Source organism: Tiliqua scincoides, chromosome 4, assembly GCF_035046505.1.
Source record: "Tiliqua scincoides isolate rTilSci1 chromosome 4, rTilSci1.hap2, whole genome shotgun sequence".
Classification (NCBI taxonomy): Eukaryota; Metazoa; Chordata; class Lepidosauria; order Squamata; family Scincidae; genus Tiliqua; species Tiliqua scincoides.
The window spans coordinates 223,304,993-223,426,694 of NC_089824.1; the positions used below are offsets into that span (position 1 = coordinate 223,304,993).

At 49.4% G+C, this 121,702-nt stretch overlaps 3 protein-coding genes across 4 annotated transcripts; 1 reads left to right on the top strand and 2 right to left on the bottom strand.

The window, feature by feature from the left end:
• Positions 1-11,076: 11,076 nt before the first annotated feature.
• On the bottom strand, positions 11,077-52,549 carry RPRD1B (regulation of nuclear pre-mRNA domain containing 1B). The gene is made up of 7 exons (XM_066624348.1): positions 52,302-52,549; positions 47,169-47,298; positions 44,080-44,213; positions 31,991-32,103; positions 28,770-28,896; positions 27,405-27,580; positions 11,077-13,139 (listed from the first exon to the last, which is right to left on the bottom strand). The coding sequence occupies exons 1-7, from the start codon at positions 52,450-52,452 to the stop codon at positions 12,990-12,992; spliced, it is 981 nt and encodes a 326-aa protein (XP_066480445.1). The 5' UTR covers positions 52,453-52,549; the 3' UTR covers positions 11,077-12,989.
• A 221-nt stretch (positions 52,550-52,770) lies between these two features.
• TTI1 (TELO2 interacting protein 1) lies at positions 52,771-74,569 on the top strand. Of its 2 annotated transcripts, none has more exons than XM_066626438.1 (8): positions 52,771-52,843; positions 53,681-56,020; positions 56,949-57,149; positions 58,726-58,874; positions 60,690-60,830; positions 66,305-66,509; positions 66,926-67,013; positions 72,626-74,569. In XM_066626438.1, exons 2-8 carry the CDS (start codon positions 53,725-53,727, stop codon positions 72,828-72,830), a joined length of 3,285 nt encoding a protein of 1,094 aa, XP_066482535.1. In that variant the 5' UTR covers positions 52,771-52,843; positions 53,681-53,724; the 3' UTR covers positions 72,831-74,569. The 2 variants fall into 2 exon arrangements, with proteins under 2 accessions (XP_066482535.1, XP_066482536.1); XM_066626439.1 differs by having other exon boundaries at positions 52,797-52,855.
• A 10,043-nt stretch (positions 74,570-84,612) lies between these two features.
• On the bottom strand, positions 84,613-112,163 carry VSTM2L (V-set and transmembrane domain containing 2 like). The gene is made up of 3 exons (XM_066626403.1): positions 112,020-112,163; positions 103,296-103,349; positions 84,613-84,957 (listed from the first exon to the last, which is right to left on the bottom strand). The coding sequence occupies exons 1-3, from the start codon at positions 112,161-112,163 to the stop codon at positions 84,613-84,615; spliced, it is 543 nt and encodes a 180-aa protein (XP_066482500.1).
• Positions 112,164-121,702: the final 9,539 nt, after the last annotated feature.

A 121,702-nucleotide genomic window follows, 5' to 3' on the forward strand; every position in this document is an offset into this window, starting at 1 on the left:
GGCTGGTCCTGGCCCAGTGATGTGGACACCTCCTCCAAAGAGGCAAATGTTTCACACGCAGAGGGTCCGGTCCTGGGGTGGGGCGGTTGGGGTCCAGAGGCTGAACAGGGCTGCCTGGAGAATGCTCACAGTGATGAGAGAGAGGAGAGGCAGCACTCAGAAAGGCTTTGTGTTTCCCATCAAGGAAAGGAATGCAGACTCTGCCACAGCAGCCTGAGAATTTGATCAGAGGTCAAGGGTTGTTATCACTGCTGTCTCCTTCCTGTCTGTGGGCGCACCAGCAGCCCATGTATGGGATGCCATAAATCACCAGCATTACGGCCCAGGCACCTCGGATACCAGCTGCTGATGCATCCACCCTGCCCTGATGGAGCCACATTCTTGTCCAGCCAGTTCTGCCCTGCAGCAAGAGGGGGAAATCTGTGAAGTCCCAGAACTGGGAGGCCTATGACAGACCAGCAAATTATTAACTCACTAAAAGGGCTGGTACTAAGTGAGGGCCAAGCAGGCAGCCCACGTGAAGCAGCGGCCACAGTGTCTCAAGATGCATCTTCCTGATTCCTGCTGCCAGAGGAAAAGGCTGAGATGGCACCTCCCCCGCAGAGACACAAAATCAACACCACTGAAGCCAGCCTGTTCAAAGAATAAAATGAGGGTAAGGGTTTTGCGTTTTTCTCCCAGTTTAGAAGCACAAAGACACACTGCCAGCACATGTGGCGTTTTTAAAAGGATATGTCTTAAGACTTCTATTTCTTTAGAAGGAAGAATTGCAAAAGTCAGATGAGTGGACAGAGCCAACTCAGCAATAAGATTCTCACTTACATTCAAGATTCTACATCCCCTTCCACATCCATAACCTTTTGATTTTTTTCTTACCTACACGCTGAAAAGTGACGGAAGCGACAAAGGTCCTTTGCAAGTTTCCGAGTGCTGTGGAGACTCTGTGAAACTTCTGTGCCCTGCCAAGGACTTGGCTCCAGGTTCCTACAGCAGGGGCACAGAGGTGGAGTCCTGTAAATGGAGCTGTGAGAATTCATGTCTTAGGTTGTGCTACTGTCAGTGTTTGGTAAACACTCGAAAGAATTGACCGTGCTTCTCACGCAAGTTATGTAGAAGTGGTACATGCCTGGCCTTCTTCCTGAGATGCGGGGATGTAAAAAGCAGGAAGTTTGGCATTAGGCTTTTTACCAGGATAGATGCATCAAATAGCAGAGGTAACTGTTAGACTTTTACTTGTTGCTGCTCGATGATCCCAAAGGGAACAGTTGCTTCCAACCATTGGAAATTCCTCGCCTTATCTTCCAACAAAAGAAAAAGTCTGGCAGTTTTCCTGTGTGCTCCTTTCTTTACATTTTTGCCTCTTTGCTTTCCATATTATTGATAACGGTTATAAAAACTTGTTTGTGCTGAAATCCACATGAAAAGATGCAGACACATTGCAAGAAATGAATCTACTGGCCACAGTAAACAGACATGGTGATTATGTGTGAAGGACGCAAAATTCCTGAGAGCTTGGAAAAGAAACAGTCCTCCTCTTGCAACAAACAAAGACAGCTTTTTGTCAAAATTATGTCTAGAGCTGCACACGGACAGGCCTGAGGAGGGGGGGGGACAAAATTCCTGGGGCCCAGCTTCCAGGGGGCCCAGGCCAGGACAAAACTATACAGTATAAAACAAATTTCTTACAAAATAACTGTGGGTACCTCAATCTCAGCTGAATCAGGACTGCGTTTCCATCATACCTTTAATCCACTTTCAGTGCATTTATTTTACCCCAATGCATTGGGGGGGGGGGCAATCAGACATCTTGTCCTGGGCCCAGGCCCAGCTCCCAGCGGTCTCACACATGGGCCATACAGAACTGCTCTTGACTATTTTAGATCTCAACTAGTTTAGATCTTCAGCTAGTGCTTTTCTATAGGCAACAGTTTTTGAAAAATGTCAATTCTGAGTTTAAAAATTCCACTTTTGTTACATAAGGCAGTTGTGTTTTCCTTTTCTGGTTATTTGGCTACAACCTTTGATAGAATACAGATATTTCAACAGTTTCATTGCATTCTGCATCAGATTACCTCCTCAAATGATATAACATGATCATATTATTTGAAAACACAAATATGTTCACTTTGGCCAGTAGTGGTGTCACCCTTCTGAAAAGCCACCCGGTGTGATCCGCACCCTTCACTCCCCCTAGTGATGCCACTGACTGAGGGGCATTGTACCCTCTCGCCTTTGTTGGAATAGCAGATTTACACAGAAGGGGTTGGGAGACTTCTGTGAAGATGACCACTTCAAGGCACACGGCCATAAAGGAAGGAGGTGTTTATGATAACTCACAATTGGTGGGAGGGGAGGTGGGTGGTCCTGAACGCTCCCTTTCAGCCTGCTAATTCCCAGGCAGAATTGGGTGAAGGTCCTGAAGCAGGCAGGGGGAGAAAGAAAGGGCCGCCCCAAGATTCTGAACCTCCTGCAGCAGCCCCATAGCTCTGGCATGGAGGGGAGGGGAGGGGAGGGAGCCCCAAGTCACACACCAGCTGCAAGGGAGGGAGGGTAAACTTGTGCTAGGAGAGGAGCCTGGGCCTCCCTCACCGCTCTTGGGGCGAGGAGGAAGAAAAGACCGTTTGTACCGTGTAGCTCTTCAAGCTGCGTATGCAGCTCCGGCATTCGCTCGGTTATGATCCAAGCAAGCCTCCTGCTTGCCCACAGTCTGGCAGGAGATTCCACAGCCCTGCCTGCCGGGTGCAGTCACTGCAGCCTTGGGGCATGCGCAACAGCCACTGCAAGTGAGTGGGGAACTGCCGCTCTGAGGTGCAGCCGCCTTCTCAATTGCTGCTTCTCACAGGAGAAGGCACCACCGCCTGTGTCCTTCATCGGGTGGATTGGTCAACAGTAGTCCTTTCTGAATACCACTGGATGCCCCATGCTGAGATTTAACCGGTGCCGCAGTCCTGTCCTGCCACCCTGCAGAGAGGAAGACCAGGAACCAGAGGACCGAGACCAAAGCACTGCCACAGTGGCTGGGTCATCGCTCCAAGTTGGCTGCAGATAAAAGGCACTGGATCTCAGTGCGGCCTGAAAGAGAGACAAAGCCCAGACCTCCACCTGCAGAAATCTCTCCCCCCCTCCAAGTAACAGCTCCCAGACCTCCAGCAGTGAAGGAGACAGCAAGCAGCTCCTCTGGAAGTCTCCCATCAGCACAGGCCCTGCCTTTCTTGGCTTCCTTTCCTTGCTGCAAGGAGCAGCTGCAGTCCATCTCCCCCCCCCCCCCAATCTCCTGGCAGGACAGGCTGGTCAGCTTCCACCTCCTCCTCAACTGCTTGGGCTTCGTTGGGATGCTGAGCCTTCTCTGCCCTCGGAACACCTGGCTCCTCTCCGGTTTTTGGATGAATCCTCTTGGTTTCTGATTCCCACATGGCAGCAAGAAAGATCCAGGGGAGACTTGGTCCCATCAACATGAACCAGACCCCCTACTGCCCCCACCTTCTCCCCTCAGGCAAGGCCTTGTCAGTGCAATGGCATTGCTGCCACCATGCTGTGCCACTGCTGCATGTGTGCAACATCCCAGTGTGCCTCTCCATCACCACTTTGTGCCACGCACTGCCTGCTCCTGCACATGGGTGGTGCTTCTCACAAGGAGCGGTTCAAGACTGCAGGCAGTGATGCGCTCTTCCAGTGGCGACACAGCTCTGCCCCCAGAAGGCCTTTGGGCTCTCTCCTCTAGATGTCCAGCCAATGGCCAAAGGGCTGGTGGCTCAAGCTGACCCTGGGACATAAAGCAGCAAAGCACAGGCTCTGCATTCACACAGTCCACAGTTCAACCTCAGGCAGTGGCAAGGAAGTCCTGCCTCTGCCCAAGACCAAAGCTGCCGCCAGCCCGAGTGCACAATGCCAGGCTGGGTGGACTGACAGCCTGATGACTCAGCAGGTGCCAGTGGCATCAGTACTCAGGCAGGACCCCAAACAACAAGGACAGGAGCCCAAAAGGAACTCTAAAGGTGCATCTTATTAAGCTCGAGTCACGGGCTCTCTGCCAGGGCAGATTCTGCCCAGACGTCTCTCACAGGACCTCTGCAGCTGCCTTGCTCAGTCCAGGCCCCCGGCAGAGGCACTGACTCGAAACACGCGGGGCTCAGGAACCCCCTTCCTGGGATGTGGAGGCTGCCTCTGATCATGTTTGCATTCTTCCTTTCCCTTCTGTGTTCCAACCTGGCAAGTGGAGGAACGCTTGCAGGGCAGGCATCTGCAGGTTTCAAGCCTCGCCTGGTTTACCTGCTTCCCATCTAGATTTGCCAGCTCTGCCTGCTCATTCCCTGGCCTGGCTGCAGTCCCCCCCCCCCCCGGTGCCTGTGCTCCCTTTCAGCTTCAACCCTGCTTAGAAAACAGCTTCTGCTTTGGGCGGCAGCCCCTTTGGAGCGACACTGTGAGCCTGGCTGTGGCTGCAGGAGATCTCTGGCAGTGCTGCCCCCCCAGCCAGGCTCTGGCCAGGGCGGACAGTCACAACTGGTGTCCCAGAATGAAAGGCTGCCGTGCTCCAGACCTGCTGTTTGTTACCCACTTCTGTTCCAGCAAGCCTGACGGACGTCACCCCAGCACATTAAGCTGCCAGCATCAAGAGGGAGTTTGGCTTTGGGCCTGCTGCTGCGTGATTAACAGCTCCACTTCCAGACAGAGAGGGGATCAATCCCTGGCTGCGGGGATGGGCCACATGAATCACTCCTGTGCATCTGGAGTTGGCTGGGAAAAGAAAACAGCCCTCAGGTGGTGGCAAGAAGTCATCACTCAGGAGGAAAGGAGGCAGTGGTCCCTGGGCCGCTACCTCACTAGGTGACAAGGCTAGGAGGCTGCGCTGCTCTTGAAGCAGATGCAGGCAGTTCGCACTTCATTTTGCCCCCCCCCTTGCAGGGATGGCTCTGAAGGGAGGGGCCGCTTGCCCACCCGGCTGAGGTTCTCGCCAGACTGGGTGCTCCACCCCCCTGCAGCTATGCCACCGGTTCTCACCCCACCAACATTTCCCAAACAAGCACCAGAAACATGCTTGGAACTGCTCAGTGCTCATGCCAAGGAATAGGCCAACCTTCACCCCCAACTCGCATCCAGAGTTGAAGATTCCACTCTTGCCTGCTGGAAGATGCATCGGTTTGCGCTGAAGACTCCTGTGTCCATGCAGGCAGCTGCTGAAGGGTTCTGTTGATTAGAGGGACTTCTAAAATCAAGAGCTCTTGCGCATACCTACAAGTCATGTGTATGTGCAACCTCCTGATTTTAGAAGTGGCTTACCTCAGAATGCCAGATGCAGGGGAGGGCACTGGGACGCAGATTGTGTCTGTTGCCTTGTGTACTCCCTGGGGCATTTGGTGGGCCGCTGTGAGATACAGGAAGCTGGACTAGAGGGGCCTTTGGCCTGATCCAGCGGGGCTGTTCTTATGTTCTTATTAGAGAAAAAGCCCCACTCTCGTCCAAGGTTATTAAGAGCCAAAGCAGACCTCAGAGGCTGCAGCATGTGAAGCGGACTGTAGCCTTCATGGCACATGGGTGTTCATGCGCAAGCCTATCTGCCCAGCTCCCTCCGTTCCCCACTCAAAGATTAAACCACCAGAGAACCTCAGGACGCAGAACTCTGAAGAACCACAAGGTTAGTAACAGAATATGACCAGGGGCAGGAACTAGAAAAGAGGGAAACAGCGACAGCTGGAGCAGGGGGTCTCTGGCTAGGCAGGCCCAGAGCGCAAACAGTCAGCTAAAGGCAGGCTCTCAGTCGTGAGCAGCCACCCCGTCCCCTTCATGCCATTGTTCGTGTGTCTGTGTCTTGGGCTAGTTCAAGTGTCTTGTTCTCCGAGGTGGAAAAACAGCTCCCCCTTCCCACCAATAGACCCAACTCTACAGCTAGCTGCTCAGCAGCAGCATCTGGGCTGTGTCTCCACCACAAAGGGGGAAGAAAGCCTTTTGTCTGTTTCCCATGACAAATCTGTGTCCCTGATTTACTATGTTTACTGTTCTAAAGAAATGGATAACATCAGCCGGCCACCAAAGGAGGGGAGTGAGGTGGGAGGAGCAGCAGCTGTCAGAGGCTGTCGGAGGCTACATGGGTTGCGCATAGCTCAAGCAAGGCTGGGCTGGGCTCAGCATAGCCCAGATGGAATGTGCTGCATTGTCCAGTTCAGGGCAACCAGAGGCCAGCAGACAGGCACTCCATGTATATGGGGTCTTGAGGGGCCTCAATAAGGTGTGGGGAAAAAATTCACCTAGAATGAAACGAATCCTCCCCAGGTGTAACAAGAGGCATCACCTCTTTGCATAATGCAGAAGTGTCTTGCTGGAACTCACAGACAGTGACTTAGGTGATGACTTAATAAGTCATCTATCAACAACTCTTTGACACACTGGCTTAGCTTCAGAGAGCCTCCATATTCAGGAACCAGATGTTACCAGGGACCAGCTGCAAGGCAGGGCTGTAACAGCCTGGAAGCCACCAAGAGGGTCTGAAGAACATAAGAACAGCCCCACTGGATCAGGCCATAGGCCCATCTAGCCCAGCTTCCTGTATCTCACAGTGGTCCACCAAATGCCCCAGGGAGCACACCAGATAACAAGAGACCTCATCCTGGTGCCCTCCCTTGCATTGGCATTCTGACATAGTCCATTTCTAAAATCAGGAGGTTGCACATAAGGCATCCAGTCAGCCATGGTAGGCAACAGGATAATGGACTACATTTCCCTGAATCTGTCCCAGTTCTTACTCCACACTGGAAGGTCACATGCCTTCTTGGGCTTCTCATGCAATGCTCCTGCCAGACCTGAGCACATGAACTGCTGCACAACAGTGCCTTTTGTTGCCAAGTCCTCTAGTTTCCTGCTTCAGCCTAGTTTGAGCTAGCAAGTGTGCCAGGCAGCCAGAGAGAGCATCCCCATGGAAGCCAGGCTTCTTGCAGCTTGGAACCTGATATGCCCACAGGTTCAAGAGTTCCTTGCCCATGGTAAAAGAAGCATCTTAACCTCTGCTGCCACCCAGGAGGAATCATCCCCTCATTCCCACCCATCCCTTGGCCACCATTGAGCTGTGGCACTCTGACTATGCCCCATAGACCCATCTCTACCCCATCCCTTTTCTTCCTGGGAAAAGACCCTTGGGGTCAACCTGGGCTGAGCACTGGCCAGTCAAACAGAAGTCTTCTCCACTGGTACTTACATGCCAACCCAATAGCCCCAGTAACAAGACTGCACAAATGCAGTGCCTGGCACCACCTGGCATGTGCCTTGGACGTCTCCGATTTTGATCTATTTGCAGCTTAATTGCTGAGGCTCGAGCACGTCGCTCAGTGCTGCAGATGTGCAGTGAGATGCATTTGCTCAAAGCCACCGCACTCTTTCAGAGGCCAGAACACTGCCCAGGAGTGTCAGAAGGTGGGTCCATCCAGTCCCCCATGGCCCAACCAGACGCCCACAAGCCAGAAACAGGGGCTGAACAGGGCTGTTCCACCCACTATTGCTCCCCCCTCCCGCAACTGAGAAGCCCCCTGCCTAGTCTGAACCTGGAGGCAGCAGAGCGCAATGATGACAAACAGCCATTGCTAGATGGCTTCTTCATGAGGTTTCTTTAGTTGGGCACTATTCTACAGCAAAAGGCAGAATAGAAGGATCTACGACAAGGCCACCCAGGCCACCCTCTAGGCCAGCCATTTTCAACTTTTTTCATCTCTCGGCACACTGGCAAGGCACTAAAGTGGTCAAGGGACACCATTGGTTTTTTGACAACTGAGAAGGCACACTGTGCTGTCACATCCCCCAATGGCCCTACTAATAAATGACCCTCTCCCAAATTCCTGTGGCACACCTGGGGACCATTCACGGCACAGTGGTTGAAAATGGCTGCTCTAGGCAAAGCTGACATCCACTCCTCCAGCTGCCAAGTTTTCCGGGTAATTTCCTTTCCACAGCCTTGCTTAACCAGCAATTTTTAACTGGTGTGCTGTGAAAGGTCCACAGGTGTGCTGCGTGAATTTGGACCACAGCACTCGAAAATCACTGAAAAACTCTTCCAGGTTCTGCAGCTGTTTTCAGGGCAACTGCGTGTGGTAACAAATTGGCGCTGAAACCAGCAGAGGAAGATTTTTTTACTAGACAATTGCCCTGAAAACAGAGTGTCCCAGAAGTGACATCACAAGAGACAACAGAAGGTCAGTAGGCTGTGAGAAGTAAAACACTGAAAACTGCTGGCTTCAACGTTGCCCTGAAGGCAAAGCAGCAGAGCTGAAGCGTCATGCAGAGGTTCAACTGCTATGCAGATATTTGGGTGTTACAGCCTGCTTTGGTTACAGGGTTCTTCCTGGCATTGGGTTACCCAAGAGGCTGGTCCCTGTTGGGTCACTTTGACCAGGGAGCAGCCTCTGACACTCAGTCCATTCACTGGGACCCAGGGGCAGGAGTGAGAAAGTGCTGTGCCCCCACCCTCACATTAAGGCAATGCCATCCTAAGCCCAAAGAGTGGCATTTTCTATGAGGTCAAAGCCAGAGGAAGTCCAGATGTCCCTAAATGGGAGCACCATTATTGCACACTGAGTTTATCAAAGGCCTTACCATGTCACTGAAGGTTTGATATCCAGCAAGGGCTCTCCTGCAAGAAAGTCATTCACACAAACGATCTTTCCTTTGAGTCCTCTCTCTGTGGTGACAATTCTGGCACATCCTGTTCCTGCTGCCTCAGCCAGATCTCACACTCAATTCCATCTCCAGGCCATTGGCACTTGCAAGGCTGCAGGGCTGCCAAGGGAACAGCCACTGAGGGAAGGCACCAGCTGGTCAGGATTAGAGATGCCTGGAACAAAGACCCTGGAGGACTGGCAATCAGAAAGCTTAGCCCAGGGTCAAGAGCCCTTGCCTCTAGCAGACTAGTTCAGCTCTGCTACAAACCCAGACAAAATGCAGTCAAAAGCAAAAACAGTGGGTGGAATTCCCTGGGTGTGCTTGTGCGAAAGGGTTCTCTGCTCAGCTCATAAACACGCAATGCAATACACAGGCCACCCTGCAAACCTGAGATATGCAACTCAACAGCCTTTGACTGGAATGCCTTGGAACTGCAGGTACGGAGGCTGCTGATGCTTTGGACGAACCAGCCGTGAAGGAATCCTGCTCTTTGATTCTTACTTTGCAAGTCCCAAACTGGAGTCCCAACATTTATCTTTTGGGGAGAATTCTGCAGAGAACTGCTGCTATATCCACATGAGAAGAGTTTGCAGGAGACAGCTGCTCTTGGGGCTTGAGCAGGGGGCTCCACTTTCACTAGAAGACAACGCAACGTCTGCCATGGATCATACTGGAGAAGAAACACTAAACCGGTTCCAGCGCTATGACCCTGGCTTTGTGCTTGCCCAACCTGGAAGCCAGGATTGGCAGAGGAAGATCAGCTTGAACTGGACAATGCTGCCTTTGTCTGGGATGGGGAGATGTACCGCGCACTTGGGCCAGCGCAAGTCCCTTGGAGGGTTGCAAACGTGCACAGAGGCATGCCAGCCTGTGGAGGTTGGAACAAGCCTCCACACCAACGGAAGCTCTAAGTCTTGTGTCAGCCAAGCTTGGCCAACGCAAGACTCTGGGGTGAGCAGTGAGGAGGCAGGAGGAAGGTGTTCTAGGACGGAGGGAGGGCGGGCAGTCCCAAGGGTGGGCAGGTGGGCAGCAGCAGGGGGCCTGGGACCCGGCAGTTATGCTGGATCCCACCACCTGTTTCTGGGGAGCTTGGAGCAGCTTCAAGTCTCAGGAGGTGGCACAAGTCCGAGGAGACCCATAGGTGCAGGGATGGCTTGCCCAGTTTCCCCTTACCTCTGACTGAGCCACTTTGGGTACCTATTCTGCGCTGGATACAGTGTAAGCCTCTTGGCTTGCCTGTACCTGCGCAGGATAGAATTGCACTCTTAGGCATACAAGTCAAAACAGAAGATCTACCAAGGCAGCAGGACACAATGTGACAGCAAAGTTCAGTACCCAAACAGATGGTGTCCCTATTCACCCCAGCACATCATCAATTTAAGCTGCTGTTTGCTAGTGCTTCACCTGCCTCTTTTTAAGATCATGAGCCCTTTGAGGACAGGGACCCATTTGCTTTGTTACACAAACCTGTTTGTTAACTTTTGCTGAAAAGCAGTATCTAAATATTTCCACAGGCCAATTCTATCTTACGCCCCCCTCCTGATGCAGTTGCACCACCACCCCACTGCATCCTGTGGGGCAGGGGCAGTCCCTGAAGGTCTCCTTCAGGTAAGAGAACATTTGTTCCCTTGACCAGGGGTAAGCCTCAGCTGACTTGATGGTTTGTTAGGACCTATGCCAGCAATTTTGCTGGCACAAGGCTGGGTGGAACTGAGATGGTGAATCGAGGCTGGGGATAAGATATTGACAGAGCTGCCGTTACCCCCTTCCTGGCCTGGATACATGCCCCCTCCCTGTTCCATTCCTCCCTCTTCCTGATCCATCCACCACCAACACCAACTTACTGGTGCCCATGCTTTTCTAAAGGCCACTTTAAAATGGTGGTCGTGTTTTATGAATACCATCAAGCATGCTGCACAACTGGAACTGGGTTCCATAGGATTGGGCCAAAAAAAATAACCACCTGAGTAGACTCAGCCAATGCTTTTGCTTTCAGCCAGAGTGCAGGCATTGCAAACTGCAGGGTGGCTGAGAGAGTAAAGCGGGCTTGCTGACAAACAAACGAGGGAAAAGCAAGGCGTCTGCAGCTCAAATGCACAAGGAACAGGGACAGACTAAACAACTGCTTAAGCTGCTCAGGAGATCCCAGGTTTTAAAACGAACAGTTGAGCCGCAGACTTCTGCAGAAAACCAGATCCAACACACCAGGCCAACCAGATGTTGCTTCCTGGCAGTAGCAATGCTCAGGGCACTGCCTAAGATCCAAATGTATCTGAATTGCAGCAACACTGAATTTCAAGCATAAGACCCTGAGTCCAAATCAAAATTGAGCATAAGGCTTTGAACAGTTTCTAAGTTGCGTCAGGGAATCACTGTAGATATTGCTCAGCCTTCAGAAGACTTCCCACTCAAGAAATAAAAAGCCACTCCCCCAACTGAATGACACCCTCTTTATTCAAAAATATATTTATGTGAGACATTTCAGAATATACTGCTGCTAAAATGGCAGCCTATACCTCTAAATTCATTTCTAAATCAATTCATATACAGATTTAAAAAAAAGTCTTGGGGCAAGAATACAGAGTTGATCTCAAGAAGTGACCCTCCAGAGTGCCAAGGGCCCCAATACAGACTCCTGCCCCTCCCTGACCTCTTAAAACAAATCCAATTTACAAGATCTCAATAGCATTCATTAAACAAAAGTGGAACTCTTTTGTTTTGGGGGAAATAAACAAAAACAAGCCAGTTCCATCCTCTTTTCAGCCAGAACACAAAACTTGCAGCTCAAGACGCCAGCACCTGTTTCTTCTCTGGGGAGGGCACCACTCTGTTTGCATAAGGCCAGTTCACAAAGCTCCTTCAGATAGGGAGAGATGTGCCGGAAGCACATGTCGTTCTTCAGGACTGTGCACCTTCAAAAGAGTCTTGGAAAAGGTCACCCAAACCTCACCACAATGCTGCTGCATTCCCCCCCCCCCACACACACACACACATGGCTTTCCCCAACACACACTGTGAAAAGGCATCCTGTGAGGATTCTCCTGCTTTGGCTGTGAAGACAGTGGCAGCTTATGGTTCAGTAATGCACAACTCAAAAGCCCCGCTGCACCCTGCTTGTGGAAGAAATGCATCTGGCAAAAGTGTCAGAATGCATGGAATGCACCTCCAGCCAATTGCAGGAGATGGGGAAGGGTTATGCCACTGCAGTGCAGGGGGCGGGGGGAACGACAGCTCCACAAAGGGATGCTGGAACGGCCTCTGCAGTAGTGAGAACAGTAGCAGCAGCAGCACTGGATTCAGAGGATGCTTTCTCTTTCGAAGAAAAAAAGAAAATGCCAACATGAAAGCTTCACCCTATATTAATGAGAAATAAACCTTCATATTCTAGGATGTACATGTAATGGTTGCCTGTTTACGACTAGCTTTGGTGAAGTGAAAAAGAACAGCCAACCAGTATGAAGGGATACAGACCAAGAGTGGACACAATTGACTGGGAAGGAACATCTGCACAATCTCTTGTGTATTTAAGTGGATGTGAGCTCCTTATGGCTCCCTGCAACTTCCTTCAAAGTTCAGTTCAGTGACTTATGACTGAAGAGGAACTTACATTGACAAGGGTTCAGAGCATTCTCCTTAAACAGAGAAACACAGTCTTTATGAGGATTTCAGATCAGTTGATTTAAACCTATTTAAACTTCAGGGAGCCCAAGTAAAGCAAGACTGATTTGTGCCAATCCAAAGTAATGTGTGCAGGGAGCACAAGCTGGCTCTAGGATACAAGAACTTGTTTTTGGTCACCTGTGGTTAGCATGTCACTATGCAGCTGTGCCACACAAAAGAGCAGAAACTAGCCACACAGGTTACTCAGAGCAGAAGGACCCAATGCGCCACTTTCCTGACAGTGGGGTGACACGCATGATCCAGAACAGGGAGGCCTAGAAATCAAGCTCCACACATACCACACCAGTTCAGAAACAATCCAGTTCTTTTTATACAGAGGGAAAAAACCCCAAACATAAGTTAACTCTTTTCATTGAAAGCTCTCAGAAGTAGACACACATGATTTGCACAAACTGTGGAAGAAACTGGAAGAACCAAGGAGAAACAAAGGAAATGTGAAATTTTTACCAAACACAAGGAAGTTTGCCTTCTTTCATAGGACTGGTCACTGCATCTTCCCATCAAAAGGACAGGCAGTGCATGTTGAAAGGGTCCAGGGAGGGCCTCTCATTACCTTCCTATGCTGGACAGCTGGGAGAATCTTCAGTTCTCATGAGCAGTTCTGCTGGTACTTACTGGAATGCGGGAGGGAGGGAGAGAGAACACAAACATACTCTCCCCTTCGTGTCCTAGTCAGTTGAGAATAGGTCCCCAGCAGATGGCAGAGGTGCCAGCCCTCCAGTCACATTGGGCAAAAGTGACAGGTCAGGAAGGCTTTGTATGTGGGATTTAAGCTCTTTGCGGACCTGAGTCACCCGGGCAAGTTTTTGCTTGTACTCCTGGAGGAATAAACAGAAAAGGCATTAGAAGGTGCTCCTTGCCACAGGCGAGAGTTGAGTTGCTGACTGTGGAAACAAAGTGATATATGCACAGAACCATCCATCCCACTCCCAAATCTCTGGTGGCTGAACTTTCTCACTCAGTGGATTAATTGTCCCTCAAAACTGAAGTACAGCTATGAAAAGGTTGAACCCCACCCACCCCCCACTCTTCCTTGTATGCTGGAGGGAGCTTATCCAAGGTTTTTTGGTGTGGTTTTGTTTTTTCCTTTAAATTTACATCTTTCAAAAGACAGATATTTAAGGAAGAAGGAGCTGGTGTGTTGACAGAGACTGGAGGAGAGGAATGAGGAGCAGATACTGAGGTTGCAGAGACCTGGGCACATCAGCCAGCCAGCCAGCCAGCCAGCAGAAGCAACTGTTCAGCCTTCCCCGTTTACTGCTTCATTACAGGAATGCTGCAGACACCACAGATTTGATTATGTGGCTCTCCCCATTCTGTGTGGGAACACAAAATACAATCAGCGACTTCAGCCGAGAGGATGCGCAAATAGGGATTTCCTTTTAACACCCTGTTTCCAAGCCTGACAAGTCTGCAAGGCTGAGGAAAGCGACAGCCTGCACTTTCATGAAGATCTATGCAAAAATGCCCAGATACAGACGGGATGACTACCAAAAAGACGCAGCTGCCTTCATCAAACACAGAAGGCCAAGAGGCTCTGCAGCAAAGGAAGACAAGGAAGCACTTCACAGCATCCACTCAGGCCTGGAACTTGACTGCAGCTGAGTTCCCTGTTTGCCTCCAAGGCCAGAGTCCCAGGGCACCCCCCACCAAGACAAGTGCATTTGCTGTGGAAAACCTACTTCACTGTGTGCACGTACAGCTCCAGGCTGGTGCCTGCTGGACCACGATGAATTCACTGAGTTTTATCCACAAGTCAGGGGATGCATGGGTCCTGCTCCCTCAAACTCAGCAATGCAAGAACTGGGCAGGCTTGCACCACTGAAAGTCCACGTACACCCAAGGACCAGCTGTAAAAACAGTAACAGCAGCCTTCTCTCTTCAGCCATCAATAAAGGCACCCACAGAAGTACACAAGGGGTGTTAGTGCTCTGCCAGGCATTTCAAAAGCATCATTACTTGCTATCAGGGACAGTCTTCCTCCAGCATTTTGAGCAGAAGCAGCATGTGTGTTATCTTTGGTCACAGACCTGCTCTTTCACACAGCTCAGCAATGCTGCACTGTGCTCCATTTCAGAAGTGCCAATTGCATCAAGTGCAGAGTAACTCAGCTGGAGAAGAAGGACATGAGTTTCAGTGCTTTGTTTTCAGGCCTCTTGTGGTTCAGTGACAAGAGAAGACAAAGCAAAACAAACGTGGTTTGCCCACCCCCAAAGGCTTCAAAAATGAGAAGGTTTGGAGAGCTGCATCTTTGCTAGAAGTGAGTAAGACAACTGCACTTGCCAGCCACAGTTTAGCACCTTCCCACTCCCCATTTCCCCTTTGTCCTTATAGACACGTCCCTTCCATGCAACCTCTTTCCCTATTCCTATTAAATCAGCCACATGAAATCCTGCAAAAAGCCTCTCAAGAACTTGTGCAGACAGGTGCACATAATCAAGGGAACCAGCTTGTCTGCCCTTTGCTATGCAAACAACTTGGAAATTTTTTTGTCAAAAATGATATAGAAATATTCAATATTCAATTACTACTAAGTAATAACAGTAATTGATTTATTATTTTCCTGCTTCAAGCAGAAGCTGCCCTTGAAGACTCTTTCTAATTCTATTATTCTAATAAGTTCCCAAAAATGGGTCTTCCCCCAAATCTCAACAAGACAGCAACTTTAAACCAGCAAATCAGAGAGTCTTATTTCTCTGGGATTAAGGAACAATTTGAAAGCATGTAAAAACTGCAAGAAGATAAATAGGTACCATCTTGGTGGGAAGGTAACAGCATCCCATGCGCTTAGGCGTTTAGTCATGCTGGCCACATGACCACGGAAACTGTCTACGGTTTCGGCTTAGAAATGGAATCCATTTTGGCTTAGAAATGGAGATTAGCACTGCCCCTAGAGTCAGAAATGACTTGGCTTAATGCCAAGGGAACCTTCACCTTTAAGGAACAGACACTACCCTGGATGGGGTAGCCACAATTAAGTCCTCTTAGGGTGATGACTCATCAACTCAAGAGATGGGGTAAGTGCTCATAATCATGGTATTGCTGATCTGCAATCATATTGTTGGTGGACTGATGGTCAACCCTGACTCACAGCAGCGGGGGGGGGGGGATGGGGACTGTGTGGACCTTTAGAACTTTCCAGCACTAGAGAAACCATTTTTCTCTCTTGCAAGAACTCTGTTGCAAGAACTTGCAACACCACACTGACTTCCCGTGTTTTACCATTTCTAAAGCACAAGCAGCAAGCCAACAGTTAAAGAGATGAGCTCCTCTGGCATTCTTTGGGATAGGCAAAGGGATTTTAATGCGCCCAGGCACACTTGCAAGCAGAAGGTCTGCTGATATCCTTCTGCCAAGAAACTGCTGCTGAAGAAGCTGTGGTACATGCATCCAGAAGACAGTGATGGATGTTGCACTGGGAGCAGAGGGGGGAAGGGCAAAGAGAAACAGCCAGTTCTCATTCTCTCTTGCCCAAGAATGGAGGGCTTTCAAGACATTCATCAGAGCAGGAAATGGGTCGTTCCCCATCTCCCAAGATAAGTCAAATAATCATGAAAAACAGAGGGCACATTCCTAGAACTTCCCTGCAAGTGGTCAGCTCAGCTCAGCTCCACTGGCTATCTTCTCCTGCTTTACTCTGCACGGAGCAAGAACTAGTAGGTTCAAACAATAGTGGTCCTTTCTGCTATTTTCCATTAATGGGCCTTCTTTAGGTTTAGCATCTCTTGCAACTGTTGAGGCAATGACAGCCAATGACTTTGAAAGGAATTCTATGAATTCCATCTTTGTGGATTAGATTTTGGAATACAGCAGGTCCTCTTTGCAGTTTGGGACTGGGAAACCTGGACATAGTGAAACAACTTGTTAAGGGGAACTTTCCCCATAAGAAATACAGCATTGCAAATAGGAGTTACCAGGGGTTAACAGCTAAAATAGTGTCTCTGCAACAAAACCAAATATCCAAGAAGGCAAAATACATAGACTGAAGTTATACACACTAATCTGGGAGTGATAGCAAACTCAATGAGGTTTACTTCAGAGTAGGCACAGGATTGCAATGAAAATCACTCATCCTGTTGCTTCACAATTAATGACAATGCACAATGCCAAAATTGACCATACAGCACTGTAACCCTGTAAAGCAGGGCTTTTCAAACTGGGGCTTCGCAACACCCAGCCAGAGGGCCCTGGCCTCTTTCCCCTTAAGGGGTGGGGGGAGGCAGTGACGTGATCCCCAGGATCATGTCACTAAGGGGGCTGCAGGGAATGGCACGTACTCACAAGTCCCTGCAGCAGCCTCCCTGGGGTGCGAGGAGCCCTGTGCGAGCACCTGCAGGGCTCACTGAAGATTAAAAAGTGAAAGTGCAGCGATCGTGCCCTGCCTCCGCAAAACTGAAAGTGGAGCGTGATTGCTGCGCTTTCACTCTTTAAGCTTTGCTGAGCCCTGCAGATGCTTGTGCAGGGAGGCTACTGAAGAGACTGGTGTATACATGCCAGTCCCTGCAGCGACACAATCCTAGGGATCGCATCACTGCCTTCCCTCTCCCCCGCTGCCTCCCCCTCCACTGCAAGAACTTACTGCAATCCTCAAACTTCCTGAGAGTTTGAGAATGGCAGCTGTAAAGAATGAGCCCTTTAAGTGCTCAAAGTGTGGGAGGAGAAAGAAAAGCTCTCAATGGTACAAAGAAAATACCTAGCTGTCCCTTTAAGAGCATGGAGCAGGAAAGAGCTTACAAGCACAGCTTGAGCCAAATTTACCCAAAAGCAGGCCAGGAAGACACAGGAGAGTGATGGGCTGGGCTGCTGTATTTCTGAGAAAGGGCTTATTGGACAGCAACTTGCTGCTGTAGCACAAGAGAGAAATACCATTTTTGTCCGAAAACAGCCAGACACGTTTCGCCAGGTTGTTTGTCAGCCAAACTAAACTAAGGCAGTGAGAAATGAGCCACACCGACCCGCTTTCTGTTATGCACAATTTATAGTTCCTGCAACATGTCAGGAAAACACACTGCAGCATTTTTCTACAACAGCTTGTCTCTCGGTTTCCACCTGGACGCTTCACAGGCGTTGCCTTGAGCACAACCTATCATGTTGTTCTGAACAGGGTCCTTGCAGTCCATTCAAACCACTGTAATGGTACACAATTCTCCCTTTCAGGGATCTCTGGGAGTCAAGCCTGGCTTTGGTACATCACCCTTTCTGAGCACTTTGGATTAACAGCAGAACTGCAGAAAAGGGGCTGTAAAACATAAAATGGTCAAAGTATTCCTCCCCCCTGCCCCCCAAATTCAGAAGGGGAAATCTGCATGAACAATCAGGAGGGGGATGTAAGGACATGAACAACCTGCTCACAAGGCAGCAGACGTGTTTCATTCACCAAAGAGGGAAGGCCCAGCAGGAGAGTCAACAGGCAAGGAGTTCACTAGCGCAGCTTGGGTGAGGAACTACCAGGCTTTTCTGTCATATCACAGTTTGCAGGAGAATCACAGAGGGAGCATTATTACTGCTCTCATGCAACAAACATGACTTAGTTGGAAAGGAGTGTCAACCCAAAGACAGCAGGGTGAAAGCTGGTGGTGGGCATGCCTCATATGTTTTGGAATGATAACAGCTGAAAAGTCCATTTGCCCCCATTGCATTGAAACAACAAGAGGTCAGCAAGCAAACTCTCACCAAGGAATTGCACCCTGCCAGCCCCCAGGGAACACACAGGCTGATGTCTGCCTGGAAGCTTAAGCTTTACAGCGGGAATCAAGGAGACAAACAAGAGGCCCTCATGTGATTTAGTGATTAAATGTGATTAAATCACATGAGGTTTCTCATGTGATTTGGTAACCTGACTGTTTCAAATTTCAGAGCAACCAGAGGTTGCTCCACAGACTGCAAGGTCTTCCTTCCCTATAAAGCTTCTCTAAATTTTCAGAGCTATTGCAGCTGCTCCATACACAGGAGCATCTGACCTGTGGAACTGAGCCAGCTTTCAAGCACTGCTCTCTCATCTGCCAAAAGACACAATCCCATCACTGAGGAAGCCTGACTAACTTGTAGGGCAAGAGCAGCCACAATACTGATGGAAGCTTTTTTCCTGTGCAAATTAGTGATGGTCCCCTGGGGCCCTACAGAAGAAGTGTGGCTGGAGCTCTGCCCCTCATGTGATGAGCACAGAAAAACAATCACTGCTCTCCCACAGATTGTCCTTGATTATTGTAACTTGCATTTTAATTGTTTTATAGGCTAATTGCTTTTGTTTTAATTGGTTCTTAGCCACCTTGAATTCTCCAGCAGAAAAGCAGAATGCAAGTTCCGCTCCAGTACCACTGTTCAGATGGCCGCTAATGCGTTGCAAACGGCTCCAGAGGCTTGTGCTGAATGGAAGTCTGGATGGCAGGAGTCCACTTAATCTTGCAAGGCCCCTCAACTTGCAAATTGTCCCAGACTTCCCAGCAGTACTCTTAACAACCATGGGGTGGATCATAATCTTTCCAACTCATGCAGTCCCCACTGCAAGCATCACTGGACAACTATCAGGGCCCACAAGTGACAAAAGATGCTGGGTGCTCTTGTTAACATGAGCCAACATGAGCTCTTGGTCACATAAGCCAACCAAAAATGAGGTTGGTAAATGGGAAAAGGTCTGCATTGCCAGGCTCTCATTATGACACCTCCCCTTGATTAAGAACAGTGCAGTGCTACTAGGTTGTTGCCCAACATGTGTGCACATGGTGCTGTGTACATGCCAGGCAAGAGTGAAGCAACCCAGTCTTATGCGGCTTTTGCTTGTGCTAATGACCAAAGAGCAGCAGGACCCACAGGCCTTGAGGAAAGAGGTTAACCCTGGTTTGTTAGAGTAAATGCAGAACACCACAAACTTACACCCCAACCCTTGCTGGCTTCAGAAAACTTTCAAGATCAGCTGCACCTTGCTCAGCCCTCTCAGACAGATCTACAAATAATGCTTCATCATGGAAGCTTCCCAACTCAGAGATAAACAGGACCATTTGTGGCCACAGAAAATGTGTCAATAGTCCTTGGCTTCCCCCCGTAAACTTTACTGACAATTCAGTCAAGAACCTCCAGAAGGATCTCTCCAAACTGGCAGAATGGGCAGCAAAATGGCAGATGCGTTTCAATGTCAGTAAGTGTAAAGTCCTGCACATTGGGGCAAAAAATCAAAACTTCACATATTGGCTGCAGGGTTCTGAGCTGTCTGTGACAGATCAGGAGAGAGATCTTGGGGTGGTGGTGGACAGGTCGATGAAAGTGTCGACCCAATGTGCGGCGGCAGTGAAGAAGGCCAATTCTATGCTTGGGATCATTAGAAAAGGTATTGAGAACAAAACGGCTAATATTATGATGCCGCTGTACAAATCGATGGTAAGGCCACACCTGGAGTATTGTGTCCAGTTCTGGTCACCGCATCTCAAAAAAGACATAGTGGAAATGGGAACGGTGCAAAAGAGAGCGACTAAGATGATTACGGGGCTGGGGCACCTTCCTTATGAGGAAAGGCTACGGCGTTTGGGCCTCTTCAGCCTAGAAAAGAGACGCCTGAGGGGGGACATGATTGAGACATACAAAATTATGCATGGGAAGGATAAAGTGGATAGAGAGATGCTCTTTACACTCTCACATAACACCAGAACCAGGGGACATCCGCTAAAATTGAGTGTCGGGTGAGTTAGGATAGACAAAAGAAAATATTTCTTTACTCAGTGTGTGGTTGGTCTGTGGAACTCCTTGCCACAGGATGTGGTGATGGTATCTGGCCTGATGCCTTTAAAAGAGGATTGGACAAGTTTCTGTAGGAAAAATCCATTATGGGTTACAAGCCATGATGTGTATGTGCAACCTCCTGATTTTAGAAATGGGCTGTGTCAGAATGACAGATGCAAGGGAGGGCACCAAGATGCAGGTCTCTTATTATCTGGTGTGCTCCCTGGGGCATTTGGTGGGCCGCTGTGAGATACAGGAAGCTAGACTAGATGGGCCTCTGGCCTGATCCAGTGGGGCTGTTCTTATGTAACCTTCTGCTGAAAGGATGCAGGTATCAGCAATTCAGAAGATTCCAGCTGTACTTCTCCAGGGTGCAACGCAATAGTAAACTGTCATTTCTACTGTGGCAACAGGAAACCCATCAAGAACCTCCTCAGAACATCACAATGGTTCAGGATGCGCTCATCTCACAATAGATGCTTTGCTGGCCTATGACAGGATTCCCTATAGGTCTTGTCACATTCCCCTTCCTCTCAGTGGCGTAGCTGGAGGGTGGCGGAGCACCCGGAGCAGGAGCGGCTCCGAAGGGACGGGCTGCTTGCCCGCTCCGGGTGCTCCGTCCCCCCTCCAGCTACACCACCACTTCCTCTCAACATTAAAAACTACTTGCTGGTGTTGTCGCAAGCACCCTTGCTCCCTTCAGTAAGAATGGCTGTGCCAGTCAGTACCAAGGACTGGTATTTGTCTTTCTTTTCATGTCCTTTCCTTCGCCCCTACCTTGGGCCTTCTTCCCTCTGAGTGCAACCACCCATGGATCAGTCCCTGAAAAATTCCCTTCAAGAAATCCTCCCCCGAGAAGCAGTTCAGACTTTCAATCTTGAAATGGGCCAAGGCTTAGCCCCTGCTGAGTTTACTTTATTGGACCTCTTGTACCTCTAGGAAGATGGATAATTTGTAGTTTAAACGCCAAAATGCTCCCTATTCCAGACACAGCACATTGCATGCTCCAGCACTGTACTGGAAGAGAACACGGAACCACAGAACAATGAGCTAGATGCAGTTCGTGGGACAAAGGGGCCTTGCTGGAGTGCGTCAGGTTTCTTTCCTCCTCACAGATTTCACAGCCAAGACAAATGCCGAACTGGGAAACATTTGTTCAGGAGAAATACCAAAAGCAGATCACTTCTTTCAAAATGTTATGGGCACTGCAGGAGAAGAGCTGCCTCAGTGATGTCAAAAGCACTAACCAATAGGCATCCTTGACCATTTTTTTTTTCCAGCCAGCAACAGCGATCAATGCTAAAGCCCCAGGAAGATGCAGCTGCTCTACAAATGATCGACCAACTGGGGGAGAGGGGAGTGCTGCTTGGCTCTCCTGTAATAGCTGTGTTATGTCTGCACATTCTTTCCATGCAGCTCCAATTGTCTGACCCTTAAAGGCCTTTCCAGACGAGTGACCATCTGTGGTATTTCATGGTCTTCGCTAGCTCATCCAGGCTCTCACAAGCCGCTGGCAGCAGCATTTGCTAGACTTTAAAAAAAAGTTATTTACCCCCAGACTCTCATCATGCTTTCAAAGAGGATTCCAAATGACAAACCGAGTGATCACAAATAGCTGAATGCTGAAAATGCACCACTCCTTTCACTGGCTACTGATCCCCCCTGCACTCTGCTGACTCAAGCACTTTGTTGAAAAACCTGGTCTCCACCCATGAGACGCACCATACCTTTCAAAGAAAACAGCTCAACCAAAGCAGTAAACTCACAACTAATCAAACCTGTCAAGACTAGTAAGACCAATACAACAGGAGCAGAAAGACAATGCAGAAACCACAACACATGAGTTCTGCTGCTTCCCCCATTCCAGTTTTGCTGAAAATCAGGAGAGAAGGGAAGGATACGCCTGAAAGGGAAGACAAGTCCTCCAAAAGATCAAATATAGGCACTGACTAACAAGTCTGCCACAAGAGAAGGGCAAGCCATTCAAAGAAGTTAAGGCTTCAGGTTGGAGGCATTGCCAAAGTACATAGTCCAGAATTCAGAGGCAAGGCTACATTTGTACTTACGCAGCAACTGTGCTCATCCTGCAGTGGAAGAGATCCTAGACTGGTGTCTTACTGACCAATGTCCATCTCTAGATTTGCTGCAAGAAGTTAAAGGCTGCAGGCACACAGATAATTTGGAAGGCCCTCCACTGCATTGATGGTCAACCAGAACTTCACTTGAAAGAGATTGAGTGGCTTCTGGAGGGTTCTCTTAATTAAACAGTATTTCAGGGGCCTCCCTTCAAATACAGCATTACAAATATGTTCTCAAAATACCCAGCCCCCTGCTGAATCCCGAAAGTGGGTACAGAAGGCAAGAGCAGCTGCTTGAAATTCAGAGGGAGAGTTACTCTGCGAGTGTAAATAGCAATCATTATGCTCTCATTAGTTATCATGGGACATCACACAACAGCATCCATTTTGCCTCTTTCTTGGACTCCTTGGACAATGTTGCAGGAATCTAGCCGGTCTGACAGGTAAAAGACCCTGATCATGACCCTGTCAAGGGAGCCACCACTCTGCCATGTATTTTTTTCATCTTTCACCCTCAAAACCCTTGCCTTTCATGGTGAAACTCCTGCTTTGATTGCCCTTTTGACATTAACATCCTGCATTTCTTTCCACTTAAGAACAGCCCCACTGGATCAGGACATAGGCCCATCTAGTCCAGCTTCCTGTATCTCACAGCGGCCCACCAAATGCCCCAGGGAGCAAACCAGATAACAAGAGACCTGCATCCTGGTGCCCTCCCTTGCATCTGGCATAGCCCATTTCTAAAATCAGGAGGTTGCACATATACATCATGGCCTGTAACCAGTAATGGACTTTTCCTCCGGAAACCTGTCCAATCCCCTTTTAAAGGCGTCCAGGCTAGACGCCATCACCACATCCTGTGGCAAGGAGTTCCACAGACCAACCACATGCTGTGTAAAGAAATATTTTCTTTTGTCTGTCCTAACTCTCCCAACACTCAATTTTAGTGGATGTCCCCTGGTTCTGGTGTTATGTGAGAGTGTAAAGAGCATCTCTCTAGCCACTCTATCCTTCCCGTGCATAATTCAGAGACAGACATGATAGGAGTTCAATCATTCTCCTTCGGCACTGTCCAGTCGCATCGGACAACATGTCCTCCTTTGAATCAGCAGATCCCAGCAAGAAACCTGGAGCTGAGCTATTTTTGGATCTCTTGGGCAGCAGCCTGCAATGAGTAAACATTTGCACTCCAAATAAATAATGTTTATTTGCAGAATTTGCTTGGTTGACAAGTGATCATGTCAGAAGCCTCCAAATTAGAACCCCAAGGTTTAGACAGCCAGCCATGGTCTCAAAGACAGGGATCAACTACTTTCATTACCCAAGAGGTGATAAATAACTTGGAGAATCTGGAGCACTCTGAAGATGTACAGTTACTTGCCTTATTTGACCCAGTGTGCTACAAACCTTTCCTTATAGGGCAGAATACTAATTTAAAATGCCTGACATGAGCTAGGAGGTGGCATTTGGCTTACTACAGAAACAGATGCTGACTCACTGTAATGTCCATGGTGGGAGGAGGCCCTACCCTGGGGTCTGTACCGAGCGCGAGGGGCTTACCCGGTCTAGGCGCAGTGGTCGGCGATGAATTAACACACGGGAGCAGGTAGGGCAGCTTTACACAGACGGTTTAATTTAGTCAATCTCTTTGCATTCATGGGGCTCGTTTCACGGCCCCCTTCAGTCTACGCCGACAGATGCCGGCGTCGGCGGAGCGGTTCTGGCCCCGTTCCTTCGGGTTCCTGGGAGTTGGCAGTCCAGGCTTCCCGGCCTGGGTCCCTCTGCCTGGGTTCTGGAGGCCTCTGCCCCGGCCTGCAGGGATCCGGCTGGTTTGCCCTGGGATGGCCCACGGTCCCTTGGTGTTTGCTCCCTTCTCTGTTCGTACTCCGGGTTTGTAGTTGGTGTCGATGCCCCTCTTGACCACCACGGCTCTCCAGGGTATGTCCCTTGGGACTGGGCAGGCCCAGGGCCCTGGAGGTTCTGGCCCCAACCTCCTGTCTCTGTAGCTGCCCGTAGCCTCCTTCCTATGGAGGCCTCTCTCCTTTCCCTTTGGCCTGGGTCGCCTTCTCCCACTGGCTTCCCTTGAGCCTTCCACCCCTCCGGAGAGGAGAGACCTCCCTCTTCCCTCTCTAGCTCCCTTATGAGGCTTATCTCCGGTCGGCCTGACCCCACCCTTCCTTCCCACGAGTCTTCCTGCTCCCAGCTGTTCCTTGTCCCTACTCCCCTGTAGGTGTCCTGCCCGGGGCTTACTCCTGAGTAGACCTTATCTCCCAAGGAGACCCTTGTGTCTAGGGAACTCCAGGCCACCTGAGCTGGGCCCAGGTGACACTCACTGAGGACAAAGAGCTGATTTTCATCATGTTGACCACATGACAAGCTTGACATGACCTCCTTGCGCCAAGTTAATCCTCATATTTACAAATAAATATTTGTAATTTATTTACCTCATATCCTCACAAATAAACAGAGAAGCTCCTCACCACAGTGCTACAACACACCACAAGCAGAGCATGGTTTAGTAAGCACTGATCAGCCTCCTAGCTGGCAGTCACACAAGTGGCAAGGTACTTGGGAGGGGGGAGTGGGACACACTGCACTTTTAAAAGCAAACCCTTTGCAGCTCGAACAGCATCCACCAGGGGATGCCTTTCCTATTGCCTGTAAACCGGAGAACATGGTGGAGGAATTGGCCAGAGGGGTTTCTGGGTTTTTCTCCTGTTGGTGTCGTAAGCCCCTCCCCCTGGAGATAATCTGGATCAAAAGGGCAGGTACAAATCTTTACATTAATAATGTTGTGAGCCACCATGACTGCCTTTCCTTTGCAGGAGGGAAATGGCAGGATACAAATATTTTAAATAAATAACTATTCAAACTAGCATGCTAATCTATATAGCAGCTTTGTCTTTTTGTGACAGTGGTATTAAATGAAAATATCAGCCTGTCATGTTGGCCACATGTTGGCTCAAGGGGGAAGGGGGGAATCGAAGAAGACATTACCCCACCGTGGAAGAACCAAATGGAAGAAGGCCCAATGGAAGAACGAAAACAGCAGGGATAAGGCAAAGTCAAAACCCAACTTTTATTCCAACTGTGGCTTTCTTTAACAACAGTGACCCGTGGTTACCTCCCCGTCAGGGTTTCCGGGACAGCAAACCTTCCAGTCACAGGACTGGGTTAGCCCTCAGGGCACTGATGAGGTCTAGTCAACCCAAGTCACTCAGTCATAGTAGGGGTCTGGCAGGGTATAAGGGCACGGAGGGGCCGGGGGATCTTCCTTACCCCAGACTAATTTTGAGGGGAGGTGAATCAGAGTGGACAGGTTGCTAGGTAGGTCCTACTCACAGGGCGGTCATTCAGTGGACTGGAGGGAGAGATGCTTGCCAGTCATCGGTTGCATCAACTCCAAGCCCAGTCGGGTCACTGGGATGGTGGAGGGATGCTGGCAGCAGCTGCTGAGCCAGGCACTCAGAAGGTTCAGGCTGCTGGCTGGAATAGGTCATAGGCACCTGCTCTGTTGGTCCAACTGCCTCCCCTGCTTCTGGGCCAGTTGCTCAAGGGTTTATCTGGCATAGCTGGTCCAGGTCTGCATGGATCTCCCAGCTGTTTTCCATCTGTGCTGAGGTCAGCTGGTAGCGCACTGCCTGACACAGCACCTGCACCCAGTTCGTAAGAAGCATCTCCCCACATGCCTGGATTGTGTTAGGCCCTGTGGCTCCACACAAGGCCCAGAGGCTCAAAGAGTCCCTCTTCCTCTGATACCATAGCAGGGGAGGTGCAAGTGTGAACAGCACTGCTTGCTGCACTGGTAAAAGGGAACAGTCCCAACTCGAGCACACAAGAAGCAAATGGATATCTGTACCAGAGCCATAACCCTAACTCACCCACTATACTTTTACTTACACACAGTTCTCTCATGGTTAGGAATTGTGGAGTTTATGGACTAACTAGCTACACAATCACACTAACCAGAGCTACAGCACATCACCTAGAACACATGTTACAGGCTGGTGCAAATGAGAACCAGGAGTAAGCTGAAGCCGCTGAGGTTGCAGTGGGATAAAAGCTACTGACTGGGGCCCTCTGCCATTCGTATCTCCTTCTGCTTTGGCCTCCACAGTAATCCAAGTCCCACCCAAGAACAGCTGCCTATAACACTCAGTGCCTGACATTCACAGGAAGCCCATTTCATGTGCCATCCCGGGGCCATGCAACAGATGGCAGAATCACAAGCAATCGGAATCATTAATTGCATTCCAGAATTAGTCTCAGGGTATGGAGCAGAACGTACTGCCTTGATGGAAGCAGAATATGTCAAATAAAGGTCTCTCTGCTGATGCTCAAGCAATCTCTCCCTTTGATTTCTGGCTACTACTGAGCTCTAGTCCAAAGCCAAGTGCTTAAGGCCATGTCCTGCATTCCCAAATGCCTTAGAAGACATAATTTAACCATTTGCTCATTTCCACAAGTTGGACCGAGTTAATCATCAAGAACTGCCAGGGATTCCACTGAATCCAACAAGCTGGCAACCCAAGGATGTTTGAGAAGCCATCTCAGCAACAAGGTCATGCGAGCTGAACAAGTCACAGTTGAGCACAGACCAAATGCGGGGGGGGGGGGGGGTTGAGATAGAGAGGGATGCAACAAGCATTTGCTGCTAGTGAGATGCACATATGAAGGTGGGAAAACAATACCAGGAATTGAATACTGACTGGACATTTGAACCATCTGCAAGAAAACTCAAAGAGTTCCTCCTTTCAATAAAAATATCATGGATTAACATTACTTTGGCACCACTCAAACACAAACTGTACATTTGTGTTACTTTGTTCCAGAGTTACACAAAAATGCCAACACTTCTCCACCACCACCACCCCTTCCACTTTTCAGGAGAGACCCTGCTGCTTGGGTTTAAATGCTTCTTAGCAGGTCATGAGCAAAGGGATGCAAAAATCCCATGTCAAGCAGCCACACTGTTGCAAATGCTGAGGAGATGCAGCTCATAGGAGCCCCACTGGATCAGGCCAAAGGTCCATCTAGTCCAGCTTCCTGTATCTCACAGTGGCCCACCAGATGCCTCAGGGAGCACACAAGAGACCTGCATCCTGGTGCCTTCCCTTACATCTGGCATTCTGAGCTCCTTGAGGCCTGCATGGCTGTTAGAACAGACACATGTTCAAGACTAATCTATGGTGTGCAGTGCAGCCCCGCTATCGTGTTACAAGAACCCAACACCGACTTGAGAAATAGACTTGTGAGAAAGACGACTTTTGGAAGCCCCTGCTCCATACTCACCTCTAGTTTTTTCTCTTTTTCGGTCAGCACATCTTTCTGGTTCTGAGTGTACTCAATCAGCATGCGTGCCAGCTGGCGCCGGTCTTCCAGTTCCGCTGCCAAGCGCCCATTGTACTCGGCTAGTAGCAAACATGCCTCGTCCACAGTCTTTGAAAGGCGCTCTGCTGCCTCTTTGTCTATGTGCAAAGGTGGCAAATCATTGACATGGACTCATTTCAAAACCCTTTGTGCAGATGACAAAAAGCAGCTCCCCACCAGTCAGCTTTTCATCTGTGAGGAGGAGCCAGAGCACCTGCTTGCATGTAGGAGGGTCAGGTTCAATCCCTTAAAGAATCTCCACTTCAAAGGATCAGATGGCAAGTGATAAAAAACCTCTCACACCTGAGGCTAATGAGAGCCACCGTCTGTCAGTACAGACAATCCAGGACTGGATGGACCAACAGTCTGATGGTGCAAGTCTGCCTCGCATGACTAGCAAATTCTAATCACAGATTTCAAATTGCTTTAATGAATGATAGTGAGGTTTACAACCTAAATAAGGTTTTCCCAAGGTATAGGTTGCGACCTGAGCCCTCCTGTCCTGCCCTCTGTCTGGCTCCAAATCAGAGCTATTCCAGAAGAGTGGGGAGGCCCCAGAGGCCTCTTCTAGGTTGTGCCAGGCTGGTGGCCCACTCTACAGACCTCTGCGGGTCTCAGAAAGGCCTGAAGAAGCCTCCAAAAGCAACTTCTGGGTTTCAGAAGGCAACTTCCAGTTTGCCTCTAAAAACCAGAAGTAGTTTTCAAAGGCTTCTGCAGGCCATTCTGAGGCCTGCAGAGGCTTGAAGAATGGATCACTAGCTCAGCGCAATCCAGAAGAGGCCTTTGGAGACTCCCCTGGCACCATGAGGATCGTTGGCCAGACAAGGTGGGTTGCAGGGTGGAAAAGATTGGGAACTGCTGACCCAGACCAAGGCTGACACAGACGCAGCTCATTCACGTAAAGCTCTGAAGGGCCAAGTGAACAACACAAGAAGCCAAGCAGGGATGAGCAGCCCCTCAAGATCCAGAAGGGACCACGTATTGCCCAACATGTCTCTGGTATTGCAACTTTTCATCAGAATGGTTCAAGTTCAGCACTTTGGAAGAGGAGACCAAAACTCTTTACTACTCTACCTTAAAATTGCCATTAAGACTAGACCCTTCGTCTTATGCTGAGATGGTATGGAAGACATGTTTGGTCTCTTCTTGAAAGAACCGAATTAGAATTCCATGACAAAGAGTTTCAATATTCACAAGATGTTGAGCAATAAGCTACCTTCTCTGCAATTTGTGGTCTTCTCCCCCTTTGTTCCTGCACTGGCAGCTTCCCTCGTTTTAGAACCTCACCTGTAATCTTCTCCAACAATGAAACGTCCTGAACCTCTTGGGGAAGCGAAGCAATCTTCTGTCGCACAGTGGCGTCTCCCGATGCTGCGTTTTCCAGATCCTGCAGAGCTTTGATCAAGTCTTCAGTCTGCATGGAGAAAGCATAAAAAATGTGGCAAGCACCATTTCCCTCAATGCCACAGCCACCACCTTGCATCCTTTGCATGTCACAACTGCTTCTAAAACCATCCTTTGACAGCTCACTAAGCAGTTCTTACGCTAGCCCTTGGTATGTTGAGACTGAAACTGGGTTCACACGTTATCTACAGCATACCAATTACCACAGAAAATTGGAAAACGTGACATTTTAATTTGGGGGTATGAAGATTACCTCATACTACAGGATAACATTCCAACTAATGATTTTCTTCTGCAAACAGGGCAAGGGCGCTTGCAAAGCTTTTTTTCCTTTTTTTTGTTTTTTTCAAAAAAATTTTGTGACCCACCAAAAGTCAGCTTGTGACCCACTGCTTGGGAAACACTGCTCCAGGAGTATCATCACTCCTGGATTGTCTTAGAGTGAGCACTAGTGCCTCACCCAAGCAGCACCTGAGCTCTTTGTACAGTCACCACTCACTTCAATGGACGTCACACCTATAATCGCACATAAGAGCAACCTTGGAGGTTGTAAAAAGCTCTCTTCCGCATTGCTGGGGCAACAAACCAGAAATTTGTTGTGTCCAAGAAAGGGACATAAGGAGGCTGTACATTTAAAAACTAGGCTTCCTTATACACCTACCCACCCAGCGTCCAAGTTTATTTTGTAAATTTCTCAGGGCAAAATATATAAAAGCATCCCCCCCATATCCGCAGGGGATACAACTCCATCATAGTGTAGTACTACTTTTACGACGAGCTGAAGCAGCTTACAGGAGTTTAGCTCACCAAAAAAAAACCATTACATTTTTAGAACAGTAATGAAATTAATCATCCAGAAGTATAATGGTTCAGGTTCAAAGTACTGTCCATCAGTGCCAACAGGAAACAAAAACGAAACCAGCTGACAAGAGTACTGTCTTGACTGCAGAGACTCCCGGGTTCCATCCCTGGCAGCATCTCCAGGTACTACAGACAGAAGACCTATGCCTAAAGCCCTGGAGAGCTGCAGCCAGTCAGCTAATGAACCAAAGTTCAGATCCAGCAGGAGGCAGCCTCATATTTTCAAAATTCACTGAAAACTAAAAATGTGGGTGGTGTGTGTGTTCCTGAATTCGTCTTTAAGGAGATCCCTAATTTCATAGCATTCCTTCCCTTCTTTCCCCCACTCTGACAAATGTCTCTAATAAAGTGAAGAGAGACCAAGATCATCTGAATGCAGGGGTGAATATCCAACCATGCCCCTAAGACAGAAAAGGATCCAAAGAGATTGAAATGACTCCATTCTCACTACCTGACCCTACCAGAAGTTCAAGGTGGCTTTCCTTTCTCATTGTTACTAGAGGCTGAAAATCACCATCTGTATGGAATGCAGACCAAACTTGGAATTGTTCCTGGCTGGAGGTACGTGCAAAAATTACATCCCTTTGGGAGCCATGCCCTTCCCCCAACGGCAGGCATTCACCCCTTGAGCAGGAAACTCACCACATCATGAAGCACAGAAAAAAGTTTCCACCAGCTTCCACACAAAATAGATTTAATTTATAAAGGTAAAAAACTGTCATGCCAAACCAGAGAACAGAATTGAATGCTGCTAAGTACAGTATAAGTTCAGGAACTTGAATTTCTTACTCTGAAGCAGGGCTCAATAAGATCTTTATTGGTAAAAACAGGGTCTTAAAATCAGGGACATGGGGGGGGCAGGTGAGGCAGAGACACCCCACCTGAGTTCTTCAAAGAGTGCAGCCACTGCTGCATAAGGTGCGCAAGCACTCACAACCCACACACTCTGCAGATGGCGGTGGCACTTTTCAAACGACTCTGGTGGGGTGGCTCTGCTTCCCCATACACCGCACGTCCCTAATCTCAAGACCCTGTCTTTACCACCTAATCGCAAATACGGGATAGTTTAAAATGTAACAATATCTTTGAGAAGGCAGACATAAATGCAAGCTTCTCACCCATTTTTAATCTCTAGGAACCTAGAGCTTGCTAAAAATCATCACACTTCAGCACCCTCAGTGGAAATGGAGGACAAGAGAGAACTTTCAAGCATTTCAATACAAGCAAGTTCTTGCATATTGTGTATTATTGTAAAGTAAACTAAATAAATTGTCAGTGTCAAAATGGGGGAGATAACCAAGTTCTAATTCTTAATGAAGGAAGTGCAGGCATATGACTAACTGAGCTCTGAATCTGAATGCTCTGCCAATAAGAACTTTAGCAAGCAATGATTGCATCCCTCCCACCCCTGCATGCAGCTGTAGAATTCTTGCTGTTGGAAAATCCAGGGTATGTTCAAAAATGTGGAAATGGCTTTGAGAAGACTGACACACTATGGCTATATGTTTTCTATCTCTAGGGCCCCTGAGCTTGAAAAAAAAAAATTCAAAGGAAGCCTTCATCCCCTAGAATGGTACTGATGGTCAAAATTTCATAAAAGATGTGACTCATGATGGCCACTAACATGTGGCTGAAGGATGAAGCCTTGCTGTACCAAGGCGCAAGGAAGCTTCTGGGCTCTCATGAACAGCTCTGCAGAAGTCACAAGACGCTCCCTCACATGTAGGGCTCACTGCTCAAGCAGGCAGTACTGGGTACACAGACATCTGCTCTGCTGATAGCTGTACCTCTAATGCCGCCAACAAGCCTTCCTTAAACTAAACTGCAGTCATATGTGATCTGAACGCCAGTCCAAGGAATAAACTAATAGGTAGAGATGTTTACTTCTGGTAAGAGGATTGCAACACAATTCATACTGAACACAATGGGCTGAGTAAAATAAAACCATTTGCAAATACCGTTCATCAGAGCAGGAGGTTTTAGATGAGTTTTATAAATTCCTTGGAATCACGTATTAGCCATTAAAATTAAATTGCATCACATCTGACTGCAGCAATTTTATGGAATGTTTATTTTATGTTCCCTTTCACCCTGTTTCAGTTTGTGAAGGCCAGCAGTTTTAAGTAAATAAAGGATTATAAAAAACATTAGCTCCATTACTCTTGTTAATGGTGCCACCTTGTGGTTCTCTTTTCAAGAGGGGGCTTCCCTATGATCTCCCATCCACCACCTTCCAGACATACCAGAAGGGGCCCGGCATTGGGATCCTGCGGGGAATAGCTCCCTGGGTAATCGTCATCCTCCTCTTCTTGTATCTGCTGAAACGTCCGCTTCAAGGACTTCTTTTCCTCTGTAACTGAGAACAGACATACACACAGCCATTCACGCCCAGTGAAGCAACTTTTTTTCAGACAGCACCTTTTGTACAATCTAAAAATAGAGTGGGCACTGCTTCATCTCTGTTTCACTGTTTCAAGTGCAATTGTGTGAGCAGGGTTGCTGGTCTGTATGATCCACCATTGTTTGCACCAAACCTCTCTTATGTATTTAAGTGACCCATGGGTTAGATCAGGTTGCAAACCCTACTACCCCCAAGCTTGCTGAAACAGAAAAGGGGAATCTTGTGGCTTCTATTATTATTATTATCATTATCATTATTATTATTAACTTTATTTCTACCCCGCCTTTCTCCCCGGAGGGACTCAAGGCGGCTTACAACAAGGTTAAAACAAATTAAAAAACATAATTTAAAAACAGATAAAAGCATATTAACAGCATATCATAAAACCAGTAGTCAGATAAAAAGCAGTCAGGTAAAAAGAGCATAGAGCAGCAAATCATAAAAGAATCAGGCCTGTAACCAGGTATTTAAAAAGATATTAAAAGATGTTGAAAAGATGTTTAAAAAAGGCTGGGAACTCAGAAGGCTTCGTTAAACAGAAAGGTCTTCAGGCCTCGCCGAAAAATTTCAAGAGACGGAGCAGTTCTTAAGTCAAGGGGAAGGGAATTCCATAGCATTGGTGCCACTACTGAGAAGGCCCTATTTCTTGCCGCCGCCTCACTACCTCCCTAGGCGGTGGCACTTGTAAAAAGGCCTTCTCTGATGACTTAAGAGGATGAGCCGGATTGTACAGGAGTAGGTGATCTCTAAGATACCCTGGCCCAGAGCAGTATAGGGCTTTAAAAGTCAAAACCAGCATCTTGAATTGGGCCCGGAAATGAATGGGCAGCAAATGCAGCCACTGGAGAAGCGGACTGACAGAGTCAAACCTCCTACCTTCAGTAACTACACGGGCCGCCGCATTCTGCACTAGTTGCAGGTTCCGAACCGTCTTCAAGAGCAGCCCCGCATAGAGCGTGTTACAAAACCTCGAAGTCACTGTGGCATGGATCACCGTGGCCAGGTCTACACGATCCAAGTACAGCCGCAGCTGGCGTACCAGCCGAAGCTGAGCGAAGGCCCCCATAGCCACAGCCGCCACCTGGGAATCCAGGAGCAGCTGTGAGTCCAGGTGACCCCCAAGCTGCGGACCTGCTCCTTCAGGGGGAGTGCAACCCCACTCAGCGCAAGCCGATAGTCCAGCACCTGCATTGAGGATTTCCGAACCAGGAGAGCCTCTGTCTTATCCGGATTTAATTTCAGCTTGTTAGCCCCCATCCAGATCCTCACTGCCTCCAGACAGCGTTCCAGGCCCTCAACCGCCACCCTGGAGTCTGGAGGAAAGGAGAAATAGAGCTGGGTGTCATCGGCATATTGATGGCACCCCACTCCAAACCCCCGGATGACCTCTCCCAGTGGTTTCATGTAGATGTTAAATAGCATGGGGGGCAGAATTGAACCCTGTGGCACCCCGCACCTCAAGGGCCAGGGTGTAGAACAGGTATCCCCCAGCACCACCATCTGGGACCGATCCTCCAAGTACGAGCGGAACCACCGCAAAACAGTGCCTCCAACTCGGACAATCAGCCCAGAAGGATACCATGGTTGATGGTATCGAAAGCCGCTGAGAGGTCCAGCAGGACCAACAGGGACGCACTCCCCCTGTCCAGTCCCCAGCGTAGGTCATCCACCAAGGCGACCAAGGCAGTTTCCGTCCCAAAGCCTGGCCTGAAACCAGATTGAAAAGGATCCAGGTAATCTGCTTCATCCAAGACCCTCTGGAGTTGAGACGCCACCACCCGCTCAATTACCTTGCCCAGAAACGGGATGTTGGAGACTGGCCGGTAGTTGTCTAATACAGTGGAATCCAGGGAGGGCCTCTTCAGGAGGGGGCGAACCACCGTCGGTTTCAAAGCACATGATAACGTTCCCTCCATCAAGGAAGAGTTGACCACCCTCCCTGTCCACTCAGCCAGTCCACCCCGGGCAGCTCTTATCAGTCAAGCTGGGCAAGGGTCAAGCAGGCAGGCAGATGGCCTCACACTCCAAAGGAGTCTGTCCACATCCTCACAAGCTGAAAAGAATTCCACAACACCGGACAAACAGTTGCCAAGGGGACATCATCAGACATTGTCAATGTGGCATCCAAGTCGTGACGAATACGATCGATTTTATCTGCCAAATGTTGTGCAAACACGTCACAGCAGCTGGCCGTGTGTTCCTCCTGGTCTACTTGAGGGGCCTGATGGAGGAGGCCCCACACCACACAGAACAGCTCTCAGAACGGTCCTCAGCAGACGCAATGGTAGTAGAGAAGAACGATCTCTTCGCTGCTACCACCACCACGGAATAGGCTCTGTAATGAGCTCCATGTCCGATCGGATTCATCACAAGTTTTCTGCCACCATCGCTCTAGACGTCTGCCCTGCCACTTCATCATTCATAGCTCCTCAGTGAACCAAGGAGCCAGTCCGAGTCTGCGACATGGCAGAGGTTACTCCGGAGCAATCTCATCCACTGCCCTGGTCATTTCCCCATTCCAGAGGTCAACCAGGGCCTCAGGTGAGACACCAGTCTTGGCTTCTATCCTTCCTTGTTTCAATTCGACAGAGAAAAATGAAGTGAACAGATGAGAAAATGCAAACCACCTGCCTGACCAGGAGCAACAACGTCTCCTTCTGTGAAGCACAGGTCTATGGGCATTACCTGGACAAACCAGGGTAACATAAGATGACTGCTAGAGTCTTGAATCACTCTCACTTCACCAGATTTTGAGCAGCCAATGTTTTTCTGGCAGGATGGACCCCTGAGGCAAGAAGGCAGTTCCATCTTTGCCACAATGTTAGCAGGAAGAAAACTTAAGAATAAGAAGAGGCACATGTGTACTACTGGGCCACTGACTGTTTCATTCAAGAAGTCTTCCCCTCTAGACTGCTTAGGCAGTCTGCCAATCTAACCTACAAATCTGCCTGCTTCACAGCAGACTTCATGAAAACAATGGGTAGGAGGGGCCTGGTCTGAATAAGGCCAATCAAATGCAAACATTACCATGAGTTCTGCAGAGGTGCATTTGAGCAGGACTTGCTAGATTCCATGTCCAAAGCAAGCACTAACCTATCTGTTCATCTACACATGTTACCGTCTTGTTTCACTCGCATGGACTGTGAGTGTGCCAGTCACCCGACATCTCTCACATCCCTCACTGCGGAGTCAAACAGTTCAGTTTAAGACCAGCCCCAATGGATCAGGCCATAGGCCCATTCAGTCCAGCTTCCTGTATCTCACAGCGGCCCACCAAATGCCCCAGGGAGCACACCTGATAACAAGAGAATTGCATCCTGGTGCCCTCCCTTGCATATGGCATTCTGACATAGCCCATTTCTAAAATCAGGAGGTTGCACATACACATCGTGGCTTGTAACCCGTAATGGACTTTTCCTCCAGAAACTTGTCCAATTCCCTTTTAAAGGCGTCCAGGACAGATGCCATCACCACATCCTGCGGCAAGGAGTTCCACAGACTGACCACACACTGAGTAAAGAAATATTTTCTTTTGTGCGTCTTCACCCTCCCAACACTCAATCTGAGTGGATGTCCCCTGGTTCTGGTGTTATGTGAGAGTGTAAAGAGCATCTCTCTATCCACTTTATCCTTCCCATGCATAATTCTGTATGTCTCAATCATGTCCCCCCCTTAGGCGTCTCTTTTCTAGGCTGAAGAGGCCCAAACACCGTAGCCTTTTCTCATAAGGAAGGTGCCCCAGCCCAGCAATCATCTTAGTCGCTCTCTTTTGCACCTTTTCCATTTCCACTATGCCCTTTTAGAGATGTGGCGACCAGAACTGGACACAATACTGCAAGTGTGGCCTTTCCATTGATTTGTACAATGGCATCATAATATTAGCCGTTTTGTTCTCAATACCTTTCCTAATGATCCCAAGCATAGAATTGGCCTTCTTTACTGCCGCCGCACATTGGGTCAACACTTTCATCAAGATGTCCACCACCACCCCAAGATCTCTCTCCTGATCTGTCACAGACAGCTCAGAACCCATCAGCCTATATGTGAAGTTTTGATTTTTTGCCCAAATGTGCATGACTTTACACTTACTTACATTGAAACATATCTGCCATTTTGCTGTCCATTCTGCCAGTTTGGAGAGATCCTTCTGGAGCTCCTCACAATCATTTCTGGTCTTCACCACTCGGAAAAGTTTGGTGCCATCTACAAACTTAGCCACCTCACTACTCAACCCTGTCTCCAGGTCATTTATGAAGAGGTTGAAAAGAACCGGTCCCAGGACAGATCCTTGGGGCACACCACTTTTCACCTCTCTCATTGTGAAAATTGCCAATTGACACCCACTCTCTGTTTCCTGGTCTTCAACCAGTTCTCAATCCAGGAGAGGACCTGCCCTCTAATCCCCTAACTGTGGAGTTTTTTCAGTAGCCTTTGGTGAGGGACCATGTTGAACGCCTTCTGAAAGTCCAGATATATAATGTCCACGGGTTCTCCTGCATCCACAGGCCTGCTGACCTTTTCAAAGAATTCTATAAGGTTTGTGAGGCAAGACTTACCCTTACAGAAGCCATGCTGATTCTCCCTCAGCAAGGCTTGTTTGTCTATGTGTTTTGAGATTCTATCTTTGATGAGGCATTCCACCATCTTACCCGATATAGATGTTAGGCTGACTGGCCTATAGTTTCCCCGGTCCCCCCTCTTTCCCTTTTTAAAGATCGGTGTGATATTTGCTATCCTCCAATGTTCTGGTACCGTGGCCGTTTTGAGGGACAAGTTGCATATTTTAGTCAAGTGGTTTATTTTTATTTATATATTTTTCACATTTTTATATCGCCTTTCCTCCAAAGAGCTCAGGGCGGTGTACACAGCCGCTCTGCTCCCCTCCTTTTGTCCTCACAACAACCTTGTGAGGTAGGTGAGGCTGAGAGAAAGTGACTGGCCCAAGGTCACCCAGGAAGCTTCATGGCTGAGGGGGGATTCGAACCTGGATCTTCCAGGTCTAAGTCCACTTCCCAAACCACTACACCACCCTGGCACTCAGCAACTTCATTCTTCAATTCCTTAATAACTCTTGGGTGGATGCCATCAGGGCCCAGTGACTTATTGATCTTTAATTTATCAATGAGGTCTGAAACATCTTCACTTTCAACCTCTGACTTAATTCCAGTTTCAATTTGAATCCTAATATGACAGTCCACCATAGGCATCTTTCCACACATACACATGGGGCAAAATATGCCAGGCTTACAGAAAGATTTTTTTTTTTTCTTTTTGGAGTGCTAAATGTTAGAAGGGAAATTCTTCTTCCAACAGATTAAATACACTAGCTAAAACAGACAACAGCCAGGGAGAAAGCTAAGGCAGCCTCCTCTTGCAAAAAGAGGTCTTTTGAGTCAACTAATTCAGAAGGACTGTAAAGTAGCTCCATGGGGGGGAAAAGGACCATGATTCCCACATGGGATGAGTACCACCATAAGCAAAGTTGGAGGCTCTTTCATTTCCCCAGCCCCATTTCAACCTCATCCCCACTTACCTGGTTTAATAGTAAGGGAAACAATACACAGTCCCCCAACCAATAGAAAACCAGAGATTTCTGCTTCAGTTGACTATCAACAAATTTGTTTTTTGGTTCAGTGCCTTTAAGGGTGCCAAGTTTCTATCTAACTGAAATCAATAAGGTTGGGTTTCAATAATCCCACAGAAGCCCAACACTAGAGACATGATCACGGTATCAGAATGCTTTTCCCCCTCCACACTGTCTGTACTATCGACTTGTTTTCAAAAAACCATTATCTAATCTGTTATAAATTTATCTTTCATTTTTATTATTTAGTACCAGATAATAAAAACTATTGATATAGTTTTTATAAGATATAGTATAATAAGAACTATTGATATTGATACTGAAACAGCACCTGATGCTTTGTTCTACTTGCAACCAGTTTGCTAAGAGTACAGACAAGTTATTTAGCAACGAGACAGAGCTGGTGAGCACCAACACGGAAGGCAGCACCTCCCTTACCCCCCCATCATCCTGCCCAAAGCTTAAGTAACTCAAAAGCATGTTTCCTGAATTCCAAACAGCAGTTCACTCAAAGAGGTACTGTCTCTGTGAAGCCAACTCAGGTATAAAGTCTGATCTTTTAGTAACAGATACCCTGAAAGCAAGTTTGCTGTTTTTTTGAAACAGGCTTATTGCCAGGCTTACTGAAAGAATTGCTCACTCAAAGATTTATTTATTCCAAAACATGCAGGTGAAATGCGGCGGCCCGTGTGGTTACTGGAGGTAGGCGGTTCGACTCTGTCAGTCCGCTTCTCCAGCGGCTGCACTGGCTGCCCATTCGTTTCCGGGCCCAATTCAAGGTGCTGGTATTGACCTTTAAAGCCCTATACTGCTCTGGACCAGGGTATCTTAGAGATCGCCTGCCCCCGTACAATCCGGCTCGCCCTCTCAGGTCATCAGAGAAGGCCTTTTTACAAGTGCCGCCGCCTAGGGAGGTACGTGGGGCGGCTGCAAGAAATAGGGCCTTCTCAGTAGTGGCACCAACACTATGGAACTCCCTTCCCCTTGACTTAAGAATGGCTCCCTCTCTTGAGACCTTTCGGCAAGGCCTGAAGACCCTTCTGTTTAAACAGGCCTTCTGAGTTCTTGGCCTTTTAACATCTTTTTAACATCTTTTAATATTTTTTACAGGCCTGATTCTTTTATGACTTGCTGCTGCTCTATGCTCTTTTTACCTATTTTTTTTTACTCTGACTGCTGTTTTTAGTATGTGTTAATATGTTTTTATTTGTTTTTAAATTGTTTTTAATATGTTGTAAGCCGCCTTGAGTCGCTTCGGGGAGAAAGGCGGGGTAAAAATAAAATTATTATTATTATTATTATTTCTATAGTGCCATTAGTGCTGCTGGTGTTTTCCAGAGTAATGAATGAAAGCAAAAGGACAGGCCCCTGTTTCAAAGCACTCACCATGAGAGCAAGAGGCAGAGAGGGAGAGGCAAGCAGAACAAGGCAAGGGTGCCAGCATTTTCCAAACCCCCATAACAACAGCACGAAGCACTAACAAGACACTTGCTGTAACTCATCACAATCCTGCATCTGTTAGAAAGGCCCTTGAAACATCCTCAACAAGCTGAAGATCCAGCTATTCCTTTGTGAGCAAAATCATTCCCTAGTACTGTGAAAATCTCCACTTGATCACTCTCTCTCTCTCTCTCTCTCTCACACACACACACACACACACACACACACACACACACACACACCTAAGTCCAGCAGAGAGCAGCAAGGACAAACGGTGCATTTACTTTGTTGGCCAGTGACCAGACTGAAATCTTCAACTCCAATATTGTGAACACACTAAATTAAAAATCAAAGCTGCCTACTGTTCCAAAATTATTCCAGGTAGTTTTCTCAATGCAGATGCTGCATTGCTAACTGGGCAAAGAGGCACCTTTTTGCAATAGCTGCTCTTTGTGTTCAGCAAGGAAGAACAACTCTCTTGATTAATCTGACAACAGAGTATCCCATCCAGAGGTGGTGGCTGGTGTGTCTTGTGTTAGTTCCATATCCAGGTAATAAAACGATCTTCTCATTCCATCTGCTATGAAAAGTGCTATATAAATATCTATTATAATCCCTCCATAGCCCTGCTGGATCTGGCCAATGGCCTACCTAGTCCAGTTTCCTATATCTTGCAGAGGCCCACCAGATGCCTCAGGGAGCATTCAAGGCAACATGGTATCTGCATCCTGTTGCCACTCCTATATACACCTTTCTTCTATTCACTCTATCTTCTCCTGCATAATTGTATAACATCATGTCCCCCATCAAGCACCTTCTTTCAAGAATGAAAAGCCCCAAACACTGGAGCCTTTCTTCATAAGGGAAGTACCCCAGCCTACTAAACATTTCTGTTGCTCTCTCTGCACCTTTCTCAGTTCCGCTATATCTTTTTTGAGATGTGGGAACTAGAACTGGACACAATACTCCAGATGTGGCCTTACCATTAATTTGTACAATTCACTGTTTACATGATCCCAAGCACAGAACTGGCCTTCTTCACAGCCATGGCACACTGGGTTGACACTTTCATTGAGTTACCTACCACTGCTCCAAGATCACACCCCTGATCAATCACAGAAAGCTCAGAACCCATCAGAGTGTAAGAGAAATGTTGATTTCTTGCTCCAATGGACATTGCTTTACATTTAGAGCCCAACCCTATCCAACTTTCCAATGCTGATGCAACTAAGCCAACTTGGCATGCACAGCATCCTGCAGTGGGGATGCAATCATGAAGACCTTCTCAATGTTAAGGAACATTTGTTCCCTTACCTTGGGCCTGCACTGTGGTACGTTAGCACTGGAAAGCACTGGTACGTTAGCACTGGAAAGTTGAATAGGATTGGGCCCTTACTTGCATTGAAGCTCATGTGCCATTTTGCTGCCCATTCTCCCAGTTTGGAGAGATCCTTCTGGAGCTCTTCACAATCCCTACTGCTCTTGACCACTCAGAAAAGCTTAGTGTAATCGCAAGCTTGGACACCTCACTGCTTATCTATCCCTGTCTCCAGGTCATACATGTTGAAAAGCACAGATCACAGGACAACACCGCTTTTTTATTTAAGAGATTTTTATACAGCCACACTAGACGCTGTGCCAGAACCACCGTTCAGAGAGCGATACCATAGTCTTTTGAGACTGAAGGTTGCCAACAACAACTTTTATACAGCCTTTCTCAAGGTTTCTCAAGGAACAAGACGGTTTACAATTGATAGGCTGCTCATAAGCCCCATTTGAAAAGAATTGGGCTACCACACTGTTTGCTTCCCTAAAAAGAGAAGAGGCCTGGAGGAATGCTTAGCAGTAACTACGTAATCCTCATAAGGAGGGCTAAATACTAAAAGAGAAGGAGACAAATACCCAGACCCAAATAATAGAAACAAGGCAGCAAGTAACAAAGGAGAAAAGGACTCATGAAGGGGTGATCAGATGTGTAAAAAGTATGGCTGAAATGGCTAAAACTAGAACCGGCTGAATACTCCTTTCAACAAAGCTGAATTAAAAAAGCACATGCATAAAATAGGCCTACAAGGTGATCAGCCTTCCCCTCTCTGATGAGCTGAGAGTCATGACTATCAGACATCAAACTCACCCTGAAGGGCCTATGAAATAATACGTACATAGGAACATTCTCTATATTCTGCATCTATCAGCATATCACCATGCAACAAACTTTAAAACAATATATTTTAGGAAATCCTACAGCACAAGGCCTATTGAATAAATTTCCTTTAAGACAACTGCACATTACACAAAAATTACAGTTTGTGGTATGCAAGGAAACATGATAAGAGGAGGAACAAAACTCCCCCACTAGGTTCTCTCCATATTACTTCTGTGAAGGCAGGCACTGCTAGGCCATCCAGCCAGGAGTGATCCTGAGTGAGTGTCAGTCATTTTCTCCATATTAAAGACAGGTAGAGGGACAAATGAAGCATACAGAAAATCTTTCCCTTCTATAGACAGAAAAGTCCAAGGGTTTGAGATTAGAGCCACAGACTGCAAGTGACTAGAAAGACACCTTTTCCCAGGTTGTCTCAGGAGAAAAGCCCTTCTCCCTGAATATACAACTATTTCAAGACTTGGGATGGGAAACTAGATACAGATGGCCAAGCGATGGAGATCAAAGCATGCTTCATGTGTCCTCAAAAGCCCTGCCTAGAAGAAAGGCAGCATCCTGACAGATGTAGATACATGGAGACAGATGAAGCAGAAGCTGGTCTAAAGGCATTTGCTGCCACAATCTACAAAGGGGTCAGGTGTTCTTGGCTGGCTTCCAGAGCAAAAACAAAAGCTTCCTGCAGCTGACAACACCTTTCCTTAGCCTAGTCTGGCCCTCCAACGAAGCATCCACAGAAATCCAGCTGTGCCACAAGTGCTCTTTCCCAAACTTCTCTTTTAAGTGCCATTATACTTAAGCACACGGAATTCAAGTGTCTTGATGGAGGATAAGCCATTGCAGGAGCAGAAGCAGCTCTCTTAGCTGGGAAGAATCTTAGCGGACAACTACTTTGCAAGCACTCCAGCCTACACCACAAGGGAAAGCCTGGCATATTCCATATCTGGCTTAACATCACACCCTCTCAGTCCAGTCTCACGCTGTCAGTTACATGTCTCTGATTTGTTAAAGGACAGGGAGCCATTAGTTGTTGTTTGGTTTTCTCTGTAAACCACTTTGTGAACTTTCCGTTGAAAAGCGATATATAAATACTGTTAATAATAAATAATAATAAGGATGCTCAGTTACATTGAAGTATCCAATGACCAAAACCAAACTCTGTTCATTCAACACGTGCAAAGCCTCTAATTCATTTTCAGCAGAAATAAAGCTTAACTGTGTATTGCGTCCAGTTTTGCTCACCTACATCTCAAAAAGGATGTCGTGGAAATGGAAAAGGTGCAAAAAAGAGCAACTAAAATGATTACTGGGCTGGGGCACCTCTCTTACAAGGAAAGGCTACAGAGTTTGGGGCTCTTCGGTCTAGAAAAAAGGCGCCGGGGGGACACATGATTGAGACATACAAAATTATTCAAGGGATGGATAGAGAGATGCTCTTTTCCCTCTCACATGACTCTAGCACCAGAGGATATCACTAAAACCGAGTGTTGGGAGAGTTAGCACAGATAAAAGAAAATATTTCTTTACTCAGCATGTAGTCTGTGGAACGTCTTGCCACAGGATGTGGTGATGGTATTTGGCCTAGATGCCTTTAAAAGGGGATTGGACAAATTTCTGGAGGAAAAGTCCATCACGGATTACAAGCCATGATGTATATGTGTAACCTACTGAATTTGAAAGTGGGTTTCCTCAGAACACCAGATACAAGGAATGGCACCAGGATGCAGGTCTCTTGTTGTGTGCTCCCTAGGCATTTGGTGGGTCACTGTGAGATACAGGAAGATAAAGGAACTCCTCAAAAAGGAGGAGGATTGGGCTGATAAAGAAAAAGTTTGGTTTCTCCTTGCCGGTGTAAATATTGAATTAACTGTGAAAGTGGCAATATTTTTGAAATTAGTCATTAAGAGAAGGACAGTAAGTTCCACTGTAACAGTTATCCAAGGCAGTTGAGGACTTTTAATCTAATTTTTTAAAGTCATATTTTTGTATCTTTATGCCAATATAGGTAATCTGAATAAGATACAGAAAGATGGATGAGATGAACCTATGGCCTGATTCAGCGGGGCTGTCCTATATGTATCTGCCTGCATTAGTCTTGATCTCCTCCTCACTCCATAACTTCAAATGTAAGCAACTCAAGGCCTCTTTTGTGTGTGCTACTCCATCAAGCACAAGGTACACTAACGGCACCGTATGTATAAACAAAGTCAACTGTAATCGGTGATTTGGTATACAGCAGAAGCTATTCCTGTGAAACAGCAGGAATTATAAAAACATGAAACTGAGAGGCTTGAACCTCAGAACTTAGAAGAGAGCTCTGTAATCACTTACAAACCTCCACAGCCCTACTCTAAACCATGCCTCATGTTTTTGCCAACAGAATTAATTTCAGTGCAAAGAGTAGGCTTGCAGTGCATCCTGTCTTTACATATTGTGAAGGTTAAGCAAGATTTGCCCTGGTTCTTGTTTGTAAGTCACCACCCTGAATCACACACAGTTTCACGTCTCCAAACAAAGAGTAAAACGTAACTAAAGATACAATTTACATAGAATCTAGAAAGACATGCTACCAAACAGACTATATCACTGTATCAAAGTCATGACTGTTTATGATCACATGGGAGCCCGTAAGAGCAAGGCAGCATCCGGCATGTAGGCAATATGCATGTCACTATGTAGCAAACTACCATTTGATGAATGAGTTGGAGACAGAACCCAGAGCGCTGAGAAACAAGGATGTGTTTACCTTTTGGTTGGGGGCTATTGGAGTCCTCCATGGACAGTTTCAGCTGCTGAATGAACTCACTGCCATACACACTCCTCTCTTGCCAGATGTTCAGTAATCGTTCCAAGGGTTTTTTGCAGCCCTCATCTGCCTCTCTGGGGGAATCAGAGATTTAAAGATATCAGAAACAGATCAAAAATGAACGTACGGAGGCAAGAAAGATAACTGGAGTAAAATGTTCTCAAGTGAACTGCTTCATCCCACTCTCTTCAATATGAAATGCTTAAGAACAAGGCAATCAGCAGCACAGTGAATATGAACGCCCAAGCCGAACCCACCAGGATCTATAGGAATACATTTTCTGGAATGCTGGTTGTCAACAGGCACCTGGATTTAATATACAGAACTTCATAGTGACAGAATATCTAATCTGCTCTCAGTCTGAGTGCACTCAGTTAAGCAGGGGTTTATTCAGAACACACTTGCTCACTCTTGTTCTTCTGAGCATTCTAGATAAACTCTGTTTGCAAACTCAGATGTTTTCAAAAAAGCGTTACAGCCTTTAACTTGCTGATAACACACAGCATGCCAGGGGAGGACATACAGCTGCTCATTTGTAGCCTACCACAGTGAAAGAGTAGTCACCCAATGACAGATGGAGAGAGCCAAGCAGAAAAGCAATCTGGAAAATAATAATCTGATAAATCCATGATATCTGAGAAGCGACCCAATGGTATCCAGACAGAAAAAAAGCACATGGCATAACTAGCAATTGCACAAGGCTGTCAACTGGGTCTGAGAAAAACAACACAACAGTTCTGTGGGGAATACTCTAATTGATTTGTGTTGGACTCAGTTATAGCTCTTCAAATACCAGATCAAAAGACAATTTGCTGAAATCTGAAGAAAATGTTTATGAGTGGAAAGATCAAATAGTGCATTTAAATCTCAGAACAGAGCCTTGATTCAGTGCAAGCTACTTTAGCTTCATGACACTTTTGTAGAGATAAGACACCTGCTGCCAACATTTTAGTGGGTTCAGTATAATGCACCCCTCTCCCCTGCCCCAAATATGTGTTGTCTTCTCTCATTCACTTCCCTCCTTCTCTTCCATCTGTGCCCCAGTTCACATGTTGGCAGCAGGCATTCTACATCATGCTCCTCAAACAACATGAGAGTCAGGAACTCCACAACAATGCCTCTGTAGAGATCTGGTTGGGAGGGAAGGAAAAGGAAGGAGGGCAGCCACCCTGTCAGAGTATGAACAACTTCTCTCCATCACCTATACCAGAGCTGCTGTGGCCCAGGTGCAGGATCCGGCATTTGCATGGATCCGTCCACCCAGTGAGCAAACATTTCGGTTCAGCCCAGGCACCGCACGAAGGCCCCCTCAATCGGGGGACAGGGACTCTCTGAGTGGTCATGTATGCCCAGATGTTCTGTTGCGCCGCATTCTGGGACACCAGGCAGATAACGCAACTGCCCAGAGCATCCCTGTTCCCCAATCGAGGGCGACTTCGCAGGGACGGGGACTGCATTCTGAATGCACAACGGTTGCTAATTTGAGCACTGCTGACCTATCCTGTTTGTGACAAGGCCTGACTGCCCTAAAGACAATACAAGATTTCAACTATTCAGACCCAGTTGAAATGCCAGTTCAGAAATTATGATGCCATGAAAAAGACAAATTAACCAAAATTTTATTTACTACTTTAAACATTAAGACCCTAGCTATAGTGATATGCAAGAAGTAACCCTGCATGGACCTGTATAAGCCTAACAACAGCCATGGACAAGCTCTTCAACAAAGCCAATCTGAACATCAGAAGGCTGGGGGAACACTCACTTGCAGAGAAACAATGCTTACCAGGAGACTCCTTCCACCCCACACCTTCCCCTGCACTGGGCTCAACAACAGTGTGGACTATGAGGAAAGATGGGATGAACGCTTACGCTGACTCTCGACAAGTCACCAGAACTAAACCCATCTCAGACTTCACTTAGAACCACAAACAGCAACCAAACAGACACTAGCTTTGTTAGAATGTGTGAATAACCATAAACACAGGAGTGACACATCCGGTGTGCTCTGTCCCCCCAGGATGTTCTGAATCAGTGTTGAGAGGCAGCAACACCTAGAGATCAACTAACATGCTGAAACTTTATACTGATAAGAACTAGGTGCTTGTGGTAAGTAGAAACACTGACTTAGGAATGAAGTTCAGGGGACGTTCTGTCCTCTCCAGAAGAAGCAGGTGGCAAGGGTGACCAGGAACACCATTGCTCAGCTCCGGCATGCACATCAGTTGCACCGCTTCCTTAGAAATGCTTATCTGCCTGCTGCCATCAGGCCTTGATCTTATCTTAGCAGTGTGGTAGTGTTCTGTGTGGGACAGCGCTTGAAAATCCCTTGAAACCGCAGCTGAGTCATGGATGGAGGGGCTCTCGATAGGGGTGTGGAAATTTAATTTTATGGGACTATCCTTGGTCATTACCCTTAAAGATGTATACAGAGCTAGTCCCTGAACATCTTAAGGGCTCCCTACTGTCAACTGTCCATTGTGATCAGCCCCAAATGCTGTCCTTGCTGAAGCTCATGTATGCAGGACAAAGGGCCTTGTGGATGCATGAATAATGGAAGGTCCTTAGTAGTGAACTGCTGAAGGTCTTTCAGATGGATTTATTCTTTGTGATTTGTTGTTTGATTGTATTGTATTTCAAGTTTTTAATCTATACTATTCATCACCTACAAGTCTGCTGGCAAGGAGTAGAACATATATAAATATTTCAAAGTCAACACAGGAAGCAAGTGCCACTTAACACAACTTAAGATATCAGATGCTTGGGGAAAACAACAGAGGACCGCTGTCCCCAATCTTCCTTCTTAGTCTGTCTCTTAGTCTAACTGAGCCTGTGACAGAATTTCCCTCCTACAGCATCAGTCAAGCATCCTCTGAATCAGTCTACAAAAGCTGATCCTGTGAGAAATGACAAATGATGTGAACCATATTACTGATAGCCAGCACTTCAGAAAATTCACTGTTTAAATTACCACGTCCCCAATCTGTGGAAAGAGAAATTGAGAAGTGAAAATATTAAGTTACACTTACCTGGCAACATGAGAAAAAGCATCCACAAGAACAGATTCAAACTCCCTTGTAAACTCAGGTCCCTTCCTTTTACTGTTTTGGATAACATCATTTGCCAAGTATAGGAAAGTAAGCTTCCTACTTGATTTTGCTAGTAAAGGAAACAAAAAAAGAATATTTGTATGACATGTTTAACACTGGATATATGAAGCAGATTCCAAGCCAAATTTTACTACTGTAGAAGATTGTTACAATCGCTTTCACTGGTTCTGGACTTTCAAGCCAAGTAGTTTCTGACTAGTTTGCTTCAATTCAAATGCTTATGGACAAAAGGCTTAAAACACAGAGAAACCATTTGGATTATAAGCACAATACCTTTTCTTTTACACACACCCACTCACCCCTGTACATATTACACATTCTTGCCCAAACACAAAAGGAGACAGTCTCGTTCTGGGCATTACACTCAACCACAGATTGCTACAGTTCTGAACTTTCAGCTTCCCTTCTGTCCTAGGTGCAGTGACCTGCACAGATAAAGTTGCTGATTCAGACATTGCTCTCAACTTCTGCTACTGCAAACCACAGGGCCAGCCAGACTTACCAAATTGGGCATTGTGCTAAGTCACCTTCTTTAGCCACTATATGGCAAGATGTCAAAATTCTAGATAATTTCACTATCACTGAAAAATATTTAGGTTCTATTAAACTTCTAGAGCAGCAGGCACCAAATCCTGGTCCATGAGCTGGATCCAATCACCCCAGAAACTTGCGCCAGGTAACCACTTCCTCCTGGAATTCTGGGTGCATATCCTGTTGGGACGATGCACAGTGGAAGGTCAGTGCAAGTTTCTGGGGTGATCAGCTGGAAAAATAAATGGCTGCAACATGGAATGGTAAACACCACACCATACGGGGAAGGCATTTTCTAGATGTAGTGGTTCCATGGTTTGGAGACCACTGTTCTAGAGGAAAGGAGCTTCAGGGTAAGGAGAATGGCTCCCAAGAAATTCCTTCCATACTCTGTCAACATTTGCAGTACCACTAGTTGCAATTCACACAAAGGGCACTGGTGGACAAAGGGCACCAGAAGGACAAAGACAGCTTGAGGCATGAAATAACTACGTTACTATACAAAATCTTCTGTCCAAGCGTGTCAAATATTACTCTGCCCTTTTGTAAACCATCTTGAGTTTCCTTGGGGAGAAAGGCTGGGTAAAATGCCGTAAATAGTAATACTCAAACCTGACAGATCACAATATTAAACTTTTTTTTCCCTTTCTAAAATCTAAGAAAACTGCCTTGCAGCACTGCACCAAATTAAGAAGGCTCACTATTTTAGATGCAGGAATGCTGAAGTGCTACTAGCCCTACCTCTGAAATATGCAGCCTCTTAAGAACTGCAGAATCTCATGCTTAACCTTATCCCGACTTCAAGAATATCATTTTTCTTCCAAGTGTCATGGGTTCAGCATGTTCTACTCAATGCATGTTGGATCTCGGTTCCAAAACATGGTCTTGATGAAAACAACCAAACATACATACAATATAGTGGCAAAGCAGCAGCATAACCTTTAGTCAAATACACAGAAAGCCAACTGTCCCCAAACTGCCCTCTACCTTTGAACACTTTGACATTTTACAGAAGTTCAAATGCCAGCAGTTACCAGTTTAATCAACCAACAGATTTTAAAAGTAAAATTCCAAGCTTTTCATGTTGGATTTGTTATCAGACTTCCTACTTGTATACTCAACAACCTTAAAAAAAGTGGCCTTAAAAAAAACTTCAGGCCACCACTGTACTGAATGCCACACTGCTGGATCGGGCCAAGGTCTGAAATCACAGTTTACCATGAAAACATTTCCTCTGTCCTATTCCTCTAAGAATACTTGTTAATATTCAAGTCAATAATGGCATTATTAACAACATTACATTTTGAACCAGCAGAATAGAATCAAGGCACAGGCACACACAGCTCATCAAGTTGAATCTTAACAGCCTACAGTAGAGAACACACAATCCACATAATTGGCAGAAATTTTAGAATGGGGACCGTTTTCTGCAGATGTCTGAAGCAAACACGCTGCAACTTTGGCGGGGAGGGAGGCTAGCATTTTTTTTAATCCCAGTATTGAGACAAAGATTTTAAACATGTGTAGAAAACAATGACCCCCCCCCCCACTTGAAACACATCAACCATGCTCTACAGTCACAGAGAAAGGAATGGCTTCTATGTGAAGAGGTAAGGGCATTACTTCCAGGCAGAGTTGAGTTCCATATATTGTCCATATAAAATCCAGTCTCTGGCAGATGCAGATCACCATTACTGCATTTATACACCACCTTACATGGTGCTTTGCAAAGCATGAGGTGGCAGGCTCCTGCCTTGAGAGACTCGCTATCTAGAAAACAGAAAGGAGGAGATGGGGCAATGGAACAGGCCTGCATTTCACATGAATGTACTTGAATTTCGTTACAATAGAGAATGAGGGCTAAGATGTTGCTTTATGGGAAAAGCAGATCTAAGAAAGAGGTTCTGCACAGGTTTTTCAGAAATCAGTTCCAGGAAGAAGGAACAGCAAAAGTGTGGAAACATTTGAGGGAGCAGGAGATGGCCCAAGAGTGGTGGAGGTGGAGAAGTGCACAGGCAGGAAGGTAGCAGGACAGCACTGAGAGGGCAAGGCCAGAAAGACATTTGAAGAGAGAGAAAAGTTACCGGTCGTGGGAATGGACAATATTTAAGTAGCCAAAACTTCTGACCTGAAGAACCACATACAGTCTGCAAACTTCCATGTTATTAGTGCAATGACTCCTTCTGGAGAACTTTTAACACCTTTGATGAACACTCAGAACACATAGGCATGCACTCCTAATGGGAAGAGATTATTCTGACCCCACATACAGGAAAGTAATCAAGGACAAGGCCAGAATAAGAGATCTGCAGTTCCAAGATGAATGGCAGTTATCTGCCTCCCACCGATTGTCGCTTTGCAGTACGTGCTTGTGGAGTTTTGCTTCGTTTTCTAGTAAGAAAAATAAGAGCACTCTTTCGATCTGCTGTGCTCTTGTTGCCCCAGGTTCCTTGTTTCTTCACAGCTCAACCTAAGTGCGCCTTAAAACACTTTCATATTCCTGCTTAAGTTTGATTTCTCCGTTCTTTTAATGTACATCATTTTGATGGGGGGGCTGGTTGAATGGAGGGAAGTCTCTAAACTATTTTTACTGAGCAAATATAATACTTCAACCCACAATACTGTGGTCTTCGTGCACAGAACAAGAACCTAGAAATGGTATGTTCTTGTGTACTATGTAATACAGTATAACCATTTTATTTGCATTTCTCTTGCAGCTGCAACCCAACGTAATCACTGCTGGAAAGCAAGTCAACAAAGCTACTATGTAAACAGAAGGGGAACTAGATGCCCCAGTGACATTGTAATGTCACTTCGGGGTTTCTCTTTGGGGAGAGAAGGTGCTGGTGCTTCGCACCCCCATTACTTCTCCAGTGGAAGCTCCAATGCCACTTCCAGGTTAGTCCCTGGAGGGAGAAGATGCTGGTGGCTTTGCACCCCCCTCCCCATTTCTGCTCTATGGAAGCCCCGATGTCGCTTCTGGGTTATTCCTGGGGGGATGTGCTGACAACTTTGCCCCCCTTTCTCCTGTGGAAGCTCCAATGTCACTTCCAGGTTAGTCCCTGGAGGGAGAAGGTGCCGGTGGCTTTGCACCCCGCATTCCTTCTCCTGTGGATGTCGCTTCTGGGCTCCTCCTAGGGGCTTTGCACCCTCTGCTCCTTCTCCTGTGGAGGCTCCTGAAGGGGAAACCTGAAGTGACATCACTCGTGGCAGCTGCTTCTGGGTCTCTGGGGGGGGGGGAGAGGAGCTGGTGCCTTTGTATCCCTTGCTCGTTCTGCAGAGGTTCCTGTGACATTATGATGTCACTTGAGGCGGTGGCGTAGCTGGGGGGCGGAGTGCGCAGTCTGGCGGGGGTGCCTCGGCACAGTAGGCGAGCAGCCCCTCCCTTTGAAGCCATTCTAGGGGGGCAAAACGGAGCCATTCAGGGGAGAGTGAGAGCCATTCGGCTCCGTTCTGCCCCCCCCCACCAGGAATGAATATAAGAACATATAAGAACATAAGAACGGCCCCACTGGATCAGGCCATAGGCCCATCTAGTCCAGCTTCCTGTATCTCACAGCGGCCCCACCAAATGCCCCAGGGAGCACACTAGGTAACAAGAGACCTGCAAGGCTTCCTGGGAATTGTAGTTAAGAACATAAGAACAGCCCCACTGGATCAGGCCATAGGCCCATCTAGTCCAGCTCCCTGTAACTCATAGCGGCCCACCAAATGCCCCAGGGAGCACACCAGATAACAAGAGACCTGCAAGGCCTCCTGGGAATTGTAGTTTAAGAAGATAAGAACGGCCCCACTGGATCAGGCCATAGGCCCATCTAGTCCAGCTTCCTGTATCTCATAGCGGCCCCACCAAACGCCCCAGGGAGCACACCTGATAACAAGAGACCTCATCCTGGTGCCCTCCCTTGCATCTGGCATTCTGACTTAACCCATTTCTAAAATCAGGAGGTTGTGCATACACCTCATGGCTTGTACCCCGTAATGGATTTTTCCTCCAGAAACTTGTCCAATCCCCTTTTAAAGGCGTCTAGGCTAGACGCCAGCACCACATCCTGTGGCAAGGAGTTCCACAGACCAACCACGCGCTGAGTAAAGAAATATTTTCTTTTGTCTGTCCTAACCCTCCCAACACTCAATTTTAGTGGATGTCCCCTGGTTCTGGTGTTATGTGAGAGTGTAAAGAGCATCTCCCTATCCGCTCTGTCCATCCCCTGCATGATTTTGTATGTCTCAATCATGTCCCCCCTCAAGCGTCTCTTTTCTAGGCTGAAGAGGCCCAAACGCGTAGGGGCCGCTCGCGCCCCTCCAGCTACGCCGCCGCCTTGAGGGAGCCTCCACGGAGAAGAAGGGGGAGAGACCAGCAGGGTCTGCCTCGCTGCCTGCAGCCGTGGCAGGCGCCCCGCAGGCCCCCACCTAGCCCGGGAGCGCCCGGCCCAGGCTGCCCGTGCGCAGACCCTCCTACTCCCAGTGCGCGCGGCTGCTCAGCCTCGCTGGCGTTCACGCGGGGGGGAGGGGCCTCACCCTTGCGCAGCTCGCGGTGCCAGACGACGACGATGGGCCCGGCGTGCTTGCGGTGGTGGATGAGCCAGAGGCTGAGCGTCTGCACGCTCTGCTGGGAGTTGCTCAGCTCCGACAGCTTCCGCTCCAGCGCCGACTCCGAGAACGACGACATGCCGGGAGGGCCGCGGAGCGCCGGCCGCCCTCAGCCTCTCCGGCCGGCCTCAGAGGCCGCCAACCGCCACAAGATGGCCGCCCAGCCTCTCACCCCGGGGCCGCCACGGGTCGAAGGGCGACATGCTACGGGTCGCCGGAGGGAAGGAAAAGCCCCGCGCGAAGCGTCAACCAGGCCTCTTTCAGCGGCGTTGAGGAGACTTCGGCGCATGCGCAGCGCGCCCGCGAACTGCGCGTGCGCACTGACGCGCTGGGACTTTTCTCGCTCCCGTCTCGACCCGGAGGAGGTTTTTTCGCCCTCCTGGAAACGGCGATCGAGACCGGAAGTGCTGCCAGACCGCTTCCGGTGCCTGCGAGTGCGCCTGTCCGGCGCTGGAGAGCGGCCGCAGCGGGTAGGAGAGCGGGTAGGAGAGCTACCCGGTGGGGCTGCGCTGGCGGGCTGGGGCCGTGCCGGGCAGGGCTGCCTGGGCTCCGGAAGGGCGAGCAGGGCTGGCCTCGCCTCAGGAGCGGGGCTGCTGTGCAGAGGCCCCGGGAGGGGGCCGGGCAGGTCTCGTCTCCCGTGCGGGGCGCAGGGGCGGAGCAGGCAGCCCCTCCTCCCGGGAGCCACTCTGGGTAGGGGGAGCTGGAGCGCTCGGAGGAAAGTGTTCCATTACCCAGGCAGTGATTGGTCGGTGGAACTCCCTGCCACATGTCCCAGGTCGTGTTTAGTCTGCGGAGCTCCCTGCCACAGGATATGCTGATGGCGGCCAGTAGCGTAGCTGGAGAGGGGTGGAGCGCTCAGTCTGGCATGGTGTGCCTTGTCTGCTGTCAAAAACTTGATGGTGTTCCTTGACAGTTTTAATGCCTTATAAATGTGCCATGCGATGAAAAGGGTTGAAAATCACTGGTCTAATATCTTATTCTGCTAAGTGACTGTTTGAGGGAGAAAGTGGACAAGGTTAGTCTGTAGCTTCATGGCTGAGCTGGGTTTTGAATCCTGGTCTCCCCAGTCCTGGTTTGACATTTGAGCCGTTGCTGCACCAGAGTGACCCTCTTAGCACTTGCTGGAAGCCAAGAGCATGCTGGCTGCTGTGTGGAGCAGAGAAGTGGCATGGCTTTGGACAAGAGTTCTTTCTGGAAGCCTGTAGCTAGCAGTTGTGGGAAACAGGATGCTGGACCAGCTTCTCTTATATCTGTTCTGTGTCAGGTATTGAATGGAGCTGTTTTCATAGATCTTTTTCCTCCCTCAGATGCAGGCAAGTGTCTGAAGAAGCCTGAGTAGTAGGGTCGGGCCATGGCGGTCTTCGACACCCCACAGGAGGCATTTGGAGTCTTGCGGCCTGTTTGTGTGCAGCTGACCAAAGCACCAACAACAGAGAATGTGGCACTCTTCCAGGCGCAGCTGCAGGTGGTCAGTGAATCTGCCTTGCAGGATCTTCAGGAGTACGTCCTCTTCCCCTTACGATTCACTCTCAAGAGGCCAGGGCCAAAGCGTGAGAGCATGTTCCAGAGTGTCGTGCAATGTGTGACATTGGTGCTCTCCACCACATGTGTGAAGAAGCCAGACCTCCTTCAGGAGCTTTTTTCAGAGCTCTGTGTGTGCCTTGCCTCTCCTGCCAGTCCGCACCAGCTGGCACCCTTGTCAGAAGAACTAAAGCAGGCGCTGATTCAAGCACTTCTTGCCCTGCTGCATTCTGCTGGTGAGGATGTGATCTTCTCTCTGTATCAGCCATCCAACCTTCCCCACTTGGGTTTTGCAGTGACTTTGCTGTTGGCATTAGCAGAACAGGAGAGAGCTAAGCAAGTGAAGATCTCAGCCATCACATGTTTGCAAGCTCTCATCTTGCACTGTAACTGCCAGAAGTATCACAGGCCCTTGGATAAGGAAGAGACAAGGCTATGTGGGGATCTGTTTGCTTCTTTTCTTCCTGGGATCTCTGTTGCGCTATCCCGGATTATCACAGGAGACGTGAAACAAAGCCATGCAGTCATTGTCTCAGCCCTCAAACTCTTCTCTCAAGTTATAAGTTTCGTAATGGCAGATGAGCAGCTGGCACAAATTCCACCAAAGAAAGAGAAACCAGCCTTGAAGCAGAGCAGAATTGCAGAACTCATGGTCCACAGGGGGGTGGATTGGTCAAAAAGCACTGCAGCCAAACTCTCCATCCTTATCAAGAAGGTGGTTGACTCTGTGATTGTTCATCCTCACTGGAAGGCAAGAAAGGAGTTAGTAGAGACTGTCCACCACCTTATGACAAAGTGCAACCAGTCCTTGGTAGATTCTGTTGGCCAGCTTTTAAAAGTTTTAGTTTGCTTAGTGAATGATGACAGCTCTGAGGTCCAAAGCCAAAGTTGCGAGGTGCTTAAGAACATTGCTTCTCAGAGGGTAGTGGCTAAGAACCGACATCTTGTTGACGTCCTTTCAGAGGATCTTCATTCTTTTGCCACTGCTCTTCCTCGCTTAATGGCTTCTCAGGATGACCAGGGCAAGCTGTCAAGCTTAAACTTGCTCCTTGGATACTTGAAGCTTCTGGGCCCCCAGATAAATGTTGTCCTCAACTCTGCTTCCCATCTCCAGCGTCTTTCCAAAGCCTTAATGCAGGTTCTGGAGCTAGATGTGAAGGATGTGAAAGTTGTGGAGGAGCGGCGTGGAGAACCTGAAGGCTTGGGTGAGCTGCCAGGGCTTTTGCTGGTGCATTGGAGTAAGGGCAGTGGCCAGAGGAAGTGCTTCCGGTTCTTCACTGATGATCGAATATTCTCCCTTCTACAGAAGGTCTGCCAAATTCTTGGCTACTATGGGAATCTCTACCTGCTTGTGGACCACTTCATAGAACTGTACAGAGAGTCTGCTGTGTACCGGAAGCAGGCAGCCATGGTGATCAATGAGCTGATTGCAGGTGCAGCGGGGCCAGAGGTGGATTTGTTTCATGAACAGGGAACTGTACGGAACACCGAGGATCTCAAGGGGCTCATAACTTCAGTGCTGGAAGAATACCTTGACCCAGCAAACTGGTGTTTGGTCACCAGTGTTGATGCTGAGGAGCCTCCTGCTGAACCGGCTACGAAAGGTTCTGAGCTTCTTGCTGCTCCACCTGGTGTACTTGGCCAGCTTCCTTTTGGGAATTCAAGACCCACAGTTCGTTCCATGAATAGCAACATCTGGCAAATTTGCATCCAGCTGGAAGGAGTGAGCAGCTTTGCCTGCGTGCTCAAGGAGGACTTTCGTTTGCTGTTGATCTCAGCCTTGTATTCTGTTCTGGAGAAGGCGGGAGACGGCACGCTGCTCATCCGCCAGGTGGCAGTGGGCACTCTGGTGGACATCTGCCTTGCCTGTGGTTACAGCTCTGTCCCTGACCTCATCAACCAAAATGCTGACTACCTGGTGAATGGGATCTCGTTACACCTGCGCCATCTGGCTCACCATCCCCATGCATGTCAGGTTCTGGAGGCCATGCTCCGACACTCAGATACGAATGTGCTCCCATTGGTGGAGGATGTAATTGAAGACATGTTGGCGATGCTTGACCAATGTCACGATGACAGAGCGTCTTCATTCCTCAGGGTTATGCACACGTTGACAACAAAGCTAGGTAGTTAAGAGCAGAAACTCTAACTGTGTCTGTGTAGTGGGAAAGCTGCTGTTCAGATGTATTTTCTGTCTCTAAGTCTGAACATTGGTTGCAATATGTGTGGTGTTTGTTTCATGCTTGCAGCAGCTGTGTGAGGTGAGTTAGTTTGATCTGGACCAGGATCTTGGATCTGCACTGCAGTCTGCCACTATTTTCTTGCCAAAAATTGTTCTATGTTTAGTTGAATGTTGGTGGCCTTTGGCACTTGGACATCCAATGTCAAATTTGACTTCTCGCAGCATTGTGTCAGGCTTCGTTCTCCAGCCCTGGATTGAAAACCAGTGACTCAAATGTACAACCTGATCTTGGCTGTACCAGGAATGGGAATGGAATCCTTGCAGATGCCAAAACCTGCAGAGAAGCAAACTGCAGGTTGGGGCTTCCCTGGTCTCAGGACGCCAGCAGAAGCACCTTCTGGTCACATCCAGAGGTTGCTTCCGCTGGTGCCCTGAGACCAGGTAAGCCCCAACCTACAGTTTGCTTCTCTGCAGGTTTTGGCATCTGGTCACATCCAGAGGCATTCTGAGACCCAGAAAAGCCTCTGTGAAAGCCCCCCTGGAGGTGTCAGAGAGGCACTTCTAATTTTCATAAAAACTGTATTTTTCCGATGTTTCTGGAGACCTTTCTGAGGCATGCAGAGGCCATGCACAGCCTTCCTGGACCTCAGAAAGTCTCTGGAGGCAACCAGAAAACACCTCTGGTTACGCTCAGGAGATCAGCTCAGGCCCGCTACCGCAGATTTGGAACCCACAGTGTAAATCTGTGAGTTCCAAACCTGTGGATTACAGGGCGGACCTGTATTGTTTCCAACACTGTATCTTCTTTGAAACCAGCGTTCTGAATGGGCATCATTGAAGTCGAAGCAGTAACATTTTCTTCCTTTTGTTAGCTTCCTGGTTTGTGCTGGTGGACCACGCAGGGAAGCATTTGGAACCCAAAGGTGGCCCTTTGCTGGAAGCAGCCTGGCAGCTTAGCGGAAGACCTGCAGCTGTGCCTACTGCAGAGGAACTGGAGCAGTTCTTCTTGGAGTATGTCAAACAGAAGCAGATAGCAGAGGGCGATCTCCAAGATGCTGAGGATGAGGGCAAAGGTCAGTATTTCACATTCCACATGGAAAGGGATGCAGAATAAAACTGTTCCATGTCATTTTGCTCTTACTCGAATTTATGGTGCAGCCGCGTTTGGAATATTGTCTTGGTCATCACATCTGAAAAAGGACATTGTAGAGGTGGAAAAAGTGTAGCAAAGGGCAAGCAGAGGGCAGGATCCCCTTCATTATGAGAAAAGGCTTCATTTGGGACTTTTTAGCAATTTGGGGGAAAGTGACCATTGAGGAGCCTTACCTGGGCTCTTCAGGAGTTTACAGGAGTCCCTGAGAATGATGGAGATTTTATTCCCTCGTCATCTCTCCATATGCATTCTCCATTATTTGGTATTTTCATGGTGGAGAGGGGAGAGAGGATCTGGGTGACTGGGTACTTCCTTCCACAGTGTTTGCATGCAATTTAGTTAGATTGCCCCATCAAAAGAGAACCTAACTTTGTTGACTCATTCTCCTACCTACTATCTCCAAGGCATGTACGCATCCACAGGTGGAGGTCCCACTGTCACCTCAAGGTCAATATCCTTTGCACCTTGGCACTTCTGTCAGATAAGCGGCCAACTGCCGACTCCCCTTTGCTTCCAAGACCACATACAAGGAGCAATTCCCATATATTGGCGCTGGGGCTGTTACAGTTTCTGACCTGTTTCAATCGAGAAGGTGTTCCCCTAGCATTCCCCAGATCCACTTCCAAAAGGGGAAATCTCACACTCACCCTGTACTCCAACTTCTGTTGCCCTTCTCTGTCTCAAGGGGAGGAATCAGCAAATGGAAGACTCCAAACCGTTCCGAGGGAGGAGCACCTTCTTGCCTAATGCTCTGATGTTATCCACCTTTCATTCCAAAAAGGAAAAAAAAATACTACCAAGGAAGAAGATTTATTTTTGTGACAGGAACTTTATGTGTGAGTAGATCAAGCACTTTTTTTTCAAAGAACACACAAAGACAACCACACGGGTGCTAATCTGTCTTTCTTGTACTGTATGATTAAGGAAAAAGAGCCTGACTGGATTGGATCAAACGTCATTGTTAGAAAACACTCCAGTCCCTCTCTGGTCACTTTGGTTGGTCTTCTGTATACCTTTTCTAGTTCTACAATATCCTTTTTCAGGTGTGGCAAGTAGTACTGGATGCAGTATTCCAAATGTGGTCACACCACAAATTTGTGTAGGGGCAGTGGAATAGAAGCTGACTCGCTCTTGATCTTTTTTCTTACGACAGAATTATTTGCCTTCTTCCCCACTGTTATGCACTGGGTCAATTATTTCATTGAGTTTAACCCACCATGACCTCATAATCTATTTCCTGGTTCATCATTTTTAGCCCACATTCCATGTGTGAAATGGGGGGGGGGGTGCTCCAAAGTAGATCCCTTTGTATTTTCTGACATTAAATTGCATTTGCTGTCTTGTTGCTTGTTCATCCACTTTGGAGAGATTTTTTCAGAGCTTTTTCCAATCTGGCTTTAACAATTTGTATTGTAATGACAAAAACCTGCACATGTTGAAATGCAACTTCCAACTACTGGGCTATATCCTGAATTTGTTGTTTTTTTCCTCTTTAGAGGAGCAGCTACCACTCTCAGATCTTGAAGAAAATGACCAGGTCCTAGAGGTGGAGGCCCTACTGCCCCCCCATGCCCGGATTGCCAAAGAAGTGATGGAGAGATGCATCCACTTACTCTCCAACAAGAGCCTTTGTGTGCGACTGAAGGTACTCCTCATAGCCGTACTACTGGCCATTGCTTCTTTAGGAATTCCAGGCAGTTACAAAAGGGCCCATGAAGGAAGCAAGAGTCTTCCTGTGCCAGAGTCCTGATGATGACTCATGTTCCATGGGACTGGGACAGTTTAGCTGTTTTCTTTTCCCTAGAATTTTCTTAAAGGTGCCAAACCAGAGTGTGTGACATGTGTTGTTCTCAAAGATTCTCAACCATTAAGAGAAATGTAAGCATCCTGGACTGAATCTCAGGGCCTAACTCTGTTGTTAGGGGAAACTTCTGGCTGCACTTTCTAGGCAGAACCTGCCACCCTTGGCCTGCAGCAGTGGCAGCAAAGGAAAGGCCTGCCTTGCTTTGTGCAAGGCTTTTTATAGGCCTTGAGCTATTGCAAGACCTTCATTCGTTCATATAAGTTCCATCTCTAATATATTCATTTAATTTATTCAAATTTGAAATGTGAATTATTTCTTCTTCCCAGTCCCCAACACAGTGTCAGAGAGTGCCAAAACGTTTGGACACCCCTGCACTAGTGCTAGAACTGGAAGCAGATTGTCAGAACGGTCTATTTGCAGCATAGTTCCTGTGCCAAAGCATCTGGTTCCTGTGCCAAAAGAGGTGGGATTCTGAGGCCTGGATGCTTTCTGCAAAATAAGCCATATTCATATGTCTGTGTGACCTTCATGGTTCCTTTGGTTCCTGCCTGCCTTGGAGCGATGGCCAATTGTTGTGCAGGCCACTGAAGTCCTGCTCCAACCGAGGTCTTTGTATGTTTTTACAGTCATGAGGGCTAGGATCTTGCTGACAAAAAATGTCGGGCAGTTGTGCTGGTCCATTTGAAACATCCTCTACCAGTGTTTCTCAAACTGGGTTGGGACCCACTGGGTGGGTTTCCATTCATTTCAATATTTTATTTTTATTATATTAGACTTGATGCTGCCATGGTATGTAACTGCATTTGGGGAAATGTGACAGATCTGTACTTTGAACAGACTACTATGTATATGCTTTTAACAATGATGGTCAATGGGACTTACACCTAGGAAAGTGTGGGTAGGATTACAGCCTAGGATTGTTGCTGCTTCAAGGGCACCGTGCGACCTTGAAGCAGCTGGTAAGCTGCAGCTGAGCTGTTCCATCTGCTCGGAGCGTGGGAGGATGGAGGCCAGAATGTTAAAACCAGATCGGAGTGTAACACCTTGAATGTGGTGGTTCTTGAAAGAGAGAACCTTCTTTCAATTTGTAAAAATCCCTGCGTGGATTTAATAAGCCTGCCTGTGTAAACCGCCTTGAATAAAGTCTTGAATAAAGACCAAGAAAGGCGGTATATAAATACTGTATATTATTATTATTATTATTGTTAAAAAATTTCCCTGCTGATGATTTCACTTCTGGTGGGTCCTGACAGATTCTCATTCTAAAAAGTGGGTCCCGGTGCTAAAAGTGTGAGAACCTGTTCTACTCTGATGATAAAGCACCAACCCGGAAGTCATCAAGGAGCAACCAAGAAAGCTTCTGTCTCTCTGATGCTCTTCACTCTGCACACTGAAGAAAATTTAAAAGGGAAGTGGGAGGAGGAGAAGCTGGAACCTGGGGCTGGGGGCTTAAAGAATTCCCAGCTTATCTTTAGGCTGCCTGGGACACCTTGTAGGCAGTGATACGTCTGAAGGGCAGAATTGTTGCTGAGGAAGGCACTCTTGTCCATCTTACTCCCCTTCTGTACTTGTGGGAGGGTCACAAGTCTGCATGTCTTGATAATACCCCCAGTAGTTCCAGTAAGAATTTCTTTTGATTTCTCCCATCGCCCACAGGTCCTGAATATCTTGGAGCTCTGTGTGACACTGCTGCATCCGCACGAAAACCACCTCCTCCCCTTGGCTCATCGGACGTGGCCAGCTCTGGTCAGTCGCCTGACCAATGATGATCCTTTGGCTGTGCTAGGAGCCTTCAAGGTAAACATGCCCAGAAGCCTGGCAGAGCTTGCAAGAGGAATTTATCAATCTCAGCGCAGGATTAATTGATATCAATCAATTTCAAGAATTGATTGATTGACCTTGGGGCAGGCACAGCTCACTTGCCAGGCCTCCAGACACTTGAGTTGGTGATTTTTTTTTGTACAATAGTCTTTGGTATGTCAGGGGCTGGGGCCCACCTTGAACCCTAGCCTGCAACGTGGGGCCCATCTTGAAGGGCAAGTGCAAGAGGGGGTGGGCAGCCAGCTGACCACCCTGCCTCAGTGCCGCCTTCTCTTCCTTTTTCTGCCCAGCAGCAGCCAGTCAGCAGTATTGCTGCGGTGTCATTCTTCTCCTTTCTTTCCAAGTTGCTGTGGGGCGTGGGGGGGGGGGAGTGGCAGGGCAACAAATGGACTGCACTTCCTAAAATGTGGAAGAAAAGGAACTGTAAGCAAGGCTGAAAAAGGAGTGCAGTTGGGGGGCAGCAGGTGGGTGAGTGGGAGACCAAGAGAGCCCATTGTAGATGAGGGCTTGGCCAATGCGCCCCCTCCAGAACCAAAGTCTCCTACATGATTTGCAGTGTGTGGGAGCCTTAACCTCGGCTGCTGCTCTGTCTGCCCAGACCTGAGCCACAAAGCACAATGGTGGCAGTGGCAGAAGCTCTGCACACCACTTCTGGTCCCCACCCACTTGTTGAAGACCTCTGGGTTAGTGGGTCTGAGCTGCCTCCTCAGAGACCAGTGTGTAGTTAGGTTCCACTTCTCACCATATCTAGTAGCACTCCAGTCTCAGGTAGCTGCTTCCTTCCAGAAAAAAAGAGAAGCTTCCTCATTCATGTGGGTGCTGCCATTCAGAAGGATGGGGGTTTACTGTGTCTCATACATGCAGCACCATACACTATACCAGGGGTGTCCAAAGTTTTTGGCTGCAGGGCCACATCATCTCTGACACTGTGTCTGGGGCCGGGGGGGGGATTAATTTACATTTAAAATTTGAATAAATTTACATAAATGAATAAATAGAGATGGAACTTATATGAATGAATGAAGGTCTTGCAATAGCTCAAGGCCTATAAAAGGCCTTGCACAAAGCAAGGCTGGCCTTTCCTTTGCTGCCTCTGCTGCATCACAGACATGAAACAGCAAGCAGTGGAGGGAGCCCTCATCCCACAGCTCACGCAAAGAGGTAAAACAGTTGCCCTCACACTGAGAGCAGTTGTGTCGTGTCAGTGCAGGCTGCAACAAATCTATGGAGGACCAGAGGCTCACTGGAGATTGGGGGCTCTCTGAGGGCCACATGTGGCCCCAGGGCCGGGGTTTGGGCACCCCTGCACTATACCTATACTTCTGGCAGGGGGGGGTTGTCACCCCATCCCCCTCTGGTGATTTCTGCACCAACAGGATAGTTTTGCAACTTGTATACGAAGTACAAATAAAACAACTTTGTGAATTTTTTATTTAGCTTATAGATTACTCCGTGACAAGGATCTCTTTATTGTAGACAAGGTCTACAAGGTCTACAATAAAGGCAATATCCAACATAAGAAGGGCAAGGAGAATTCAGCGAAAAGCTAGATTGTTCATTTGTTCATGTATTTTTTTGTATTTTATAACTGCCTTTCTTCACAAAAGACCATTCAAGGTGAAGGTTAATGACAGAAAGCAATAAAAAGTAAAACAAGATTAGATCAAGATTAATTATATAGCAATCATTAACATGACAACTGCACCACCAGTAAAAAATGATCTTCCAACTTCTGTCTAAATAAAAAGGTCTTAGCATCCTGTCTGCAGATGGGCAATTAGGGAGCCTGGCAAATTTGTCAGGGGAACCACAGTTGTGGGGCCACTTCCAAAAAGCCGCTGCCTCCAGCACTTGGCAACCATGTAGCCAACAGTGATGAACCAGTGAGGGCCTGCAAAGCTGGTTGAAAAACTTCACCAGCCCATCGTGCAAAGCTCTGTATAATAAAATGAGAAAGCCAGAAGGGAGCACACAAAGCTCACTGCCTTTGGCAAGGAGTTCCCTAGCAGGGGAATCACCACCAAGAAGCTACTGGGTCTTACTTTATACAGTCGTGCACCACTTAACGACAGGTACCGGGACCACAGTCCCTGTCAAGCAGCTCTTGACGCAGTCTGGTCCCTCCGCAGGGAAGGGGGTGTTCTGCACCCCTCCCCTCCGGAAGGACGTCTGAGCTTCCCAGAGGCAGCACATGTTTGCCTGCTGCCTCTGCATAGCTCAGACCGAGGGAAATTGCGTCTCTTGTACGACTTCTGGTTTCATGGAGGAAGCCAGAAATTGTACAAGAGATGCAATTTCCCTCAGTCTGAGCCTTGCAGAGGCAGCGCTTGGATGTGCGCTGCCTCTGGGAGGCTCAGACAACCATCAGGAGGGGAGGGGAGCCGAACTCTCCTCACTTTCGGAGCATTGGAATGTGTGCCTCTCTCTGACATCCGTGTAACCACACGTGGTTGTCGGTTATGCTATCTCGGTGTTAACCAGGACGTTGCTAAAGCGTGCATATCTGTATATTGAGAAGAATTTGTGTTCTCTTTTCACCTTAAGAATGAGTCCTGGCCAGCTACCAGCAATGGAAACAGACCGTAAACTAACTACTCAACTAAATAAAACACAACAAAAACACACAGTAATAAATAAATAAATAAAAGAGAAGGCCTTTTTACAAGTGCCGCCGCCTAGGGAGGTACGTGGGGCGGCTGCAAGAAATAGGGCCTTCTCAGTAGTGGCACCAACGCTATGGAACTCCCTTCCCCTTGACTTAAGAATGGCTCCCTCTCTTGAGACCTTTCGGCAAGGCCTGAAGACCCTTCTGTTTAAACAGGCCTTCTGAGTTCTTGGCCTTTTAACATTTTTTAACATCTTTTAATATTTTTTTTTACAGGCCTGATTCTTTTATGACTTGCTGCTGCTCTATGCTCTTTTTACCTATTTTTACTCTGACTGCTGTTTTTAGTATGTGTTAATATGTTTTTATTTGCTTTTAAATTGTTTTTAATATGTTGTAAGCCGCCTTGAGTCCCTTCGGGGAGAAAGGCGGGGTAGAAATAAAGTTATTATTATTATTATTATTATTATTATTATTATAAATCAATACTGCAGCTAGACACTGCAGAAGTGTTTCTTCTCCTTTGTAAGGCAGCAGCGGAAAACGATGTCTTAACTGGATGGACAATGTTATAGGATGTGCTTTTAGACATGTATTTAAAATGTGCACATGGAGAAAAAGTATCTCTTTCCCTGGACCTTCTGTAGTGGCCAGAGCACAGCCCAGTGGTTTGACAGGGAGTGGATGGTCAAAAGTGCAACAAAGTGAACTTCACTTTGGGGATAATTAGCAGTAATAGGGTAATAGGATAATTAACAATAGTAGGGTAGGGGGATCAAAATAAAACACCTCAGTGTTTCTGCAACCAAAATCTTTCATGTACACACCACTTGCACAAAGGAGCAATAAGCCTGTCAATCTGCAGAAGACAGACAAAGAAATATAGCAGGGAATTGGGGGGGAGCGGTAAGGCTGCATCAAAGGACAAGTGTAACAATCTGTATCTGCTGTGTGATGCATAGCAAATGTCCCCTTACCCTGAGGAGACATCCAGCAGCCAAAATTCCCATGTTGGATGCAGCACTGGTTGTGCTCAGGATTCCAGCACATGAGTTCACCCTGGATTGGGCTGCCTCATTTGAGGGATGTTAAATTTTGAACCCTGGTATCAAAGTTCACTGTTGCATGTTGCAAATGTTTGCTCATTAGAGCATCAGTAGCCCCTAAGAGCTGCAGAGCAAGGTGTTGTAGGGGGAACATGCAGAGGTGGTCAGTGGGGAAGAGTCATGAAGTCTGATTGGAAGGCTTGCTGAGAGCCTGCAGAAGCTACTAAAAGTGTCCAGGGCGTTCAAAAGTAGTGTGAAAACTGGCATGTAAACAATCCACAGGTGCCACTTTTGAAGAAGCATTTCTTGTTTATTTGGGCATCTCTGCAGAATGGATATGGCATTCTTAAAACCCATCTTTTTGGGTGAGATTTCACTCCTGCGTGATGGCAGTATTTGCCTAAATTTATGAGACAGGTTAGTGACTGTTTCTTCCAAGGCGACTGAAAATCTCCCCCCCCCCCCGTTTCAGAAAGACTCATGCATGGCCCCTGAGGGATTGTGTGCCTCTCAGGACTCTGGCTCAGAGTTGCTGACCAGTAAGGCAATAATTAGGTACTCATTTAGGAGGGTGTCCTTAAGGCTTCTAGTTCTGAAATCCAACCTACCAATACTCTCTGAAGAGTCTTTGAAATGTAAATGGTTTTGAGTGATTAAAGCCAGAAGTGCAAACAGCCAACCCAAGCCAGCTGTGCCCAGCTAGCCTTGTAGATTGAGTCTTGGATTGAATCTTGCAGTCACTCTTGTAAATGTGGGGGCAGAGAGATGAAGGAAGGAGAAGTCGTTATCAAGTAGCAGAATTCTCTTTAGCATTTTGAGATATGCTGCCTAGCAGCAGGGAAGGTGATCTTTGCAATTATAAAATCCTTTTGATGGTGGCCTCTTTTTTAAAAAGAAAAATGACGTGGGGATTGGGAAGCCAAGTGGGGGAAGGAGAGTGTCCTTCGTTGAGTCTCCTCGCATGCATGACTTGGTAAATGGACACGTTCACAGAGGTCAGGTCTGTCAGTGGTTGAAAGCCACACCATCTAAGAGGAAGGTTACTGCTTTTTGTTTTATAGCACTTCTGCCTCACCTCCCTTGCCTATTGAGGCAGTTTACACTAGATAAAGCAATCAAAACACAATGAACAGAACAGCAGCTAATTAAAAAGGCAGCATGAAACAGGACCAAGCATCTCAACTCAAAGGCCACAACTCCACACCCCTGCTACCACCAATGACCATTCACACACACCCAAAAACAACTGAATGGAAAAGCCAGGTCTTCACATCTTTCCTGGAGGAGCACAGGGCTGAGGCCCAGTGGGCCTCTGGTAGAAGGGCATTGTCAGCACTGCTGCTGCTCCTAGTGGATGCCTACTGGACCTCTGAAGGCAAAGTCTCCTGGAGCAAGACCTGAGGCTACGATGGAGCATATGGTAAGAGACAATCCTTAAGGTGTCCAGGCCCCAAACTGGACTTTAAAGGTCAGCACCAACACCTTAAATTGAGTCCAGAAACAAGTTGGTAGCCAGTGCAATTCACAAAGCTGTATTCCCACCAAGCAGTCCAAGTGAACAGGCTGACTGCTGCTTTTTCAATCAACTGACGTTTCGAAATACTTTCTGCGGGCAGACCCATGTAGAGCACCTTACAGTAGTCCAGTCTTGAGATGACCAGATTACTGCAGAGATCCCTTCAGCTAGATCAGACCTCTGTAGGAAAGGCTGTAACTGGCAAAGCAGCCATAACTGTCCTTGTCACAAGGAGTTTTTATTCAGGCTAAAGTGACCTCTCCTGTTTGGTGGGCCTTGACAGGTGCTGTGCACATTGGGAACCCACAGTGGTGACTTCCTGAGGCGGCGATTCTGCAAGGATGTCCTACCCAAGCTGGCGTGCTCCCTTGTCATGCAGGCGCCAGTCAGTGCCCGTGCCGGACCCATCTACAGCCATACCCTGGCCTTCAAGCTACAGTTGACAGTGCTCCAGGGCCTCGGACTGCTTTGCAAAACCCTAGATCTTGGTGAGTGGAGAGGGTGCTGGGTGAAGTGGGGGTGGCTGGCCACGTAGGCCATGTTGTCAGGAGGACCTTTTCCACATGCCCAGACCCCCCCACACACACACACTGAGAGGTGTGAACCCACAGTGGCCATGGGAGGTGGAAGTCTCTGTGTTCCAAAATTCTACACAAATGCAGAATGTGACGTTAGTTGGGCACAATATTTAGTTTTAATGGCAATTCCAGCTCTCATTAACCCATTTCTGCCAACCCACAGGTGTACACATTTGATCCCTGTTGCATATATGCAACATTGGGCATAAATGGCTTGAAATAAAAAATTGTCGCTTTCATAGAAGATTTCTGGGGTCAGGGAAATTCTCTGATGAAGGTTGACCAAGCAACCTTCTGCTGACGTTTCTCTTTTCCTGTTCCTGCAGGTGAGAGTGACCTGAATATGGTGGCAGACACCTGCCTGCCCTACCTCAGTGCCAAGCAGCCAGTGAAACTGCAAGAAGCTGCCCGCAGGTAATACTCCCATGCTGTCACATGTACACCTCGGAGCAGCAGCAGTCCCCAGAATCATACGTGCTCCTCCTCACCTTTGCCAAAAGTGACTGGGCCCAATCTAGATAATTTGTCTTCCTCTCCACCTCCCCTTCCCCCCCCCAAATCCTGGCCACGACAGACCTGCAAACGTGCGTCGTCGTGCAATTTCATCCACTAGGAAGCAGGGAGGTGCTGAGGCGCCCTGCAGTGCTGAGCCAGGAAGAGGGACACCTGCCCATGTGAGCTGTCTGGGAGCAGCCACCACAGTTCCGCTTCTGGGGTCTTGCTGGACCTCTTCCTGTGCTGGGATCAGGAGGCAGGGACTGCTAGTGTCATCCCCCCCCCCCCATGGAAAGGGTCCAGGGAGCAGAGCTAGGAAAGAGCTGCGGCCTTTGAGAAGTACTGTCAGGCTGAGGAGGTTGTATTGGGCTAAAGATGGATAACAAGGCCCACTTCATGTGTTCTTATACAGCCAGGTCAGCCAAGATGCCCCTGGCACATATTTCAAGGCATGTCCCCCAGGGACCAGCCCTTCCCTGTCCCTGCAAAGCTCCAGCCAGCAGCCATTGTGCAAGTTGGAGCACTACCATCCAGCTCCAGCCAGGGAAAGGACCATAGGGGAACCAGCAAAGTGAACCACAGATCACCTGGCAAGGCCTGACCCCCTCAATCACCACCACAGCAGGCTTGTGCTCTGAGCTGCTGTGGTTTGTCTTGAGCATGTGCCTTGCCCAGTCGCTTGTGACCTCCTCTTGCTTTTAGGTGCTGATTTAGGGAGCACATGCATGGCATCTGCTTGCCCAGACCCACCTTTAAACATGCCTTGAATATGTAGCAGGTGAGTGCTGAGTTTGATCAAGACCCTAGGCACCTGGAATGCCACGTGCTTCAACTTCTTTTCACCTGCCCAGCACTATATTAAAGCAGGCCACCACTATGCCTCCTCCATTGTGACCTTGCTCTGCTCAATTTGAAAGGATCTGGGCCCAGTTCTGTGGCCTGGCCTGGAGCAGAGTGAGGTGAGAAAGCCCTGAAAGGGTAGAATAAATGGTCATTTCAGCCTGGGGGGGGGTGGCTGATGGCATTTATGAATGCTCCCCTAAGGGGGTTTTCAAGGACAGCCCCAGGCAATGCACATTCCAGTCTGAAGCATGGTCAACCACTGCCAGGGTGAATTCCAGTTTCAGATCAGCTCCCCAAGATCACACTAGACAGCCAGATTCCATTGCAAGCTCAGCTCAAGCAACCCTGGTGCAGTAGGAGGGGCACAAATCCCTCAGATGATCCTGTTCTGCTCCAAGCCTAGACAGACCCATGTTTCTGACCCACCTCTAGTTATGAGCAGACAGGCACACTTCCCTCTGCCCTGCTGGCACCATGTCCAGTGCTTGGACTCCCTCTTGTGCCTGCCAGCCCCGCCAGCCAGGGTGTGGTGCTCTGCTCAGTGAAACATTTCAGTAAAACAACAAACCCAAACAAACACACCAGCCTGACTGGGATCTTTTGCCATGGAAACGAAGGTTGCTTGGAAACTGCCAAAGAGGAAGTTCTCTTAATACACATGCACACAAACCTGGGTGCTCTTAAGCTGTAGAGGTCTCCAGGCTGTGGAGAGAGAATCGCTTGCCTTGGATATGTGTGTCTGCCTTGGCAGTTCTGTCCTTTCTACCTGACCATGCTGGACAGGAGGGCTTGGCACAAAGGAGGTGGCTCGGTTGGAGACAGAGGGCAAGATGGAGGCAAATGCCAGGAAAGTGGGCTGCTGCCAGGTTTGTTAGTGCAAAGGTTCAGGTTTGACTGAGTGGCCCTTGGAACCTGGCCCATCTGCAAGCTGGGCTTTTCTTCATTGTGCTGAGACGACTCTAGAAAGGCAAAGTCTTTGCTCACACAAGCTACTCTGTTGAAAGGACCACTTTCTTCGCCATGCACCCATAACCAAGTGGCAGAGCAGGCACTTTGCATGCAGAAGAACCCAGATTCAATCCCCACCAGCTACAGTTAGAAGATCTTGAGAACCAGACAGGGAAAGGGGCCTCTGCCTGAGATCCTGAGGAGCTGCTGCTGGTCTGAGGAGACCTTGCCAGGCTGCCTGGACCCAGGGAAGATGGGCAGGTGTTCACATCAGCTGAGTTTTGCCATTGCCACATGGTGGGTGAGGGTCAAGTGGAAATTGGTTTCCTGAAGGCATCTGGTACCCAGTGAGCTCCATGGCCACAACTCATGTCCACAGGCTTCACCGCTCCTGTCTGGTCTGCAGAGCAAGAGAAGGTGAATCTCTGCCTGTTGTTTCACATGTGAGAGCACATGTGTAAAACTGGGAGTAATGTTGCTCTGATGCACAACATTTTTTTAGGGGCAGAGGGGGTTTCATGAGACTGTGACACCTCTGGTGCATTAAGAGTGGGGCATTTCACTTGCCAGCCAGATTAGCACAAGGATTTAAGGCTTGGAATGTGCCTCTTCACCACCTACCTGTGTGATTTGGGAGGCCTGACAGACCCAGCCAAGAGACAGGTGCTTTCTGTGGGGCAGTCTTATTTGGCAGTCTACCTTATTTGGTTGGTGAGGGGGGGGGGGGTTTGAACCCTGCTCCTTCAGACAGGAACATCCCAGATTACATGAGTGCAACGAAATACTGTATTCAGTTAAAGCAAAAGTAGCACAGAAACCTGCAGGCTGTGATAAATGGCACACTCCACCCACAGCTGAGAGGAGACCCAAGCTGGTGCCAGGTAAATCTCCCTGGAAAGATCAAAAGGTGGGTATCCTACCTGACAAAGCCATGTTGTGGATCACCACCTGCCTCACCTCTGAAGGCAAGAGAAAGAGGTTTATGTGGGAGCAGGCAGTCCCTGAGGTGGTTCCCCAGTCCTGATCCTTGTAGGGCTTCCACAGTTAAGAGCAGCACCTTTGGCTGGGTCCAGAAATGACGCAGGAGCCTGTGTCCTTTCCTCTGCCACATTTGCCATTGATGGCTGTCCCTTTTGAGTCCTGTTACTTGCCTGGCCATTTGACTCAAAGAGGTGACTTTCTTTCAGTTTCAGCTGTTTCCTAGGCTGCAGAGAGCACATGTGATGATCCCTCTAGCATTATCCCTCTCGGTTGAGTCCCAATCAGGCCTGAAGAGTCTGTCTTGAGTGTTCAGGAACTGAAGTAGGCCTTTAATTTCAGCCTCTCAGGTGCAGAGGGAAACACCCAAGGGTGTCTGCTCTGAAGAAGCAGGAAAGTGATGCCCCAGAAGGTTCCTTGTCTGATACAAACACAGCTCCACTCCAAAGAGAATCTGAATTTCTCTGTGGAGGAAAAAGACAAAACCACAGAACCCTCCAGAGACCTTCACTGCCTGCAGGCAGCTTTTTGGCATTTGCATTGGAGACAGATGCTTCTGAGAGGCTTCTGGCTGCAGCTTGTGCAGAAGTTGCCGGCTTCTAAGGTTTCTGCCCTTGGAGAAGTTTTCAGGTGTCTGCAGGAAAGGTGCTGAATGTCTGCCGTGAAATCTTAGTCTGCTTTGCGGGATTTTTGGACATGCTTGAAGCTGTGCACACAGGAGGCCAAGCCAGCTCCCATGATCTCTGCCACCATCTCAGATCAACCAAGAATGCTTCCTGCCATTACTGCTTTTCTTACTGACAAAGCCCTAAGAAGCTTCCCTGTACCAGGGCTACAGAGACATTTTAACTTAGGGGTGGGAAGGCAATTAGGTTAAAAAGATTTTTTTCCTTTCACATTACGTATTGGAATCAGGCTGAGTCAACACAACAAAATTGGTTGGTTGGAGACTTGGGCACTTCCTCTCACTTTGTATTAGTAGCCTGTGGCATTAATTGGCAGCCAGCTTGAGAAGGGAATTGGGTGGAATGCAGGTCTGTGGCTGGCTGCTAGCTGTGCTTTCCCTCTAGACCAGTTGCAGGGGATGAATGCTATAAAGGAGGTTTACTTTTCTACCCTGCCTACGGACTAGTCAGAGGCAGTTGGTGGGCCACTGTGGGGAGTGGGTTGCTAAACTAGATGGGTCCTCCTTGACAATGATCCAGCAAGGCTTTTCTTGGAATCTTATTGACACCAGCATTTCTCTAAGACACAGGTAGGAAGCCGCTAGTGCAAGTTGGTGGTCTGCTTCTTGAATTTGCTCTGCAAACCACACATTCCCAGGTTCAGAAATGTCTCTCTGAGCTCACATATCCTGCCTCTGCAGGTGTTCCCCTTTTCTTTTTCTGGCTGGCTGCATTTCCCTCAGCCAACCTTTATGGAGGAGAGTGGCTCAAGTCAAAGATTTTCATTATCGGCAGAAGCAAAGCCAGAAGATTGCACAGTCCAAGTCACATATCTTGTGAGAAACTGTGCAAATGGAGAGAGTGGGAGGAAGACTCCTGTGGTGTTCTGTACTCAGATATCACACCCAAGTACCAAATACAGGAACGGTTCAGCCTATATAAATGACTGCTTTTCCTTCTTAAACTCTATGCAAGCAGAGGCCTGATCCTTTCCTGCTTGTCAGTTTTAAAGAGCTGTGTACCTGAAATCCCTTCATAATGGATATCATGGAATTGGCTACCAGCACTTGAGAATAAAAAGTATCACAAAAAAGGGGGATGCTGAAGTAGAAATAGCAGGCAAAGAAGTGACTGGGAAGGCAGGCAGGCTGCAGGACACAGACGTTCTTCAAACCTTCTAGAAGAGAAAGAACCAAAGCTGTGGAGGGTTCCTGCAAAGCCTAACCCAAGAATGAGATGCTAGAGATTAAGCCCGGCCCATATTCCCACACTGTCATCAAGCAGATTTTGAACATTGCATCTATGGAATCTGGAATTCCCCCCCCCCCCCAATTATCCAGGATCAAATATATGGATCAAATTATGCCTTTGGATGGATATTTCCCCCCCCCCCACGGGGCAGGGGGGCAAGCAGATCAGGCCAAGAGAGCGGCAATGTCAGTGACGCCAGCATGCACTAAACCCCAAGGCCCTTCCTGGCCTGATCCACCTGCACGGATCAATGCAGACTTGTTGCCAGTGGACAACAATGCCAGCACGGTTGCCTTTTGTGGTTGCTGCAGCATATTCCGGGGCAAGAGGATAGATGTTCCTTCCCCCAAGGAGACCCCCAGCAGCCCCAAATCCCCATGCGATGCAGTGTACCCCATGCTGGCACCGTTGTGCAGGGATTTAGGTTGGATTGCCTGTGAATCATTTCAATAACTAATAAAATAACTGCAGTCTTTTTATCGTGTGCTGGCAAACTGTGGCATAAACACCAGGAGTAGGACTGGTGGGACTGACTGTGCCTCAGAGCCAGGCTCACGAGGCTGACTCCCCCTTCCAGTACCAGATCGCACTCTGTGTGAGCAGGAACTCGACTAGGTGGGTGTGTCAGGAGGGAGAGGGCTGAGCCCCAGACTGCCAGTCTCATCATGTGCACTTGGGTGGTGCCCTGCTTGCCCCCCAAAGCTGCTCCTCAGTGACTGCATGGTGAGCGCAGGTCACGGAAGATCTTGAGGCTGACTTTCCCAAGGGGAAGTCCAGCCACCCTCCTCTGGACGTGCTTCAGCCTACAGCCCTTTCACTCCACTTCTCCTTCTCTTCTCTTTGCAGCGTCTTTCTTCACCTGATGCAGATGGACCCGGATGCCACCTGGTTCTTCCTCTGCAGCGTCTGGTGTCCTTGTGCCTATGATCCCCCCCACCCCAGCCTGCAGCCCATGAAGCTGAGCAGAATGGGGAAGAAGCGGAATGAGTTCACGGACAATGTGCAGTGCCTGCTGGATGAGCTGCTGAGAAGGGAGGGAGCCACGCCTTGACGGGTAGCACAAAAGGAGGCAGGGAGATGGGAGCCTGGTTCCCAAGAGCTGACGGGCACCAGGTGAGCTGGGCAAAGACATGGGGGGGCACTCCACAGCTCGCACTGACAGAGGAAGTGAACTGGCCAGAGAACATTGTTTGAACTCTGGGCCAGGGATGTCTGCACCTTCCTGGGGCATCCATGTTTGTGCCCTCTTGGATTTCCCCTGGGAAAATTCTTCTTGCTGTTTAGGGCTCTCCTGGTTGGACTCTGTCCCTGGAGGCCTCTGCTCTTGGAGAGAGGCCCTTGGTGCACAAGGGATTGGCTTCTGGACTTTTAGAGAATGGTTCACTCACACACGCAGAGTTGAGCAGCTGCACGTGCTACATGTGCTGACTTGAGCAAAGCATTCAGGGTCCATGCCTTCCCCGCAATTTACCTAGCTTCAGGGGGTTTAGAGTTGGGACTTCATGCCACTCAGGGTTCCTTTGCTTCCACCTGCTTTGGCAATCTTAGGAGGGGAAGGGCTGACAAAGAAAGGGCCCCAGGCGGACTTGATCACCCAAGAGGAAAGGTGAAAACATTTCTTGAACAGTTTCCAAGAAACTGCTGAACTCAGGAGCAAAGAGCCTTCCTTGGCAGAAAAGCTGTGCTTTATGACACGTGGCCACCTGCCTTCCCCACTCTGCTGTGCTGTTCATTAGCTCCAGCAGTCATTCTTGGTAAAAGTCAGAACCCCAAGAATTGTGGTGCTCTGTGGAGTTATTTCAGTGGGGCATGATTTATTTTCCCCAAAAGAAGGGCAATGCTGCTCTTCCGACTATGTTGCCATTAAAGATACAATACTTGGACTTCAGAAGTGATGCATCATTAGGAGTTCTTATCCTGTGTTAACTGTCATAATCAAAGATGGTGACTTGGACTGAGGGGGGCTAAGTGAAAGCAACATGGATTGTGTAGGTCCAACAGCCCTCAAGGAGATAGGGGTGTGTGCCTGGCGTGGTGATATCACTTCCTCTGTTGTGGCCAAGTACTGAGAAAAAAGAGGGAGCAACAGCAGCTCATGACATCCTGGCTGAAGGTGGGAAGCACAATGGAAGAATAAAAGGGAGGGGGATGCCAGCACGTGGTATTTTTCTGCCCGGTGCTTAATTTCTGGCCCCTCCAGGTGTCTCTCCTGCTTGCTTCTTTGGTGTCTAGTTCCATCATTGGTGTCAGCAAAAAGAGGAGATGTGTCCACATCATCCCTATTGATCTCAGAGCAAGGTTCAGAGCTCCACAGACAAAGCTGCTGTCAGCACAAGAGGCAGATTTTTCTTGTGTCATTTGTTAGGGGGAAAAAGAGACATGACAGCATCAAAGGCATTCTGCCTGTCAAGTTCCTGAGGAGGAAGCCGAGGGATGTTTTTTGTTTTGCTCACAGACAAATTGAATTCTGTTTCTGTGAAGGTGTTCCAGCTTCCTAGTCAAATCCCAGGCTGGGATCTAGAGCTGCACCAAGAAGCAGTGAACTTTGGCACCTGCCTCAGTGATGCAGAGCCAGTTCATCTGCACACGTCTTCATTCAGCATCAGAGAACCACAGGGACAGGTAGTCCCTGCACTGCAGGCTGGAAGGCCCGCCTCTTCCTCACCCCCTTCCTTCGCTGTAGCTCCTTCAGCTCTCACTGGCTGCTCTGGCTGGCCTTTGTGGCAACCTTGGGTCCCCTGCGGGAGAAAGGCGGGGTAAAAATGCTGTTAATAAATAACCACATGATTATTGGTGTTGTCTTTTTCAATACCTGAAAGCCAAGGAAAATCTCAAGAACTGAACAGCAGCCTGTGCATTTGGGGGTGGAATAAGCACAGGCTTCAATGAAACCGACTCTGAACCTATTGAGGAAAGTTGGTGCTGCTGCTAGGAGCTTCCAGAGCTGGCTCCAAGGGTCCATAGCTCTGTGCGCAGCCAGCCTGTGTGGGAAGCCAGCAGAGCTAACGGCTAGAACATCTCCTTGGGCAGAGACAGATTATTGGGCACACGAGGACCTCTTGCTCAGTCTGGGGCTTTTCCCAAGCCATGATTATCCCTCCCAGTTCCAGCCTGTTCTGGTTGGACTTCCTTGGCTCTAATCTTTGGTGTGGCTCCTGCTCAGTGACTGCTGTGGCTCAGCCCAAGGTTAGTCCCTAATTCTGCTTTCAGCTCAACTGTTTATCTGCAACTTGGGGATTGTGATATTGGTTTGTCTGGCAGGGCTAGATGGATAAGATAATGCACAGGGAAGATTTTAATTGTTCCCCTGCACATGCCCAGTCTCATCTGATCTCGGAAGCTAAGCAGAGTCAGGCCTGGTTAGTACTTGGATGGGAGACCGCCTGGGAATACCGGGTGCTGTAGGCTTATACCATGATCTCGGAAGCTAAGCAGAGTCAGGCCTGGTTAGTACTTGGATGGGAGACCGCCTGGGAATACCGGGTGCTGTAGGCTTATACCATGATCTCAGAAGCTAAGCAGGGTCAGGCCTGGTTAGTACTTGGATGGGAGACCGCCTGGGAATACCGGGTGCTGTAGGCTTATACCATAGTCTTTCGAGACTGAAGGTTGTCAACCAACCAACCCATCTATGACAGTGCTGTTGGACCTAGGTTGGCACACTGGCTTATGTCAGAGAGACATGTGACCCCAAGGGGGAGCCATAGCCTTGAGTGCTGTCAAGAACCCATTCTTCCCACCTCTTCCTCTCCCTGTGAATAGTGGGACCCAAAAAAGCTGCTTGTGGACTGCTGCTAAGAGGCAAGCAATGCAGAGAGAACTGTCCAATTCCGTGTGTTTCCAAAGGCCTCTGGGGGCACACTTGATTAGTTGCACTGCAGAAGAAAGGCTGTTTCAGGAAGCAACACACACAGCTTGTGAGTCCAGCAGCCAACCGATTGCTTTATAAACAATACTTTTCCCCTTCTGAAGTTTGGAGAAGGAGGTCACTAGGGCCTTGCAAATTGCAGGTGAATAAAAAAGCAACTCCATTTCCCAACAGAAACCTGCTTGGAGATGAGATGCTTTCCTGCCAGCTCTGTGATTTATTAAGAGCTGGAAGCACAAAGAGGAACCCTCCCTGACAGCTTCTTGTGTGTAACACAAAGGACGGGTGAAGTTTCCAATTGTCTCACATCTGTCCCTGCCAGTGTTTCCATGAGAAGGTGTTAAAAAACAAGCACTGCAACATTCGGGGTCCCTGGGGTTGTGTCCGTGTTCAGAAATGTTCATTTAATGTTAGCTCAGGACACATGGATGACTCTTGCCTTCCACCTCCACTTCTCTTGAGAACCCCAACAGTTCAAGCCAAGCAAGTAGGCATGAGCCTTGTTGCACCCAATGGCCTGGGAGATCTGGGGATCCTCAGCAACCTGAGATGTCCTCTACAGGGTGGCCTTTTGCATCAGAGGCCCGTCCTCCTTCTGAAGTCCCCGCTGTCACAGCCACACAAGTGGAGGCTGAGAAGGCAGGGCTAGGAGGCCTGGGCTGCCCCTCTGGAGCTCAGCACCCCTCACTGGCTGGGGGAAGGGCTTCCATCAGTAGGGTGTGCTGAGTTCACTTTGCAGCCTGGGGCCATGCCAGGAACTCACCCTGTACATGTGCTCCTCTTGAGCACATAAGTTCTGCAGAATGGCCTTGAGGCAGGTCTTCAGCCTGCCAGTCTCTGCAGCCCAAAAGGGAGGCTGTCAGAGAAGTGTGAGGTGTCAGTTCACAAGGGACCCCAAAGAGTTGGGTCTGTGGGGTGATCAGACCCACACATCCCAGTGCTTAGCAGGTTTTTGTCCCTCTGTTAGAAGGAGTTTGTTCCCAGTCATATAGTACAGAAAGACGTTACTGATGTGCAGCAAGAGAAAGTAGCACCTGAGTTTCTCATTAGCCACCCACAGGTGTGTGATCACCTTGTTCTTTCACACTGGTCAGGCTCATTCTGGTGCTGACTGAGAGAACAGGGTGGAGGCATTTTGCCTTCTTTTAACCTCAAGGTGGGTGCTTCTTCCTTGAAATGGCTTGTCTTCTGGAGTGGGCCCTTCTGCTATGGTCACTCACCCTTGCTTCTTTCAGAGTGCTTTTCTAACTGCTCATTCTGGATTCCAAGCCTCTACCTCTCCCTTGCCCAGCCTTGAGCTCTGACAAGATGTAGTTACCTGGAGATGCCTGGGCTCCTTCTGATGCCCACTGGGGCCTCTTTCTCCCCCAGGAGGTTGCTAAGAGGCTAGAGCACGTGCCTTGTATTACTCATCCCACTCACCCCCTATCTATCTTCAGCTGTCTTTCCACAGCCTTTGTGGCCACCACCTGGTACTCCTTCTGCCTGGGCAGCCTGTGGCTCACACTCCTTCCACACGGTTTTGTTCGTATATGTCCTACTGGCATTCTGAGGGAAGTGGGACGATGAGAGTGGGGAACTAGTTTCAGGGTCCAGCCTTGATAATTTGAGTGTATAGCTGCTGTGCTGCTCAGCTAAGGCATATGGGGGGTGCACACAACATTTTAATTTGCTGAAGAAGCAAGCAACCTTGGACTGGGGCTGGGAAGGAGACCAGCATGGGCCTGTTTTCCCCCAAATTCAAAATTTGGCATAGAGTTTGGGCAAAAGAACCCAAGCCATGGCAGATCTGAAGCAATTCAAGGCACTCTGCTGCTCTGTAGTCCCCACATTGCAACGCCAGTCCTTTGCCCCTTCCAGTGCTGGCCTTTTAGAACTAGCAACATGGCTGATGAATGTCCTTAAAAATCGAAGCACGGGCTTTGATTTTTTGGTTTGCAAATGGAGCAGACTTAATATGCAAAGCACTGGCAGAGAATAAATAGAAAGCATGAAAATGTCATTTCCACACAGTCACTTTTCTGACCATTATGCCACTTCAAACAAAAGCAATTTACTCTGCCTATAATAAAGCCAAGGTGATAACGAAGCTGTGGAGCTACACCCCCCCCCCCGCTTTCTCCCCTGCTGCCCTAGTCCCAGCCAGACACCACCATAAAAAGGAAACATGGACAACTCTGCCTGGAGCCTGAGGGTTCCTGGAGAATTGCTAATGGAGCTATAAACTTAGAGAAACAGCTTATCTCCTCAGCAAGGAGGACTCTAACTTGGAGGATAGACTCAGGGATGACAAAGCAGCTCCTTGATAGGAGGGTTAACCTGGCTGATGACACCTGAAGCAAGGCAGAGTAGAGTGTGGGGAGGGAGGGAGATGGGCAGCCCTTCTCCAAACCAGCCCAGGCCTTAGCAGCACCTGGTCAGCCCTGCAATCCCTTGCATGGTTCCCTGTGGGTGGGGCTTTTTCAGGGCATCCATGAATCTGAGTGTGGCCTGCCAGATCAGATCTGCAGGATAAAGGCCATTTCCAATTTCGTCTTCTCAGTTCCAAGCAATGGATTTATGCATAAAATATCCCTACCCATTCACGTTACCTGATTCCCTCTGCAGCAAATTCAAGTAATCAGGTAAGATGGAAGACTTGGACAGTCTCACACTTTGTTTTCTACTCTAGGTTGAACATGGGACAGTCTAACTGGAAACATGACTGATTTCAGTACTTAAGAGCAAGGCCCCCATTCTAATTTAGGGTCCTGTCGGCGGAGCACGCTTTCCACTGGCAGAAGTGCTGGCCTGCTGGTGGACGCGATACACTGCTGGTGTGCATAATGAGACTGTCAGCAATGGAGGCTTGCCCCAGGTAAGGGAACAAAAGCTCCCTTACTACGAGGAGAATTCCACAACTGCTCCCCTATAGGATGCAGTGCACTCTGTTGGCATATCTGCATCAGTGGGGAGGGTTTGGTTAGAATTGGGCTGCAAGTCACCAGAAAAGTGGGATTCACATGTCCCCGCAGAGTAATATTTGACTGGAAGTTCATTTTTAGAAAATCTCAGATCCCTTTACCAGCCCAAAATGTGTCAACTGTTTGTATCACTGGACTCGTGCTGGTTTCTGCCCTAGTTCAGAGGACACCTCTTCACCTTGAACTGCATAGACCTTCTTGTCTGCCCTCACCTCCTTCCAGCATGAAGTGGCTTTCTTTGTTGAACTTTGTTAATGTTTAAATTTAAAATGTGGGAAGTGTGCCAGAGTTTGCCTTCAAGTCCAGATGTTCAAGACATGAACTCTAAAGCAGAATATTAAAAGTGATGTTACAGGTTCAGAGGAGGCCACCTGCAGACGTGCCTGGGTGGGTGGAAATGTCCCAGCTGCTGATTCCTGCCGATCAAGTCACTGGGAAAAGTGCAAGAGCCATAGGACACACCACTCGTTTCTAGGTTAGACCTTTAGACTGAAATTCAGCTGCTCAGGTGAGGTGTATCAATATACACCTCACCTTCTTCAATAAGTCAAGAACTGGAAGCTTTCAACATTTTTTTACCTGAACTGCAGTCTGTCTGGCCTGCTGAAATGAGATCCAAACTAATTTAGTAACACTATAAATGATAATAGCAGAACTGGAGATAAATTTTGGAAGCATGTTAGCAATACTGAAGGAAATTTCTCTTTTCCTTCAAGGTATGACTGCAGAAACTTTGGGCCAGGCTGCAGCCAGGGGCGTAGCTAGAGGGGATGCAATGCACTAAGTTTGGCAGGAAGCCTCACTGCAGCATGCAAGTGGCCCCTCCCCTTCAGAGCCATTCCAGGCGGGGGAGCAAGACAGAGGCATTTGCCTCTGTCTTGTTCCCCCCACCCCCACCCAGAATGGCTCCGAAGGGGAGTGGCCATTCACATGCTGCGGTGAGTTGACGTTGCCACATGGTGAATTCATCAACACGTCTCCAGATTGTGATCAGGGAATCCAAAGCTTTATTCCAGGGAAGGATAAACTTCCTTCTAACAGAAAGTCCAGAACCTTTTCCCCAAAGGTCTGCTCTTTTAATGATTGGGAATAACCTTCAGTTTTCAAACATGTTTTGTTTGGGAGGCCACTGGAGCCTGAATCTAAGTGAGCAAAAATGTCTTCCTGCTCAGGGTAATGTTTCCAGTTGGAGATAGAATAATGTAATAAATGTCTGCAGTGGTTGAGTGCTGTGAAATCAATCACACATTACGATTGTGGGTTGAATGACTGTCTGCTGACTCATGACTTGACAGTGTGTTGATAGCTACTTCTGGATGGCCACTACCCTGCCTGACACAACCAGCAGGAGGACTTCACATTGCTTGGGTGCCCTTCAAATACTGTAAATGCTCAATGGACTGTGCTCTGTCAGGGCAGTACAAGACAGTCAAGCCAAAGCTTTTCCCCATACCTGAAATGAACCCCTGGACTGCCCAAACCAGCTGCATTTCATGCTGCCTTCTTGTCTTCTCTTCCATTCTGAGGGATGAATCCCATTAACTCCATCAAGGCCTCTTGCCAAAAAGAGTCAGCATAAACATCTCAAGGGGATTCTTGAGAATTGGCAAACATGATCTGCCTGGTCTCCTCTGACACTACTTTGTGGGACAAGTCAATGAAAACAGTGAGGGTGACTTCAGGTACAAGCCTCTGGGGGGCCTTTACTTGACCACAGAAGCCCAAGCGATGTCTGTTGGGGTGAGATGCCATTGGGGCACAGTAATTTTCAGCGAGTGTAGTGAATGCCCTTCGTAAGCCTCTCACCATGCAAGTCCTACAGTGTAGTGAGTGGCTGCTAAATAAGGACTGTTCTCCTGTTCCGGGCAGAAGTGTCCCAGCCAAGCGTGGAAAGAGTTCAGGATAGACAACAGCTGGTCAGGACCCTGGACAGCTCACTGTGGTCACAGATTCCAAGGTTAAGTTGGGTGCAAGGAAGGGTGACAAACAGAGTCACTGCAACAATAACCCGGAGTCGCAGACGGTTTGCTTCTGTAGCCCTGCAACCAAGTGGGTGTCTCAAGCTCAGAGCAAGACTGCTGGGTCTGAAAGAGGCCTCTCCGGGTCCTGCAGCAGCTAGGCATGGCATGGAGGCAGAAGGGTGCCTTCCCAATCATCAAGAGGCTCTGGGGCTGAGTCCCCTGAGTATCTAGGCAGAGAGGATGAAGGCACCGCTGGCTCAAGGCTTCATAAACTCTCTTCTGTGGCAGTCCCTAAATGTCCTAAGTTCACTGGTCATTCCCATCCAAAGGCTGGGAGGTCCTTGCAGGGCAAGGAGTGAATGGCAACGAATGGCAAAACAGGCTGTTTCTGGTGGGCCCCCCCCCAGGCCTGCCAGAAAGCGAGGCTTCCCCGGCACAGGGAGGTGCCACACTGGTCTGTCAGTGCAGAGCCTGCTTGTTTCTTGCAGTTGCTCAGCACCGGCAGGAGCAGTGTTCGAAACACCTTGTGGAGCGGTGTGCTTCTCCTTCCTCATGTTTATGCGGGTGGGGGCAGGAACCCCCAGCTCCTCAGAATCAGCCTTTGGGAAGCCCCGGGCCTCTCTCCTGCCTCTTCCTGAGGACCCAAGACGTGCATTGGTGAGGCAAGAGGCAGGAGAAGGTGTACAAAGTAATAAAAGAACCACCTGGCGAACACACACCAGTGAGGAATGATTATGGCCGGGGCTTCCAGCCACACCGCCTGCCCCGGAGCAGCTGCGTATTTCTTTTCTGACAAGACAATTGGGCTGCTTACAGGGTTCTGCACAATTTAACTCTGTATCCTGTTGTAAGTGGGTGATTGTGGGGCAGAAGAGCAAGAGAGGGACGATCCCTGTCTGTTAGGCATGGAGATGTGTGTGTGTGAGCCTGTTTCTCCTAAGAAGATGCACTCCAAAATTCAGCTAGTAAATTCAAATCCATGTGTGCATTTCTGCTTCCTCCATCCTCGTCCTCGGGGTTCTCTGTCCTTTGCTTTCTGACCACAGTCCTTGCCTTGGGGGCCATACAACCCCCCCCCCCCTTTGTTCCTGGTCCCTTCTAATTTCAGCTTCCTGTATCTGTCCTCTTCTCTCTCTCCCTCCTCCACTCAGCCATCCCAGGCTATAGTTCCCTGTTACCTGTCTTCTTAATGGGCGTTCCTTCTTCAGGCCCACTCCCCCCTCAAGCCCTCTTACTCCTTCCTTCTGTGCCCAGCTTCCCCAGGAAACCCAGCAGGTCATGTGTCTGGCTTAAGTAACTAACCTTGTTTCCACCCTGCTGAATTTGCACCTAATGTTAGTGCTGCCCCGTTTGACATTCTCTGCCTTGTGGTTTTGTTAACTTCGCTTGTTTTTATCTTATTGGACTCCACCTTCAAGGTTTACTGGAAGCAGACTAGATATTCTTTCAGAATAAATACTTTTATTCATGTGGATGCTATGTGTGCTTATGATTGTGATTGCTGAACCCCTCTGGGGGTTAGTTAAGAAAAACAGACGGCAACCAAAATGTCACACCTGCATGGAGCCCCACAGAAACAGATGCTTGTCCTCCAGTCTTGCTTTGGGACTCAGCTGACACATGTATTTGTCCTGCTCCAAACGCATAACCAGCCTCAATCATGTCCAGTGCCCCCCCCCCACTTTGCCACTCTGAAGCCAAAGCTGGAGATTTATACCTAAAGCACCTAAAATATACCAGGAAGTGAGTTTATATGAATCAAGATGCAGAAATCACAGGTCCATTTAAAGATCTTTATTCACTTCAGCTGGTCACAGACAGAACATGTGCTACAGGGGCGGTTGATAGCAAGAAAGCTGCCTGCCCACCTCCCAACTTCTATGCGTAACTGTTAGTGCAGCATTTGGGGCTCCTATGAGACTGTAGGATTGCAATCCTAGAGCTGGAAGAGACCTCTCGGGGTCACCTAGTCTGACCCCCCTCGCTGCTTGGAGGGAGACAACTGTATTCCTAAAGCATCCCTGTTGAATGCTGTGGATACTGTTGTGTCTGTGTACTGAAAACAGGTTCCACCAAGATGAGATCCCACAGCTTCACTGGGTGGGTGACCCCTCCTTGCACCAGTCTTAGTAGCTTCTGCATGAGGCCTCCCTCTAAACAGCAAATACAAATATATACAAAGGTGGAAAGGGAGGGGAAGGGTTGCTTGGTCTGGGTTTTTGTGATCTGTGTAAGTGAACATACATATTCCATGTTCCTGTGAATGGTCTGCATTCTACACTCGGCCTCCCTCTTGATCACCCAATGGAGAAAGCATGTCCAGAAATCAGGCTGAATAGCCTCCAGTTCTCTGTGGAATTGGAAAGGGAGAAGGGTTTTCCTAGAGCAAAGCTGGAAAAAGAATGTCCAATTCCTAGACACCATGGTAAAAATGTGTTCAGTGCCTGGGCGGCCAGAAGCCCCGCCTTCCCTCCCGCCTCTGGAGATATGCTGGGGAAAGCCGAAAACTTCTGGGCATCATTAGGTTGTGGGAGGTCACAGAGAAGCATTTCGAATCCCAGTGGCACTATTTCCTGTTCCCCCGGGTCTAGATATACTTTCAAATTGTCCGTGGCAGCAAACCCAGGGATTCTTCGAAGCAGCTTCCAAATCCTGTCAAGGCAGCTTCTTGTGACATTTCTTGTCCTTGGGTATAAATCCCTGAGCGCAAAAGTTGCCTGCCCTGCAGCAGTTGCGAACGGTGTCCCTGCTGCTTCTCTTGAGAGTTACACACAGAAGCAGGAGTCCAGAGCCTCCTTCCCCAACCTGCATTTTTACCCAAGTACAAAAGAGTGTCGGAAGAAGGTGGTCCTGAGGGCACATGTGCTGTTTCTGGGAAAGGCCCTCTGGGCAGAGCTTTCAGGTGGCTTTGCTCAAGTGTCCGCTCAAGCAGTGTCACCAGAATGCAGTGCTGGGGAAAGAGGTGGGGTGTCACACAGAAGCGTGTCCAGAAACTTGTGAAAGCTCAGTGCACGTGTGGGCTTCTGGGGGATGACGGGTTTTGGAGGGGTGGCTTCCCAAACGTTCTCAGAGGTGACTTTCAGGTGCCCCCTGGCACTCCCCCTGCTCCTTCTCCACTTAGTGACACAGTGTCAAACCAGTGGGCCTACTTTCCGCTGACAGGTGTTGTCCAGTGCAGGGGGAAGGTGTATGGTGGGCATTTAGTAGGCCTTGTAGAAAAAATGCATCAGGACTTTGTTCCTACGCAGACACACAGCTGTGGTGCAGTGTGAGGGAGAAACAGGCAGTTATATTTACAACATACAGTCACAGGTTCCATAGTAACACAGGCCGAGACTAGTGGGCGAAAAGTGACAGTCTGATCCACATCCCTCCAAGGCCTCGTTTCTGAAGGGTTCACAAATGGCATAAGAAGCAGATGCAAAAGGTGGTGGGGCTCCCTTGACATCTTTCCGAGGAGGAGGGCCTGGCTTTGAATGACACCTCCTAACAGCAAAGCGGTTCAGGGGCCCAAAACATTCCCAGCAGACAAACAGAGAGGGAAGTTCTGCTTGGAGGCCACCAAATGTGTTGGGGTGGTGAGTGGCCAGGCAGCCATATTCCTTGGGAACAAGCCCTCTCTGACCCACCTGGACAGCAACAGTCAGGAGAAGCAGCTGTGCACACCATGGAAGCCAACTGGACTCCTTTCTTCTGTGGCCTCCACCGTGGAGCGGCACCCTCTTGTTCCCGGGATCCCAGCAGCCGACCAGTCAGGGGAAGAGTCATATTAGAAAGGAACATTAAAAACGCGTATCTATATGCCCAGGTGGAGGGGGGGTGATGGAGGGTCATGCGAGCGGAAGGGCTGTGGTTGGTGGTGTTAGTTTTACAGCGATTCAGCAGCAGCCAGGCCCAAAACTGCTCTGGCTGCCACCAATTCATGTGCCCCTCCCCAAAGGGAAGGGAAGGGTGTGCATCATGTGCGCATAGTGGGGGAAGAGTGGAGGGGCAAAAACCCCACCAGGCCATTCAGTGCCATAACTCTTAGCACGGACCAGTCTAGAGGGAGCAGGAGACATCGTCCACGGAGCGCTTCTTGAGCTCCTTGCCCGGCTTGTGGTGCTGGTGCTGGTGCTGATGTGGGTGCACGCCACTCAGTTTGCTGTGGTCAGAGAGCTGCACCCCCAGCAGCTGGGTGTCTTGCAGGTGCCCGGTTGGGGGGCTGTGGCGGTGGGACTCAGAAGCCTCCTCAGGTTCCACCCGCAGGTAGGCCTTCACCTTGTGGTGGCGGGCCTTGCTGTCGCTGAAGTCAATGACCCGGCACTCGTACGTCCCCTCGTCTGTTGGCTTGACCCGGGAGAGCCGCAGCTTGTGAGAAATGTTGCTGCCGACCACTTTCACCACCTGGAAGGGAGGGGGACGGAGGGGGAGAGAAGAGAGCATTGCAGTGATGGCAGGGTGGACACGGCAGTCCTGGGCTCCGAGTGCTCCTCAATCCATCTCCACAACTCACTAATGGAGCTAAGTGGGCCTGGCAGGGCAAAGTTCTTTACTTAAGGCAAGTATTCATTGTAAGGGGACCACTGCTTCTGAATCTGAAACAAAACCGGTCTCCTTCAAGTGACCTGGTCCTGAGTCTAGCAAGTCAAAGGCACAAAAATGCACGTTAGACTTCACAGGCAGGATCTGGGCAGTTCCAGTGCTTATGAGGAAATTAACATAAGAACATAAGAACAGCCCCACTGGATCAGGCCATGGCCCATCTAGTCCAGCTTCCTGCATCTCACAGCGGCCCACCAAATGCCCCAGGGAGCACACCAGATAACAAGAGACCTCATTCTGGTGCCCTCCCTTGCATCTGACATAGCCCATTTCTAAAATCAGGAGGTTGCACATGCACATCATGGCTTGTACCCCATAATGGATTTTTCCTCCAGAAACTTGTCCAATTTTCCACTCATGTCTTTGCACACCACACCACACCCAACCACCCCACCTGCATCACAGCAAGGGAGCCTGTTGCTGGTCCTGTTCCACAGTCCAAATCCAACAAGTCTCCTGTCTCTCACTGGCTGACCTTCACACCCCTCCAAGTCCCATACATCACTGCCTCCGTTCTGCCTCATTCTCTCCTTCCATCTGACACCATACCAAAGCCACTGGATGGAGCACCTGCTGTCCGGGCTCCCTCTGAGCTTGGCAGCAATTCTCCTCTCAGGTTCCACTTGCTATCTCTCCCATCTCTCCTGCTAGCCCAGTTTTAGCCTGAAGTTCCTCTGAACTGGGACTTCTCCCTGGGGAATGATCACATGTGACCTGTCTGTATTGTGGTGACATCACCATGAGCTGACTTGCAGTACCCCCCCCCCCCCGGGAATGCTCCTGCGAGCAGCCCAGTGAGTACAGGGTTCCACTGCCCAACCTGAGACCAGTCATGGCTAAACGTGGCTCAAGGCTCCAAAAATGGCTTTGCGGATGGGTTCACCAGATATAACTCTCTAACTCATTTTGAACAGGTTTGTTGATCTGGCCCTGGCTATAGGGGATGCTCAGCTTTGTGCATTCTGTTTTTAACTAAATGTTTCTTTAGCCATAAGCAGTGGTGTAGCAAGGTCATTTGACATCCAGGGCCCATAAATTTTTGTCACCCCCCCCCTTAATGACAAAATTAATTTGTCAGTGGGTAAAGTGCCTGCCAGGATGGGGAGCAAAATCACGTACCAGTTGGAATGGGAGCCCAGGTCTACCTGGCAGGTAGTCTGGACAGGAGCCCAGGTCTACCTGCTTAGAAAAGACAGCTCCAGAGAGCAGGTGGAAAGGGAGCCCGGGTCTACCCAGAAGGTAGATCTGGGCTCCAAATCCAGAGGGCAGCCCAGGTCTACCTGCCTGGTAAAGGTGGCTCCAGAGGGCAGTTGGAATGGGAGCCCAGGTCTACCCAGCAGGTAGATCTGAGCTCCAAGTCCGGATGGGAGCCTAGGTCTACCTGCCCAGCAAACCCTGGCCACAGAGGCCACATAAGAACAGCCCCACTTGATCAGACCATATGCCCATCTAGTCCAGCTTCCTGTATCTCACAGCGGCCCACCAAATGCCCCAGGGAGCACACTTGATAACAAGAAGACATGCAAGGCTTCCTGGGAATTGTAGTTAAGAACATAAGAACAGCCCCACTGGATCAGGCCATAGGCCCATCTAGTCCAGCTTCCTGTATCTCACAGCGGCCCACCAAATGCCCCAGGGAGCACACCTGATAACAAGAGATCTCATCCTAGTGCTCTCCCTTGCATTGGCATTCTGACACAGCCCATTTCTAAAATCAGGAGGTTGTGCATACACATCATGGCTTGTAACCCATAATGGATTTTTCCTACAGAAACTTGTCCAATCCTCTTTTAAAGGCATCAGGCCAGATACCATCACCACATCCTGTGGCAAGGAGTTCCACAGACCAACCACACCCTGAGTAAAGAAATATTTTCTTTTGTCTATCCTAACTCACCCAACACTCAATTTTAGCGGATGTCCCCTGGTTCTGGTGTTATGTGAGAGTGTAAAGAGCATCTCTCTATCCACTTTATTCTTCCCATGCATAATTTTGGATGTCTCAATCATGTCCCCCCTCAGGCGACTCTTTTCTAGGCTGAAGAGGCCCAAACGCAGTAGCCTTTGCTCATAAGGAAGGTGCCCCAGCCCAGTAATCAGTCGCTCTCTTTTGCACCTTTTCCATTTCCACTATGTCCTTTTTGAGACGTGACGACCAGAACTGGACACAATACTCCAGGTGTGGCCTTACCATCGATTTGTACAACGGCATTATAATACTAGCCGTTTTGTTCTCAATACCTTTCCTAATGATCCCAAGCATAGAATTGGCCTTCTTCACTGCCGCCGCACATTGGGTCGACACTTTCATCGACCTGTCCACCACCACCACAAGATCTCTCTCCTGATCTGTCACAGACAGCTCAGAACCCATCAGCCTATATGTGAAGTTTTGATTTTTTGCCCCAATGTGCATGACTTTGCACTTACTGACACTGCAGGTTCAACCAGGAGCCCAGGTCTACCTGCCTGGTTGATATGGGCTCTGGAGTTAAGGTACTACTCATGCCCACCCCAAACAAAAACACTGAATCCAGCCCTTGTGTCACCCCTCAGGGTATCACCTTGCTAACACCTTATTGGTTCCATGCTGTGTCATAATAATATCTCATTGGCTCTTTGAACAATCAGTCTCATTGGTCCATTCTGAGTTAAGGAAATTGTACTTTTTGTTGAATAAGACGGCTGCATTTTTGTTTTCTAATTTTTTGGCCATAACGTTTGATAGACTGGAGCAGTGTTGGGAACTCGAGTCTGACGCAAACTCAAGTCATGAAAATGCGTGATTTGGGGTGACTTGGTGACTTGTGAGTCGCATACATGGAAGAGTCTGACCTTGTGGGCAAGCATCCTGACGGTGAGCAGCAGAGAGTTCCAGCCAGGAATCAGGAGAGGGTTAATGTGAGCAGGAGGGGAGCTTGGACTGGGCTCTCTTTTCCAATCTTGGACAAGAAGGAAGGAACAGATGGTCATTGGAAAAGATCGGCATATTTCCATTGATTGAGGGAGGGGAGGAGGAGGAGCAGGGGAGGGGGAAGCCTCATTGAATGAGTGGCTCGAGAGGGTCTACTTCTGAGTAGAGCTGCAAGGATTGAGTCGTCCTGGTAAGCCTCGCAGCTGCTGCTCATGACCCTCCACCTCTTGCCACTTCTGTCCCAGCTCTCTCGCAGTCCCTCCCACCCCTCCTGCCCTCTTTACAGATGGGTGGGGAAATCAGGAGAGTGAGTCAAGGGAACTACAAGATACTCTCTCTCTCTCTCTCCCCGGCAGCAGCCCCTTTTTTCCAAGGTGGGCTTTTTAAGGAGGTGGCGACTCGACTCGAGTTCATTAGAGTCACTAAAGGGTGACTCAGAAACTGTTCCCGTTAGGACTCTTTTTTCGAGTCGTGGGGGGAGGTGACTTGGCAACTTGACTCGAGTCAAGCCCCACTGGATTTTCCCAACAATGGAATGGAGGTATTTGATTCCGATTTGTTTCATTGCATTCTGCTGTAAATTACACATTGGATGGTATTTAACATGATGGTGTTATTCCTAACAGTCACAATTTTAGTGATTTTGGTCAGTAGTGGTGTCACCCCCCTCCTTAGAGTGGAACCCAGGGTGAACTGCCCTCCCCGCCTCCCACTAGCTATGCCACTGGCCATAAGCAGCCCTGGAGCAGTGGAGTGGAGTAGGGAGGAGATGATTAACCCTTTTCATCATGCAGTGCCCCCCCCCAGTTATGTTTCCACCCACACGGGAAAAGATGCAGCTACCCCTGTCATTTCTTCCTTGAGCCTAAAGAGAGCTGGGGTTGGTCTGTGATTTGTAGTAGGAGACTGGCAGAAGGGGTAGGGTTGAGAAGTCATTTCCTTGACTCTAGTTCTCTGCTTAGGACTTCTGAAGCTCCTTGTTCCTTTGTAGAGGCCAGGACAAGAGACCACCCAGCCGAGGAGCCCAAGGAAAACAGTACAGGATGATGGCAACCTTGGTTTGCAAAAGGGGGCTGAAGAGCACAGGACCTTCTGTGAAGTCTGTCCCATGGGGTGAGGTCTTGTGAAACTTCTCCCTGTTGCACTTAATCGCAGAATTCCTTCTGGGTCACAACTTTGCTCCCCCCACGCCCTGGCAGCCTCCCCCCAAAAGGTCTAACTGTCAATACATTGTTTACCCCATTAAGGAATCACCACAAGAATTTTCTGTTAATAAGGACATTCCCCCCTCCACTTTTAATGATCAGCAAAAGTATTTTTAGGAATGCTTGTACTGACCACCATCATGTCTGCTCAGAAGTAAGTCCCATTGCGTTCAATGGGGTTTATTCCCAGGGAAGTGTGTGATTACAGCTTCAGTGTCCATTTGCTATATTTATGATTTTTCAGCTTTATAGTACGATGGATTAAAAAAAAAATTGGTGATCTTGACATAATTGATTGTAAGCCAGAGAAGGCACTCAGTGGTAGAGAAGCTATAAATAATAAACCAAAACCATAATAGACAGTCAGCTAAGAGGACAGAAATGTGCTAGAGTTCCAAACATCCTCCCAGGTGTTGCCTGTGATGCGTGTCAGATCTGTTCCCCCATAGAGGAAAAATAGAGGACACGTACAAAATTGGCAGATCAAAGCAAGCCTATCCTGAAGCCTTCTCCCAAACAAGCCATTCTGCACATGCAGGGGATATTTCATGGAAACCTCTCCTTCCTCACTGAGCAGTCTGAAGACAGGAGTGCTTGAGAGTGGAGGGCCTGAGAATATCAGAAGAGCCTGGCTGGGATAGAACAAGGACCATCCATCTGCCCACAGTGGCTGACCTGCCACTCCACAGAAAGTCCACCACCAGGCCATGGGGGCCTAAACCCTCTCTTACTGCCCCCCACACCCAGAAACCAGTCTATCACTTTCATTTAGTTCTCGCTTCACTTTCTGAAGTGAATTATGTGAGGCAGAGGAATCCTCCTGAATTGTGACAATTTGCACATTGGCCTGAAAGCAGGTACCTGGACCTTCCTCTCTCTAGCACAACTCCATCTGTGCAGATCCACCCAGACCTTCAACTCACACGGACCTTCCAAAATGGTGGCTGAACCCACCACAACCTGACTGGAGAAGGCCGTAGAAAGTTGTGAAGGGTTATACCAGCGGTTCCCAAACTGTCAGCCATGGCTCCCTGGAAAGCCACAGAATCCAGCCAGGGGAGCCATGGAATCCTTGAGAAAAACCCGTCACCCTACACAGTGTATTGGATTGTGGCCCCAATGGGGAGTCATGGCCAATGGCACAGAAGGTCAAGGGAGCCCCCAGTCAAAAATGTTTGGGAACCACTGAGTTATACTGTGCTCTTCTCCCTCTCCTGTACCCTCTTAGCAAATGGTTTGGGGCCCTGCAAACCCAGTAAGGCCCCCTTCAGCCCACAGCTCCCCCAGTCCTGAGAAGGCTGCATCCTGGGCCTTCTCCAGTGTGATGTGTCCAAAGATCGATGTGGAATCATGCAAGCTAATTAGCTTTCCTACTAAATTGATTCGCTCTCAGTATTTATCACCTAATGAAATTTAAGACTTACTCACTAGCAGGAGCTGCAGCTGCTGTGATTGGCCTGGGTCAATAAATCAGGTTTATTACCCACCCTGAGGCTGCTGGCTCCCTTCCCTATAATCACACGGGATGGGGAAGGTGATCTTTCTCCTTGCTCCCACCACCTTTGTTAGCTGGAGGCTTTATAGTGTTTAGGAAATGGTCTGGGGTCACTCTCAAAAGTGCCTGGTTTCAAAGGACGAAGAAAGTGAACGGGAGGGAGGCTGCGGCTGAACAGGGCATGGGGGAGATTTACGAGAGCACCGCCTGGAAACGGCCTTTGCTGCTGCCTACACTGGCAATGGGAAACGGAGCAACCAAACTGCCAGCAAGCGGAGCAACTCGGGCACCCCTCACTCCTGGCACGGGCAGCCTCAGTCAGAGGCACAAGGTACACTTTGGTGTGCGGATGGGGCGCCAGCCCCCTGCCTGCTGAAACAGCCTCACTGGGGCAGAAGGGTCATGGGTGGGTGCATGAATTAGACAAGATGGCCACTGTGAGGACAGGCCTTGCTTGTGTGGTCCACCTGTTGCTGCCTTCAGTTTGGAGGATCTCAGGTCACAGGTGCAAGGGAGCTCTACTGGAGGAGGGGAGGGCTCCAAGGGGAGGCAGACCCCCGTGAACTGGGCACAGAGACACCACAGAGAAGGAGGCTCTCTTCTGTTGAGGCACAGTGTCTTTTTCAGCAGCTGCCTGCTGGTGTCTCCCTGCTGGCTTTTTACAGGCTGTAAGGTGCAAAAGAGAGCGACGAAGATGATTACGGGGCTGGGGCACCTACCTTATGAGGAAAGGCTATGGCATTTGGGCTTCTTCAGTCTAGAAAAGAGACGCCTGAGGGGGGACATGATTGAGACATACAAAATTATGCAGGGAATGGACAGAGTGGATAGGGAGATGCTCTTTACACTCTCACATAATACCAGAACCAGGGGACATCCACTAAAATTGAGTGTTGGGAGAGTTAGGACAGGCAAAAGAAAATATTTCTTTACTCAGGGTGTGCATACTCTTCATCATCATGGGCAATCTGAGCCTAGAGGGACCAACAGTCCAGCTTGGCGTAAGTCAGGTTCAATACAGAGAAAACGTGTGTCAGTGTTCTTGTAAACATGAAGAAAGTCATTCATGGAGGGCAGCCCTGTCAATGAAACCTCCAGCTTCAGAGGCAGTATACCCCTGAATGTCTGTTGTTGGGGAGCCCCCAACAGGAATATGTCCCTTGTCTGTGAGTTATCTTGTGGGCTTTCCACAATGATGTGGCTGGCACTTGCAGGTCAAGGTGAACTCTGCCTTTGGTCAGGCACAGCAGAGCTCTTCTCATGGGCTTAAACATCTTAGGACGACCAGGGACAGAAGAACGTGTTGGGCTTTCTACAGAAACAAAGTGCAGGTCTTGGGTCCTGCAGGGGGAGGCTGTGTGTTCCACAGGACTTCATGGAGCTAGGAAAGTGTCTTCTATGGAAGAGGAATCTTCTGAGACAAGTTGTGTTTCTGAAAATGCATGGACTCTCCCAGAAGAGAAAGTAGCTTGATGTGTGTGAAGCCTGGGGAGTCAACTGGGCAGGACGGTAGCAGTCCTGATGGACAAGGACGGGGCTCCACAGCTGCCTCCCCCAGCTAAGGCAGCCCAGGCACCTCTGGTCCTGGCTTCCCTCACATCCCAGTGGGGCTGACTTGGGTATCTGGATAACTAGCCAGTTGCCAACTGCTCCACAATAAGATCAGTGGCATGTGAGGCTGAAATCATATGTGACCTTGTTTATGTACATCTACACAAGATTCCTGGGTCTCCTCCCTCCCTCTCTGAGAAGGAGCTGAAACCCTTTCAGTGACCCAGAAGGATGCCACCAGTGAAGACCCTCTTGACCAGCCCCAGCAGTTCTGGGGCCCTGCCAGCATCTGTGAGCTGGGCCCGTCCACTCCCTTTCCTAAGGTTTGAGAGGAAAAAGCCTGACCCTCCATCATAGCAGAACAAGGATTCACTTAGAGAAATTAACAGCCGGCAAATTCAGAACCAATAAAAGGAATGCTACTTTGCACATCTCCCAGCTCAGACTGGGGGATTCTCCGAGTCAGGCGATTATAAAAGGGCTGAATAATTTTATGGCCCTTAATAATCTTCTCAGCTATTCAGGGGGGAGAAAAAGCAGGATGATGTTTCACGCTCTATCACAGGGGTCAGGAAGGGAGGCTCCAGTTGCATTTAACACTGCACAGTGTTGGGGGGGGGGAGAGAAAGCAAGAACAGGGAGGTTGACTGAGGATATGGAGGGGGAGCAGCAGAGAGGCCTGGGCTCCTGGGTGGAGCACACACATCCAGCAACATTCAGCGGGTGGGGCTGCTGGGAAGACTGCAGGTTGAGGCTGTTTCAGTAGTTCACACATAGTTTCATAGCAGCACAATGGGGGGGGGGTCTGAGAAAGGCTTGCAGGGGACTGATAAGCATTTCTGTGGACAGCGGAAGACACACCTGTCAACAGGTGTGCTAAATACCAAAACCACATGAAGTAATCAACACAGCACATTTCAACCCTGTTCCTTATCTCAGTATTCTTTACAACCCTGTAAGGTAGGCCAGTATTATTGCCCATACTGGATCAGGCAAGGGCTGATCCAATTTGGGCAGAGAGGTGGAAGCTCACTTGTGAGTTCCTGGCCAACAAAGGTTCCTGGACGTCTGAACTGGTGACGCCCCGGCTTGCACTCTCAGCTTCCACCGTGCCACCAGTCTTTGCATGCTGCCACACATTGGAAAGGAGCACATTAAGTTTGGGTCAAGCACATGAAAGGCCATGATGGAGAGCTGAGCAGAGGGGTGGCTGCAGGCTGGGATGGGAGTTTCCGTAATTTTCAGTAGCAATGCAGTGCCTCCCTATTGATCACACACAGGCTGTGTGTCAAAGTGGAAGATGATCACACTCTTATTCCCCCCAGTGCTGGGGATGAAGTGTTGCCCTCTGCCTTTGGCGCAAAACACCATTGCCTCTATGGTACGACACAATCCCATGTGCCATCTGGCCACCTCTGCAACTGCTTTGCCTTCAAATAGCAGCTGCCAACGTCCTCCCATTCTTGTCCATAAATATGCCATCAAGTAACTGGCATAAGTGAAACACATACAGGTACAGCTGAGGTGCAGTGGCTGGTGAGCAGGAATGGCTGCAGGAGACCTGAGTTCCAGTCCTGCTTGGCCATGAAACACCTGGAGGTGGTTCTTGCAAGATGCTATTTCTTCAAAATAACCTACCTCCTTGCAAAGAAAATAGTAATTTATCCAGCAAGTAATTAATCTGAGGAATTTCTTGTGATGGCACCTGGCCTTTAAAAGAGGATTGGGCAGAGTTATGGAGGAAAATTCTATTACAGGTTGCAAGAGGTGTTCAGAAGCCATAGGTGTTCTGGACACCTTCAGCAAAGACTTCCTCAGCAGCATAAAGAATAATAAATGAAAGCTGCATATGTGGAAACTCAGCTTAGGGCACAAGCCCCCTTCGCTGGCCCAGGAGTGTCACAAAAGAGCTGTAACGCACTTTGTGCCACTCTAAGGGAAGTTAGGCTGGCGCATAGATGTGCGCTGGCCTCCCCATGTTGACGCAGGCCTCAGGGAGAGGTAAGTTTGTGCCAGATGAGCTTGGCTGATGTAGAGGTCTGGGGGGCTTGGGGAGGCAGGACAGAGTCGTTCCAGCGTGGAGGGAGGGTGGGCGTTCCTTGGGGCAGGCATTCATAGGGGCGGGTGGACAGGGAGTGGGAGGAGGGCCAGGATCAGGCATTTATGCTAGATCCTAACCCCAATCGTGGGCAGCCCAGGGCAGTCCCAGGCTGCTTGGATTTGCATCTCCCCCTGAGGTGGTGGGACTGAAGTGGCTCTCCTTGGGGCAAGGAGAAAGGTTTCCCCTTGCCCCTGGCTGAGCCTCTGGCTGCCTGTCACTTTTGCTGGATACAGCGCAGGCCAGCTGGACCGCCTGTTCCAGCACAAGTTAGAACTGGGTTGTTATTAAACTATGTGTCAAGAAAAACTCTCTAAGATTGTTGAGATAAACACATTGAAATCCGGAGGGATCACACCACGGACTGAGTGACTGCATCACTGCCTTCACTGTGCACCTCCTCTCTTCCCAGGTGGAGAGGATGGTCAAGATGCCAAGGTAGCGGGAGGGGGAGTTGGGAGGTGTGGATTTTCCTGGGATTTCCAGGAGCCCCTGCACCGCTGGGATTGTGTGTGTGTGTGCAGCCTTTTAGGAAGCGCTTCCAGTGAGGGCTCTGATCCTGCATCTCTTCTTTTAAGAAATGATCCAAGCCTGTGGTTGCCCAGGCAACACTCACACTTGAAAGAAGACTTCTGAGTCCCAAGCTGGGCGTTTCCTGGACCAAGAGTCAGCAGAATTCAGCCCCAGATGTTTCCGGCCTCAGGGCTCCTTCTCCACCACCTGGCCAAGAGGCCTTCTTGGTCATTGCACCTGTTTACAGGATACTCTCCCTCCCAGTGGGGGCTCCCCCAGTACCTACTTTGATGTCATTCTGGCCCCAGGCAAAAACCTTTCTATTCTTTCAGGCTTTTTAAACCCCTTTTTAAACTGCTACTGTGTTTGTTTTGCTCGGCTGCATCTTTTTCTTCCTGCCAACTTATTGCCTAGATTTGATGTCACTGGATTGCTCTGCAGTTTATGGTTTGTAAGGTGCCCTGAAAACACTCAGGTGTTGAAAGGAATGATACAATTTGAGGAAAAAATAAACAAGTAGCTTATAATTATTTCTTTAGAAGGAACCCTTTTCAGTCATGCTGAGAGGGCTTTCCACTGATCATTCTGTAAACACATCCTTCTGGGATTAAGGGAAGGGGATTTATGTCAAAGAAGAAAACCTCATTTCAACTGGAGACCCCATCCCAAATAATTCTTCGATAATGCCCACTTCCATGGATGCACAACAGTCCAGAAGCATCTCCCAAATTACTTTAATGGCTGTTTGCCTTCTGAGCTCCTTTAAATGGTAGACGAGTATCACAGATGGATTGTTAGGCCTTCTGAAATGGAGGGGCCATTAGAAAACGGGTGGCAATAAATTCCTCCCGTGTCTCTGTCTTGGCTCAGAGCACCTTCTCCAGCTCCTTTTATGGCTTCCAACCCTCTTCAGACTGACAAAATTCTACGTCCCCCTGTTCTACTTAAACTGTGTAGACCTCCGAAATGGGTCTTCGGGGGATGCCAGCATCTTTTCAGTGCAATTGGCACAAAAGTTAATTTCACCCTTGGCAAGAATTTATGGGTTACTTATCCCTGTGACGGCGCAGCTGCCTGTCCTCTTGGGTCTCATGTGGCATTTCTGCATCTGACTGTAGATCTTCTTCAAGAAAGTGAACATTCCTGATGATGTAGAAACAGCACCCCCCCCCCCCGCATGAAGCCCCTGCTCTGTTCTTGAATCCCCTCTAGCCTAGAAGCAGGCTGGATGTTGAAGGGTGTGTTGCTGACAAATAACTGCGCTATTTGCTTTGGAGTTTCCCTTGCTGCACCTCTAATTCTTTTGAAACTGCAGATGGGAGTGGAAGATGGTCTTCTGGGGGGAAAAGCTGCAAGGAGGGAAGTTGAGGAGAAAACAGCAAGTCACAAAAGCCCCAAAGTTGCTTTTAGACCATCTCATTTCCATCCCATTTCAGTCAACACTCTGCAGTTCTGCTCCAGGTCCTTTTCTCAAAACAGAATTGTTGGCATCCTTCAGTCTCAGAAGACTATGGTATCGCGCTCTGAATGGTGGTTCTAGAACAAAGTGTCCTCTCCAGTGCGCGAAGCCTGGGTAAAGAAGGTATGGAGGATAGGCTGTTTCCCATGCAGCAAATCCCCCCTCTCCACGTCGCTGAAATGGTCCAATGGAAAGGCAGAGGCCAATACGGTTGGTTCCAGCGGCGTCGCAGGAGTTGCCAGAACGTGACTGTGTTCAGCCATGAACTGCCTCAGGGACTCCGGCTCTGGATTTTGCCTCGAGGTTGACTCCTGAAGCCTTTTCCATAACTGGATGTAGCCACAAGGCAGTGGAGGTTTGGGATCAGAGTTTTCCTTCTCTCAGATGAGCTGCCTTCCCAGGTAGAGTCCCATCTACCCGGTGGCTATTTAGTCACCTCTTACGACAAGTACAGCCAAACTGAGGGCCTATTCTTATCCCCAGCCCCTGGGGGTATGAATAACATACCAATAGCAAAACAGTATATGCCGCATCTAAGAGGACCGTGGCCTGTTGAGGAGATTTCTAGGACTTCTGTGGGGTTCATGCAGAAGAGCCCCTGACAGGTCAAGCCAGGCTGCTCACCTGCCACCAGTCTCCCAGAAGCAACCACCAAAGGTCTGTGCTAGGCCTACTCATGTCCTAGTCCAGGGGTGTCAAACTTGTTTTATACAGAGGGGTGAAGTTAGCATTCAAGGCACCTGCTGAGGGCCAGAAGTGATGTCATTAAGCAGAAAGTGACATCAAGCAGCTGATGGTCAGAAATCAGCCCTTTATTCTCACAAAAACACTCATTAACTGCAAATGACAGAAGAGAAAATACCAAATCTTGGTCATATTCCAAGATATGGGGGTCCCCAATTTTCACGTAGGCTGCTTTTCAGCAGTAACACCTCAGCACCACTCAGCAGCTGAGAGCCTGAGAGCCGGATAAAGTTTCCGGGGGCCGTATCAGGCCCCTGGGCCTTATGTTTGACACCCCTGTCCTAGTCTGCCCTTTGTGATTCTTTTGTTTGAGCGCTGCTGTAAACTGCCTCCAAAGAAAGACAAGCTGCAGGAGGAAGCAGAACTTCCCGTGGGCAGCCCCATGGACCAGGCCTGTCTTCCTACTGCTCTCTTCCTGTTCATGGTAATCAGGATCTGCCCTAGAAGTTGTTGCCTCCTTGCCAGTTTCAGAGGGTCCTCTGCCAGGAGTCCTGCAGACTGAGCTCTGGCTCCCTCCAGTGTTGCTCCAGCAGGGTCATTCACACAACAACCCAGAGTCCTTGGCCCAGGCAGTCGGGAGACAAGAGGGGGCTGTCTGATATAAAGCTCACACCCCAGCAGTTTTGTCCCTCCCGTCTACCCAAAGGGCTCAGCCACCTGGCCATCCCCCTACCTCAGGCTGGAGTCACCTCTGCGAAGCACAATATAAGCCCACGAGAAGGAGCCATTGGCAGAAGTAGTCTCAGCAATAGCTGCTGGTCGTAGTAGGCCGGCGGATGTCGAGGCCTGCCTGGGTCAGTGCTGCGCAGGCATCGGGGCAGCAGGCTCCTCAAATCTCTTGCCCACTGGTGTGATCCAGAAATGGACCCCAGGATGGGACTGTGGCAGCCAGGCAGAATCAGGCCTCCTTCTCCATTGATGCTGACAGATTCCTTCCTTGGGTAGAGCCACTGGGGCGGCCACGCTGGGCCCACACATTCAGGGCCAATATATGGCCATAAGGGGGGCACACTGGTTGAGTTGCCCTGGGCCTGCACCCTTCTGGGGGTGGCTCTGGATGCTACTAAGAGCCAGGTGAAGGTTCAGCCTCCCTCCCCCCCATCACGACACTCCCAAGTACATCATTCTCTCTGGAGTAAATGCCATTCCTTCCTCAGGACACTGCGCAGTCACAGAGAAGGCAGCAGGATCATCTCGGATTCTGGATCCTGGGTGGCCACAACACTCGGTGGCACGGCTCCTGCAGGTGCTGTGTGCCATGTGCCTCGGTGGGTGGCATTCAGAAAGAAAGGCTGCCCCTTCTGCCAGCTCTCTCCAGGCACTCACACAGCATAATTCTGTCCTGTCCCTCTGCATTTCCCAGCTGAAGACAGAGCCACAGTGGCACCACTCCTCTTCTCAGGCTGAGGAGCACTGTCCACCCCCCCCCCATTGCCACACCTGGGCAAGGGCTCTGCTCTCTCAGTTGGAAGCTTTATTCCTCTGCTCTGCAGAAGCCTGCCCTCCAGCCACCCTTTGTTCTTTGTCTTAAAGACACAGCTGAGAAAAGCGCAACTGCCAGACCTGATCTGTGACCAGCCATCCAAAATAACCACCAGCCGCTCCCTTAGACAAAAAGGCAGGCTGTGCACTTCCTGGGCCATCATGTGCCCAGGAGAGAGACGTCTGCCTCTTATTCGCACCCCAAGCCACACAGAACATCCACCAGGAGCACTTTCACAGGGCTCCCAAACAGAAAAGCAAGCAAAGGCCGTGCCTGGAAAATAGGGGCTGCCCCTGAGCTCCCCTCCTGGAGCGGAGGGGGATGGAATTTTGGCTGTCACTCTGCCACACCACTGACCACATCAAGGTTGGACCGCCAGGCCTGGCTTCCACTTGACATCCACCTGCGAAGGAAGGGGGGGCAAGTCTTGTGTGGTGCTGAGGTCGGGGAGTGTGAGTAGCAGCATCCATAGGCCTCGTGGGCCTGTGTGGGATCAGGCCGACCAGCCCCGCTCTGGGTGGCAGGCTTCAGAGGCAGCTGCTGCCACAGCGACATCAGCCCAGGCAGGCTCTCTCCCCCTCCCAATGGGGGACTCTGCGCCTGGCAAGCATTATGAAAATGACACAATGTCAGAGGAATGGCAATTAGAATAAGTGCTTTTTAAATATTAGTCTATTTTTATCGTGGGCAAAACCTCCTGCTATAATGAGCCAGCAGATAATTGGGGAAGCGCTGCCTGATAATTGGGGAAGTGCTGCCCCACCACCACCATCAGAGCGGGAACAGCATGCAAGCGGGAGACCAGCAGGCCAGGTGTGGGGGGGGACACGCCGCAATAGGGCACAAACGTTTATTTTAGTTAACCAATTAGTGCCGCTCCCATTCCACTCACGTGAGCCTAAATGGTTCAGGAATTCTCATCCGCTCAGTAAATTAGATCATTGCCTCCTTAGCGCTAACTTGTTCTTTAGATGCTGGGAGAAATCAAATAAGAGACTTCCCAAGCTGACAGGTGTGTGCTTTGCACCTTCGTGACAAAAGAAGCACAAGGACATCACTGACTGGAGCACGACTCCAGTCCCAGGCAAAATGACACCTTAGGGGAGGACGCTTGGCTTTCCTCATCTCCTCCCCCCCCCACCCCCAGGGTCCGAGGGTAATTCCCATCTTGTTTCTCCAGGGTGATCATCAGAATCAAGACTAATCTATCCGGGATAAAGCCCAGACAGATCACACAAAACGAGGACCTTGAAATTGATCCCAGGGAATTGAGACTGTTGAGTCTCGATTCCCTGCAAGTGCGCAGTCCCCTCTCCCACCAGCAGTGTATGGCACAAACAGTGAAAGGACACAGGAGGCCATGCCAGCCAGACCCTTTCTATCCACAAAGAACCACCATGCATGGTTCCAAAGAAAACTCTTGCCAGGTCAGACACACCCTGCGCTACAGACACACCCTGCGGTGCAAGGAACAAACAGAGACCTGCCACCAGCCTCTGCTCACTCCACTCCTCATTTCTCTTGGCTTCTTGATAAACACAGTCACATTATCTGTCACATTCCATCACATTATCACCAGCCAGCTGGCACTTGAATTATGTAGGCAAGGTTCAATAAATGATGTGCAGCCCATGTTTGAGGGAGGCTTGCACTAGCTGTCTTAGGGCTGTTCACACGGGCTGTTCCAGGTAAGGGGCTGATGCGTATATTGAATGGCCAAGGAGACTTACCGATATTGGTGGCTGCCCTGTGCCTGCAGGCATGTGGAACCAGCTGCTAGTCAGAGGCAGCAGAATGCACACTTCAGTGTGTTGCCTTTTGCAACAGCTGGAAACTGCCCATTGCCGCCATTAGAACATAAGAAGAGCCCCACTGGATCAGACCAGAGGCCCATCTAGTCCAGCTTCCTGTATCTCACAGCGGCCCACCAAATGCCCCAGGGAGCACACCAGACAGCAAGTGACCTGCATCAGGGTGCCCTCTCAGGAGAACTGGCTGTGCCTTCTGTATCTCACAAAAAATGGCCTCTCTCTTGGACCTTTTTCTCCTTTAACAGCTCCAGCCATGGGATACAACTGATCTGATCTGAAGGCCAATGCAGAATGTATCTGGAATCCAGAGTATGTATCTGACTACCTTTAATAATGCTCAGACCCTGCAGAAAAGCAAACAGGGATTCTGGGTGCTCGCCTCACCTTTTTGGAAGTCTGGCTCTTTGGGGATCACCAATCTGGCCCTGAGCGTCACTGAAACTGGTACAGGGACAGCACCCAGGCCTCCATAGGAGGAGCCAGGCCATTTGATGCTCCAAGACAGCTTATTTCAGACAACATTCCTGCAAAATGTGCATACCAAATTCACTGTCTGAAGCGAAGTCTTCAGACTGCTCATGCTCAAGTCACACCCCCTCCCCCCGTGGGACAATTCTTTCTGTCTGTGCCAGCTTGTGGGTGGAGGAAACAGGGGTTGTCCCATTACATTAATTTGTGACATTTACTATCTAGTGTCCCTGAATGTCAGTTGGTTATTTGGAAAGAGTACCATCTGGAGAAGCCACAATGAGTCTTGTGGCACAAAAGAGTAGGAGATTTATTACTATGTAATTAATTAGTGTTTAAGATGCCCAAAGGCTCTTCTTGTTTTCCTGCTACCGACTCAAGCAGCTCCTCTGGAATGTGTCCCCTTTGAGAAATAGCCTCAGCAAAAGTTTTTCTGCATACTAGAAAGACGCCAACATTCACCCCCTGACCCCCAGGATTTTGTAACAAATTGAAATGTGTTGATCTCCAAGAATAAATCTGATCTGGCATCTGTTGGATGCTCAGCTCTCTTCTAGCGCATGTGCATTTTCAGTTTTGCTTCTGGTTTGCTGCTGCCTCTGGACCCTTTTTTGGTTTCAATACATTTGCCATCACCAAAAGTCAACTGTTTGGACAGCTGTGCAGAATGACTACCCAGGGACCATGGCTTAGGTTCCCAGCATATCTGGATGATGAAAATTGCCTGAGGCCGGATTTCCAGCAACCACAATAAGTGCCCAGCGATGCGCTTCAAGGGACGCAGTTCTATCCAACTTTCCAGCATTGATGCAACCACAATACAGCCCCGAGGTAAAGGAACAAACTTTCCCTTACTTTGAGGAGGCCTCTGTGACTACACCCGTCCCCTTGGGATGAAGCAGACTCCGCGTTGGCACAGCTGCATCAGTGCTGGAAAGTTGGGTAGGATTGGGCCCACAGTTTCTTTGGAAGAAAAAAGAGATGCAGGCAGGAGAGAGAAAACCAGGCAGAGCACCCAAACCAGGAGAGTGTTGGTGAGTGCCTGACTTTCTCCGCAGGAGTTTTACTGTGGGTTTCCTGGCCTCAGGCAGCCCCATCCATCAGTGTAAATGGAAGTCAAAGGAAAAGCAGAAGTCCTTGGCCCAGGCGATTTATTTCTCACACTGTCCTTGTTCTGGCAAAGAACCGGGCTGCAATTTATCAGTTGGCCGCAGGAGGTAAAAAATAGATGTGGTTCCAGCAGGCCCCGAACACTCCCCTCCAGGAAATTTAAAATCCCGCAGCAGCCACCGGAACCGTTCTGGAGTCCCATCATTCATGGCACTACCAATGCCGACGTGTCAGGCAGGAAACAAAACTGAAAGGAGCGCCGCGACTACCTCCTGAGGACGCTGCCCTCTGCAGCTGTTGCATCAGGTAGAGAACGAATGAGCAGCAGCGAAGGGGGTGTATCCCACTCTGGCCGGGTGAGGGGGTCCTGGAGCATTTCTGGGATACTGGCAATCACAACATGCCATGCAGAAGACGGGCAGGCAGGGCTGGGGATCAGCAGGCAGGAAGCCTGGAAGCAAGAGGGTCTGGCAGCTGTTCAAAATTGAGTGGGCAAACCAATACAGGTTCTGGTGGCACAAACCAGAGCAGATTCTGGTGGCTGTGCACTGCCACCGTGCGCTCTGAAGTGCCCACACCAATGGCCAGCAGCTTCCCAGGCGCTGCACCAGAGCAAGTGTGAGGGCAGTGAGGGCAGTCTATGAGATGTTCGTGGGAGGATCGGGTAGAGAATGGGGCAGGCAGGGGGCAGATCCTGGCAGCATCAGAACACCCATGAGCACTCCAGTGGGGTCCAGAATGCCTGGCTGCCCACACTCAGCACCAACAGGAGTCTGGAGGGGGTTGCATCGCTTAGCAGCCAGGCCTTCGACCCATCACCCCAGCTAGCTGCAGAGCTCCTGGGCAACTCAAGGCTTTGCCATCAGGGAGTCCTTGGACTTCAAGGCTTTAGGCAAGCAGGCCTCCTTCTGTTCCACACACCTCCACGTGAGTTCCTCTTTCAATCCCAGAGGAGAAAGGTGCCAAGCAAGGGCGCAAACCCGGGGCCGGAAGAGGCCAGCACCAGGCAATGGGTGGTTCTATGGAGGTGATGCAGGATAAGGCCCTTCATACAGTTCTAACTCCTTCTTCTGGAGTGCCATTTCCTTTGCCTGCAAACTGGATTGAGGGTTGCAAGGAAGGCATGGGGTGCAAGAATCTGAGCGCCCCCACCCCACTGCTTCCCTCGGCACTTTCCCCCTTGTCATGCCTGCAAAACCTTTGGCTGGTTCTCAACATTGCTAAGAAGAAAGTTACTGCGGTGCCCTCAATTTAAAGTCTTCCCAAGAAGTCATTATCGAAAAACTCACGCTTATTTTTGTCGCTGCGTCTTTCCCGGCTTCTTCCTGTGGAGATGCTTTTAGCTGTGGGGAATGGAGGGGAAGAAGGAGGGAGAGAAGAGAGAGGAGGAGAGAACCCATTAGTTCAGCTTGGGGAAAAAGCAAGGGGGGGAGAGAAAACCCATCAAACTAATTCACACCTTGGCCTTTAATGCAGTCTTCAAAGGGGAATGCTGGGGAGAGAGGGAGGGAGGAAAGGGGGTGGGTGGGTGGGGGGGAGAAGAGCTTCCACCCATGGAGGGTGGAAAAGGAGAGAACTAGAAGGAGGCAAATGTGAGACCAGGTTGATGGGGGGGGGATAAAATCATTGGTGCAGCCCTTGTTGGACCCCACTCACTTCCTTCGCACTTCTGCACAGTAAGAGGTGATACTAGGACTGCGGGCACAGGAAAGAAGCCTTCACATGTTTACAGCACACTGAGGTTCCAGGAGTTGAAAATGCTAGATAGACACCATCCTTGCAATGGTCCTGTAATGCAGGCCAGCATTCAATTGCGGGGGGGGGGGGGGCTGAGGCAAAGGAAGATGGTTAGCAGTACCGGATAAGTCCATGGCTGACCCCACACGTCACTCAGACGACTCATATTATAATGCCGTTATACAAATTGATGGTAAGACCACACCTGGAATACTGTGTCCAGTTCTGGTCACCATGTCTCAAAAAGGATACAGTGGAAATGGAAAAGGTGCAGAAGAGGGCAACTATCCTAACCATGAGTTAGGCTGGCACAAGTCCCTTGCGCCAGCCTAGGAGGGTTGCAAACTTGTCGTAAAGCACGTTTGCACCTCCTTGTGAGCAAGCTGCACCAGGCACAGAGGCGCACTGGCATACGGAGGTTGTATCCAGCCTCCATGGTGGCTTGCAGAGTGAATCTTGCGTCAGCCGAACTCAGCGGATGCAAGGCTCTGGGGTGGGCAGGGAGGAGGTGTTCTGGGGTGGGGGGAGGGCAGGTGGAGGGCGGTCTGGGGGTGTGCGGGCAGGGAGCAGGAGGTGGGGCTGGGATCTGTCCAAGGACACACATGGGGCTGCAAATGGCTTACCTGGGTGTAAGGGAAAGAGTTTCCCCTTACCTCTGACTGAGCCACTTTGGCACCCTATCTTGCACTGAATACAGTGCAAGCATCTTGGCTTGCCTGTTCCAGCTCAAGATAGGATTGCACTGTAAAATATTATTGGGTTGGGGCACCTCCCTTATGAGGAAAGCCTACAGTGCCTGGGGCTCTTCAGTCTACAAAAGAGGCTCCTGAAGGGGGATCTGATTAAGACATACAAAATTATGGAATTATGCAGGGGATGGGCAGAGTGGATAGAGGGATGTTATTTTCCCTATCGCACATCACCAGAACCAGGGGACATTTGCTCTAATTGAGTGTTGGGGGGATTAGGACAGACAAAAGAAACTATTTCTTTACTCAGTGTGTGATTAGTGTGTGGAACTCCTTGCCACAGGATGTGGTGATGGTGTTTGGCCTAGATGCCTTTAAAAGGGAACTGGACAAATTTTTGAAGGAAAATTCTCTCTCTCTCTCTCTCTCTCTCTCTCTCTGCTTGCCTAACCTGGGGCTCACAGGGGCTTTTTGAGGATAGTCAATTCTCTCTCTCTCTCTCTCTCTCTCTCTCTCTCTCTCTCTCTCTCTCTCTCTCTGCTTGCCTAACCTGGGGCTCACAGGGGCTTTTTGAGGATAGTCAAACAAGACCCCTGTGTGCCACCTTGAGCTCCTGGGAAGAAGGGTGGAATACAAACTGTGATGCAATGTCTCCGTGCATTGCACAGCCTTCAGTTCTGCATGCAGGTCTGAATCTTCTGTAACAGATTGTAGGGCAGTATTTTTTTCATTAAAGATGTATGAAGACTTCTTTTTAAAGAAGAACAGAACTGGTTCTGGCAGAATGAACAGGAAATAGCACAGAACAAGCAGTGGGGCCTTCAATAATGAGTGGGGAGCTGGTGAGGAAGTCAGGCAGCCACCCTTGAGGGAGAGGAGAGGCTTGTCCCAATTTTCATAGGTACAGCCAGTAGAGATGACATCATCAATCTAACCGGTCATGCTAGAAGCTTCACGCTGATCCTCTCCCACCCTCTTTTTTGTTCCGTTTCCAGCCTGAGGAGCAGGCACATGAAATTTTAAAGCTAGCTTGAAGTGAAAGGTAGTGGAAGGAGCAGGGCATTAATGCAAAGAAATAAGAAGGGGGGAAACCAACACACAATACTCCACAATATGGTTGCATCTGTTGTAATCTGTTGCATAATGTAAAAGCAAAAACAGAAGAGGAGAACTAGGGCAAGCAGGGCTAGGGGAAAACAGTAGCATTTTCCCTTCAACCAGAGCAGAGCCATCCCTGGAGGGTCTCAGAGGAGCAGACCAGGTCTCCCCAAACAAAACACCAACCAGGCACTGTGCTATGACCAGGGATGTGCGGGGGGGGGGGGGGAAGGTAGGTGAGGCGGAGCCTCCCCACCAAAGTCCTTTGAAAAGTGCCGCCACTGTGTGAGGCACAGGCAGAGCAAATGGGTTGTTGGGCTTGGGTGCCCCAGACGGCAGTGGCGCATTTTGAAGGACTCTGGTGGGGCAGCTCTGCCTCACTTGCCTCCCCACCCACTGCACATCCCTGGCTATGACTGGAAAACAGGAATGAAGGGTCTGCATCAGAAACACTCCAGAAAGCAAATCAAATTCCTGCATAGGTCAAAATGGATGTTTGTGTGTGATCAAGTAACTGAAGAAATGCTGGAGACATTTGTCTGTTCTGCAGATGAGCCATATCCAAAGGGCAGCCTATTAATCCAGGGCAGAGACAAAACACAATCCTCATCAGTTTCTTTTTATCACTGTTCCAGCAGAAGCCTGGACCTGATCACTCAGAGGCACATTCCACTGAGCCTGGCGGAGGAGCTCTCAAAAAGCCTGCACAGGATTGCAGCCTCAGTCCTCTTCCACACAGAACACAGAGGGATCCTGATCTCACCCATTCATGGCCTTGTTCACAGACAGACAGCAGTGTAGCTGTTCCCCTGCCTTGGAGAGGGGGGAAAGGTTCACTAGGGCAAGTGGGGGAAGGGAGAGAAAGATAGATGAGGACTCAAGAGGGCACGAGACCAAGCGGAGACATTCACGCCACCACAACCCACTCCACTTGGCGGGGGAGGAGAATCAGAAGGAATAAGCAAAGGACCAAGGCAGGGAGCAAACAACCAGGAGACAGGCCCCATTTCCCAGCCCTGCTCAGGCTCTGCTGGCTGGCCAAACCACACCAGCCACACTTCTCTTTTAAATATCTGCAATCCATGCTTTCCAGGTCTCCCCCCCCCACTGCAGCCAGCCACAAAGCAGGTGTACGCACACACACCCCTTCCTAACTGAAATATTAATCCACCCCAAGCCACCTCCCACCCTTCACAACCAGCTCTCCACAGCCTGTTACCCAGCCCTTGCTGTGCTTCCACTGGTAGTCCAGCCATACCTGTTCAGAGCCAGAAAGGCAGGAAGCTGCTTGGTTATTTCTCTTTTTAAGTGGGAACGGAAATGCTCTGAAATGCTGCATTCGCGACTCAAGGCCACACTCTGGGCGGCAACCACAGAAGTCAGCAGAGCTGAGGGCTCTTCAGTCAGCCTACATACTACATACTGCCCCGGATACTGTTCTCTGGATGCCTGGGAAAAGTCCATTATCTCAGAAAGTAGAAAAAGTTGATGATCTCCCATTTGACTGTATAATGCAGACTTTCTTTTGTGCGTCAGTGATCAGGATGTGTTTGGTTCTCTTTAATTCTCACCTTTTTTTAATGCTGTTTCAAACAAGGGGCTGCACACACGGCTCTGTCCTTTGTTTAGTCACTGCGTGAAGAAAGCCAGGACTCCTGAACAGTCTTTCCAGGCACCCCCATCTCAACACTTCCCATTCCCTCTTCCTGAGGTAAGACAGAAAGTCTCAGCCCCCTCCCCAAATTTTAGTCTCCAGGTTCATTGGGGAACGTTGTGACAGAGAAATTGGTAAGAGCACCATCTGGAGAGAGGCTCTGCAGCCCAGGAATGCAGCACCTTCATGGATGTGCCTGGCCATGCCACTCTCTGTTGCTTTGTGTTAGAATGATGTGCCATAAAGGGAAAAAAAACCTCACAAATACTCCCAGAAACCCAGTGTAAGGAAAGCAATGAAGCCGGCCCAGTTTAGCTAAGCGACAAAGTTCTGACCCTCAGCAGACGAAGGCCAAGAGAGTGTTGGGAGGGGTCAAGGAGAAGGGAGCTTGAGCCTGCTGAGCTCAGCAAATCACGGCTGGAAATGCTGAGACCCTGCAGGAGGCAAGAGGGTCATCTGTCATTGGGGGAGGCTCTTCTGCCGAGTCAGTCAAGTAACAGAAGGCAGCTGGCAGCAGACTGAGGGAAGGGCCGGGCAGACACAGATGCCAGCAAGCTGCTCTTGGAGGCAATCAGAAACACTCAGCAAGCTGTACCTTTGCTGGCTCCCTATGGTGCCATTCTGATGGTGACGGATTCAAATCATTCCACGTAACCACTTTCAGGTACCCACACCTGGAATGAAGAACCTGCAATGGGTGGGCAGGAAGAGGCTCCCTGCTTCTCCGAATAAGCCATTCAGTTATCGAATCGGCCTTTTCAGCCTCACTAGATGCTGTTTCAGAGCACGATACCAGAGTCTTCCGAGACTGAAGGTTGCCAACAACAACAGTATCAAAAGAGAGCCCTCACCTGCAGAGCTGAAGGTGGGGAGCTCTCTCCAAGAGATGGGGAGCCGTGGAAAAGCAGGGACCCCAGTCGTATGGAGACAGCCCTCTGTGCATAAAGCTGGAGGGGTGGAGGCCTTTCTTCACACTGATGGGCTGCACCTGGACACATGGACCAGTGGGGTTTCTCCATGCCTCTTTTCATGGCAGAGGAGAGAGGTCGACAGAGCTCCAAGTCATGTGCAAAGGGAGAGAACAGCAACTGAGAACCATTTCCATAGGATTAGATGGATCCAGTGTTCAGAGTCTGTGCTTGGAGAAGGATAATCTTTCAGAGAGCACTGGGAAGGATGTGAAATAGGCACACCTGTGCAACACACAGAGCCCACCACAGCCATTTTCCTGAGTTGTGGATACCTGGGACACCCTGGTTCTTGCAGATGAGAACCAGAGGCAGGCACACTTCACTCCCTCATGAAGAAAGGGGCATCCTGTAGAATGCAATGATTTTTCCTGGATGGACAGGCACCCTCCCTGAAGGGGCAGGCGAGCCCAGTCAAGAGGCCCTCCTGGCGTCCTGCCATCTGCTTTGGCTCAGTCGGCCAGGGTTTGGGTATGGGGGGAACCTGCTTCCTGGCTGCTGGAGATGCTACTGGGGTCCTCTGAGCCTCTCAACCATAGAGTGTGGCCTGCCTCAGGGAACGCAGCTGCAGGCGCCTGCTGACCCTCTGCCTTGGAAACGCCACTATCCACATGCTGCAGAGCCAGGCAGCGGCAGGTCAATGCTCACCCCACCAGGCAGGCCTTCCCTTGTCAAGGCAGGCAGGTTTGGGACTGCTGCATATCTTTCTCCTTTGGCCTAAGAGTTAACCCCCAGTGTCCAGCAGTGGCAAAGAGGGGCTCCTGATCTGACTCATCGCCTGGCTCAGAGGTAAATCTCCCTCCCCCCTCCCCTCCCCCAGCTCTCACCCCCCTGCAGGTCCACATGAGAGACTCTGACATCTCTCCCCCACCCCCCGCAGGATTAATAGAACTGCTGGTCAGAGCCTGGTGTCAGACACAAATGATACAGCCTTATTAAAATGACAAGAGGCCTCTCCTTGCCATTCTCTGGGCCGTATCTCTGTGTGCGCAGAGGAAGAAACAGAAAGAGGCCGCTGTTTGCCAGGCCTGATATCAGGAGAGAAAGACAGGAAGTGGGAGATGGAGTGGCGGATAGTGGAGAATGAGAGCGAGGAGAAGCGACAATGAACACGGGAGCACAAAGACAGATGTGTTTGCTGATGGCTTCGAAGCCTAGAAGGTGGGGGCGCAGTGGAGGAAATGGCACTCAACCCCCAGAGAAGGAAGGGAGGTCAACACAGAGGGCGAGGCCCTTGGTTTCCATGGCCCAGCAGGCTCTTCTGTGGTTAAGGCAGACTTTGAAACGTGCCACAAGGACGAGCCTTTGCAGGGGCATTCCTGGGAGGCTCTCCTGGCATCCACCTGCCATCCCTGCCTCTCCCCCTCCAGGGGGAGCTCCATGTCCAGGAGGTCACACAGCCCCTGGATACAGGACCCAAGACCAGGGGATTGCTCTTCGGGGTGTTCTTTATGTGTTGTAACACTGGAGCAGGTACAGGAAGAAAAGGGGCGCTGGTGGATCCAGGTGAACCTGCCGAGGCAGGTAAGTTGGTGGGGGAGGCAGGATGGAGAGGAGAAATGGGGAATGGGGTCAGTGAGGGTGGGGAGAGGCAACGATAGGGGCAGGGGGAGGATGGAATGAGGAGGCAATGGTGGGAGAGGGCCAGGAAGGAGGTGGGCTTGTCACAAGTCTGCAGGGACCCGCACTGCCAATCCTAACCCCTTCCAATCCTGCAGCGCAGGTCCACACAGCAGGTTCATTGATGCAGATCTGAGTAAATCTCCCTGCACTCTCATGAAGGTTTATCTCCTACCAGATGAAACTCTGAAACTCCCTTCTCCCCCTCAGGATGCAGCAGCAATCATTTTTTGTTCTGCAGCACCACCGGAAGAGGGGAAGACTAGGACTGGGCTCCCAACCTCGTCCAGTCCACTGCCTCCCCAGGGCCTGGCCTTCCTTGGTCCTTTCCCTCAGGCAGGGGAGCCCTGATTCCTCCTTGCTGGGGCCGCCTTCCTCAGCGGCCACCACCTCTGGCTCTTTCTGTGGGCGGCGGCTCTTCTGCTGCCTCCTTGCTGTATTGCAGAGCCAGGTGCTCCTCTGCTGGGTAAGGCTGCACTAGCCACCCTGTAGCTGATTGACAGCACCACGTGAGTCGCCCCGGCCAACACCCAAGCCACACACCCTGCCCTGCCCCACGGGGTGCTGTTGTGGCTCACACCACTTTGGGGCCACTTTGGTGCCAGGCAAACTTTGACGGGTTCCCAGAACCTCTAAGGGAGGTTCTTGGGGGGTTTTCACCTGTGGCTGTTTCTATTTTATTGCTATAGTGTGTGTGTAAAATGTTATAAACTGCATCATCCAAAAAAACAAGTTATCTCGATGTTTGGAAACAGCATGTCTGCAACTACTGGCTGCTGGGAGCAGAGAAGAGGGTCACTCCCATCATGCTTTGTGCATGAACTGCCCCTGTGGCACCTGACAGTGTCAGGTACGCCATAGCTGGACGCGCTCTCTGGGGTTGACCCATCAGGACCTCAGCTGCAGGCCCAACTCTGCTTGAGACTGTCCTGGCCAAACCCCACCTTTTCGGGGCTGTGATTACAGTAAGAAGCAGCTCCCCAGATTCAGGGGGTGTGAAGAGGACCCTCCCTCAGAATCACCAGGGAATACAAAGCAGTGGTGGCAATGACCAAATCTGCCCACAGAACCCCTTCCCAGAATGGTAGCTATTGATGTCTTATATGAATAAATTGTCATTCATGGATTCAAAATAATTTCTTTTCTTTGATGCATCTCCGGACTTCTGGTGCTAGGGTGGTGCTCCTATGTGAGAGTGAAGGTTCTGTCTGATGGGGGATATGGACTCATAAGAACATAAGAACAGCCCCACAGATCAGGCCATAGACCCATCTAGTCCAGCTTCCTGTATCTCACAGTGGCCCACCAAATGCTCCAGGGAGCACACCAAGTAACAAGAGACCTGCATCCTGGTGCCCTCCCTTGCAGCTGGCATTCTGAGGTAGGCTACTTCTGAAATCAGGAGGTTGCACATACGCATCAAGGCTTGTAACCTGTGATGGATTTTTCTTCCAGAAACTTGTCCAATCCCCTTTTAAAGGCATCTAGGCCAGATGCCATCACTACATGCTGTGGCAAGGAGTTCCACAGACCAACCACACGCTGAGCAAAGAAATATTTACTCCAGAGGACGTGAGCAGGAGAGGCGGTCACCGTCTGCTCCCCCAAACAGAATGGAGCATTTCTGCAGCACACCTCAAGCACCTGGAGCCCTTGCATGTGTCCCCTGCAACACAGTCACAGGCAGTAAACCTAATGAGACCCTGCCCCATCATGATGCAAATGCAGGTGGGGATGGGGCAGGAGCACTGGGGAAGGCTCCCCTGACACCCTCCTCGGAACTCCTGGCACAAGTAACATTTGGCTTTGGGACTTCAGCCGAGGTGCTCCAGGACACAGCAGCAACCACAGGAAGACACAAAGGTGCCTTGTGTTGAGGATCCTGCTCTCCCAGTACAGTATTGTCAACCCCAATGAATGGGGCAGATCATCTCGATTCAGTACCCTGGACAGCAATTACCAGGACAGACGGAGACCCCTTCCTTTTGACAGGAGATGCTGCCAGGGGCTGGACAGGAGGCCTGCATGCAAGGCAAGGGCTCTACCCACTGAGCTGCAGCCCCCTTCACCACCCCCACCAGCTGGGACTGCACAGCAGTCGCCTGACAACACAGCTGGTTTCCACACAGGCTCCCTGCAGGTGCTTCTCTCACAGTGCATCAGCATCACTAGGGATACCTCAGTCGCAGGGGTGGAGGGAGGGAGGAAAGGAAGATGGAGGGGGCATGCAAGAAGGGGGGTGGGTACCTGATTCGATGCCCAATTCTGCTTGTCCGTCCAGTCCCTGTGAGTGCGCACGTACCACCACTGGATCTCTAGCGAGTAGGAGGGGGAGCCACTGCCGCGGAAGGAGCAGGCCATCTCCACATCCTCACCAGCCCGGGCAGTCATGTCATGGGGGGTTTCAGTGAAAAATGCTGCAAGAAAGATAAGAAGGCACAAGGACAGTCGTTAGGAAGAGCCCAGCCCTTGGACTGACACCTGCAAGCCCCCCAGTGAAGCACGGCCAGGAGGACACTGCTAGTTTCCCCCCTGGCTTCTGAGCCCGTGCCTTGGTGTGGGTTTATTTTTCACATTTTCACACCCTCAGAGCAGCCTGCCTGGCTCCCGCCCTCCTTTTGCCTGTGAAGTAGGTGAGGTGGGGAGAGAGTGACTGGCCTGAGCTCACCCAGGAAGCTTCATCGCTGAGCACCAAATTTGAACCTGGATCTTACAGGTCCAAGTCCAGCACCAGAACCTCTACAGTGGTTCCCAAACTGTGGGTTGGGATCCACTGGTGGGTCACAACCTGATTTTGGGTGGGTCGCCAAAGAGTCATGGAAAGATCAGATAACTGCCTCAAACCCTGAAGCTATTCTAAAATCAGATACTGTGGTTGCTAGTTGGCAACCTTCAGTCTCGAAAGACTATGGTATCGCGCTCTGAAAGGTGGTTCTGGAACAGCGTCTAGTGTGGCTGAAAAGGCCGATTCGGGAGTGAATTGTGGTTGCTAATTACACTGCAAAGAGCTCAGGTTCTGCAGTTTGCAAGATTGCCCTGCAAGGAGATGAGCTCCTGAAGTTTGCAAACATGCCTACATCGCAAGCACAAGAGCAGGCTAGGCCATTTTTCTGGTCTGTTGGCAACCCTCATCCTTGGAAGCTGTATTGTTTGACTATTTCACACCATTTTACATCTTATCAGCAGTGCATGTACCTTTGAATTTTTCATCATATTTCACCACATTTTTGGTTACATTTGGGATGGGAGTGTTCTCTCTTTTATATATTTTCTGGACAATTAAAAATCAGAGCTGTCAGTCCATTGAAGATCTTTTGGTTAATTGGCTATCTTCTTTCAAATGATTAATCAATTAGCCAATTAAAATAAATACTACAGTAACTCAATGCAGGTGTTATCTGGAGAATATGCAATTAAGATGGTAACTGCTCTTGACTAAATAACACAGACAAGTCACTTATTGTTGGGAGAATCATTTAAACTTGCGGCTGCTGTTGCGACTGAGAGCTGTAGAGAGAGCAGCAGCTACAAGGCTCCTCTGGCTCCGAGCTCCCTCTTTGTCACAAGCTCTGCTCTGCTTTCCACCTGTTTGAAGGGCAGAAGTTTCATGATCAGGATCCATCTCACATGGAGGCTCAGCAAACATGGCATTTCTTGGACCTGAACAGCTTCGGAGTTATGGAAAGGGAGAATCAAATGTGCAGGGACCGGGGCAAGAGTGCCTGAGGCTTAGCACTTTTGGGGAAAAAAGAAAAAAAAAAGATTTAGCCATTTTAGTGGATATTACCCAGAAGCAATTAATAAAGCAGACTGTCCTGTTACAACCCCATAGAAAGACAGTCATGTACGCCAGGCTTCTGGGGAATCCTTCCCTAAAATTTACAGGTCAGGGCGACTGGCCAAGTCCTCCAGGAGTCTTCTCTTGCTGACTCAGTAAACAATGAGACAGATTCGCACACATGGACACAGACACCCCATCATGACTCCCCAAGGTGGTCAAATGCACACATGCACAAGAAAGCCTAATGACACCTAGACTGAGAACCCAGGTAAGAAGAAGTTTTCTCTGATCTTCCCCACTGAGCAACCAGCCAACCATTAGAGAGAAAGGTGCAGCTAACACATTGTCAGTAACTGTTCCAAAGAGAAAAACGCCACCCAAAAAGAAACACAAACCAGTTCCATTTTCATGCATGAGGAAGACAGTGAGACAATGTGGTGTAATGGTTAGTGTGATGGCCTTTGAATGGGGACACTTGAGGATCCCTCCTCGGTTAGGAGGCTCATGGAGCACACTTATGGCAGTCAGTCTCTCTCAGCTGAACCTGCCTCATACACAGGGCTGCTTGAGAAAGAACAGGGCACTGCCAGGCCTGGAGCCCTGAGCTCTGTGAAGGTTGAAAAACAAATTCCACTGCAGAGTGGCTGTGAAGGTCCTTAGAAGTGGACCAATTTCTGGAAGAAAATCCATCACGGGCTACAAGCCATGATGCGTATGTGCAACCTCCTGATTTTAGAACTGGGCTATGCCAGATGCAAGGGAGGGCACCAGGGTGCAGGTCTCTTGTTGTCTGGTGCGCTCTCTGGGGCATTTGTTGGGCCGCTGTGAGATACAGGAAGCTGGACTAGATGGGCCTATGGCCTGATCCAGTGGGGCTGTTCTTATGTTCTTATGAGTGGCCACTCCCCACAGGCAGCAAAACCTGGCATCTGAGCCTGCGCAGTGAGCCCCCTGCAGGGAAGGCTGTCGTGTGCACTTCAGGCAGTCAGTGCTGGGCAGAAATTCAAATCTAAACCTAAAGCAGGATGAAAGGGGGGGCACAATTAATTCCTGCACTTCCTCCCCCATTAGAAAGCAGGAAGAACACTTTGTGCCACGTCAGGGTGCTGCTTCAAAGGAAAAGGCACTGCCTTGATCTTGCTTCTCTGCTTTGGAATTGAAAGCAGAGAGCGATAAACAAGCCCCCACCTGCCTTGTTTATTTCAGTCTCTGACAAAAAGCAACCCCGACCCCCAAGACAGCAGGTGGTCTGCTTTCTTCCCCTCTCGGAGCACAAACACTCCTCACAGATGGTGCCCTCACATTTCCCCAACTCCTCAGGAGGGAGAGGCCGTCGTCGCTGCAATGTGCAAAGACGGCATTAGTGCTGCGGCAGGTGGAGCGCTCTGGGAAGCCGGCATTGTTGCAGAACCCGGCATTTCTCTGCTCTGCAGGTTGTGTTTGCATTGGAAGGGGCAGGCAGCCTCTCTGGTGCTCTGTGCCCCCCCCCCCCGCATCTGCCTGGCTTCTTGCAGCTCACAGCCTGCTTGGAATACTCAAATCCTCTGTTTCTGACAACAAGATTCCCTCTAAGACTTGTGCACTCAGTGCAACTTCCCAACTCCCACCTCTTTGAGCAAGACTTGCCAGCTTTACTCCAGAGCACACTGAACAGGAGGAAACATACCTGACATCAAACACTCCTGTTCAGTGGAACAGACAGTCCTGGCTCCATAAGTCTCCACCATAAACAGACACTCCAATTCAGATTCCCAGAGGGGCAGCTTTATGTGTCTGTTGTAGCAAAAGCAGCACTTTCATAGTTGCACAGGGTTTCATGGGGCAGAGCTGACTTGAAATGTTGGCAGGGAATTGGTGTATGTCTCTCTCACACACACACACACACACCCCGGGGGAGGAGAGTGAAAGAGAGGGCTCTGGTGCACCTGGAAGGCCACTTTTCATGCAAGGCTTCCATGTGAGAGAGCAGGCCAGGTCACAAAGCTCAGCCACAGCAGGCGACCTGGCTATGCGGCTTTGACGACCCCAGCAGCCGGAGGGAAACAGGGGTCCTGTACTGCTCTGCTTGAAGGCGCAGACCCACATCCAGGCACAACACCAAAACATGCCTGGTGGAGCAGGCCAAATGGGGCCCCCTCTAGCAGGGCATCCTTTCTCCCACAGTGGCCCCCCAGTGGCCTGGGGAAGCCCTGCTATGCCACCCTACAACCATGTGTCAGTGTCAGTGTCTCCCCTTCTGTCCAGCTCGCTACTCCAGGAGGTTGCAAGTCACCCTCTCGCCATGCGCCAGGGCCCTGCTGGAGCACTCACAAGGCTACTCGCTGCATTCACACCAACGTTGCAAGCACAACAGCTCCGCCTAGTAAGGGCCCTGCGCAAAGGAATAGTGTTAGATTGCCCGGGGCGTTTGAGGTGCTTCACCACCCAGCAGTAGGTTCTGCCCGGGAGCAACAGGGAGTCTTTGAGCTGCAGCTGTGGAGAGTCTGCAGTAAGCCTGTGAGCTGGCCTTGTGGAACCCACAGGCTCCAAGCTGATGCGAGGGGAGCCAGAGCTGGCAAAGTCAACCCTCCCACTCCTCACTTATCACAGACACCCCTCTCCCCCCCCCATTTCTCTTGTTTCTGAGCCCAGCTGGGAGCTGCTCTGCCAGGGCAATTCCACTCAGGAGCCTGGCAAGTGAATGTGCGGCCTCCCTCGGGTTTCTGATCCGGTCTGAAAAGTGAATTATATATTATCAGGCTAGACAGAAAAGTTAATACCTTTAATGTCTCTCTGTCCCTCTGGATCCTTGGAAATCCCACAGACTTATCGCGTCCCTTTAATCCATCTTAGTGGGGGAGCACAGGAAAATACGGTGCACAAAGGGGCTTAATGACTGCTCTGCCCCCTGCCGCTCTTGCAAGAGTCTGGAGCCCTTATTGCATCCAGAGGACAAATGGGAAGCAAAGCAGCCTTTGCCCACAGAGTCTGGAGGGGGATCCCACAGACATGAACTAGCTGAGGACTCGGGTATAGATCAAGTCAACTTTCTAGGGCCTCTCCAAGCAGGGATACGCTGTAGTGCCAGCGCTAAAGCTGTCAACTTCAGAACAGTGGAAGAATCAGTGCATGCAAGACCTCCCATCACGGCCAGCCAAGGATTGGCTCTCCCAAGTAGCATCCCTTCCCTCGGAGAGAGAGAGAGAGAGATTAACCAGCTATCTCCTACCACCATACAAAATTGGAAGAGGGCGAAGGGGGCGCATGGCATAGCATGACATGAGAAGAGTCCGGTTAGTCGGGTTCCACAGCCCAGGGTGCTCCTGCTTCCAGAGACAGGCTCATTTGCTTCCTCTGCCTCTCAGTATCATACTTCTATGGCCAACCCAGAAACGCAAAAGATGAGCCAACCTTGAAGATCAGCCAATGCTCATCAGCTCCTGCTTCTAAGGGGTGCCCTTAAACGAAACAGGGTACAGGGGAGCCTTTGTCAAGAGGCAGCTTGTTTCAGAGAAGAGTGGCACTGAGGCTCCCAGCCCAGAAGCAACACCCCACTGGATTGGAAGGACGCCAGGTTCCCTGACAGCTCAGCTGAGTGGGAGCTGATGGGAACTGTGTGAGTGGAAAGCACTTTACTTGTGCTCAGAGGTCCTCTGTTATCAGTTCAGTGATGAGCCCTACATTGAACAAAGCTATGAGGAGGCCACTGTTAGAACATAAGAACAGCCCCGCTGGATCAGGCCAGAGGCCCATCTAGTCCAGCTGCCTGCATCTCACAGCAGTGCACCAAACGCCCCAGGGAGCACACCAGATAACAAGAGACCTGCAATCTGGTGCCCTCCCTTGCATCTGACTGAGCCCATTTCTAAAATCAGGAGGTTGCGCATACACATCATGGCTTGTACCCCATAATGGATTTTTCCTCCAGAAACTTGTCCAATCCCCTTTTAAAGGCATCCAGGCCAGACGCTATCACCAGCATTATAATATTAGCTCAATACCTAATTAGCTAATATTAGAAAAGCTGAATACCTTTTCTAATGATCTCAAGCATAGAATTGGCCTTCTTCACTGCTGCCGCACATTGGGTCAACACTTTCACCAACCTGTCCTCCACCACCCCAAGATCTCTCTCCTGATCTGTCACAGACAGCTCAGAACCCATCAGCCTATAAGTGAAGTTTTGATTTTTTGCCCCAATGTGCATGACTTTACACTTACTGACATTGAAGCGCATCTGCCATTTTGCTGCCCATTCTGCCAGTCTGGAGAGATCCTTCTGGAGCTCCTCACAATCACTTCTGGTCTTCACCACTTGGAAAAGTTTGGTGTCATCTGCAAACTTGGCCACCTCACTGCTCACTCCTGTCTCCAGGTGGTTGGGGAAGCCTTAGTTTTGGGCTTGCTCTGCTCAAAGTTCTCCCCTTGATTGGGGTTCTGCTCTGCACTCTCCCCTCCGCCCTCCCCGACAGCAGTCACAGCAACCTCAGACATCTACTCTCTGAATTGCTCATTCAGCCTGCTTTCCCAAACCTCCTCCGGGGAGGCTGCTTTAATTATTGAGTTTAAGGAGCATGCATTGTACGCCGCCACCCCCAGGTCTCGAGCCCAGGTCTAAATTACTCAGAACACAATTAAAATCCGTTCCCAAAGATTAGCAATGCAGCAGAGGAGCAGAGAAGGGGCTTGATGGAATCAGACATCTTTCTTCTGTCAGGCTTTAATTGGGAAGCCACGATATTAATTAACCTCAGGGCTCGGCCTTCGAAAGGCGCAGCCAAGGCGAAGCCAGGGGTGGGGAGTTGTGGTGAGGAGCCCCTCCGTGGGGACAACTGACTCTGCCCTCCCCACCCCATTACACTTCCACTGTCCATTTTCCCATTCCCAGTGCTTCATCTCTCCCACCAGCAAGAACTGTGTGGGGAAAAAACCACCTTGGCTTGATTTGCAGGAATCTGGTTGCAGGAGGTGCTTCTGATCTCGGATGAAAACTGGACCAGGCCCTGCCTCCATCATCCCTCCAAGCCCACATTGCATTGGGACTCCAGTGCCCCCTTTTCAGCCCCCAGCCCAGCTTAAATGGGCCATGCACAAAGATGCCTGCTTTCAGCAGGACCACCTTGTGCTTTTTTTAAAAAACAAGCAAACAAACAAAAGCCCAGTTGCCCTGAAGAGGGTGAGGTGGTGACATGACTGCGGTCAGGACCAGGCTGTACAGGAAGGGGGAGGTTCATTTGTTCCCCTTCCATTGTTTTCCCACCCGAAGCAGCCATTTGCTCCTTAAACCAGTTGCTGGAACGAACGTACAGTGTGCAAAACAAGGCAGCAACCTGGGCTGGTGGCCAGGGGTCTCTGAGCAAAAGTCCACAGCAGCCCTTTCATGCAGAATGGTGGCTGGAGTGGGGCTGGTCGAGCATCTGCACACCGGTCCTGGCTGCTGCCATGGGAGGCAAAGGGGTGCTTAGCAAGGCAAGTGCCGGCCACAGACCCAGAAGGGCTGGCTGAAGGTTCAGCGATAGGAGCAACGCGTGCCTGAGAGAGAGAAGAGCAGTTGACCTGCAGCTGGGCTGAAGGCACCTCAGGGTGCAAAAGGGGTCTCTGACTGAGCATCTAATATTGCCTTTTGCCTCCACTGATGCTCTCCTTGGATGTTTGCAAATGTGAGCAAAGACCCACATCCCACCACAAGACTCCAGAGGCCTCCCCCACTGCAGAGATAGCACCAGAACCGCTGAGCCCCACTGAGTCCCTGGAGGAGCAGCTGGAGGAGCTGACCACAAGAACGAGGTGACGACCGCGGAGCTAGTGGATGTGGTGACGGGCCTGCAGTGGAAAGTGAAAGTGCTCCAGCAGCAGCACTGCCAGCACTGCGCCAAGATGGAAGCCATGGAGGCCCCGGGGCGGTGGAGCAGCTGAAGAAGGAGAACCCGGTGTCTGAGGAGAAGCTGAAGCTCTTGGAGATGGGGGTGGGTGGGTGAGCAATGAGAGCTGTCCTGGGCCCTGGAGCACAATTACAACTCGTGAGGCTCTGGTTTGGGGGGAAGACTAAGGGACCTTTCAGACTAAAGGGCAGGAGGTCTGGTCTGGAAGGTAGAGCCTCCATTAGCCCAAAGATAACATCAGAAGGTCGCCAGTTCAAGGCACCGGCAGCTCCCTGAACAGCTGAGAACGGCGAGAACTTGAAGCAGCTGACAAGCCCAGCTGAGTGATTCCACCTGCTCTTGGTGTGAGCAAGAAGCGTCTTGGCTGCCCTCCATGTGAGAGATGGAGCTGCTTGTCAGCCTGCGTGGAAGAACCGGAGGCCAGAAGGGAGACCAAACCAGGAAGATCCATTCTAAGGGATTTAGAAACGCCTGCCTATGTAAACCGCCTTGAATAAAGTCAGAGGAGTAATCTGATGACCAGAAAGGCGGTATTTAAATACCTAGTTGTTGTTGTTGTTGTTATTAATATTAATATTATTATTCAGTGCACGCTTCTCTGAAAGAAGCACAACACCTGAGTAGTGCAGAACTTTGCACTGTTCAGGGGGGTGGAGGCCGTGAAAATGGATTTCTTGAATGGGCCTGGGGGGGGGGGTTGAGAGGAGGGCAGTAGCAGCAGCAGCAGATTCCTTCCCTGACCTGTACATGCTCTCAGCAGAAACCTACTAGGAAGCTCCCATGTGTGTCAGGCCACTCTCCATACACCCCAATGAATGGGCCTAGCTTGCGGGAGGAGTCTGTAATGCCCCCCCCATGCCCAGTTTGTGGGGGAAATCCCTGATTCCCTCCCTTTTTTAAAATTTTCCGCCTGTTTGGGCCCTGGTATCACCTCAAAGTTTTCTGTGATGCCTTCGGAACCAAAGGGGCAGCTGCATCAACCAGTTGTGGTAGCCATTGTTCCTTTGTTGTTGTTGATTGTCTGAGCATCCTCCTCTTCTCCAGCTGATTAGCAGTTACCTGACTAATCAGTTAATTAGTTAATTAGTCAGTTAATAAACCTGACTAATTAGTTAAAGGACCTGACTTTGCCCCAGCCCACTGGAGGAGAAGACCACCTTGTTCCCCAAAGTGGGAAATTCAGGCAGCCTAGTGGAGCCCAAATACCCAGCCCTCAGGCGCACAAGTTACCGTAATTCATGCAGCCTGTGCAAAGCTTGGGCCTTTGAGTTGCTCAGAAGCAACTGATGCTGCTCATCTTACTACAAGGATCAGTGCCAGGCTCAGGACCCAGGAACGCCTGAGCAAGCAGAGTAGGGACTGAACCCAGTAAGATGTGCCCAGGTGCATTTTATTTTCCACTTCCCCATTAGCTCTCTTGCCCGTCTTTGCCACTCCACTTTTGCCTCTGGTTGCAGGATCCCCTGCGTCTTGTTGCACTCTTGCAACCGCCTTCCATGGCACCACCGTTCTGTTCAATAAAACTTGCGTTTGGACCATTTCACTGGCCAGGTCATAAGAACATAAGAACATAAGAACAGCCCCACGGGATCAGGCCAGAGGCCCATCTAGTCCAGCTTCCTGTATCTCACAGCGGCCCACCAAATGCCCCAGGGAGCACACCAGATAACAAGAGACCTGCAAGGCTTCCTGGGAATTGTAGTTAAGAACATAAGAACAGCCCCACTGGAGCAGGCCATAGGCCCATCTAGTCCAGCTTCCTGTATCTCACAGCGGCCCACCAAATGCCCCAGGGAGCACACCAGATAACAAGAGACCTGCAAGGCTTCCTGGGAATTGTAGTTAAGAACATAAGAACAGCCCCACTGGAGCAGGCCATAGGCCCATCTAGTCCAGCTTCCTGTATCTCACAGCGGCCCACCAAATGCCCAGGGAGCACACCAGATAACAAGACCTCATCCTGGTGCCCTCCCTTGCATCTGGCATTCTGACATAACCCATTTCTAAAATCAGGAGGTTGTGCATACACATCATGGCTTGTAACCCATAATGGATTTTTCCTCCAGAAACTTGTCCAATCCCCTTTTAAAGGCGTCCAGGCCAGATGCTGTCACCACATCCTGTGGCAAGGAGTTCCACAGACTAATTACATGCTGAGTAAAGAAATATTTTCTCTTGTCTGTTCTAACTCTCCCAATTCTAACTCTCTAACTGTTCTAACTCTCTCTTGTCTGTTCTAACTCACTCAATTTGAGTGGATGTCCCCTGGTTCTGGTGTTATGTGAGAG

Excerpts from the sequence above, each read along its gene's own strand:
- VSTM2L (XM_066626403.1), bottom strand. The coding sequence starts at position 112,163 with ATGACTGCCCGGGCTGGTGAGGATGTGGAGATGGCCTGCTCCTTCCGC. Across the intron at positions 103,350-112,019 it reads AGAATTGGGCATCGAATCAG|CTAAAAGCATCTCCACAGGA; the intron begins GTACCCACCCCC and ends CATTCCCCACAG. Across the intron at positions 84,958-103,295 it reads ACGCAGCGACAAAAATAAGC|GTGGTGAAAGTGGTCGGCAG; the intron begins GTGAGTTTTTCG and ends CCTCCCTTCCAG.
- RPRD1B (XM_066624348.1), bottom strand. The coding sequence starts at position 52,452 with ATGTCGTCGTTCTCGGAGTCGGCGCTGGAGCGGAAGCTGTCGGAGCTG. Across the intron at positions 44,214-47,168 it reads GCTTTTTCTCATGTTGCCAG|AGAGGCAGATGAGGGCTGCA; the intron begins GTAAGTGTAACT and ends TGATTCCCCCAG. Across the intron at positions 32,104-44,079 it reads CAATAGCCCCCAACCAAAAG|TTACAGAGGAAAAGAAGTCC; the intron begins GTAAACACATCC and ends GTCTGTTCTCAG.
- TTI1 (XM_066626438.1), top strand. The coding sequence starts at position 53,725 with ATGGCGGTCTTCGACACCCCACAGGAGGCATTTGGAGTCTTGCGGCCT. Across the intron at positions 56,021-56,948 it reads CACGTTGACAACAAAGCTAG|CTTCCTGGTTTGTGCTGGTG; the intron begins GTAGTTAAGAGC and ends TCCTTTTGTTAG. Across the intron at positions 57,150-58,725 it reads TGCTGAGGATGAGGGCAAAG|AGGAGCAGCTACCACTCTCA; the intron begins GTCAGTATTTCA and ends TTTCCTCTTTAG.